Genomic DNA, 103,873 nt, shown 5'->3' with positions numbered 1-103,873 from the left:
TGGAGCCATCTTGCTCGGTGAGTGTGAAATTCTTCTCTTTTTTTATGACATGTTGTAAAATGTAAAATATAGTCTGTTAGTAATCAATCCTTTTGTTTATTTCTGGCACTCGTGACAGAATTAAACCCATATGAGGGATTTTTTGTCAAGCCAGAAGTAAAACGCTCACAAAGTAGAGCGCTCAACACAAAACAGTGGTGTTTTTGTTTTGTATAAACTGGGAATGCCGGCATTTTACACCTGTTTTGCAGGATCAAAGACGATGTGATGGTGTCAAATCAAATTGCTGCAGTGCTGGACGCGATCCGATTATCACCAGTGCTTTTCGTTAGGCCCCCCAAAAAAGTCTCCGGTTTCTGGTATGCGCCGTAGCTATGCGCGTCGGCAAAATGAAAAAGGTTTTTTTTTTCAATAAAAGATGATGTCTCAAAACCGCCGAACTCACTGGTTTGAATGGAATCCTGCTGCTGCACAATTTTAACGTGTTTTTAGAATAAGCTTCATGTGGCCTCTCTGGACTCCCATACAATTATTTGCACTAAGTTTAGTCGGGCACCATTTGCAGTAATCAGCCGACATTTGAAGCACAAAAAAAAAAAAAAAAAACAGGTAAAAAAAAAAAAGCCGCGTCGCCGCACAACTTTTTGGGCAAGCTCCATACCAGAATCCGGAGACTTTTTTGGGCCTTATTGGTACTCCATTTGTTTTCAGTGCGTTCTGTGGAGGTGAGTTTGTCGAGAACGAGTCGTTACGAACTGGAGGGCCATTCAACCTCGTTCGCATGTATCGTAACAAGAGACGATATGGGCGGAGACGATCCGTACTACATCTTTTGGAATCTGGACGACAGCTTGATCAGTATTGTTCGAGAGACATCCACATCGAGCGACATCCTCAATATTACCCTGTACAGAAATATGTCGGGTTCAGTCCTGTCGTGTGAAGTGTTCTTTTTTGGCTCCAACAAAAATGCGACTTGGACAATCGACGTCATGTGTAAGTTGCCTTTAAAGATGTATTCCCCGTGCTATTTTTGAGTTTTACCTCGAAAAATATATATATATCTTTTTTGGTCACTTGCTTTTTTCTTAACAATTACTGGGAATGGGTCTTTAAGGGAGACTTTCCCATAGACGTGCCAAAAACAATTTCAAACCCATATGTGCCCTAACCCAATATTCCCTTGTGCTTTTTCCACAACTTTTGGTACGTTTACTAATTAGACCACGAGCAACAAATATGACCTAATGGCGACAAAAAAAATCCTCTAAAGGGGGGCTGTGCCATTAGGGAGACAGTTATGTGTCTCCCTAATGACCGGTGTCTCCCTATTTTCGAAGAAATTACGATAACATGTCTCCCTATACATTTAGTAATATATAGTTATTCGCTTTTGAAAGAGACATCGAACGAAACAAAAAAAAAACGACGTTTAGTTATTAAATTATTTCTTCCCAAAACTCAAATTATCAAATAGCTGCCAGACAATAATGGACCGATCCAGTAAGCCCCGCCCACTGCGCATTGGGCAAAATAACACGTGCTGCTCTCCAATGCCACACTGCATTTTCCTGCCGCGCTCATCATACGCGCGTGCACGCATGTTGGACTTTTGTGTACGCATGTCGGACATAAATCACGGCTGTGATTGGTCAGAATACCATGGGGCGGTGCTTACTGGATCGGTCCATTCGGCTCACGCAGGGTGAGTTTATTTGTGCGCACTGAATAAAATATTTTTTTTAGAGGGTTGCAGACGCCCAAAGTCGGAATAATGCATTTCGTTCGGGAAAAAAATACAATTTGAAGACAATAATCGTTAATTGAAAATTTGTATGCAACTTTTTTTTAAAAAGTACATTAGATGCGTTGGAAAATAGTATATAATTATGATTTTCCTTAATGGTTGTTCCGACCCCCCCCCCCCAAAAAAAATCCCATTTCAGATCCACCGGACCTTGTGACTCTAGATGGGAACTCTACCCACTCTTGCGAGAGTGACTCGATGTGTAGCGCCGATGTCACGGTCGGGCGTTACTACCGTTTCACCTGCAATGCCTCCGGTTCGAATCCCGCCAGTAACATCACCTGGCTGATCAACACCAAGGGCAGATGGGGAACGACTCAGCAAGCTGAGACCGACACGGACTGGGATACTTCGGGCCATATCAACCTTCAAATACTCCCAGAGGATCGACACGGCAGCGTCGTGTGCAGGGTGATGTTCCTTGACGAAAGTACGGTGTTTAGAGAGATCGTCATGCAACTGCAGGTCGTGGAGCCCGTGGAGGAACCGCGTGAGTATTATTAAAGGTTCCATGAGATGGATTTTTCTGAACAATACATTTGTGCAACTATCTAGACTCCTCTTAAATGTATAAAAACTGTTCACAATTCTTCTCGGTTTATACTTTTATTTGAAATGTTTAAGTGCCTTTCCGGACAACTGAGGACACCGTTGTTGTGATGTCATTTTGAGGAAGACACTGTTCAATTTAGTGGTTTTCTGTTACGACTGTGAATCCCAAAATTTGATCATTAGTGTTCAAAGCAATCCATGGACCCTCACCAGTTTTAGCTGTGTAAAATCCTTCACGTTATGAAAGGGCTGCGGTTGGGATTGGAATTATATGCTTGGCTGTCAGTCATCATGGCAAGACCTCAGTTTAATGCTCAAGGTCAAATGATTTAAATTTCAAACCACATCAGCCTTTTTTCACAACATGCAGGAGTTTACACAGCTTACATAACACAACACTGAAATTGATTAATGCAAGGAACTTGGTCACAGTGTCCAAAAATGTTGTTGTGATCAATTGACCATTGTGCAGTGATGCGTGAATGAAATTAAATGCAACTCATAGGGGTTTTGTCCAAGGATGAGAAGTATCTGCACAATCAAAAATGTTGAGAGGTTGGGTGTTTTGGTTAAAAAACAGTCAGACGGACACTTTTTGGTGACATAGTGACTTTCGAGTTTCTGTTGCTGTTTTCCTAGCATTATAAAAGTGTTCACTTTTGAATGAGACATCGAACGAAAAAAAAATCTACAGACGTTTTGTTGTTGATTTTTTCTCCACACATTTCAATTGATCATAATCTGCCAGCCAATAATACAGCTCTCATTGGGTTCATTGTGCATACTTAGGCCAAATAAAAAAAAATATGTTTAGCGTCCTGCCTTTTTGAAAAAAAGGGAAGCAGGAGGCCCTTTTTCCCCCTCCAAAAGGGCCGCCCGACCAGGCTATTTTTTAAGATGGCCGCCATTTTTTTTTAAATGGCCGCCATTGGACTCAGGAAATGGCCAGCTTTATATGGGCTAGATGCAACAAAAAAAGAGGCCAACATGATGTTACCGTTTAAAATTTATCGTTTTTTCGGTGTAAAAAAAGAAAGGAGGGGCCTCCAAAAAGGAAGCAGGCGAGAACGCCACACTTGTTTTTTTTTACTTGGCCTAAATGAAAGCCATTTTGCAAATGGTTGCAGCTAGGTGCCCAAAGTAGGAATAAAGTAAATCTTTCGTTTGAACATAACAGTCAATATAAAATTGAGAAAAAAACAGAGAAAAAAAAATCCACATTTTTTTTTTAAAGCATTGGTGGCAACTTTAATTTACGAATAAAAATATAAAAATGTGGAGAGAAAAACACCTACTTTAATGAACGAAAATCCGAGAATTACCAGAGTCGGTTTTTCTTAGTAAATGAGGAGTGTTGGTTTAAAGTGCTTATAATTATGATTGATCACTTTTGAATGAGACATCGAACGAAAAAAATCCACCGACAGGTTAGTTATTGAATTATTTCCAAAAAACCCAACACAAAACCAATCCCATTTCAGATCCACCAAAGCGCGTGACTCTAGATGTGAACTCTAGCCACTCTTGCGAGAGTGACTCGATGTGTAGCGCCGATGTCACGGTCGGGCGTTACTACCGTTTCACCTGCAATGCCTCCGGTTCGAATCCCGCCAGTAACATCACCTGGCTGATCAACACCAAGGGCAGATGGGGAACAACTCAGAGAGAGATTCCCGCGGATTGGAGCCGGTCTCACCAAGCTGAGACCGACACGGACTGGGAGACTTCGAGCTATATCAACCTTCAGATACTCCCAGAGGATCGACACGGCAGCGTCGCGTGCAGGGTGATGTACCTTGACGAAAAGACGGTGTTTAGAGAGATCGTCATGAAACTGCAGGTCGTGGAGCCGGAGGCACCGCGTAAGTATTATTATGTCTTTCTGGTCATTTATTCACCAAATAAGTAATTTTGAATTACAGCATGACTTGTGGGGTTAAGAAGTCCTTTCATAATTCTTAAATATAACTTTTACTAAATTAATACATTAAAGTTATCACACTTTTGCTTCAGCTTTTAGAACACATCCATAATTTAATGTGATTTATAAGATTCTTGACCTTTGTTAATCATCAAGTGTCTTTTGTTTACTTTCATCTCGATAGTTAGAAAATATCAGATGACAATTTTATTTGGTTAAAGACCTGTTGACGTTATGCCTTGTCAACTACCAAAACGTTTTAATTCAAGTAATTATTGTCGTGAGCTTTGATCATAATATTTAAGTTAACCTTTATCTGTCATTTCCTTTGATCTTCTTTTTCCTCGCATACTCATTGCAACTTAATTCATTATAAATTTACACCTTAAGAACTCCTACCCCGGGTGATGCTGATTATAGTAGCTTTTGTGAGTGGACGGTGGGGCGGCGGCGGTGAAAATTTGAATCTGCCAAGCAGAAAATGGCTGCTGTCTTGTTGCTGGCACAACTATTACTGAAGCTTCACATGTCTTCCTGTACGTCTTGGTTGTACAGGCTTCAGTGCATTTTCCATTGTACTTATGATTTGCATTTTCATGGTTATGTAACCACGTGCTAAATGGGATTCAGCTTTCTGCTTTGTTCCCTGTGATTCTTTTGTAAGTGCCATGTGCAGCCCACAACTCCTGTTGGGTTGTAATGCACTCAATTGAATGACCATTCATCCATAAATTTCATTAAGTGCTACTTAATTTATTTTTAAAGGCTCCATGAGATGATTTTTTCTTAAGAACACATTTTGTACAACACTGCAACTATCTGTCCCTCTTAAATGTATGGAAACTATTAGACATCCCGTTTTGGTTCATTTGATTGAAATGTGCAATTCTTTAAAATTGTTAAAATATTTCCGTGCTTTTTCCGGGCAACTGAGGGCGCTGCTGCTGTGATGTCATTTCAGGAATAAACTGTTCAATTTGGAGTTTTTCAATTCAATTTTTGAACTAAAAAAAAAATGCTCATTGCTCACAAGTGACAGTCAGTGTGTCAGTGAGTCATTCAGTCCATGAGATCGGTGCAAAGAAGAGACTAGACACACAGATATGATCCTAACAAATCGCAATATATGATTTTAACTAGGACTTTGAAATGTTGTTCCTCTGCCATAAAACCCAGAACTGGCGAAATGGGTGATGGTGGCCTGCATCCCAGCGGCGGCGATTGTTATTGCTTGTGTTATTGCCATGGTGATTGCTCGAAAACTCAAACATCAATCGGCACCGCGCCAGCCACGCCCACCAGTATATGCACCTCCGCCATCTTCTCATAAAGAGGTAACATTTAAGAACGGGTTATGAATACCTGCTAATGGTACCCTTGGAACACCTTTTGTCGTCATTAATTATACCTTTGGGAGACACCTGACATTATAGGGAGACATTTTAATGTCTCCTTAATGTCACAGCTCCTATTAAGATGCAAAAAAATTAGGCTAGATCGATTGCTCGTGGTCCAAAACATATATAAATTGGGGCTAGGTGACATTTAAGATAGAAACAATTTTGTGCACAAATCTACGGGAATGTCTCCCAAATGTCCCGTAATGTGAACATTTTTAGTCACCATGTGTTCGTTAATTCGGAGGTCACATGTTAAATTCTCATTTTAGAAAATGTCTCCGTTCAACTGTACAATCATTTTTAGTCATAGCAAAATAGCAACTCAATTAATAGCAGGAAATAGTCACATAGCCCGGAAAGAAGATAGCTAGAGATGAACATAGGTTCCTTCTGCAATATCGAAGTCTCGATATTTGCCAGATCCAACTACACCGTCACTTGCTATGATCTCAGCCCATGCATGCGTGAACAAAGGCATACACATATTGCCAGATGTACGAGAGCACCACTTCGGTATAGTATTGCGGATTTGAAACTCATCAAATGACGTTATTCCTCGTACAATCATGGAACATTGCGAAAGAACTGTGAAAAATCATCGATTTATTTTCACCTTTGAAACAACGAACCGACAGTGTTGCACAGTAACGTTTACGCTGATGATAATCTCACATTTAAAAGTGAAACAGAGGAGAACTTTTAAAACATTTTAAAAGTATATATTTCCTGCTTCAATTAATTTTTTAATGAAACAAGGTGAAGAGTCACGTGTTAGAAGATGACGGTCTGTATCAGGAGCCAGTGGTTCACGACCAACAAACAGAAAGATCAAGTTCAGACCAGAACGTCCCCTTCTATCACACCACCATCAACTAATATCAGAGAACCCCCAACATTCGGAAGGGTCGTCGGTGAAGACTTCTCACAATGGAAACAAGAACAAAATTAGTTTATTTTCGGTGTTTAACAACAATTGATATGTTGGAGTTGTTTTATCATTGGTCCCTTAACCTTAAAAGGGCCGGGGCATATATATTGCAATAAAAAGAAAATCAGGGTCGCCCCCTCAACTTTTACCGCGATACCCTTACATGTACATAAAAACAATTTTGCTGACATGTATCTATTAGAATAGGCTATCTCTATATATTTGTTAAATTTGCACGTCATGTCAAACGGTTAGCTTAAAACGTAAACCATAATCTGCTGGGGGAGATTACCAGGATCCTTTTTTATTTTTGTTGTGATGTGTATGTTATGTATGCCCCTGGCACTGTGGTATCAACAAAATTAATACATTATGTGGAGTACGCCCACGTCGCCAAGACTAGACGTGAAAAAGTGGGATATGAACGAAGTAGGACCCGGTTGAAAGAATCTAGACCGAATTGTTCAACCCAATTGGCAGAATGAAAATCTTGTTGTGTCTATTATTAGCTTCAATGGGTCTGTATTGTGAGTACTGCAGTTACACACTGCTGGTTTTCCTATCCTGGATTACACAAAGACGAACCGAAATTGGTTCTCGACAACATGTTAGGGCGCAATTTAACGTGAGAAGTGTCAGTTTCCGACGATTGCACACTTTTTGTAAAAACCACCAGTTTGGAAGAAATTATGCACCCGATGCGAATTGTATAGCACATTGTGTATATAAAGTAACACCCTTCCCCCTCCCCGTTTGTTTGCTGGAATCTATCACTAAAGTTACAAGTGTATATGTGTTGTTTGTGTGTTTAATCACAAAGAAATTAAGTCCCAAATCAGATGTATATTCCTCCCTATATCTCTGAAAAATGTAACATGTGCATTTGAACGATAACTTTTGGTGTCACATTGCAACAGTTTTGTAAAATTTGTTGCATGTACTAATATCAGGTGTTTTTTTTTTAGGATTAGGATTTTTTTTTATGCCGTAAGGTTTAGTTATGGTGGTAATAGTGGTATACATATGTACATCTACTGGTATCTTCGGTGTTGTTATAAAATATAACTCTATAAGTACAAAAGTTGCATGGAATTTATCAAAAGATATCTCAAAAGTTAGCTTGAATTACATGTACATTGTACATGAAAAGTCAGTTGTCAGAAGTTATAGAAATGTAATTTTCAGATGAAGATGTGGGCATAGGGCCTTTAATTTTGAAATGAAAGTGCTGTAAATTTACTTAATTTGGCAATAACACAACGTTGCAGTGTGTCGTGTACTTTGGGGAATGCAGACAGAACACATAAAACTCATGCAGTCATTCAATTCATAAATGACGATTGTTGGTTTCGTTCGCGTTCCATTCACCCGGGATAACCGAAGCCGTATGTGTATTAGTGACGCGTCAAACCTCGCCCATGCCAGCACTGCTACTGAACTTCGGGAGAATTAGCATAACAAAAGACGTCCATGGCCCTAAGGAGACCTTTGCCGAGAATTGGAAAAAAAAGTTTCCTTTCAATTACTGTTCGAGGGGCGTGAAGTGCAAGTAACAACAGTGCAATTGCCTACTGTGCAGGAAGTAGTGCGGAGAGTTGTGCAGGAAGTAGACGCCGTTTTATTTTTATAAAGAAAATGGCGATCTTGATTTCCCTTCTCGTTTTGATTTCACCTGTTGCCAGTGCGGTTTACGGTGACAGTGTTGTCAGAACGACAGCGGGAAAAGTACTCGGAATGGAGCTAGAAGCGAACGGGACTGCGCACCGTGTCTTCGCCGGGATACCCTACGCCGAACCGCCCGTACGTTTCAGCGCGCCGGTTGCCAAAACCCCGTGGGGTGAAAATGGGGCATTCAACGCGACGGCGTTCGGTCCGGCCTGCCCACAAGATGTGGCACGCCTTACTGCCTTCGCACCGGACTGGGTTCGAATCCCTGACCCGGCGATGGAGATCAGCGAAGATTGCTTGACTCTGAATGTCTACACGCCGGTTATTGGCAACGACACCAGCAACCCCTTGGCGGTGATGGTGTGGTTTCACGGAGGGAGTTACCGAAACGGCTTGGGAAGTGTTTATGACGCGTCTCAGCTCGCCTTGAAGGGAGACGTAGTGGTTGTCACCATGAACTATCGGCTTGGACCATTCGGGTTCCTGTACACGGGGGACGAGAACGCACCAGGGAACGTCGGCTTGATGGACCAGCAGCTAGCTCTACGATGGGTGCAGGATAACATCCATGCCTTCGGGGGTGATCCATCCCGCGTAACCCTCTTCGGCCAGTCTGATGTCCACGGTTCACCCACCGTCCACATGTTCGCCAAGGCTAGCCGGTCTCTCTTCCACCGAATGGCAGCGCACAGTGGTGTCATGCAAAGCGAAGACCTACTGGAATCCTCGCGAGCGATCGAGGATGCCAAACTCTTCGCCCAGTTCGCAAACTGTCCCAGCAAATCCAGCGGTCCCCTTGTGGAATGTCTCCGGGGCAAGACCGTCAAAGAAATCGTGGACTCCTACGAACCCTTCTTCTCGCAGCGGAAAAAGACTTCCTTCGCGTGGCGCCCCGTTTTCACTCGCGACTTCTTCGCATTGACTGGAGACTCCTTGTCGTACGACCTCCTCTCTGTCTTCAACTCCGGTGACGGTTCTGTTGCTTTAGAGCTCATCAAAGATTTGTATCCAGGTATCTTACTTAGCAATGGTGCAACAGAGGAGCAGTTGAAACAATGGCTAGATGTGAACATCGACAAACCAGACGTGATCGACATAGCTGTCGAACGCCAGTACATTGAGATCGACACTATGAACGACAGCGTTGCCCGGATGAAGGGTCTTTTCAACATCCAGCTGGACCGGACCTTGTACCAATACGGCGTCCAAGCACTCCGCGACCTGCGCTCTATGTTATCATCGAGCCGCCTCATGATCTTCGATTACCGTACGTCGACGGAGACCCGCTTCCCCGACCCGTACGGCCTGGTGCCGCACGGTGAGGAGTTGCCGTACGTCTTCGGATTGCCGCACGATGAGTCGTGGGGCCTTGGCGCGCAATTCACGGACGAAGAGCGGATGTTAAGCCTCTGCATGATACGATACTGGTCCAACTTTGCCAAAACCGGGTGAGTAATTTCAAACATTATACGTTGTTGCCGGAAAACCATGTAGGTCCAACTATATCATACGACACCAGCACTATTATTTAGATCCTGCATGTCAAGTAGACATCTATGATCTAGTTACAAAACACTATTAGTGCAGCTATGCAGGTGATGCAGTAATATGACGTTTATCATGCAATAATCCTGATCGATTTATCGTAAGATGAAACTTCACATAAATACTTTCTGCATTTTTTTTCAAATTTGTAAAAACGATGCTGTCAAATTCCATGCTTTAGAAACATAAGTTAAAAAACTGTCCTGATAAACGTGAGATGATTGTTTTGCAAAGATGATTTATGAGTTTATTTATGTACGTTTTACTCGTTTTGAAATTGATTGCTTCTTTGCTTTCATGTTTTGAAGGTTTTCCTTCGACCAAAACCAGATTTTTTACATGTAAGATGAGTGCGAATCCATTAGCTTTTTTGTTGTTGAGATGTACATGTTGTGCGGACACAATGGGAGGGTGCTCTTTGAATATACATGAGTTTACCAGTGTTGCAGTACTCGTGCTCGGTACTCGTACTCGAGTACTTTTTGAGTACTCGTACTCGTACTCGAATGTCAAAGTATTCGTACTTGAAATGACAGTACTCTTACTCGGGCAGCAAGGTACTTGTACGCGACATGTCGAAATTGTACTCGATCATCAAAGTACTCGTACTCGAATAGCAGTACTCGGGGGAAAATGGTACAGCTTGACTTTATACACCATGGCATTATTTTATCGACACTTTTCAGTTTGAAATGGTTGATTGGCTTGTGGAGAAAATCGAAGTTTCCTGACTTTCCTCTGTGCACATCCAGATAAACACAATTAACAGGTAGCCGTGATTGGGTCTGTATATAGGTCTGACTGGGCCTGGGCCAATTACGCACAATGAACCATTTGCCGTTTGGCCGTATTCGGAATACAAGTACGTGTACCCGTACTCATACTCAGAGGTACAGTACTCGTACTCGTACTCGGAAGTATAAGTACTCGTACTCGGAGACCTGTTCTTGTACTCGGAGGTACAAGTACTCGTTCTCGTACGCGGCAACCCAAGTACTCGGCACTCGGAAAAAGTACTCGACTACAATACTGGAGTTTACCACTCCAAAAAGTGCCTTCATCATTTTGTGTCTACCATAAACTCCAAAAGGCCTCTGTAGAGTTCGAGGAGAGGAGATAATTGACACTCCAGTTATCACCTGCCAAGTTCAAAAAAGTAATTTGTCATAATTCTTTGTGAACAGAGATCCAAACAATAACGAAGGGGAAGATGCTTCATCTGCCAGCAACAACACCTGGCCCGAGTACGGAGAGAACGAGAAGTACTTACTCACCAAGCTCTCAACGGAGACGGTCGGTGAGAGGTACCGCAGCGAAGGCGTCTCCTTCTGGAGGGAGTACCTGAAGGAGCTGGAGGCCGCTGTTGAGGAAGCCTGCCCCGCACAGCCGAGGCCGACTCAGGAGAGATGCGAGAAACAAGTGATTGGCGAGGGCCTGGGGTTGGCTCTCACACCGCAGCAGACCGACACGCTGATCGAATCGTTCATGTTCATCGTCGTGGCTTTGCTTTGTCTGTGTGTCATCCTGGTCGGGGTGGCTTGTGGGTACAAATACAGACGTAGAGCTGTGTCGAGCCTCCACTATCAGAGCATGGCCTCAGAGGAAGGGGTTGTTAACGAAGCCACGGGCATGGGGCTGTTAAACCGTGGCTTTCGACGGGATGAGGAATCTCCTGGGACCAGCGGATCCAGCAGCCCAGACCCTGTTGGCGAGCAAGCTGCCCCACTGCCGAAGAAACACCTAGAAGATGACATTCCGGAAAACCGAGATACAAGAAGGAGCCATGTGACTTTCTCGCAGGTCTACAACGAAGAGGAAGATGTGCAGCAGATGTTCCCTCCTCCACCAGATGATCTGGATGATGGTGATGATCCCCCGGTTGACAGCATTGATCAGGAAGAGGGCCTTCCCCCTCCTCCTGAGGAGGACGGGGATGATGATGTCCCTCCTCCTCCAGATGAGCTTGAAGAGCTCAATCTCTCTGATGAGTTCCGCATGCCGGAGGAAGTCGCCTCCTCCTCACCGGCTACCACCGGCAATGAGGACGATGACGGCAGCCTGGCATCGGACCCTGATTCAAACGAACCCCCTGCGGACGAAGGGGGTAGTCGGGTATCCGACCCAGCAGATACGCCTGTGAATCTGGAGCCAGCCCATGACCCACTGGACGACTTCCACTCCCTCAACCGCAGGCAGTCCGACAACTTCTACGATAGGCTTATGAACGCTATTCCGCAGTAGCCATGTTGGTAAGATAATGACAGTCACTTCGCATCGTTGGTCGCTAAATCGAGGGTTATCTTTCTTTTCTTTTTTTGATTTTTGGCAGAATCACCATAATTGGAATCAAATCGAGGCTACAATTGCCAAACAAAAATCTGCGCTCCGTTTATAAAGGCCAAAAAAAGTGCGGCGACGCTTTTTTTTTTGTTACCATTTTTTTTTCTTCAAATGTCGGCTGATGACTGCAGATGGTGCCCGACTAAACTTATTATATGGGCGTCCAGAGAGGCCACATAAAGCTTATACTCGATCGTAACCCCATCGAAAAACACGTTAAAATTGTGCAGCAGCAGGATTCCAGTCAAACCAGTGAATTTGGCGGTTTTGAGACATCATCTTTCATTGAAAAAAAAAACCTTTCATTTTCCCGACGCGCATGGCTACGGCGACGCGCGCGCATACCAGAAACCGGAGACTTTGGGGTGGGGGGGGGGCTAACTCATTCAAGAGGCCAGTGCGGTTCAGCCTCGTTGACACGGTGTCGAGCAGTACGCTCCCAGTATACCTGCTACTAGTGGAAACGAGGCTGAAAATAAAGTAGGCCCTGGGGACATGATTGAGTGTGGCTTCTCTTTCATTTCCCCTCCAATTTGGCGCATACCAGCCTTTTACCGCCCCCCCCCCCCAAATTTGTTTTTTTTTAAATCCCTAAATACAATTATTTAGAGGTTCATGTGACCGTCAAAGAAGTGATGTGGGCGAAGCTGAGTTTGAGGGGGGCATTGAAAAGCTGACTTGAGATTTGAAGGTTCAATTTATTTGTGCGTTTTTGTTTATATGAATAAACTGGATTTTATTATTATATTTTTTTCTTCTTGTTAGTATTAAAACTACAAATGTAGCATTAGGGAGACACGTTATCATAATTTCTTCGACAATAGGGAGACATCGGTCATTAGGGAGACATTTTCGTGTCTCCCTAATTCCACAGCCCCCCTTTAGAGGCAAAATGTTGCTGTCGCAACCAGGTTATACATTGTATCTGTTGCTCGTGGTCTAATTAGTAAACATACCGAAATTTGCGGGAAAAGGACAAGGGAATATCGTGTTAGGGCACATTTAAGTTTGAAAAATTTTGTGCACAAGTGTACGGGAATGTCTCCCTATGGTCCCATTTTCGGTAATTATTATTTCTATTATTATTATTTTGTTACACAGATTTTTAGTTAAAGGGGCTACGTCATATAGGTTAACTTTCTTTTTGGATGTAACTGTAACTTTAAAAGGCCCAATTTCATGGCACTGCGGGACAGTTAGCAGAGAAATTGTAATTACTATAACTAAAGAGTACTTTTGTGCTAACCTTAAAAGCACTATTTCATGACAGAGTGTGCTAACTGTCCTGCAAGCATGGAGATTTTTATTCATTGATTCAGCCTCTGATGTAAACGTATCTTTTGCTGCTCTTACTGCTTACGGTCTCCATGAAATAGACAAAGGCTATGTTAGGAGAAAATCGTGTGTTTAGCAGCGCCATAAAATTGGGCCCAGGTTGCCATTAGCATGTTTATGAATTTTAAGTTTGGATGTAATCTCATTTTATCATGTTTATTGAATTTGGTAAATACGATTTATTGATACGATTTTTCAATATTCTTTTTACTTCTACTCAGATGATATATTTTTAAAATTAAATCATTGGAATTGATGTATTAGTTTTAATTTTGCATATACATGTACATCCCTGCAAATAAGACTGCACATAATGGATATATAAATAGTGCCTGAACCGTAAGGATTGAACATTTGATTTTAGTGTACCTTTGCTGTAAGTTTCAGAAATGGATGGATTTGGGGGTTAGTATTGTTATAGCAAATATTGTTACACTGACCTGTTGTCAGTTTGTGTTTATAGATGCTAGAAAAACCAAGAAACAAATGCTGTTCTTGTAGTCTGGTTCCTTGATCCTACTTCAGACGAAACAGAGCCATTTGTGGACGTCGGGGAATTGCCATGTCAGAGAGCAAGACTAACTGGCTTGCACCCGTTCACGGATGTGTAACCGATTGCATACAAAATGTGGATTTGGTAAATTGGGGGGCAGTATTTGGAGGGGAAAAAAAAACAGTTTTGTTGCAAATGGAAATTGATGCAAAAATCCGACTTTTCTTGAAAATGACAGCACATCGGGTACCAAGATTTAACAGGATGCTTGAGAATGTTATTCACTTACAATGCAGAAAGGTTATGCGTAATGATTTGGTGGGTTTTTTTTATGTTTGCAAATGTTGTATATTACATTTCAATATCTATTAGTCTGTTGTTTTATTAGTCATTCGTTATTAAGTTTAAAGTCACTTAAATTCGGAGTTGTATTAGTGTTCGCGCTGTGGTTGTGTTAAACAAGAGCTTTGATTTTGTTTCATGTAAGTTGATTTTTAATTTGGATTGCATTTTTCGCACGTAGCACACAGCACTGTTCGAGCTATATTGTTTCAGTGTTTTGCACAATTCTTTCGATATTCAATTCTTATCTGCTACATATGACGACCAATCAACAGACGATATTTCATTTCAATACAGTAAGAATTTCATGAGTCATCGTTTCCACAACGAGTGTGTTGTTTTTGTTCCATGGAAGTTGACATGTACCAGAATTGTTACTGTTCGCACTTAACAAACTACATCGTTGTGGTTATATTATTCTTACTGTTAGACGAATACCCTCGATATTTAATAGACTTGTGTTACACAGTACGACCAATTAATTAATAAAATTTCAAAGCAATACATTAGGCATTTCTTGAGTTATCGTCTCAACAAAGAGCGTGTTTTTTTTGTTCCATGGAAGTTGACATTTATCAGAATGCATTGAGGTGATTCTTGCAAACCCACCTGCCGTTGTCATTGCGGCCTCACAAAAAGATTTTTTTTTCTCATCAAAATAGCTGAAAATTGGTGACTCAACACCAAAACAAATTGTTAGTATAGAAATAGGATCAAAATTATTGAACACGTGAAACTAAGGGTTTTTGCTTACCTTGAGTTCGGCAGAAAATCATGAAAACATGAGTTGGTTGTGTTTAGCATATTTCGGCTTGTCGACAGTGCTGCAAATAACAGTCCCTATGAAAGTAACAATCTTGGCTTAAAGATGTACCACCGCGCTCTCCAACTTCAAATCGTATTTCTCCTTTTTTCTTTTTTGGTCTAATTTATTCTGACCAATGAGTGTTTTTCAGTGAAAAAAAAACAAAGAAAAGAAATGTCTTTATTTTCGAGAGTTGGCGTCTGCTACCGAATAGACTACTTTCTGTCCTCATATAGTCGATGCTAAAAGGGGCAGGAACCAGTCCACCCTGTGCGATACGATTTTTTTTTTACTTTGTAAAGTAATGGGCTGACTTTCTTTTCGGTCGATGTCGTATTCAAAAGTGACTAACTTCTGTATTGCTAGTAATATAGCTAAAAACAAAATCTATTTTGTTTTTTAGGATGAAACTCGTGAGTACCACGCACGGGTAGTGCAGCTTTAATTGTACAATCGCAATGCACTGTACACAATTAGCAATTTCGACAGCTGAGGCACATGATGCGATGCACAATTCCTTCACCGCTTATGGACGCAGTTTCATCATAAATATGATGCGTTGCTATGGTAACCAGGCTTCATCTTTGCAGCTCATTTGCAATTAGCGGTCAGGGGCAATTTCACGGAGCTACTTAGCACAAAAAATTGCTTAGCACAAACAAGTCTGGCGTAGTAAAAACAGGTTACCAGCCAAAACTCCATGTGATTTTCATGCTAAGCAAGCAACATGTGAACCAATCACAAGCAATATACACCACATGGACGTGGTTTGTAATCCTGTTTCTATCAATGAAGACTGTTTATGCTAAGCAGATTGTTGTGCTTAGCAGCTACATGAAATTGGGCCCTGCTCTGTGAAGATTGCTGTCTCTTCACATACTAAACAAGGCAACCCTATGGCAAAGCTGGCCCTAGAGTGCACGCAATCCTTTTGCTGAATGGACTCATATTGGCTATTCACTTGAAGTCCATTCGCGCAAGTGGTCTACGTAATTTAACTTCTTTTTCTCAAAAAATGGATGATTTTTCCCAAATCTTCAAAATTGTGCATGTTAGAGTATTGATTGATGTTCCTCTTGCATCCTGATGAATTTCTGCCTTGTTTTGAGAAAAGTCAATTTTTGGCCATTTTTGACTAAAAATGTAAGGTGAACCCCTTGCTTTTTTTTCAATTTTGGCCCAGGAATGAAAATGCTTGAAAGTTGCTAGAAAAAAACATTGGGGGCTTTAGAACGCATTCCGAATCGATATCTCGATAGATGTGCTATTAAAGGGGAAATTCCGTCCAAAATGTTAGGTAAAATCACTTAAAAAATTAACTTATTTTTCTCAACAATAATTGAACGATTTTTGCTAAAATCTTCAAAATTGTGCATGTAATAGTATTGATTGATGTTCCTCTTGCATCCAGATGACTTTCTGCCTTGTTTTGAGAAAAGTCAATTTTTGGCCATTTTTGACTAAAAATGTAAGGTTAACCCCTTGCTTTTTTTTTTTCAATTTTGGCCAAAAAAGTGAAATGCTAGAAAGTCTTCCAAATTATGCATGTTAGAGTATTGATTGATGTTCCTCTTGCATCCTGATGAATTTCTGCCTTCTTTGGAGAAAAGTCAATTTTTGGCCATTTTTGACTAAAAATGTAAGGTTAACCCCTTCCTTTTTTTTCAATTTTGGCCAAAAAATAAAAATGCTAGAAAGTTGCTAGAAAAAGAAATTGGGGGCTTTAGAACGCATTCCGAATCGATATCTCGATAGATGTGCTATTAAGGGGAAATTCTGTCCAAAATTTCAGGTAAAATCGCTCAAAAAATTAACTTCTTCTTCACCAAAAACTGATGATTTTTGCCCAAATCTTCAAAATTTAAATGTTAGAGTATTGATTGATGTTCCTCTTGCAACCTGATGAATTTCTGCCTTGTTTTGAGAAAAGTCAATTTTTGGCCATTTTTGACTAAAAATGTAAGGTTAACCCCTTGCTTTTTTTCTCAATTTTGGCCAAAAAATAAAAATGCTGGAAAGTTGCTAGAAAAAGACATTAGAGGGCTTTAGAACGCATTCGGAATCGATACCTGGATAAATGTGTTATTAAAGGGGAAATTCCGTCCAAAATTTCAGGAAAAATCGCTCAAAAAATTAACTTCTTTTTCACCAAAAACTGATGATTTTTGCCCAAATCTTTAAACTTATGCATGTTAGAGTATTGATTGATGTTCCTCTTGCAACCTGATGAATTTCTGCCTTGCTTTGAGAAAAGTCAATTTTTGGCCATTTTTGACTAAAAATGTAAGGTTAACCCCTTGCTTTTTTTCTCAATTTTGGCCAAAAAAGTGAAATGCTAGAAAGTTTTAGACATTAGGGGATTTAGAACGCATTCCGAATCGATATCGAGATAGATGTAAAGGGGAAATTCCGTCCAAAATTTCAGGAAAAATCGCTTAAAAAAATAATTTCTTTTTCTCCAAAAAATGGAAAATGTTTGCCCAAATCTTCAAATTGTGCATGTTAGAGTATTGATTGATGTTTCTCTTGCATCTTGATGAATTTCTGCCTTGTTTTGAGAAAAGTCAATTTTTGGCCATTTTTGACTAAAAATGTAAGGTTAACCCCTTGCTTTTTTTTTAATTTTGGCCAAAAAATGAAAATGCTAGAAAGTTGCTAGAAAAAGACATTGGGGGCTTTAGAACGCATTCGGAATCGATTTCTGGATAGATGTGTTATTAAAAGGGAAATTCCGTCCAAAATTTCAGGTAGAATCGCTCCAAAAATTAACTTCTTTTTCACCAAAAATTGAAAATGTTTGCCCAAATCTTCAAAATTATGCATGTGAGAGTATCGATTGATGCTTCTCTTGCATCCTGATGAATTTCTGCCTTGTTTTGAGAAAAGTCAATTTTTGGCCATTTTTGACTAAAAGTGTAAGGTTAACCCCTTGCTTTTTTTCAATTGTGGCCAAAAAAGTGAAATGCTCGAAAGTTGCTAGCAATAGCGTTAGGGGCTTTAGAACGCATTCCGAATCGATATCTGGATAGATGTGCTATTAAAGGGGAAATTCCGTCCAAAATTTTAGGTGAAATCGCTCAAAAAAGTAACTTCTTTTCTCCAAAAATTGATGATTTTTGTCCAAATCTTCAAAATTGTGCATGTTAGAGTATTGATTGATGTTTCTCTTTCATCTTGATGAATTTCTGCCTTGTTTTGAGAAAAGTCAATTTTTGGCCATTTTTGACTAAAATGTAAAGTTAACCCCTTGCTTTTTTTCTCAATTGTGGCCAAAAAATAAAAATGCTAGAAAGTTGCTAGAAAAAGACATTGGGGGCTTTAGAACGCATTCGGAATCGATATCTGGATAAATGTTTTATTAAAGGGGAAATTCCGTCCAAAATTTCAGGAAAAATCGCTTAAAAAAATAATTTCTTTTTCTCCAAAAAATGGAAAATGTTTGCCCAAATCTTCTAATTGTGCATGTTAAAGTATAGATTGATGTTTCTCTTGCATCCTGATGAATTTCTGCCTTGTTTTGAGAAAAGTCAATTTTTGGCCATTTTTGACTAAAAATGTAAGGTTAACCCCTTGTTTTTTTTTTCAATTTTGGCCAAAAAATAAAAATGCTAGAAAGTTGCTAGAAAAAAAAAACATTCGGGGCTTTAGAACGCATTCGGAATCGATATCTGGATAGATGTGTTATTAAACGGGAAATTCCGTCCAAAATTTCAGGAAAAATCGCTCAAAAAAATAATTTCTTTTTCTCCAAAAAATGGAAAATGTTTGCCCAAATCTTCTAATTGTGCATGGTAGAGTATTGATTGATGTTTCTCCTGCATCCTGATGAATTTCTGCCTTGTTTTGAGAAAAGTCAATTTTTGGCCATTTTTGACTAAAAATGTAAGGTTAACCCCTTGTTTTTTTTTTCAATTTTGGCCAAAAAATAAAAATGCTAGAAAGTTGCTAGAAAAAAAAAAAACATTGGGGGCTTTAGAACGCATTCAGAATCGATATCTGGATAGATGTGTTATTAAACGGGAAATTCCGTCCAAAATTTCAGGTAAAATCGCTCCAAAATTAACTTCTTTTTCTCCAAAAATGGATGATTTTTGCCCAAGTCTTCAAAATTGTACATGGTAGAGTATTGATTGATGTTCCTCTTGCATCCTGAAGAATTCCTGCCTGGTTTTGAGAAAAGTCAATTTTTGGCTTTTTTTGACTAAAAGTGTAAGGTTAACCCCTTGCTTTTTTTCAATTGTGGCCAAAAAAGTGAAATGCTCGAAAGTTGCTAGAAATAGCGTTAGGGGGCTTTAGAACGCATTCCGAATCGATATCTGGATAGATGTGCTATTAAAGGGGAAATTCCGTCCAAAATTTCACGGAAATCGCTCAAAAAAGTAACTTCTTTTCTCCAAAAATGGATGATTTTTGCCCAAATCTTCAAAATTGTGCATGTTAGAGTATTGATTGATGTTCCTCTTGCATCTTGATGAATTTCTGCCTTGTTTTGAGAAAACTCAATTTTTGGCCATTTTTGACTAAAAATGTAAAGTTAACCCCTTGCTTTTTTTTCTCAATTTTGGCCAAAAAATAAAAATGCTAGAAAAATGCTAGAAAAAGACATTAGGGGCTTTAGAACGCATTCGGAATCGATTACTGGATGAATGTGTTATTAAAGGGGAAATTCCGTCCAAAATTTCAGGAAAAATCGCTTAAAAAAATAATTTCTTTTTCTCCAAAAAATGGAAAATGTTTGCCCAAATCTTCTAATTGTGCATGTTAGAGTATTGATTGATGTTCCTCTTGCATCCTGATTAATTTTTGCCTTGTTTTGAGTAAAGTAAACTTTTGGCCATTTTTGACTAAAAATGTAAGGTTAACCCCTTGCTTTTTTTTTCAATTTTGGCCCAACAAATGAAATGCTCGAAAGTTGCTAGAAATAGACCATAAGGCTTTAGAACGTATTCCGAATCGACATCTAGACAGATGTGCTATTAAAGGGGAGTTTCCGTCCAAAATTTAATGTAAAATCGCTCCAAAAATTAACTTCTTTTTCTCCAAAAATGGATGATTTTTGCCCAAATCTTCAAAATTGTACATGGTAGAGTATTGATTGATGTTCCTCTTGCATCCTGAAGAATTTCTGCCTGGTTTTGAGAAAAGTCAATTTTTGGCCATTTTTGACTAAAAATGTAAGGTTAACCCCTTGCTTTTTTTCTCAATTGTGGCCAAAAAATAAAAATGCTAGAAAGTTGCTACAAAAAGACATTAGGGGCTTTAGAACGCATTCGGAATCAATATCTGGATAAATGTGTTATCAAAGGGGAAATTCCGTCCAAAATTTCAGGAGAAATTGCTTAAAAAAATAATTTCTTTTTCTCCAAAAAAATGGAAAATGTTTGCCCAAATCTTCTAATTGTGCATGTTAGAGTATTGATTGATGTTTCTCTTGCATCCTGATGAATTTCTGCCTTGTTTTGAGAAAAGTCAATTTTTGGCCATTTTGACTAAAAATGTAAGGTTAACCCCTTGCTTTTTTTCTCAATTGTGGCCAAAAAATAAAAATGCTGGAAAGTTGCTACAAAAAGACATTAGGGGCTTTAGAACGCATTCGGAATCGATATCTGGATAAATGTGTTATTAAAGGGGAAATTCCGTCCAAAATTTCAGGAAAAATCGCTTAAAAAAATAATTTCTTTTTCTCCAAAAAAAATGGAAAATGTTTGCCCAAATCTTCTAATTGTGCATGTATTGATTGATGTTTCTCTTGCATCCTGATGAATTTCTGCCTTGTTTTGAGAATAGTCAATTTTTGGCCATTTTTGACTAAAAATGTAAGGTTAACCCCTTGCTTTTTTCAATTTTGGCCAAAAAATACAAATGCTAGAAAGTTGCTAGATAAAAAAACATTGGGGGCTTTAGAACGCATTCGGAATCGATATCTGGATAGATGTGCTATTAAAGGGGAAATTCCGTCCAAAATTTCAGGTGAAATCGCTCAAAAAAGTAACTTCTTTTCTCAAAAAATGGATGATTTTTGCCCAAATCTTCAAAATTGTGCATGTTAGAGTATTGATTGATGTTTCTCTTGCATCCTGATGAATTTCTGCCTTGTTTTGAAAAAAATCAATTTTTGGCCATTTTTGACTAAAAATGTAAGGTTAACCCCTTGCTTTTTTTCTCAATTTTGGCCAAAAAATAAAAATGCTAGAAAGTTGCTAGAAAAAGACATTAGGGGCTTTAGAACGCATTCGGAATCGATATCTCGATAGATGTGCTATTAAAGGGGAAATTTCGTCCAAAATTTCAGGTAAAATCGCTCAAAAAAATAATTTCTTTTTCTCCAAAAATGGAAAATGTTTGCCCAAATCTTCTAATTGTGCATGTTAGAGTATTGATTGATGTTTCTCTTGCATCCTGATGAATTTCTGCCTTGTTTTGAGAAAAGTCAATTTTTGGCCATTTTTGACTAAAAATGTAAGGTTAACCCCTTGCTTTTTTTCAATTTTGGCCAAAAAATAAAAATGCTAGAAAGTTGCTAGAAAAAGACATTGGGGGCTTTAGAACGCATTCGGAATCGATACCTGGATAGATGTGTTATTAAAAAAAACCTTTTTTTTCCTCAACAATTGAATGATTTTTGCCCAAATCTTCCAAATTGTGCATGTTAGAGTATTGATTGATGTTCCTCTTGCATCCTGATTAATTTTTGCCTTGTTTTGAGTAAAGTAAACTTTTGGCCATTTTTGACTAAAAATGTAAGGTTAACCCCTTGCTTTTTTTTCAATTTTGGCCCAACAAATGAAATGCTCGAAAGTTGCTAGAAATAGACCATAAGGCTTTAGAACGTATTCCGAATCGACATCTAGACAGATGTGCTATTAAAGGGGAGTTTCCGTCCAAAATTTAATGTAAAATCGCTCCAAAAATTAACTTCTTTTTCTCCAAAAATGGATGATTTTTGCCCAAATCTTCAAAATTGTACATGGTAGAGTATTGATTGATGTTCCTCTTGCATCCTGAAGAATTTCTGCCTGGTTTTGAGAAAAGTCAATTTTTGGCCATTTTTGACTAAAAATGTAATGCTTTTTTTCTCAATTGTGGCCAAAAAATAAAAATGCTAGAAAGTTGCTACAAAAAGACATTAGGGGCTTTAGAACGCATTCGGAATCAATATCTGGATAAATGTGTTATCAAAGGGGAAATTCCGTCCAAAATTTCAGGAAAAATCGCTTAAAAAAATAATTTCTTTTTCTCCAAAAAAATGGAAAATGTTTGCCCAAATCTTCTAATTGTGCATGTTAGAGTATTGATTGATGTTTTTCTTGCATCCTGATGAATTTCTGCCTTGTTTTGAGAAAAGTCAATTTTTGGCCATTTTGACTAAAAATGTAAGGTTAACCCCTTGCTTTTTTTCTCAATTGTGGCCAAAAAATAAAAATGCTGGAAAGTTGCTACAAAAAGACATTAGGGGCTTTAGAACGCATTCGGAATCGATATCTGGATAAATGTGTTATTAAAGGGGAAATTCCGTCCAAAATTTCAGGAAAAATCGCTTAAAAAAATAATTTCTTTTTCTCCAAAAAAAATGGAAAATGTTTGCCCAAATCTTCTAATTGTGCATGTATTGATTGATGTTTCTCTTGCATCCTGATGAATTTCTGCCTTGTTTTGAGAATAGTCAATTTTTGGCCATTTTTGACTAAAAATGTAAGGTTAACCCCTTGCTTTTTTCAATTTTGGCCAAAAAATACAAATGCTAGAAAGTTGCTAGATAAAAAAACATTGGGGGCTTTAGAACGCATTCGGAATCGATATCTGGATAGATGTGCTATTAAAGGGGAAATTCCGTCCAAAATTTCAGGTGAAATCGCTCAAAAAAGTAACTTCTTTTCTCCAAAAATGGATGATTTTTGCCCAAATCTTCAAAATTGTGCATGTTAGAGTATTGATTGATGTTTCTCTTGCATCCTGATGAATTTCTGCCTTGTTTTGAAAAAAATCAATTTTTGGCCATTTTTGACTAAAAATGTAAGGTTAACCCCTTGCTTTTTTTCTCAATTTTGGCCAAAAAATAAAAATGCTAGAAAGTTGCTAGAAAAAGACATTAGGGGCTTTAGAACGCATTCGGAATCGATATCTCGATAGATGTGCTATTAAAGGGGAAATTTCGTCCAAAATTTCAGGTAAAATCGCTCAAAAAAATAATTTCTTTTTCTCCAAAAAATGGAAAATGTTTGCCCAAATCTTCTAATTGTGCATGTTAGAGTATTGATTGATGTTTCTCTTGCATCCTGATGAATTTCTGCCTTGTTTTGAGAAAAGTCAATTTTTGGCCATTTTTGACTAAAAATGTAAGGTTAACCCCTTGCTTTTTTTCAATTTTGGCCAAAAAATAAAAATGCTAGAAAGTTGCTAGAAAAAGACATTGGGGGCTTTAGAACGCATTCGGAATCGATACCTGGATAGATGTGTTATTAAAAAAAACCTTTTTTTTCCTCAACAATTGAATGATTTTTGCCCAAATCTTCCAAATTGTGCATGTTAGAGTATTGATTGATGTTCCTCTTGCATCCTGATTAATTTTTGCCTTGTTTTGAGTAAAGTAAACTTTTGGCCATTTTTGACTAAAAATGTAAGGTTAACCCCTTGCTTTTTTTTCAATTTTGGCCCAACAAATGAAATGCTCGAAAGTTGCTAGAAATAGACCATAAGGCTTTAGAACGTATTCCGAATCGACATCTAGACAGATGTGCTATTAAAGGGGAGTTTCCGTCCAAAATTTAATGTAAAATCGCTCCAAAAATTAACTTCTTTTTCTCCAAAAATGGATGATTTTTGCCCAAATCTTCAAAATTGTACATGGTAGAGTATTGATTGATGTTCCTCTTGCATCCTGAAGAATTTCTGCCTGGTTTTGAGAAAAGTCAATTTTTGGCCATTTTTGACTAAAAATGTAATGCTTTTTTTCTCAATTGTGGCCAAAAAATAAAAATGCTAGAAAGTTGCTACAAAAAGACATTAGGGGCTTTAGAACGCATTCGGAATCAATATCTGGATAAATGTGTTATCAAAGGGGAAATTCCGTCCAAAATTTCAGGAAAAATCGCTTAAAAAAATAATTTCTTTTTCTCCAAAAAAATGGAAAATGTTTGCCCAAATCTTCTAATTGTGCATGTTAGAGTATTGATTGATGTTTTTCTTGCATCCTGATGAATTTCTGCCTTGTTTTGAGAAAAGTCAATTTTTGGCCATTTTGACTAAAAATGTAAGGTTAACCCCTTGCTTTTTTTCTCAATTGTGGCCAAAAAATAAAAATGCTGGAAAGTTGCTACAAAAAGACATTAGGGGCTTTAGAACGCATTCGGAATCGATATCTGGATAAATGTGTTATTAAAGGGGAAATTCCGTCCAAAATTTCAGGAAAAATCGCTTAAAAAAATAATTTCTTTTTCTCCAAAAAAAATGGAAAATGTTTGCCCAAATCTTCTAATTGTGCATGTATTGATTGATGTTTCTCTTGCATCCTGATGAATTTCTGCCTTGTTTTGAGAATAGTCAATTTTTGGCCATTTTTGACTAAAAATGTAAGGTTAACCCCTTGCTTTTTTCAATTTTGGCCAAAAAATACAAATGCTAGAAAGTTGCTAGATAAAAAAACATTGGGGGCTTTAGAACGCATTCGGAATCGATATCTGGATAGATGTGCTATTAAAGGGGAAATTCCGTCCAAAATTTCAGGTGAAATCGCTCAAAAAAGTAACTTCTTTTCTCCAAAAATGGATGATTTTTGCCCAAATCTTCAAAATTGTGCATGTTAGAGTATTGATTGATGTTTCTCTTGCATCCTGATGAATTTCTGCCTTGTTTTGAAAAAAATCAATTTTTGGCCATTTTTGACTAAAAATGTAAGGTTAACCCCTTGCTTTTTTTCTCAATTTTGGCCAAAAAATAAAAATGCTAGAAAGTTGCTAGAAAAAGACATTAGGGGCTTTAGAACGCATTCGGAATCGATATCTCGATAGATGTGCTATTAAAGGGGAAATTCCGTCCAAAATTTCAGGTAAAATCGCTCAAAAAAATAATTTCTTTTTCTCCAAAAAATGGAAAATGTTTGCCCAAATCTTCTAATTGTGCATGTTAAAGTATAGATTGATGTTTCTCTTGCATCCTGATGAATTTCTGCCTTGTTTTGAGAAAAGTCAATTTTTGGCCATTTTGACTAAAAATGTAAGGTTAACCCCTTGCTTTTTTTCTCAATTGTGGCCAAAAAATAAAAATGCTGGAAAGTTGCTACAAAAAGACATTAGGGGCTTTAGAACGCATTCGGAATCGATATCTGGATAAATGTGTTATTAAAGGGGAAATTCCGTCCAAAATTTCAGGAAAAATCGCTTAAAAAAATAATTTCTTTTTCTCCAAAAAAAATGGAAAATGTTTGCCCAAATCTTCTAATTGTGCATGTATTGATTGATGTTTCTCTTGCATCCTGATGAATTTCTGCCTTGTTTTGAGAATAGTCAATTTTTGGCCATTTTTGACTAAAAATGTAAGGTTAACCCCTTGCTTTTTTCAATTTTGGCCAAAAAATACAAATGCTAGAAAGTTGCTAGATAAAAAAACATTGGGGGCTTTAGAACGCATTCGGAATCGATATCTGGATAGATGTGCTATTAAAGGGGAAATTCCGTCCAAAATTTCAGGTGAAATCGCTCAAAAAAGTAACTTCTTTTCTCCAAAAATGGATGATTTTTGCCCAAATCTTCAAAATTGTGCATGTTAGAGTATTGATTGATGTTTCTCTTGCATCCTGATGAATTTCTGCCTTGTTTTGAAAAAAATCAATTTTTGGCCATTTTTGACTAAAAATGTAAGGTTAACCCCTTGCTTTTTTTCTCAATTTTGGCCAAAAATAAAAATGCTAGAAAGTTGCTAGAAAAAGACATTAGGGGCTTTAGAACGCATTCGGAATCGATATCTCGATAGATGTGCTATTAAAGGGGAAATTCCGTCCAAAATTTCAGGTAAAATCGCTCAAAAAAATAATTTCTTTTTCTCCAAAAAATGGAAAATGTTTGCCCAAATCTTCTAATTGTGCATGTTAGAGTATTGATTGATGTTTCTCTTGCATCCTGATGAATTTCTGCCTTGTTTTGAGAAAAGTCAATTTTTGGCCATTTTTGACTAAAAATGTAAGGTTAACCCCTTGCTTTTTTTCAATTTTGGCCAAAAAATAAAAATGCTAGAAAGTTGCTAGAAAAAGACATTGGGGGCTTTAGAACGCATTCGGAATCGATACCTGGATAGATGTGTTATTAAAAAAAACCTTTTTTTTCCTCAACAATTGAATGATTTTTGCCCAAATCTTCCAAATTGTGCATGTTAGAGTATTGATTGATGTTCCTCTTGCATCCTGATTAATTTTTGCCTTGTTTTGAGTAAAGTAAACTTTTGGCCATTTTTGACTAAAAATGTAAGGTTAACCCCTTGCTTTTTTTTCAATTTTGGCCCAACAAATGAAATGCTCGAAAGTTGCTAGAAATAGACCATAAGGCTTTAGAACGTATTCCGAATCGACATCTAGACAGATGTGCTATTAAAGGGGAGTTTCCGTCCAAAATTTAATGTAAAATCTCTCAAAAAGTTAATTTCTTTTTCTTCCAAAAACGATGGTCGGCTGACCAGCGTTGGAAACTGATAAAAAGTGCACAGGCTGCTTGAGACTTTCATTCACTTGCAGTAAGTATTTCATAATAATTTGGTAGTTTTGTTTTTTGATGATTACAAATGTTGTATATTGCCTTTTATAGGGTAATACTATATTAAACGTTTGGGCCAAGGTGGACTTTAACCACTCTAATTCACAAGTGACGGACAGTCAGTCAGTCAGTCAATCAGGTAAAAAGAGGACTACAGCCTACCCCAGGAACCAGCAAAACCCTGGCAACTGACGAATACACTGCTAAACGGAAAGTGTTGTTTCCTTTCAGCCTTTCTCTAGTTTTATTTCAGCATTGACGCTTCAGCACATCCTCAGCAGGAAGGATTCTACACAACATTATCATGATCCAATCCACAATAATGGACTACTTTGGTTCTTGTAATAACTTCACAATAATAATGAATAATTGTTTTGTTTTAGTTTTCACTCTTTAGTTTACTAACCTTTTAAAATTATTAGTGTACATTTAACTTTCCTTTCATGAGACATCACATCATTAACCCACTAACATTTCTAAGGTGTCCTTCAAAAGACACTCTTTCACCGAGTTTTAGTTCAAGGTGGCGATTATTCACAATAATAACAACACTTGTTTGGTTTTAGTTTTTCACACTTTAGTTTTTTGTAACTTTTAAACTTTCCTACCTAAATGTCATTAGTGTATATTTAACTTTCCTTTCATAACATATCACAGTATTCACCCGCTAAAATGTCTAAGGTGTCCTTTAAATGTCATTATTTCACTGAGTTTTGGTTCAAGGTGGCGACTTTAGAATTTTGGAAATTTTAGAGACTGTTAGTGCTATATATTATGTAGCAACTCATACACGGTCAAAAAAAATTCAATTTAATGAATCTGCGAACAGTGATTCTTTGTATCTTATTTCGACAACGGCCAAAACCTTGCAAAAAAAAATGCATGCTGATGAAGGGAACTCATTGTAATTTCAAAAACATGGTCGCTTTGACAATTTGAACATGATTCTTTTGGAGGAAAATTTCTGATGTGGTGATGTACAAATTTGATTGTGCAACATCAGAAATAATGAACTGTACATGTAGGTGAGATAAAAAAAGAGCTGTAGTGGGTAATTATTTAAAATACTTGGAATACAAATTAAAATTTCCTTTGAAAAAAGCACCATGTATACAGCATAAAATGGTTTGCATTCTGTAAAGTTAAACTGAGAGTCAAATCATGTAGAGCATTCGCAGTACTGCACAAATGACCTTCACAGCCAACCATAATAATAACACTGTCCAGAAAATCTCACATCAATAAACATAAAAGTAGCAATTGTTAATAACATTAATGGAATACATGTTGTAAGAACTCTTTAATTACATGTGGAGTACCTAAATTCAGTGCAAATAAAGCTAATAAACTCATAAAAGAGTCAACAAAAATTATGACATTTTGAGTGAAAAATAAACAGTGGCTCTTACCCTCGCAGTAGAAGCCCTGCAAAACCTAACTTTCCAGATACTATATGTAATATGCTACTGTTCAATTGTTAAAACATACTCGGAGCGCCCTCTGTCATTTCAAAGTGGCAGTCAAATACAGAACTCCCTGAGTCCCTGCAAGTTCAATTCAAAGCACTGTATCTTGCCTTCGATTGTTTTTGCTAATTCTCTTCATACCACTTTAAACAATTATAATAAGACACCAACAAACAAACCCACACCAATCAAAACAAACACACATGCTTCTTAAACTTAAAGAGGTAGGAATGGGCTAAGCACAACATATGGATGGACGCTATTAAGGGAAAATAGACTTACTGGCCATAAATTGATTAATCCAAATTCTACAATAAAATGGTTATTTATTCCAGGCAAATAAATTAGAATATGACATTTTCTAGGCTTACTAGTCATCTAGTAGCTAAAAACCTGAGTTCAGTAAGTGCCAATGAGGGAGTTTTGAGACGTTGGTGGCAGCAAACATACCGGTCCTATAGGAGTGCAGCCCAGTAAATTGGTCCGAAATTGCCTGCGCCGGCCAAATCACGATTTGCATGCCCTCAAAATCTTAAGAAGCACCGTTGGAAAGGCTTTCTTTTGTTGATTTCTTCAAAGTGACGGCTTGCCAGAAAGAATAATTTCACAGGGAGTTTAGTCCCCTTACTATCTTTCAACCAAGTATGTTTTTCAACAATAATTACGCCAGTTACTTTTTGGATAGCTGCAAATGATGGACTATAGCTTTAATGTGATTGTTATTTCATTAGTTTCAGCCTTGTGCATTCTTTGCATATCAACTGCCTTGTCTGAATCCCGGATCCTCACCACAAGGATAAACGACTTCCCAAATTTCTGGTAACATGCGCGCGTGCGTGGGACTGCAGTCAAATTCATGTAGCGCGCCTGCAGCTGTCAGGGATTCATGGTGCGTGCGCCTGCAGCTGTCAGGGATTCATGGCGCGTGTGCCTGCAGCTGTCAGGGATTCATGGCGCGTGCGCCTGCAGCTGTCAGGGATTCATGGCCGCGTGTGCCTGCAGCTGTCAGGGATTCATGGCGCGTGCGCCTGCAGCTGTCAGGGATTCATGGCGCGTGCGCCTGCAGCTGTCAGGGATTCATGGCGCGCACACCTGCAGCTGTCAGGGATTCATGGCGCGTGCGCCTGCAGCTGTCAGGGATTGATGGCGCGTGTGCCTGCAGCTGTCAGGGATTCATGGCCGCGCGCCTGCAGCTGTCAGGGATTCATGGCGTGCACACCTGCAGCTGTCAGGGATTCATGGCGCGTGCGCCTGCAGCTGTCAGGGATTGATGGCGCGTGCGCCTGCAGCTGTCAGGGATTCATGGCCGCGCGCCTGCAGCTGTCAGGGATTTATGGCACGCGCGCATAAAGATGTCAGATGTAACAGGGACAGGGAAAAAGTGAACCCCAAATTTATGGAATGACCCATATCAATATGGAGATTGCATTACATAGGGAGATGTTTTCTAACGACAACCTCTACACATGTAGGGCATGGGAAACACTCGGACCAAAAGGGGCTCACTGAAGATACTTTGGGGCAATTCCACGGTTACTCACGCTACATTTTCGTAACATGAGTAACCAATTTTGTGCGTCTTGTTTATCATACATAACACATTTTTCTGGATGTCATCTTTGGTGCTTAGGTAGGTCTAGGTCTACTCTATCTACCATGGGGATAACAGTTATTAAACCTTTTCAGTAAGGTAATTACAGCCCAAGGAAACTCAAAAGTACATCAAACATGTAACGTGAGTAACCGTGGAATTGCCCGGATGATAAATTTCTGAACTGCCAAACAGGGTTAATTAAATAAAACTACAGAAAAGACGGTAAAATATTGTGCGTTTCACAAATCTACTGCACTTGAAGATTTGTGCTCCAAAACAATACAAAAAAAAACAACAGAATGCCAGAACAGAAACGGAGTCACAAACTGACCGGAGTGGATGTCTCAACAATGGAGGGACTCCTTGTCAAAGAGGAATTCGCCCAGGTTGGGTCCGGTTCGGAGGATGTTGGCCAGATGGTCTCCTAGATCCTTGATGCAATCGGTCTGCTCGTGTAGGTAGTCCTCAATGAAGAGTGCAAACTATGGCAAAACGAGAAGAGAAAACCTTCAAAAAAGGTGTTGGTTTACATCTGACGCGGCAGCTAATTTTGTTCATTCGTGCATTTTTGATGAAAGTGCACCTTTAACGTAGTATCACACGACACACTGACAAACAATGAGACATCTGCATACAAACCTGTTCATCACCGTTCTTAGTAGCAAGATTGAACAGATCCAGCAAGGCCTGGTTAACGTCCTTCTCCATCTGCAGGGCTGACTCAATGGCCTTCTGACTAGTGGAATAGTCTTGAGTTGGAGCCTACAGAAAAGAATGATTAACAAATTCATGAGACTAGGTTGGATACATTGAATAGTATGCCTTTCATCTGTGTTTCAAAGCTGCAGATGCATGGTTTCCATTGGAGGCTGCACTGCCATTTTGGATCGATAACAAGTACTTACAATAAGCTAAGCAGATGTGTACACATTTATCTATTGGTATCTGCTGAATCCCTGCCCACTGCACGTCCGTTGGCCAACAACACATAGGGCCTATGCAAGTAATTCTCTGAACTCGAGAAAGCATGTTGGGTATTTGTGCATGCATTTCGGACAAAAATCCCGGCAGTGATTGGTCAAAGCATCAATGGGGGGAGGGGGGCCTTGTTTTTGTTGTTTGTTTGTTTGTTGTGGGGTTTTTTTTTGGGGGGGGGGTGGGATGGGGGGGCTGGGGGCTTGCAGGCCTTGTGGGAAGGGGGGGGGCATGGGGGCCTGGGGGAGGGGGGTCTGGGGGGGCTTGTCAGGGGCCTTGTTGGGGGGTGGGCTTGCGGGCCTTGTGGGGAGGGGGGGCTTGGGGGGCCTGGGGGAGCGGGGTCTGGGGTCTTGGCAGGGGCCGTGTTGGGGGGTGCTTGGGGGCCTTGTTGGGAGGGGGGGCATGGTGGGCTGGGGGTGGGGGGGGGGGTGTGAGGGTAATGAATTGAGGTATTGAGGATGTACCTTGATGTCTTGCAGACAGACTTGGCCTCCCCTCTTGTTCTGGTAGGCCATCAGGTTAGCCGCAACCTCACGCTTGCGGTCCGACAACTTCTTGGAGAATTTACGGAATCCTTCGAGTGCCACATCAGATCTGTCAAAGTGATACACCTGTCGGCAACAAGGAGAAGGAAATACCGATGCAAAATTTCATGTTATTTTACTTGTGGTGAAATAACCAACCTCATGCAACCTTCCTTTAAGCTGAAGATTTTAACCAGTATATCGACTAAGGATATTTAGCTCTGAAGGAGATCGCGTCGACGTAGGTCCCTTTCTATAATTTAGATTTTGTTACAATTTAGAAAATTTGTGAACACCTATTAGAATGTTTTTTTTGTTTAAACGTTTAAACGTTTAAAAATCACATCCTCCATATTGGCAAAAAGAATTATTTTCTTACCCATTTTTTCCTTGTTGACATGGGTGAATCAACACAGTGAATTCAATGTGCATTGCGTGTGAGCTGACACGTGACTGTATGGTGTGTCATTTGAAAGACAAATTTGGCACAATTGTAGAATACCCCGCCACTTAATCTATGCATCTGGTAGCCGGCTACGGAGTCACGGTTGATTGCCCTCAATAAACCTTCTCAGCGCTACTTGTATGTACTAGGCCTACACACGTCATGCTCCACTGCACTCCCACTCTGTATCCGCGTAGCCGGCAACTAAGTTGGTTTAAACTCCCATTCCTTTTGTGTTACTACGTTCTCAAGCATTGTCAAGGGGACTCCCACTTCGTAGCCGCGTAGCCAGCAACAGGGTAGTTGGTTTGGGCTTTTTTCAGTAATTCTTTTCCAGTGATTCTAACCGTGTAGCCAGAGATTTTAGGGGTGTATTTCCGAGTGGCGGGGTATTCTGCAATTACTCCACAAAGTCTTGCCTCCTTTTCCTGGACAACTCAGGTGCTTTTACAACATTGCCAACCATTTTGGTGAGTGCAATAACATTCAAGTGAATTTTCATTGTCAACAGTGGTCAAGGAAAGGGTCCAGTCCCGAAGAAGTGCGCTTTTCGGAAAGAATAGGCCTAATACAACCTGACGCCACTTTTTTCTTCATATCATTTCACTGAAGTGAAGGTCAATCATTAGACATGAATCTGAGACTGAGAAACATTTGCAATTCGGGCGATTCAAAATGCAGTGCGCCACCAAGGGTTTGCCATGGAGAGTCCATTTTTCTAGTTTACCGTCGACAAAACAAGGCTGATTTGAATGAGTGTCGGTAGACAACTTGAACTAATTTGTTATAGATTGGGGCATAGCGGTCTGCCGCCTCACAAAAACACCACATTGATAAAAAGAAAACAAAAGGGCAAACAGATACTCGTAGCATACCTTTACGAAACTACTGACTGGAAAAACGAACAATTTCAAATGTCTCGCGCTGTGAATTTGTTGACCATCTCCCACAATGCACTGGGAAAAATGAACTCTTCGTGGCAAACTCTTGGTGGCGCACTGCATTGTGAATCGCCCGAATTGTGTTAGGAAATACATCATTGACAATTTTCTTGACTCGCAGCTGAAGTGGCGTCAGGTTGCAACATTCTTTCCATAACAATTTCATAATAGGTACTAGGGCCTATTTAACTTGTTGACATTTGAATTTTGATGTCTCTAAATCTAAATTTGTAGAAATAAAATGTCTAAAAGACTTAGTAAACACACTAACATAAACAATGACACAAAAGGTGTTTGTCTGAGTTTGAACATCAGCAGACTCTGGTTCTGAAGACTGAAGTTCAAAAGACAAAACAATTATGATATTGATATTGATAAACATCATTGGAACTTGGATCGGGATCCGCGTATCCGAAATCTTACCATTGCCAAATAAACATACGAGCCGTGAAGTTGCAGGTTTATTTGTCGATTGAGACCCGATTCACAATCACGGGGGAAGTTCTGTCTGATTAGGTTGGCGGTGTCCATTGTTTATAGGGCCAACAGGCGTTTTAAAATGTCAAAAAAATGCTACTCAGTACTGGTGTCTTTGTGGTGATGCGTGAAAAAAATTAAACACTGAAAATTCGTGCACGTACGCCATGGAGAGCGCCCTCTTTCGACAAGACGTTTTGGATTTCGATAGTGATTGCGTTGTACAACTTGTCATGGACTCATCACTTTTTTTACAAAATAATTCGTTACAATAAAGATTGAACCGTAGTATAGTGGAAACCACGTTTAAAGGATTAATGACAACCAAACAGTATCTTCCATGCCCTTGCTTCATTTTTATAAAATTACGAAAAAGGCCGAAACAAACTGCGAGCGCTCCAGCATTGGTGTTCAAGTCAATTTCGATGGTAAAAAAAAACGCTTTCTAGTAAAGTGACGTGACAAAACATAAGTGATACAAAAATCATGACCTCAGGAAATTTCCTTTTTTGTACATTCATTTTTTACCATCGAACAATGATAACAAACAACACCTTATGAGACACAATCATGCATTGCGAATGCGTAGGGATTCTATGCTAGTTGCATGTGTGCGATAGCATCCTAGCTCTCTCTTTTTGTCCAACTACGTATTGCACTCTTTGGAACGTTCTCGAATAGTCCAGTACAAAAGGATTTCCGCTGTTGGATTTTGCAGATCCATTGCCAAGCGATTTCCCATTGTTCGATAAGGATATTATTATCAGCAGAGGTCACAAAACACTCTGCGAAAACCAAGGGTTTGTTTGTGATGAATTAGATCTGTGAACTTTGTACATCATAATGAAAATAACAAAGTTCAACTTGAAAGGTCCGTGCATGGCTTCTGGTTCAGGAACACATTGGACCATAAACGAAATCTCGAGGTCACTCTCAGAAGTATTATATTATGTTTGATTATTGTGGCAAAAATCCAGTCCCGGCCCGGTGAGCCTGACACTGCAATACTATGGAAAACATGGGCTAAAATAGTGTTGGCTTGATCCATTCTGGCCGCTGGAAAAAAATGATAAAAGTTGCGCAATCGGTGCCAAATTTATACGGTCATTATCAACGTGTTCATATATCTGCTTAATGGATACATCCCTGATACCTCTCATCAAGTTGAGCCCTTCGCACAGCATGGCACCACAACAAAATGCTAAACACAATTGAAGAAAAGAAAAGATTGACATTTATTCAGATACACGGCCTTCCGAAATTTCTGGCATTTCGTACACACCAAGTACAGCTTCGGGATATTTTAATGTTTGGTTTCACCCTGAAAAAAATATAGCGTGCAAAACAGAAGCATTTCACTTTGAATAAGAAATTAAAGGAACAAATCAGCCCACGTTGTGATGGAATATTTACTTGACAAATATTTCGAATTATTTTCGTAAGTGCATGCATGGCTGGTACCGTCCCATAATGCAGTCTTTCAGAGTCGGTAATGGGACCGGCGGCGCGGAATTGAAAAAGACCCCTTCTGAGGGTGACGCCATAGAAGTATTTCCTTTAGAATAAAACATATAAGGTCGCAGAGTTCTTTAGGGGAAAAAATAGGAATTTGAAAGACCATGATGGTATACATATATACATGTACACCTCGGACGAAGCACTGCGTTTATGACGCTGACAAAAAATGAGTACAGACCTAGGTAGCGAGGTTTACACATATACTCTTAGAATTCGGGTGTTTTTGGAAAGACAAAATCATGCCATCGAGTTTTCGGACTCGCTGTTCAATTTTATTTTATTTGTGTGCAAATGTTTTCTTTTTCGATGTTCTCTAAAGCTTATAAGTTAGGACATATACTTGATGATATGAAAGTGAACTTTATCCCGGAAATAGTACGAACAAAGAAGGACATAAAGACGTAAAGATTGTAGCGCCTATTACACGACGAAACAACATTGCATTGACAAATATTTCTTCATGTGACCGGTCGACAGATTTATTGTCAACGGTCCCTTACCTTATGTACATATTTATTTTCACTTGTAGTACGGCCCCTCTGCATTTAATCATTACTGATTGTCGATTTGTTTTTTAGTACTGATTGCCATTTTTTTTTATTACTGATTGTCGATTTTCGTAGCAATACATTTTCCTTTTGTGTATCCTTGCATTAATTTCGACCATGGAGGAATAAGAACGACCCAGTCGACAATTTGAATAACATTTACCGCAGTTTTGTAAATTGGTGTTTCTTGGATTTTCCTTTTTTTTTTAGTCTGCATCCGTGTTTCCTTAATTATTTAGGGTTAGTTACACCATATCCCGCTTTATAAATTACCACTCGGTAACATTCATATTCATGGGCATCATAACTAGTTTGTGCTTAGGACAACAAATTCTGCCATGTTTCAATTTTCAAAAAGGTACTTTTACCACCATTTCATTTAAATAAAGATACCATTCAAAACGGAAATGACTTTGCGGGTTTTTTGGGAAGGCCATTTTACGTTTACTTAACCAATACAATACTAGTATTTCGTCAGAACTTATTATTCGAGAACTTCAAAACACTGCACCGATTACAGCGCGTGATAAGGGTTTTTTTGCAGTGTCATCTCACCTATGTTATAAATAGCCTAAACGTCATTCTGACGACCAATCAAATCTCAGATCCTAGCCAGCTGCTTTGCATGCTAATTGTATATTCATTTAACCTCCTCCCCATTTTGTTTCACTCTTATATTCAATTACTCGTGCATTTAAAAAAAACCTACCAATTATGTTTTTTAAAGCCTTTAAATATATTGTATATTTGATTATAAGTGATAATAATGTTGTAGTATTCATTGTCTGTCATCAAATCGTAACTTAACTGAGCAAAAACGTACCTGTAAGTTCAATTGGAGGAACAGCCAGCGTCGTTCTATATAAACGCGTGGCGCAGCTGAAAATTCAGAACTCAGGATTGTTTGTGCTTTCGCAGTGTCGGAACCAGGCAGTTCAGATTCGGAAAAAATATTTCTAGAACCTTTTCTAGTTTTTCTTATTTTGTAACGTACTTCAAGAAGCAACAAATCAAGTGACAAGATGGCAACCGTCCGCCAGAACTACAATGAGGAGAGCGAGGCCGGCGTCAACAAGCAGATCAACCTAGAGCTGTACGCCTCCTACGTGTACATGTCTATGGTAAGAATTTTTGGCCACAACTTCAGAAGTGACAGATTTTCGATCTTTTTTCCCCACCATAATGTACCATTTTCCTCTCGCTTTTACAGCCCATCTTATCCTTATACGTTGCCTCGCTAGTATATAGATAAATATGATGGGTAAAATGCTTTGTTAATATGGCATTTTAGTACTGTAAGTACCCTTCCAAAAATCGGCCTGAAAAGCAGGAACGAAGAAACGATCGGTTTGAAATGATGTCGCCATTGCAAAATCCGCCCATGTCACGTGACGTGCCTCGTGACGCACGGTTGCATTGTTGTCGCGTCTGCGGGGGGCGGGAAGCTTCGCGTAACACAATACCCGGATGTGTGGTGATTCCATAAAGGAAAGAACTTTTTCATGGTTTCTTAATGTGTGTTTACATGATAAAAGTGCTACAGTAAGTAGCCTAACTGTAGTATAGAGGGTGACTGATATATTTCTGTTGAACATCAAACTTGTGATTTTGATTTCTTTTGAGTGAGATTTGTGTTAAGAATGACTTGGCGGAAATAATATTGTATCCTGTCTGATGCCACTTTTTTCATCTTAAATAATATATGACCAGTCAAGTATGGATTTGGGATTTTTGGACTAGAGTTGGAAAGAATGTAGAATCCAGACGCCACTTCAGCGGTTGTGTTTACTTGTGTACCAAGTCTATGACTGACATTTATTAAGACGATATATGAAGAAAAAATTGGCGTCGGGTAACAACACTCTTCCTTGGGGTTTGGTAGAAAATTAAAAAAAGTTATCGTAGCTCTCCATAAGCTTTTGCACACGATCAAGATTTATCAGGAGGCATCAGAGTGAACCATTCTTCCCTTTGAATATCAATTGGTGCTTTGATCTCAAAACTTCAACCATTGTTCACCTTTGTTTTTCCTGTGTACAGGCCTACCACTTTGACAACACCACTGTGGCCCTGCCTGGCGCCCACAAGTACTTCAAGAAGGCTTCTGACGAGGAGCGCGAACACGCCATGAAGCTGATGAAGTTCCAGAACCAGCGCGGCGGCACCATCGTCCTGCAGGACATCAAGCGCCCCGAGAACGACTCCTGGGGCACCCTGAAGGACGCCGTGACTGCAGCCTTGGCCCTGGAGAAGAAAGTCAACCAGGCTCTGCTGGATCTGCACAAGGTGGCTGACAAGCATGGAGATGCCCAGGTACGACAAAAACCCCGCAGGGGTAAACCTGTACAGTGCAACAGTGTAGTTCAATCTGTTAGTGTAGTTGTCGGGTCCCATCACAGGTCTGGTCACAAGTGCATCACAAAGCAATTCATACGTATGTTAACCCTAACCCTCCAGGGTATTTTGGCTAGAAACCCTGCCAAACGCAGCAACATGCAACACTTGTCAAAATGACAAGCCTGCCCAGTGTAGCATGATCCATCAGGCCAAAAGTCTCAAGGCCAAACTGCCTCAGAGTCTGTGGTCACCAAATGCAGCAGGATACAACTCTCGCATTGTTCTATGGGACTAGCTCTCAGTGTCTCAGAAGTGGTCGTTCATGCACTGTTGTTGGTATCATTTTCAATCAAAGTGCACCAGACTTTTCCACCTGATGCACTGTGATGTGTCTGGCAGGGTTAGGGTTAAACAATGACAAAGCAATGCCTTTGTTTCAATTTATCTGAATGGCTTTTGGCATGGGACTGATTTGAGTTTTTCCTTAATTCCCAGTTGCTTGTCTGTAGTAAAAACAATGTGTCACTTGGTGGAAACTATCCACGATACATCGCTTCAAACTGGAACATTCGTCTTGAAGTTGGATATGCTTGGGTAACGTCTAAGAATTTTCTTTTTACTTTTTCCATCTTAGATGTGCGACTGGATCGAGAACCACTACTTGACCGAGCAAGTGGAGGCCATCAAGGAGCTGGGCGATCACCTGACTCAGCTGAACCGCGTCGGGGCCGGCCTGGGAGAGTACATGTACGACAAGGAGAACTTCCAGGAGGACTAGATCTAGCGGCTGGTTCCCAAGGCTAGCGCGGTTAGCTGACTACAGTGGATTCCGCTGACTAGACCATCATTTGCGATCCGCTGACGAAAGGATCAACTCATTGGCTTGTTGATTGGTAGTGGTGGATGGGTTCAAAATGATCACTGGTCGACTTCTGAAGATTTCCAATGCTCAGTTGAACAATCCCAGTGGTCTTTTTGCATCATCCACAGTGCCATCAACACGCCAAATCAGTTGATTTCTTCAACGTGGCTAACCGGTCCGCTACGATATAACCACCTAAAGACAGAGGCATAGTTTATAATAATGTATCTACAAAAAATCTTGTCCTTCTTGTAATTCGGCATACCATTTGCATACCAAATACCAAACAAACCTCATCCTGATCCGAGTATTATTCCAGTACACGTAAAGCAAAAATAAAAATCCTTGAGCATATCCCGCCATTGTGAGCATTGTTGATCTCCTTTGAAATCCCAGTACTTTGGTAAAACATAAGAGTTCTTCTACTTATTCTTCTTCCAAATATCCAGTCTTATTCTGTCCTTAATTCATGTAGTTTACTGCCTCTCGTCACTTGAATGTTTAGCTTAAAAAAAAACCTCCCCATTGTTGCAAACATAATGTACAACTCTACAGTCGGTATAAAGCATTATCATATACCTTGGCGTTCAACTTATATCATTAAAATGTCAAAACCTGTATTTTAACACGAGTACAAAATGTATTAAACAATCTGGGCAATCTGTCCATTGAGAACAAGCAAGAAACTCATCTCGGGAGAAATAAATATTACAAAAAAAGTGTAAATCATGTTGTATGGTGTTATTTCTTGAAGGTTTTCTATTGTTTAATTGCAGCGTTTAATTTAGGATGGTGGGAAAACTTCATGTAAATAGCCTGGAAAAAAGAAACATGATCGTGTATTTTAAGATGTGTTAATAAGATGAGGTGATTACAGGTGTGAAGTGAGAAGACGCCTTCATCAATGCTAAATGTTGGCCGAATTTGAGACGTAGCGGACACAATAAGAGGGGATGGGTAAACGCGACGAAAACGGCCCCCCTTACCTAATACGTGCACCGTAATCTCAGAAAGGACTTGATGTCGGTGTCATGTACCCTCAAACCGGCCGCGAATTTATTTTCCTAAACGAGATCGGACAATATCAAAGAGGGCGCTCTCACTGCGTTATGCATATTCATGATGTCCGGGGCTTTAGTTATACATGTACATGTATATTACAAGGAATGGTGCTTAAATCACCGACGACTGGCAGTTGATTCGTGAACTACATGTAGTTGGAAGTAGTCCTGACTTCTATTTATCAGGTGATCCGAGTTCGAATCCCAGTGAGCGTTTTTCACTTCTCATTTTACCTTTAAATAACTAAAGTGAGGAACGAACATTTTCTCACAAGACGTAAATATCTTTGGTTTGTGTTGTGGAGAACAAGCCATTAGATAATGCATGTAACTGACCAATCAGAAGATGGAAAACGGATGTCGGTTGAAAAAAAAGATTCGCAAACCGGCCACTGTCCACTGACACATTACATGCGTATTACAACAATTAAGTCCGTTTTTCACATGCGAAGGGACCTGCCCCCTCCACGACCACATCGCAGCGTCGACGAAAAATGCTGATGTCAGGCCGATTATCGTGGTACCAATTGTCTCTAAATGCCCTATACCAGCCTGCACCCTCATGTTCTAATGAGATGCCCCGCCCCACCGCTTCCACCGTGGTTTTAACCCCCATAAAAACTATTTCTTTTTTTTATCATCCACGTAACCCTGGTTCGTACATGACGCCCAAGTGGCGCTATCCAGGGATAACATTCCAAAACTGATCGTCCCCTGCTGAAATTCGAAGACACGTGAATTAAAGTATAATGTGAACAATTATACATTCAATAGAGAAACCGTACCAAAGGTAACTAACAATGAAACTTCCCATTTGTTGAGGCCGGCTTTCGTGTATAGTATGAAGGGGCCTAAAGACGTGAAACTTAAAAGATGCGGCAAATTTGTTCATTCGAAGGAAAAAAAATATTAATTTGAGAAAATGTATGGTGTTCCATATGTGCCAACGGCGTCGCATTTTTTTTTTTGGTCGCATTTTTGTTTTTTTTTCGCATTTTTTTTTTTTGTTCGCATTTTTTTTTTGTTCGCATTTTTTTTTTTTGTTCGCATTTTTTTTTTTGTTCGCATTTTTTTTTTTGTTCGCATTTTTGTTTTTTTGTTCGCATATTTTTTTTTGTTCGCATTTTTTTTTTTGTTCGCATTTTTTTTTTCTTGTTCGATTTTTTTTTTGTGCGCATTTTTTTTTGGCGTCGCATTTTTTTTGGGCGTCGCATTTTTTTTTTGGCGTCACTTTTTTTTTTGGGCGTCGCATTTTTTTTTTGGCGGCGCATTTTTTTTTTGGCGGCGTTTTTTTTTTTTTTGGCGGCGCCTTTTTTTTGGGGCGGCGCATTTTTTGGGGGGCGGCGCATTTTTGGGGGGCCAGCGCATTGGTTTTTTGGTGGCGTCGCCTGAAGAAAAATATAACAAGTAACTGTTTCAGCTCGTCTCAGCTTACTTCAACAAAACTAATGAAAGTAGACAAAAAAATACTGAAACTTTCAAAAAGTATTACTGTAATTGTTGCTTTACAGAAAATAGCCTGCTGAGCTAAATGTTGCAGTATTCCAATGGAAAGTGATTGTACACAGGGGCAGGTACATAAATAGTTTGCATAGTGGCTGGTTTTGAATAGTGCCCCTATTTTGAAAGATGGTACCAGCCTCCCCCCCCCCCCCACTATTTGATTTTACGGAGGCCAGGTGTACGGTGAAAAAAAGTGCCAACATCAGCAGAAAATGTAGCCCTCCCCCCCCCCCCCCCAAAAAAAAGTGTCCCTTTTTGGTGATGCCCCCATCCCCTCTTTTCAATTACGAGAGCCTTAGAATTTTGAATCCCCCCCCGCACCTGAGTTACACATTTTTCAAGTGGTTACAGCTGCTTTCATGATCATTCCAACCTCTAACTCTTCTCAAGCAGGCTCTGTCTGTGGGCACAGGCGTATTAATAATTGTTTTTGGGTGTCAGAGTAGGGGGGGTGGGCGGAGTTAGCGTTAATTTTTTCCAGGCATTTCTGTGGAAATGGACATATAGCCCCACTTGTGTGGCCTCCGTATTGCTGAGCTGTACGTTTAGGCCAAACGTCTGGTTTTCCAACAGTACTGAGGAGTTAAGTCCAAACACTGGCGCATCCTTTTTTGGCTTTTTTTTGGCATACCACTTTATATAGTTGTATTCTATGATTTCTCAGCTTTTGCCCTCCGGGTAGATTAGGTAATCTTTGTGCCAATTTTTCTGGAAATTTGGGCATCTTCCTGGAGTCCATATGCGCCAGTTTGGACTAAACTCCTCAGTAGGTTGGGAAACCAGACGTGTGGCCTAACGTACATCGCAGCAATACCGAGGCCACACAAGTGGGGCTAGAAATGGACAGAGATGTGGAGTTTGTTTACCCCCCCCCCCAGCCACGCCTTGAACAAAAGGAAATAATGTTGCAACCTGACGCTGCTTTTTTTTATTCATATATCATCTCAATGAAGGTCACTCATTGCAAAAAAAATGATGATATGACATGAATCTGGGACTGAGAAATATTTCCAATTTTGTTAGGAAATAATTAAAACAAATTGTTGACTCTCCAAACACTTTGTACACAATAACTGCTGAAGTAGCGTCACTGCAGGTTGCAGCAGTCTTTCCCATTGCGCGAGTCCGCGGTTCTGCGCGATCAGTCGATAGACGCGATATTATCAGGGGATCCATCGCATCACCGGCTGTCGATTGATCATGATGTATCAGTCGAACCCGCTGTCTCAAGCCAAATACAACAATTTTCTTTCTCATCCTACTACTGTGGACTGGACGCGATCGACCGATCGCGCAGATCTACCGATCCCGCTAGTCCCTACATAACATGAATTACACTTTACAGATCCGGGAGGGAGTATATTTCAACACTTATTCCACAGCACTTTTCCCCAACAGACTATGAATATATCGTTTTTCCTAATCATTATATTTAAGTCGGATCACAAACAAACCTAAATATCTTAGCAAAAGACATTAGCAAAAAAAGGGATTGTGATGTACATGCGAACGGTCTCCCCCTAAAAGAAGAAATAGCCGTGACAAGGGTGCATTAGTTAATACAGGTATCACAAGTCCTAAGTTCCCCCCAACATTATTCTTAATTAATGAAATAGAAATGCACGATTTCAACAATATCCCAAATGCAAATGACAGAGGACACTCTTCTGCAAGGCAGGGTAGACTTTCATTAATTAATAACTTTACCTTACAAAAGTTTCCTTGTTTAAAAGGATGTTTAACTAAAACAAGACGCAATCTTGGTAATGTAACAGATAATTGCAGACCTTTGAATGCAAAGATGACAAAGAAAATGCTGTGTAATCCTATTACTTTTAGATTAGATACAAAAGGGATTAACATTCTACCTTTTAAAGCATGATCAAACCAGTACATTGGAGCAATGCTATTTACTGCAACTTTTTTATTAGCACTTTTTTCATTCAAATGAGCTTCGTGTTGGTATGCGTGATTGGATTTCTATAATTTTCTCACAAGATGGGCAGAAGAGTGTCCTCTGTCATTTGCATTTGGGATACTGTTGAAATCGTGCATTTCTATTTCATTAATTAAGAATAATTTTTGGGGGGAACTTGGGACTTGTGATACATGTATAGTGTGAATGAGTTTAGGATTTTATTGGCGCTCCCCATTGAAAATATGGCATGAGCCCCCCCTCCCCCCCCCCCCCCCCCCACTTATTGATTTTCGGAGGCCTGGATCCACCGTGCTAGTCCCCCCAAAATATTTGTTCTAGAACCGCGCCTGATTCCTTGGTATTCCCAGACATCACATGGGCATCACATGACAGGCACGTGGACACGTGACCCCCCAAAAAATGCGACGCCTAAAAAAAATGCGACGCCTAAAAAAAAATGCGCCGCCAAAAAAAACATGCGACCCAAAAAAAAATGCGACCAAAAAAAACACATGCGACCAAAAAAAAAAAATGCGACCAAAAAAAAATGCGCCGCCAAATAAAAAATGCGCCGCCAAAAAAAAAAATGCGAACAACAAAAAAAATGCGAACAAAAAAAATGCGAACAAAAAAAAAAATGCGAAAAAAAAAATGCGAAAAAAAAAAAAATGCGAACAAAAAAAAATGCGAACCCCCCAAAAAAAGGCGAACAAAAAAAAAAAGGCGAACAAAAAAAAAAAAGGCGAACAAAAAAGAAAAAGGCGAACACAAAAAAAAAATACGACGCCAAAAAAATAATAAAATGCGAGGCCGTTGGCACATATGGAACACCATAAAAATGTGACTTCTACTTCCAATCCTACTCAAAATGACGCGAGATACCGCGGTACCAACTGTCTCTAAATGCCCTATACCAGCCTGCACCCTCAACGGTTCTAATTAGATGCCCGCCCCACCGCTTCCACCGTTCTGCATGGAACACTGTGCGGAGGGGTTTTTTTCGTTCAATTTCTTCAAAGCCAAATGAAGGTTATTTTTCTCCTCCAGCCCCGCGTCCCCCACATCTAGTGAATGACTGATGAATGGTCGGTCCCATAACAGGTGAAGTATGAAATTTATACTCTTTAAAATACGGACCAAAATGGCTGTATTGCGCATGACAGCTTGTCAAATAAAGTAATAAAAGAGACCAGTTTCACGAGGAGTCCAAATCTCATATGACACCGGCATTATGATAGTCACGCTTGCGACCTGTATCCTAGAAGGGCAAGGTCGGTGTTTACCCACAGTGGTACACGATTGCGAAACCAGAGCAGCAGACTCTTTGTCAGCGTCATGTGACGACAGACGTTCAATCATGGATCAATTTCATGATCATGTACATGTACATGTACATGTGTACTTGCGATTGAGGATTAGACCCAAATTGCCTACGCCGAACAAAATTACCGTTTGTATTTCATCATAGTTCTCTTTACAAATTGTGGCCAATTGCACTTGAGGTTTTGTAAGCAACTAATAATAGTCCAATGTCTAATTCGGACTTGGAACCAGAATTGCTGAGAAAATGAGGATGAATTTAATTGGACCGGCAAGTCGCTCTATTTTGCAATGGAATAGACGCCTTTTGGATATTTTTTGTCGATAGATTTCAGGACTGGCTTTTAGGTGTAGTCCTAGTCACCTTTTGAGGGAAAAAATCATCACAAAAAGTCATCAGTCAACCCTACAAGTATTGAACCCAAAATAAAAGAGGTTTAATGTAGACCTACGGTATGATGTATTGAACACCTGTGAGAGTTGATGGTATATTTTCCCCCGATGTTTGAAGTTGGAGGTGGAGTATTTATCATTGGTGCTATGGCAGTTTACTGCAACCTTGCCCCCGTACCGTACACACACTCATGGCACTCGAATGGCCTACGTGCCGATTCAGAATTGCAAGTTCAAGGAACTTCAGGGCCAGGGAAACAATGTCATTGTATGTAAACAATACTACTGTTCCTTGTTGAAAAACATAATGCAAAGTCATATATTGTCTGTCTTGCCAAATAAAGTCCATTTACATGACCTGATAGGTCAGGTCTTTCCCAACAATGAGCGCAAAGTTGAAGGAGAACAGCTTGGCAGTTCGGAAAACTTGGACGCTTATCAAGATTTACAGCTTTAAAGGGAAAATACAACATTTTCAAACATCAAAAAATAAAACTACCAAATCATTTTGAAATTCCTTGCTGGACTGTTAGTGAATGACAGTGTAAAGCATCCTGTAAAATCATGGCACCTGGTATACTGTCATTTTCAAGAAAAGTGGTATTTTTGTATCAATTTCCAACGCTGATCGGCCGATCAGCGTTGGAAAAAACTGGCTTTTTTTCAAATACTGGCCCCAATTGACCATCGCACTTGTTTGCAATCGATTACACACCTATGAACGGGTACAAAGCAGCTAGACTGGTTCCCTGACCTTACAATTCCCCAATGTATGTAAACTGCTCTGTTTCTTCTTAAATGGAGTCAGGGAACCAGACTACAGGAAAATGATTGTTTTTCTTGGTTTTTATAGCATTTTTGAACCCAAAACCTAAAAAAAGTCAGTGTAACTATATTTGCTATATATTTCCAACCCCCCAATTCCATCTATTTCTGAAAATTACAGCAAAAGCAAATGATGTATATTCCCTTTAACTTGAACCGAGGGTTTTGTAAAATATATTTGTACAAGTTGTTTACTACCCGTTCACTTCAACAAATATGTCCTTTTTTTCTTAGTGTCTGATGTATAATTATTAATTTACGAAAACAAAGTTTTCATAACGTGTTCTCATTGTCTAACTGTCCTATACCGGAACAATGAACCACTGAAAGCAGAAAAATATCCACAACAAAACATTCTGGTGATTTTTTTTACGCTGAGGCAGATGTGAAACTGAAGTTCTTGCTTGAATGACATCACAGTTTTGCTCATGGATAAGGATATTTTCATCACGCACCAAAACCCCTTAAAATGGCAATTTGAGGACAACAAACTAAACTTAAATGTGCCAAAAAGGTACATTTCAAGATTTGCATTAAATATATTAGATGCCCTTTCAGCAGTCTACCCGTGACTGCTGTAAGAAATGAATTATTCGAAATAAGTTCAGTACAATTATTCCGTAACTAAATGTTGGCCGATTTGTTTTCCCGTTCGATGTCTCTTTAAAAGTAAGTACCATTTTTAAGGCAAAAAAAGCTATTAAAACACCTATATTTAGGGGTGTACCGCTAATCATCACATCTTATCAAAACATTACACTGGGGATTGGAATGGCAAATCTCAAAGACAATGTTTTTTTTCTTTTTCTTCTTCAGAGAACGCAGTGACAAGGCTATTTTTTTCGGTGTCAAGTACGAGCACATTTACATCACCCAATCAAATTCCATATCGATATTATTACACTACTTAGCAAAACGCTGATACATCTCCTGAACTTAATGCATTCATTTTGTTACTAATTTTCGACAATATTGAATCAGAAAATCAGCAGATTGTTTACAAATACAATATATGAACATTGAGAATACTATACATCAACCTAACTGCATAATATCGAATAATACTTGGTTTATTTTAGCAATCTAAAGTTGGGAAATAAAGAGATTCACACTTGTAGGTTTGATAAAAGGAACAGCCACCAACCTGCTATATAAACTGCTGTGGCGCAGTGAAAGTCTCACAGTTCAGAATTGTTTGTGCTTTCGCAGTGTCGGAACCAGGCAACTCTGAGATCAAAATCCTAGTTTTTTAGTTTTCTACTCAATTTTTATTGTACCTTGTAACTCACAATATACAAGCAAGAAATCAATTGACACAATGGCCACCATTCGCCAGAACTACCATGAGGAGAACGAGGCGGGCGTCAACAAGCAGATCAACCTGGAGCTGTACGCCTCCTACGTGTACTTGTCCATGGTAAGGCCGTCGACTTTCGATCCTTTTTTCCTCCATAAATTTCCGTATAAGTTTTCCTTTTATCATCTTGATCATCACCTCGATCATCCTTGTTATTGTCCATGTTGTCAATATTAAGAAAAATGGCTATGAAAACACTTCAACTGCCCACCAAAAGTGTCCACATTGGTCAAGATATTCCAGCAATATGTTGTGGATGTCATTATCACCTCCATGATTTTAATTTAATTTTATTTATTATTAAAAAAAAAATTATTTCCAGTAGTCGGAATGTGCTGTAGTGTTTTTGTCATTCTTTTTTTTTTTGGTTAAAATTAAATCGCCAGTTCAAATTAACCAACGTTTTCAAGTATTTCATTAAGAACAATTTGTAAGTTATTTACCGATAACTCTGGTGATCCATCGGTCTAAATATGTTCAAGTTGACAGCGATTTCAAGTTAGATTGCAGGGGGAAAAAACACAAAATGTTTGTTTTGTGTCAAGTAACTTGCACAAGTCATATTCATGTTTTGGACTCTTCGGACGGAATTTTATAATTCATTAAACCACCCAAATATTGCCGCAGTTTTTATTGTTTTTTTTAAGCACAGTTTTGTAGAAATGAGTGCGGTGTTGTAGAAACAAGGGCATTTTGTAAAAGAAGTGATTTTTAGTTCAGCGACTTATGAATGTTTAATTCAAATGAAATTTGGCTGAAGGCCTACTTCCAAATAACGTCTACTGTCTTGTTCCATTTAATAAAAAAAAGAAGAAAAGAAGAAGAGAATCTGCAGTAAAATCCTCACTAAGCCCTGCAACTTGTAATCCACCAAACCCACAAAATTCGAATAAATTAGGCGTTACTAAATTGACCTAAATCTCGGCCGAATAATCATTACATGACCGTGGAATTTAACATTATATGTCATGTCCAATTCACGAACTCGCGCAATGCAAAAGTCATATTTTGATAAAGAACAAAATGCTGCACATTGTAAGTCGTTCAGAGAGATTTTGCAGAATTACAGCTCAGTGCATGACCGTGGAATTGTACATGTACATATATGTCATGTCTAATTCGCGAACTTGCGCAATGCAAAAGTGATATTTTGATAAAGAACAAAATGCTGCACATTGTAAGTCGTTCAGAGAGATTTTGCAGAATTACAGCTCAGTGCATGACCGTGGAATTGTACATGTACATATATGTCATGTCTAATTCGCGAACTTGCGCAATGCAAAAGTGATATTGATGAAGAACGAAATGCTGCACATTTAAGTCGTTCAGAGAGATTTTGCAGAACAGCTCAGTGCCAAAGCGCCCGACAACAGATGTGGTTTCAACAGACCGTCAGCTAGCCCCGGGGCGTAGCCATTGCGAAAGACATCCATGTCACGTAGGGCACGTAAAACCCATGACTCCTCATAAAAATGGCCATTGTCCGTTTGCTTTGACGCCTATAGACACGGGAGTTTTCATATTGACATAATTACCGGTGTCACATGAAAATCCGACTCCTATGAAAATCGGACCCCTATTTCCCTATCATTGGTTGATCCCTCGCACGTGACAGGTCACTCTCCCGAAACGATCCTAAAAATAGCATAGTATCGTACTCACGCGTGCGCAGTCCACATTTCACGGAGTCGGATATTCACGCTACGCCGGACGTGTGGTCACGTGATGTATTACCTAAGACTATGAGGGTGCAGTCTTTTCCCCATCGTCTGAAATATGAACTCAACAAATTTTGCCCTTACAGGTTGCAGTGTTAGAAATTAAAACAACGGGGGATACAGTATATACTGTATGGTGATCTTGAAGTGACATGCACAGGTGTGAATTTGTTTTAACGAAAGCGGATTTTTTTTTTAGTAGGCCTACGCCTAGAGCTTTTTATTTCACTATATTGACGTTTTTAAAATGAGATCGTACACTACATGACTTTGCTTGCTTTCCATTTTAATTACGTCACTTTAAGGCGGCAATTCACATAATAGTTACACATCGATGACGTCACTACGCTTGCGTGTCTCGACAAATTCTCGTGTCATACGTCACTTGTATTCAACTTCTTTTGCACCTGTGGAGCGCTACATCTAAACTAATGCGCGCACGTGAGGTATGCTTGTGCAGAACGGTCCCAGTGCTAACATTCCAAATAGACCTTTATCATGCTGCCACCATTCCAGTCATGTTCCCTGTATCAACAGTACTGAATGATAATGTGTTTTTGTGAAAAAAGGAACCAGACTATTTTCCCTTCCAGCCTCGCATTGGTTACGTCGATTTGAATGGGAACAAATCGTCGCTTTGCTAACGAAGTGACAAAAACCTCAAAATTTGACAAAAGTTCATGCTGAGATAATCGCATTTGAAGTTATTCATTTTTTCAAAAGACATTTTCGACCACTTTGCAATAACAGAATTCGGAAATGTTTGCATTGTCCGATAGGATATGATTTGCTCTTTGTTACTTCATAGTTGTTTGTTAAAAATAATTCGTAATTAAACAGTAATTCATTAATAAAACTTGTTTGCACTTCGTGAGAACATCAATACTTTGGCTCTCATATTTTGCCAATTACTTTGTACACAGTTTTTGTCACTTCGTGGGATCTTGAATCGCGGAGGCTTTACTTATAGACCGCTTGAAGACGCGTTCGATAATGGACGCGCGAATGCGCGCGACGCCATGTTGTGGGACAAGCGTATATCTATCCATGCACATTTTGTCCCACAACATGGCGTCGCGCACCTTCGCGTCAATTATCGATCGCGTCTGCAAGCGGTCTATTTGTACTTTTCGACGCAACAAACTTGTTACTTTTGCGCGTCACGACAGATGAGCGCGCGCGCGTCCTTTTTCTTTTTCAACATCGTTCGCGCGCTCGTGTATGCTCCCATCCTGCCGCATGTAGACCAATGTATAATTTCTGGCCCTGCTCACGAGGTGACTTTTTGTCACTTCGTGAAAACATTTTACACTTCGTAAAATGAAAATCACCGATTTCAGGCTTTTTGTCAATTGTTTGTTTACAATAATTAAGAAAGTAAACAGCATTGTGCCTTGAAACTTGGTCAAATTGTTCCTTGAGACAACTATAGTAAAATGGCTGGTAAAACTCGAAATCGAATAATTATCGATTTTCGAGGTTTTTGTCACTTTGTGAGCAAAGCGACGAAATGTAGATGGCCCCAACATGATAATGGTCTATACTTAATTTAATTTGTTTCATTGATTTCCACCTTGTTGAAAGCGACCTGTACCGCCGCGTTGGCCGCGTGACCGCGCTTCGCCATGACCGGTTGCATTAGGTATGGTGGCTCTGCAGGGACATCGCCAATCGTGCACAATGACGTCAATATTCATGATTTTTGATGTCCCTTCAGAGCCACCATAATGAAGGGAACAAAATTAAAATTCAATCTTTGACCATGGCTAAATTAAGACTTAACATTTACTGATCAGTTATTTTCACAACTTTATCTGTTCAAACAGTCCTACTACTTCAAGCATGCCAATATCGGCCTCCCCGGTGCTCACGAGTACTTCAAGAAGGCTTCGGATGAGGAGCGTGACCACGCCCAGATGTTCATGAAGTTTCAGAATCAGCGTGGCGGATCCATCGTCTTGCAGGACATCAAGAAACCAGAAACTGATTCCTGGGGTTTGTACTTTTTTATTGACTTTAACCTTGCTGTAGAGCTCTTTAACATTATTTGATTTTTTTTTCTTAACGAATTTCCAATTCCAGCTACTCCCCCCCCCCCTATTTTTGACATTTTCAGCCATCTGAAAATATGTTTCGGTTGCTGTTTCGTCCACAACGTTCAAGATAGACGCCTAAATTATTGTCAGGCGGAAAATAATTCGAAATGTGTAAAGTAATTATTCCATAATTAAACGCGAGCGGAACTCCTTTCTTAGCTCGATATCAGTGCCTCTTTCAAAGTCAAAAATTGTATATTGCTGGGAACAAATACATGTAGTAATTTTTCACAGGGGGGGGGGGGGCGGACAGGAACACAGGCATCAAACGGGGCGGAGGAAATGCCAACTTGTCTTTTACATCTATAATTAAAGTGGTACATCGTTCTGAAATCGCCGGAAGTTTTATGTTAAAGATCGTCTCTTATACTGAAATGTTTGGTTGAAAGGAAACTAGACTGTTCCTGAGAAAAGACAAACAAAAACCCGGTTGTTTTTTTTAAACTTCTGAGCCCCAACTTCTGTGTCCACGGTCAAACGATTCAATTATGTACATGTACGTGCACGTATCGTGGGTGAACTTTTTGTAAGGGGCTACTACTAGTCGTTCACTTCACAGATATAATGTGAATTGAAGAACTCAAGATGTGAATTGACTCCTTTTCATCAGGTTCTCTGATGGATGCTGTGAATGCTGCCTTGACACTGGAGAAGAAAGTCAACCAGGCTCTGCTGGATCTGCACAAGGTGGCCGACAAGAACGGGGATGCCCAGGTATAATTCCTTCATGTCATGTGGGCATAGGCTTTTCTTTCTAGAGTCAAAGGCCGTCCCTATACTAGCTTTCTGGCAGCTTGCCCAACCCTATAGCCCTGTCTTAAATATATTTTTTAAATCCTTTAAATTGTCAACCCTACAGATGTTATTTCAAATCTTCAGGGGCACACACACAAACATGAAAATGCAAGCCTAGTAAAGCTGGTCCCATACACAAACATTATATTCAATAGATTTAGAATCGTTATTAACTGGATGTATTTGTCTTGCATCTGGTCAACACATTGGGTAGGAATTAGACCATTTATTTGCTTTTAAGTTACGGGGTATTCCTATAAAATAGCACTGCCCAGCTCACAGTAAGTCAGCGAAATATGTACTAATTAAAGAGCACCCTAGGCTGACTCTCTGAGACCAGAGAACAGTTTCAGTAATGCATCGTTTTCTAGCGTACAGCCGGGGAAAACAAATTGGAGATAAGTTGTGTGGTTCTAAAATAAAAGTCATGAGGTATTACCTTGCTGTTTTGCTAATCCAACTGGCCGAAACATCAAGTGGGTACAGTTGTTACTTCTCATGGTGTATCTGCCGAAATTCTCCCAAGTTGTACTGTCTTGCACTCTTGCCGTTTTGCTAATCCAACTGGCCGAAACGTCAAGTCAGTATAGTTCTTATTTTCCATGGTGTATCTGCCGAAATTCTCCCAAGTTGTACTGTCTTGCACTCTTGCCGTTTTGCTAATCCAACCGTGGCCGAAACATCAAGTCAGTACAATTCTTACTTCTCCTGATGTTTCTGCCGAAATTCTCCCAAGTTGTACTGTCTTGCACTCTTGCCTTTTGCTAATCCAACTGGTCGAAACGTCAAGTCAGTACAATTCTCCAACTAAGGCTTCCAATCACATGTTTGTTTCTTTTTTTCATCGAAGATGTGCGACTGGATCGAGCAGAACTTCCTGACCCACCAAGTGGAGGCCATCAAGGAGCTGGGTGACCACCTGACTCAGCTGAACCGCGTCGGGTCCGGCCTGGGCGAGTACGTGTACGACCGGGAGGGCCTGAAGGACTAGTTCTGGCGACTGGACCCCAAGGCTACGTGGCCGGTTTTAGCTGACTGTAATTGAGATTGTGCCGACTCGAACATGGCATTAATACACTGCGAACGAATCAACTCATTGGCTTGTTGATCAGTTGGTGGATCAGCAAAATGATCACGGTACCGTGGATTTTTTTTCAAGAATGCACCCCTGTCAACCATTTCGTTGACAAGTCCACTTGTGATCTTTTGCTTATCCATCAATCAGCCAACAAGTGACGAAGTTGATTGTAGTCAGCTATAACTGGTAAACGGATCTATAAGACAGAGGCATAGATTTAGTCATATAGCTAATACACAACGTTTCTTCTTGTATTACTCGACCAACTCTAAACCATATTCAGATATCAAACACAAAGACCACGAATTCGCATGCATTCCTTTTCTAACAAACAAAACAAATTTCTAGGTTATTAGCAGTATACATCAGTACTTCACATGCTTCGCATTCTGCAATTTGTTCACAATAAGAGACTCTTGAAATGCTTGGTGGCAGTTAGCACACCAGTCCTTTTAATCTATTCTTTGAATAAATTACCGTGCGCACGTTAAGTGAAACAAGACGCAAAACACCCAAAAAAGGTCCGTCGCTGAAAATCTCAAAAAAATTCTCCCATTTCCTCGTGCCGTCCGGCAAAGGGCGTTTGGTAACCGCTTATCGTTTTCACAACTTTTTGTGTGTGAAGGAAGCCCATACCTCGCAAAGCATTGTGGATAGTATTTACGGCCATCATCAAGGCGCGCAAGTTGTGCGCATGCGGAATGTTGACCCTGCTGGTCACTAAACATATTCTCATCCAATGAGAGCTTTAATGAAATCGGAGGTCACCAGCACCACTGGATGTGTGCACGAGCGAATGTTCAGAACCCAACATTCTTGAATAAAGATCAATTTTTCTTAATGTATACTCAGAGTAAATCAATATATTTTTGTCTTTATTCATTGTAGTTAAAAGCCTCTTGTCACTTTTATTACCAAAAAAATCATGAAAAAAAATTCTCCCCCGGCTGCAAACATACTGCACATCAATAACAATGAGCTTATGTTACCCGAACTGGTAACTTGGTGTTCTTTTCAAATAACCAAAACTTGTGTTGACTATTATAATGCGGACAACATTTATTGTATTAAACAAAGTATGCAACATACGTAATTGGAACATCACGAAATTCATCGGAGAAATAAACTACCAAAAAAAATGTACATCTTGTTGTGTCGAGTCGTGCACTTTGTAAGGTGGTATTCGCTTTATCAAATCTTGCGCTTTATATTCAGGCTTCGTGTTCGTCACAGGCTCCATAATCTTTTGGATTTTTTGTCGAACCAGGTCAAGAATTGGGGACTACACCAGGACCTAGTCCATCAAGAAAATAATGCAATCACATGGAAGTAAAAAGTTAACCCAAAATCACTGCGATGGGTCATTTGAACTTTTGAAAATTGCGAAAGTGACGGAATAATACATTGCTAATGCTGTATGCCATATTGTGAGGCTTTATTTGAGACCATCCCAGTTTTGTCCCATGTGTGATGTTAGTGACCTGTTGCTTAAAAAAAAATGGCATTTCTGGAGTCCTGAAATGAGACTTTTTATTTGGGGGGGCCGGGGAGGGGGGGGGGCAGGGGCAGGGGAAGGTTAGTGAAGTCAGCCATCCCCCACAAACGCCACCTTTCCCACCTCCATACCCCGTTCGTCACTGGTTTTGTATTTGTAATGCTACCCCATCAGGCCTCAACTTGTGGCAACGCAATACATCGCCTTGGTTGTCAGGTTCCGTCATCCAGTTGGCTTGCGCCCTCTGTTGACATCTTTCTCGGCTCCAGATACCGCCAAAATCAAGAAAGTATACACAACTTGTCAGAATGAACTTGCAAATAAAGTATCGTTATTATTTTAATATCAGCAACATTCTTCCTTTTAATAACAGCATCATCATAACACATGAAGCTACAATTTCAAATGACAGACTGGTAACATGGCAAGGGCCAAATTGTATGGAGTTGCTATTACAGTACACACAATAATTAATGTTTATGAGTGCAATGGTAAGAGTAATTTCATGAGGTGACAGATGGAAAGTAGTCTGGTTCCCTGACCCCATTGTCCTTCAGACTACAAAAATGGGTTTTTAGGGGGCCGGGAAACAGTCTAAGATGGAAATTGCCATGCACTGACATGGGACCAACGACTACCAATCAGAATGACAGGGATTTATTCAGGCGTTGCATGAAAGAAACTATCGCTTAGAAAAATTAAAAAGCAGAAATTAGCTGTTAACAGAACACTATTAAGCAATACCATTTGCATATTTTGGCTGATAACCTGCTTATTCCTGTGCTTTAGCAGCTCCATATAAATTGGCCCACGTTTCGTGAAAATCAATCTGATTTCCACTTACTATTCTCCATCCAGTCCCCAAGTTATTTACATACAAATACTCGCCCACATAACTACGTCAATACACCGTGAACAGGAACCACACAAGATGTGCATAATTTTGCACGTTAAAAATGCCGGTGACATATGAAATTTGGACTACTGTGAATTACCTATTATGGTCTCTTTTCCTCACACGTGACTCGTCACTGTCTTAATCTTCACTAAGGCATACGCACTATACTACAACCACTGAGTCCCATGCCGTATTTCATAGAGTCCATTTTCACATTACACCGGTAATTCACAAAGTAGAAATGCACAGTAAATGACAGATATTTAGGCACATACAATTTACATGGTTTTGAGTTTAAAACTGGTGACAAGATTAATGTCTTGATATCTAGCAGTGTGGTTTCACTGTATGGCGAAAATCACGAGTGAAAGTAACAGTAGGTGTTGCTGTATAATGGAAGGTGAGTTGGGTGAGGCAAGCACTTAATTTTGGAAAACGGCCAATCTCTAACTAAGGATACTTTAAAGCAAATTCGGAAACCTTTTTTTCCCCAGACATGTTTGGGCAGTTTCAGCCTTTTTGAACATTGAGCGAATTGAGCGTTGACTACACAGTACAGGCCGAGTGACGTCACTCGGCGTGTGTAGTCTTCCCTCAACTCGTCAAGGTTTTTCAAAACCTGTCAGAGACATGATGGCCTTGTTAGAAGACTACAACAAAATGGCATTACAAAAATATATTTTGTATATATATTTAAGGATTTTTTTTATAACATGGCGAAGATGTAATCGTGGTAAAAGACTACAACAACAATAGGGGTGGGGGTTAGAAAAAGAGGAAATGTTATTGAGAATTGCATGAGGAGGTAGATACACATTATCTTACAAAATGTAGGCAAGATTTTTAGTAGGTGCCTGGTTTTTTTTTTTTTTTTTATAAGTGAGGGCTGTTTTTTCCTTTACATATGTAACTCTGCAAAGTGTGCACCCCCCCCCCAGGAAATTTGAATATTATCTTCATGATACCGGAGACAAATATACATATCTAATAGACAACCTGGGGTATGCGTCACATGTGAATGATATAGTTTCTCTCTATAGTACTTGAAATGTGCTTGAACTCTTCAGCTGTTGTTTGTCAAAGGTATCTGTACTCGTACCATTTGCAAAAACGCCCAATACTCCTACGGTTATTACTTATACTCACACTAAGTACTTGCATTTAAAGACTTATTTCAATTGATCAAAACGTTACTCAATAAATATGCACATGTATTTAAATATGTCCATACATTGTGATAACTTGATACATTTTTGAGTAAGATAATTCTCCCCTCACATCCCCCACCCGGTATGCTACCATGTCCCTTATGTCTGGTCTTCAACACATGAAGACCCCAGGGTGGGGATTCTCCGTCCATTTTGTGTGACGGTGCACCAGGGGTGGGGATGTGACAGCTTTGATAAAGCCGCTGATAAAGCCGCTGATAGAGGGCGCTATTAACATGGCCCACTCGTGTGAGAACACTGTAGCTTCAAAAAGCAGTCATATGCCATTGAAAACAACTTTCAATGGTGCATTTTAAAATGCACGAAGATGCACAAGAACCAAATCTGGACACCTTGCAAGTCCCCCCCCCCCCTCCCAAAAAAAATAATAATAATAAATAATAATTAAGGAACCCCTTGCCAGAGCAATTCATGTCCAATCCACTAATTATATTTGTGATGATCTCAAATTATTCCTATACAATATTTCTTGTTCTCAATAACATGTCAAAATTAATCATACACAATGTAAGCATACACATAATTTCTTATTCGTTAAACCGCTGTTAACTTATATTACAAGCAATAAATATTTAGTTACAAAAAACAAACAAAAAACTAGTAATTGTTTACAATAAACAATGGTTCATGGAGAGTTGGCAATATTGGCACTGTTTTTGATCAAAAATAAAATAAAATAAAAATACAAGTATGTACATATTGTGCATGTTGTGGGAACGACAATAAATGTCCTGCCATTAACAAGTTTGAAAAAGAAACATTGACTGAGAGTCCACTTTCTGAATTATTCTGACTTGCAAAACTTCCATTGTTCACTAAATGTCTGTTTAGATCATGCAATAATGAATGTAGTTCTATATTTAAATAAGTTTATTTTTCACAGTTCTGTTTTTTTTTCCAATTCCCAAAAAATGTACCCTTTAGTGTTATCTACAGCAGCCTGTTGTTAAAACAAGCTTGAAAAGATCTCGAAAGCTGCGGCCCGACTGTAGACCTGCTGTAGCCTATATGAGTCATGTACATGATGTAAAAGTCTGTTCTTATAACTCACAACTACTCACGAGGTTGTGACTGTCAATTGAAAGGATTCCCATTTGTTGAACGTCAGTTGGTACATATGGAGCAGTTTATATCATGTACATTGCCAGCCCCAATGCGACATTGATGACCTCGATGGTAGTGTTTTCAGTACAAACATCTGGTTTTTTTTACTCCAGTGACCTAATTTTCCAAGACTGCAATAAATTGGTAGCTGGTCAGTGGAGACACAGGGCCATGAACCAACCCTAACCCCCTAGTACTTCCTCAGGACTACCCTGCTAAATCCAACGGAGTCCAACCGGACTTTCCTGTTCAATCCACTGTGCCTCATATCATTTTCAGGTGTCTGCTGAATCCAACGGAGTCCAACATGGCGTTATAATGTGGTTCAGTTGCCTGCTGAATCCAACATTTTGCATGAGGAATGTACACAAGGGGTTAACTGCTCCATCCAACAGGCTCCATCGGGTATGTGACATAGTTGGATCCTGTTGGATTCAGCAGGGTCAGGGTTAAGTGTTGTGAAGGTCTGAGGGACAAGGTGATTGATTGCCATAAAAGGCATTTGCTGACATTTGTTACTAACCAACGGAGAGCGCGATCATTTCTTGAGCTGCTTCCCGCAGCTAAAAAACAAATCACTGAGGACTAAAATCGCTTTTAAGTAGTGTTACTTTAGGCATAGATCTTCCCCTTTACAACAATTTTTAATTTTTGAAGGGAAAAAAGACTTCACTTGGCTTCATATGACTTCATATATGCCTATATGAAATTTGTGGTGTCACAGTAAAATTAAAGAAATTTCCTGAATTTTCCTTAATTGTTCTGTAATTTATTTCTCACATTGTTACACCTGTACTCTTCCTAAATATCACCATAAGAGGCAACAGTTACGATCTGAAACTATTACAAGTTTATTTAAAACATACACTGTGATTAGAATTACATATTTGTAAAAACTAAGGAAACTTGAACAAAAAATCTGCCAATTTTTTCGGCAGACTGTGTCCCAAATTAGTCCAAACAGTTTAGCTAGTATACTTAATTCTTAACATGAGTTGGAAAAAAACAAAATTGCCATTTTTTGTTCAAAACAAACATTAAACAGTTGTCTGCTTCTGGAACCGCATGTAGAGTCGGTGGGCGAGGGTGTCCTGCAGGGAGACCAGCAGGTCCTGTGATTGGTCGGTTTTTGGCGGGAAGACCTGGCGACGGAACGCCTCGTTCTTGGCCAGGAGCTCGGTGAAGTGGGCAAGGAAGAAGGAATGGCAGAACTCGAGGAGACACTCCGAGCTGTACAACTGTATGGGAATTCACAAATATTAAAACTCATAAGTTAATGTTGCAATGTCTGCATTATTTAACAAACAAAATAATTAAGATATTTATTTGCTTTACTTGTGAGGACTGTTTATGGACGTGTGATTGCATTATGAGGAGTTGTGAGGATTTATGAGAACTTGTGATGGACTTGTGAGGACTTGTAATGGACTTATGATTGCATTATGAGGGCTTGTGAGGATTTTTGAGGACTTGTGATGGACTTATGATTGCATTATGAGGACTTGTGAGGATTTGTAAGGACTTGTGATGGACTTGTGAGGACTTGTAATGGACTTATGGACTTATTCTTGCATTATGAGGACTTGTGAGGATTTGTGAGGACTTGTGATGGACTCATGATGGACTTGTGAGGTCTTGTAATGGACTTATGGACTTATTCTTGCATTATGAGGACTTGTGAGGATTTGTAAGGACTTGTGATGGACTCATGATGGACTTGTGAGGACTTGTTATGGACTTATTCTTGCATTATGAGGACTTGTGAGGATTTGTGAGGACTTGTGATGGACTCATGATGGACTTGTGATGGACTTGTGAGGATTTGTAATGGACTTATGATTGCATTATGAGGAATTGCAAGGATTTTTGTGAGGGCTTGTGAGGGACGTGTGAGGTTGTGAGGGACTTGTGAGGTATGTTATGAGGAAGTGTGAGGATGTACGTGTGATGACTTGTGATGACTTGTGAGGACTTGTAATGGACTTATGGACTTACGATTCCATTATGAGGAATTGTGAGGATTTGTGAGGGCTTGTGAGGGATGTGTGAGGTTGTGAGGGACTTGTGAGGTATGTTATGAGGAAGTGTGAGGATGTGTGATGACTTGTGATGACTTGTGGACTCGTTATTGAATTGTGAGGACTTGTGAGGATTTGTGAGGACTCAATGGACTTGTAAGGACTTGTGATGGAATTGTGAGGACATAAGAGGACCTGCGAGGATTTATAAGGACTTGCGAGGACCAGTGATGGACTCTGAATCAAAGAGCTCAGGAAGCAAACGTACCTTGGCATGTTTGTAGATAACCATTGCTGAGTCCACATTGAGCATGCGACTGCACAACATCTCACAGTACTGTTGCAACTGGTCTAGCATGAAGAAACTGGATGCTGCCAACAGCTGTGTGAAAGAAAAGACCAATAAAGTACATGTAGTTTACAATTACTACGCTGCATAATCAAACTCGAACCCGCCAGCCGACCCCGGCAAGCTCGGTGGTTGAGTGGTAAGACGTCTGCACTAGTAAGCAGGAGGTCCTGGGTTCGAATCCCACCCAGGTAAGCTAGCGAATTCTTTTCGCGCAAGCCTTCAAAAACACCGATAGTGTTTATAACATATGTCAGCGAAGGGCAAAATCCAATATAAAATATACCTTGTATGAGCAAACATGATGCACGTTCTTACTGCTTTTAAATAATTACCAAGCAAATCTTATCAGTTTTTTATGGTTAAAAACAATCACAAAATTAGCCTTCGGATGTAAAAGTTTTGTGTTTATGAAGAACAGATTTTTAAATTACCCCAAATTAAACAAATGTTTTTCTGCTCTCAATTTTAACATTATTTTTAGTTGAACTCTGTCTTTTGTGTCTTAGTGGAATCTGTGCATATTGGTTTAATTGTGTGCAATTGGTGATTGTTGCATATTTTGTCATGTCACATCGTCCAATGCAGATATTTTTGCCTACGTATGGAAAACAAATAATGAAATAAACAACGCATGAAAGGTAAAAAATAAAATGCTACACACTTCAAGAATTTCCCCTGTCTCCACTCTCAATGCATCGGTGCTGCCAAAGTACAGGTACTGCATCACCAACTGTATGATGGGAAAAAAATGAACAAAAACAACATGATCTATTTATTCACAGGTTAGAAAAAGGCATTGGAACAAAAAACAGAGATGAAACTGGCCTTGGCAAAAAAATCTGAAATGGGAGCTTGGATCGGAGCTGCCACAGCGTCGCGCAGTGCAGTGCAGCGTAGCGCAGCGCAGCGCAGCGCAGCGCAGCGCAGCGCAGCGCAGCGCAGCGCAGCGCATCAACGTGGGACCCAGTGCATTTTTCCACGTCATAGGTCAGTGTTTAACCTTTTCTCCAGCAAGAAAAGGATCTGATCAGTGTTGGTCTAGGTGTTTTACACTTGTGCCGTTTTCATCGACTTTCATAGACTTTTTTTGGAAATTATAATGAAAAAAAAACCCACCATTTTGTGGAAAAATCATTAAATAATCATTTTTATGGGATCTTTAAAAAATCTGAAATTTCATTGGCAAAGTAAAAAAAATCTGATTTCAGATTAAAATCTGAAAAGTTCCATCTCTGAAAAAAATGTTGCTGGCAACATTAGCAATGCTGCAAACCTGGGAAAGGGCAAAAGGTGGTCACTCAGGTTTGCAGCATTGCTAATGTTGCTAGCAGAGATGAAACTGGGTTATGGGAAAAACAAACAGCGGAAAATAGGCTAAACGAACAAATGTGTATGAAATCTGAGCCGCGCTGCAGTTACACATGTACATACAACTTCATGCCGGATTTCCGTTAAAAAAAATCAGACATTTTGTTGTTGAGGTCAAAAAGTCAGATTTCTGATTAAATTCTTTTGTGTATGGCCTTGAATTAAGACTAGTAGACTATTAATGTACTTGTCAAACGTGCGCACTCATCTGTATGGAAAGTTCAGTACTTTCTCTCTCTTGTTCAAGTGATGATTTTGAGTGACATGTTTGGCCACTTTCGGCCCTTTCTCAAAGTTATCAAAGTCTCCGTGTCAATTATTGAGTTGTAAAGTTACCCCAAGTACACACTAATTTCGGAAAAGTTTCATCTCCGTACGGGCATTGCGACTTTGGGCTTGATCCCTGGCTACATGGCATGTGGTTTATGGCATCTGACTAGTGCCCTGAGATGCTAACGACTTGTGAAACTGCCAACGTAGGCCTGGAGAGCCCAGTTGGTAGAGAGCGCCGGTACGGTAATCCAGAGCTCCTGGGTTCAAACCCCACTCAAGTCAATTTCTTTGTTTATCTGCGTTACAGAAACAAAGCTACATAATTTGAAATAAAAGTAAAGTACATCTTTACTATGTGCTGCATGGAGTTCTTACATTGAAGGTGTTATATCTGAAGTCGCTGATCTCAATGCAAGGCTGCTTGCCCTCGGTGAACTTATCGGAGAGCATGGCCTTAAACCTCTTGGAGGCAGTGACTAGGACGATCTTGTGGGCGTAGAACGGCTTCCCTTCCACCATGAACGTCACGTCTGACATCTCCTGGTTGTTCACGTACTGGGGGTCTGAAGAAATTAATACGAAATAAACAACAATTTAATTATAAATTCTTGCATATGTTTGATCTGTTGTCGAGTGGTAAGACGTCTGCACCAGTAAGCAAGAGGTCATTGGTTCGAGTCCCACGCAAGTAGTTTGTGAATTGTTTCTCACAAACACTCGGGACAACACTGAGTATAGTGTTGATAAGATTGGTCGGTGAAAGTCAAACCCCAATATAGAATTACACCACCCTGTCGCAAAATTCCATGTTATGCTGGTACCCACTGCTGTATCAGATCTGAGCCAGCCAGCCGAACCCAGCAAGCTCTGTGGTGGAGTGGTAAGACGTCTGCACTTAAGCAGGAGGTCGTGGGTTCGAGTCCCACCCGAGTCGGCATGTGAAATATTTGTTCTCGCATGCCCTTGGAGAACATTGAGTATTCAGCATTCTTTTATGAACTTGTGTTGGTGAAGGGCAAAACCCAACACTGAATTTACATTTTTCATGTCACAAATAGTGAAACAAAGTTTCCTTTTTTTGTTGAAATAAAAACGTGTACGTGAACCAGTTCGGGCATCACAAGTCCTGTCATGGTCAATCAAAAGTCCTTTCAAAAGTCCTGTAAACAGGGGATGAACTTGTGATGGACTTGTGATGGACTTGCGATGGCCTTGTGATTGACTGGTGATTCATTTGCGAGGACTTGTGATGGACTTGCGATGGCCTTGTGATTGACTTGCGAGGACTTGTGATGAACTTGTGATCAACTTGTGATGGATTTGTGATGGGCTTGTGATTGACTTGCGATTGACTTGTGATTGACTTGTGATTGACTTGTGATGGATTTATGATGGACTTGCGGTTGATTTGAGATTGACTTGTGATTGACTTGTGATGGACTACGATACTGGCACCAATCCATTGCATCCACACATGAGTTAGCATATAAAGGAGTCTGCATAACTCCCTCATTGTCACAACAGAGAAAGTGTTCATGGAGTCCACAACAGAAAAGACAAGCTTGCTACTTAATACTCTACCTATTCTAGCTACAGGGGGCAGTCCTTCCACTCGCAGGGCTGGTATGGGACCGTCGCCGAACAACGAGGCAAATATGCTGGCCAGCTGCTGACATATCACATCATTCTGTTGACAAAACAACAGAGAAAAACAAACACAGAAAAAAAGTTATTATCAAACAGTGTTACTTAGAATGCTTCCAACGAGCAACGAGCATCCTTTTAAAATTCAAAAATATTTGAAAAGCCAACACACCAACTGATACTGTACTTGTTCACACAGGTGATCATTGACACAACTGATACCACATGCATGCAAAGGTGGGCAGGCAGAAGGGGGCGGGGCTAGGGATAAGAGGTAGATGGTGGGGGAGGGCATCACCCATGCAGTTGCGACAATGGAAAATAGGCATGCCTGCATTTCATTTCTTAAAGCCGGAGTCCATCATTTGCAGCTATCCAAAAAGTTACTGGCGTAATTCTTGTTGAAAAACATACTTGGTTGAGAGATAATAAGGGGACTAAACTCTCTGTGAAATTATTGTTTCCTGAAAGCTGTCATTTTGAAGAAATCAACAAAAGAAGGCCTTTCCAACGGTGCTTCTTAAGACGCACCGTAGGAAATTTAAATTAGTAGTTCGTTTTGTTTTGCGGCGAAGCGCGCGTAAGCATTGGCACGACGCACACGTGGTTGCTATAATTCGTCGGATCAGTGCGCGACATCGTGTAGCTGCAATTGGCTCATTGAGAACGTGTCTCGGACGCTGAATTCAGGCCCAATTCAAAACATGATTCGATCAGCAACTTTTGATTTGAAATCGAGATCCTAGAATGCTGTTTTTCTCGGAATATACAGCAGAAGCTGAGCTGAAACTTCATCAGGTTAGTTGTTCAATACCCTTCTTTAGATTTTGAGCACGTTTGTGGCTTCAAACAAACAAAATGCACAAATTACAAATGATGGACTATACCTTTAAGAGAAAGAACTATACACAATTTATATTTGACCGAGGAAAACCACTTGATTTTTAAACCCACACCATGCACCGTGTACAGGTACAATCACGAAGGGTGTTCCAATGGTGGTATTTTTAATCTGACAGCATGCAACATGTATTCAACATGACATCTAAATCACCATTCGCTTTGCTCGTTTTAAGGTCTGCATGGTCCGTGAGTAGGATGGATGAACATACTAGAATCCATGCAGCAAAGGGATGTTACAAGAAACATTAATGGATCATTTCACAAGATATTCATCTTTTGCTGAGGTTTAATAAGAGTGAAGTAAAGGTAAAAGAAATCCACCCCGAATTCAACATGGGCCCACTTTTAAGCTGTCCATATTAATCATAATACTTGACAAAATAAAATTTCTACTGCTTTAAGCCCGGTTCATACTTCATGCGAATGCGAATGCGAAGGGAATTGGACATCATGAAACAGTCGCTGCGAAATTCGCCCAAGTTGAAATATGTTCAACTTTTACGAATTCGCAGCGCCAATACTTGCCACGACGTCACAAATTCACGTTCGCTTTCGTGCCGAGTATGAACCGGGCTTTAAGTGGCCCATAATTCAAATTCTTGCCACCTACACATGTTTAAATTTCAAGCAGTTGTGAGATCGATCATCCAATGTTTTCACGAGAAAGGTCCCATTTTACTGATATAAGAAAAGGTCCACTTTTTCATAAAAATGTTCCACTCCCCATACCAGGCCGGGTATGGGCCTCTGTTAAGTCCCTGGGCAAGCCACTTTACCTAAATTTCCTCTGTCACCTAAAAAATAAATATTCTAAGCTGTTTCATGGCAAGGAAACCGGAGGCAAACAGTGGCCTAATAAGCCATTTTGGCTCGAGACAGACTTTCATACTTTACTGGCAACAAAATTACAAACGACAAATTTTTCTGGAAGCTCACCCGGCACTGTCTCAGGATGTCAAACATGAGCGTCAGCCCTTCCTCCACAAACTCCTCATTGTACTCGTCCAGTTTGATGGATCCAAAGTCCCTAAGCAGGCACTGGATGACGGCAAGCCGGTGCAGCTGCTTGGCGGTGGCCAGGGACTCGGTCCAGCAGTGTAAGGTCCATGGGACGCCCAGGCTGCGCAGCTCCATGGAGATGTCCAGGTAGCCGTGCTCACAGCTGTGGTACATTGCTTCCTGGAAAGTCAAAAGGCAATGCTTAGTGAAGAGACAGCTTTGTAAATTTAATATTGGCTACTGTTGATGTCACACCGTACACTTGTGTTGTCCGATGGCTTGCGAGAAAAACTTTACAAGCTTACTCAGGTGGGACTCTATACCCTTGACCTCCTGCTCACTGGTGCAGACGTCTTACCACTTGACCAGTGGTAGATGCAGGGGGGGCTGAGCCCCCCCCCCCCCCCCCCCACGGCAGTGACCAAAGTTTTCTTAGATTAGGCCATTTTTCACTTGTGAGAGGCTCCCCCCCCCCAGTAACCTCTCTAGATCTGCCCTTGCTCATGCCGGAGATTGACTGATATATCAACAGGTAGTGGGTACCGCAAACAATCAGTATTTATATTTGTATGATGGAATTTTGTGTCGGGGAGATGTAAATTCAACATTGGTTTTTGCTCCATGAAATTATTTCACATCCACTTATGAAATTATTTCCAGTGATACAATTTACGTCAACCAATCTCATGTATTGATTGGTTGTGGTACCCACTGCTACGTCAGGATCTGAACGAGCCGGCCAGCAAGCTCAGTGTTGGAGTATTAGGCCAAGAATCATTCACCATTCTCTTCAGCTTGTATACCTTTGGGTGACAGAGCTGCCTGCAGTCACACCCATGTACCCAACTCAACCCTCTCTTCACTGGGTACCCTCTCACTGGGTGCCTCTTCCCTGGGTTCCCCTTCCATGAGTTCTTCAATTATGAGGCTCTCATATTGCTTCCCATTCTCTTCAGTTTGGGTACATGTAGCTCTGGGTGACACAGCCTCCTCCAGTCTCACCCATGTACCCTTTTAACCCTCTCAACACTGAGCACCCTCTCACTAGGTGCCCCTTCCCCTGGGTTCCCCTACCCTATAGACACCCAATGATGAGGCTATCCTTACCTGCAGGGATAGCGTAATCTTGCTCTTGCTTCCCATTCTCTTCAGCTTGGGTACAAGTACCTCTGGGTGACACAGCCTCCTGCAATCACACCCATGTACCCAACTCAACCTCTCTTCACTGAGTACCCTCTCACTAGGTGCCCCTTCCCCTGGGTTCCCCTCCCACAGACACCCAATGATGAGGCTCTCCTTACCTGCAGGGATAGCGTAATCTTGCTCTTGCTGCCCATTCTCTTCAGCTCGGGTACAGGTACCTCTGGGTGACACAGCCTCCTCCAGTCTCACCCATGTACCCTTTTAACCCTCTCTTCACTGGGTACCCTCTGACTGGGTGTCCCATCCCTACCCTATAGAGACCCAATGACGAGGCTCTCCTTACCTGCAGGGATAGCATTATCTTGCTCTTGCTGCCCACTCTCTTCAGCTTGGGTACAAGTACCTCTGGGTGACACAGCCTCCTCCAGTCTCACCAATGTACCCTTTTAACCCTCTTGTCACTGGGTACCCTCACCCATCCCTACCCTATAGACACCCAATGATGAGGCTCTCCTTACCTGCAGGGATAGCGTAATCTTGCTCTTGCTGCCCATTCTCTTCAGCTTGGGTACTTTTGGAGCGAGCGGTTCTTGCTCTGTGCCTTCGGCCAACATCTCCTCCAGCGACAAGATGTCTGTGGACTTGACGCAGCGTGGCTGTTCTAAGAGCTTCCTCAAGACATTTCTGTGGGCAGAAACAATGACACACAAACATGCATGACACACTTGTTACTCCTCCATATTTTGAAATAAGCGGAAACACTTTGCAGTAGCCGTGTTTGTGATGAGTTAAGTATGAGTCTAAGTCTTAGTCACTTTGGTTGAGTCTGAGTCCGAGTCTCCAGTCATCTGCTTGGAGTTCACTTTCGAGCCATGAGTCATTTGATTCAAGTCCGAGTCCGAGTCACATTTGTACAAAATGGATGTGCATGGACATGGACACACATACATGTTTATAGTGATATGTAAGTGAGGTGCTGACACAGGGCACATTTTTAATAAGAAACTTTATTATTTGCAACACCACCCGGAGAGCTGCGGCATGGTTCATATGCTCACGTTCCTTACCACTGCTTTAACGTTACATTTGGGGGGGGGGAAAATTGACTTGTCTTGTTTAAAAGATCATTTTGTTGGTGAAAAAAAATATGTGACTTGCGAGTCATGAACCATTTGCATCAAATTTGAGTCATGAAGGTCAAGTCCCAGCCTTTTACCATTGTGGCGAGTCGAGTCTGAGTCACTGAAATTGCGACTTGTGATGGACTCTAGTCTGTGTGTGCACGCAGAATATTCGTATATTGGCGGCCATTTTTGGAAGACTGGGGCGAAATCGAACTGGTCAAAAAGCGAAAATAAGTAAAATGTATGGTGTATGGGCATACGCTATCCAGTCTTGATAGAGATCAGTGTTTGAAACATGCACTCTACACCATTCCAACACTCCAACCAGTATGTGTCCTCCCTTAGGTCTTTCTGAAAAGAGTCAGTGATATATAAAGATTGACTTTATACCTGTGACCGTGAGCTGCAGCTAAGGCGAATGAGTTGTCGTGGCCTTTGGTGGTTATTCCGTTCTTGTGGACCGTGGTGAGGTGCGGATCCGCTCCCTTAGACAGAAGCAGAGCGACCATCTCATAGTGCCCTACAACAAAAAAAGAAACGCGAAATTAGGGATATAAGAGCAATCACAAGGCGTAAGTTGTCGATCAAAACTCGCTTGCAAGTCATCAATTCGTAACCGTTTTCACGAAGAGCCACATATGTGGATTTTGAAGAAAAAGTGTTTTCGAGATAATCGCAAAAGAAGTTTCTAATATTTTGAAACTGCATAAAATACCACTTTACAACAACTTTGTGAAGCAAGGAAACTATCACACTATTCTGTGTGAGCTGAATTTTTACATGAACCCAGTAATAAGACTTAATACAGCAGTTAATTGGTGAAAATTAATTAGTAAAGATATGTGGCTCTTCGTGAAAATGCAAATTCAGGTTTCCGACATATTGGCCCTTTCTGTTCAACGTGTATTTCCATAGGCGCGCGTGAGTACGCGCGCGCAGCTGAAAATGTAACAAAGATATGTGGCTCTTCGTGTAAACGGAAATCTTGTTTGACCTACTTTTACGTACTTCCGTGCAATGGGTTTTGTACGCGTTCAAAGGGCCAAAATGTATGTGGCTCTTCGTGAAAACGCAAAATGCATTTATCGAGATTTCTGCCCCTTGCAACATTAATGTAACTTGGAAATTAATGATGTTTTGCTTACAGAAACATGTCAAAATGGTTAAGTACATTGTTTTAAAGCAAAATATTGAGAAAAAAAATCAAAATCGGAAAAATGGTAATTTTTGACATGTGGCTCTTCGTGAAAAGGGTGACGAATTCTCTAGTCAGGTGTCAAGCTATTCAAATTAAATGTGCAAAATGTTTTGTACTTGTTCATGCACTGTTTATTGTGAGCTGACTTGTGACTTGATTATGCTGTGAGTGACTTGTGAGTTGATTTGTGACAGGCTTTTTGATGGACTTGTTACGGACTGAGGATTGACTTGTGATTGGTTTATGATTGACTTGTGATTGACTGATTGCTTTTGATTGACTTGTGATTGACTTATGATTTACTTATTGACTGATTGACTTATGATTGACTTGTGATTGACTTGAGAGTGACTTGTAATTGACTTGTGATGGGCCTGTGATGGATTTGTGATGGACTTGTGAGCGACATGTTATGGGCATGTGATTGACTTGTGATGGACTTGTGATTGTTGGATGATAGACTTGTAATGGACTTGTGATAGACTTGTGATGGACTTATGATTAACTGATGATTGACTTGAGAGTGACTCGTAACTGACTTGGGATGGGCTTGTGATGGATTTGTGATTGACATGAGATGGACTTGTGATGGATTTGTGATTGACATGAGATGGAATTGCGATTGACTTGTAATTGACTTGTGATTGACTTGATGAATAATGATTAATCTGATGAAAATACCCAAACAAGGTCAACTAAATTGGTGTAGTGGTTATCTCGTTTTTTTGCATTTTGGTTTTCCCCTTTTGCCGCCAATCCAAAGTATCAATAGCTTTTACTGGCTAGGGTGCTAGGTCACGTAAAGTTTGCACATATGTATAATAAATTAATCAATTACATTTTTGAGCAGCCATGGGGAAAAATTAACAAAATTCAGACTTTACAATACAAACTCTACATTTCAATGAATCAACAGCTGACCATCAAGACTAGGTTTAAGCCCAGATTTTGGAAACAGATTTATTTCCAACAAATATTATTTCTAAACCTTACCAGCTGCTGAAGCCAACTGCAATGGCGTCTCTGTGTAGTTATCACCACTGGTGTCCACTGAACCGTGCACGCTGGCGCCGGCATTCAACAACAGCTGGAAAAAAAAAACAATCATCCAATTCAAATTACGGTAATTAGGAATAATCACACTCCATGCCGGTCCTCTATTCCATAAGAATTATTTGGGAAGTCAAAATGTAGTTGAGGGCACTTCTATATTTATGCGCATTAAACATCCGGCACAACATATGTTGCTAGAACTTCTAATGAATCCTGCCCTTTTAAAGGGAAAATACAACATTTGCAAACATCAAAAAATAAAACTACCAAATCTTTTTGAAATACCTTGCTGGACTGTTAGTGAATGACAGTGTAAAGCATCCTGTAAAATCATGGCACCTGGTATACTGTCATTTTCAAGAAAAGTGGTATTTTTTGTATCAATTTCCAACGCTGGTCGGCTGACCAGCATTGGAAAAAACTGGCTTTTTTTCAAAAACTGGCCCCAATTGACCATCGCACTTGTTTGCAATCGATTACACACCTATGAATGGGTACAAGCCAGCTAGACTGGTTCCCTGACCTTACAATTCCCCAATGTATGTAGACTGCTCTGTTTCATCTTATATGGAGTCAGGGAACCAGACTACAGGAAAATGATTGTTTTTCTTGGTATTTATAGCATTTTCGAACCCAAAACCTCAAAAAAGTCAGTGTAACTACATTTGCTATATATTTCCAACCCCCCAGTTTTCATCCATTTCTGAAAATTACAGCAAAAGCAAATGATGTATATTCCCTTTGATGAAATTATTAAATGTCACAAAATTGTGCACATGTTTGCACTTTTTCTGTAATACAATTACATTGAGTATTTTACCTGAACTACAGACACGTTTCCGTTGACAACAGCAAAGGAGAGAGCTGTCCAATGTCTGATTGCCGGGTGTATACAGGGACGACTGGTGTGCGAACTGGGTACCTGTAAATGGAAGAAAGGGGTTGGTGGGTGATAGTCCAATTGATGTCTAAAAATTGGGCTGGGGTGGGGGACGGCAGAGTGCACCTTTTGCGGTGGTAGAGGGTATTATAAACAAGATCAATCCAATCCGGTCTTGGGAACTTTGGCACTTGGACCCAAGCAATTTTGACATATCTCATATTCAAGCTAATTCACGTGTACGTGGTATACTCAGAAATTCAACATCAAGGGCGGATCCAGAACACAATTTGTTGGTGCCCCAAAAAGTGGGTCCCAAAATTCCAGCGAAGGATTCGTGCCCCGCTTAAGGGCAACAAAATTTGTTTTGATTCTAGATGCTCTGTGGTGCGATCCGAGGCAATTTCCGACCACTCAGAGAATTTTTTTTTGTAGGAAAAGATGGTGGTGTATGCAAAATCTTAATCGGTTTCCTTTGGGGGGTAGGGGGCATGGCTCCCGTTACCACCCCCCCCCCCCCCCCCCCCCCCCCCCGGATCAGCCCTTGGCCAATGTTCCAGTCTACATTTGACTAATCTTGTTGACAGCGCCCTCTACTGCCTGCGTTCGTCAGTGACTGGCTGCATTAGGAGAATAAAGCAGAGTTCAGTTATGGACATAACAGGAGAAAGACAGATAGACAGACAAACAAACAAACTGACAAATTTCCTCAGAACCATTGCCGTGGTCCACATCTGCTCCAAGTTCTTAATCAGCATACCAGAACATCATCACAGGAAAAAGACAAACAAACACAACAAAAAAAGAAACACCCCAACACAACAAACCAATGCTTAAGACTAACAGTATCTTTTGCATCATCAAAGGAGAAAGACAACAGAAAAAACAGACAGACAAACAGACCAACTTCTTATACTTACAGCTTGGTCTACGTCAGCTCCATTCTTGATCAGTATCTGCACCATGGCTTCGTCGCCTCTTGAGCAGGCAAACATGAGTGGAGAGAGACCCTGAGTTGACGGAAAAACAATACACGGGTTATAACCAGGACCAAGCTCCACGGTCAAACTAATAGTTAGAACATTCTCTCTTCTCTCCAAGAAGGAAAATTCACTACCATCTGAGTGAATCACGGACAAGATGGATAAGACTGAAATGTATTCAATCAAAATAGACTTAGCATCGATTCCCAGAAAAGCTATTAAACTTTATATCAAGAAGGACAAGGGCGTTAAATTGTGACAATATGACTCCCTCCTGTCAGGCTGAAATTCAATTAACTGTTTCCGAGAGCAGTCTTGTTTTTCCATGGCACTTTACATATTTATGCATCATCTGATAATTGTCTGACCGAGAGCTAAGAAGTAGGGGCCTAATACCAGTAAATCGAAACAAGTTTATGTGGAATTGTGAAGGTTTTGGCGCTTTCACTAACCTGTTCGCTGACTGTGTTGATTCCGTCGTTGCCCAGAAGCGAGACAGCTTCAGAGACCAGGTCAGCCCTGCCGCACGCCAGCATCCTGAAGCCTAGGTCCTGCTGGAATCTCAGCGCTGACTGCTGGGCGTTGAGATGGCGGGAGGTACACACCACCTCATCCGTACTAAGGAGACAGAAAGTAATCAATGAAAAGACTTTAAAGCGACTTTAAAGAATTTGACTTTGCATTCTGTGCAAGAACAGTAGATGGCCTTCATCATAACCTCGTTCCAGTAATTGTACACATATGTTGATCCTAAAAGAAACAGGGAGGGGGGGGGGGGAATACATGTTTTTTTTAAATCACATTTTTTTCCTTGTACCAACCCTTGGCGATTATGTACAATGGCTTAAAGATGCATTTCCCATGCTATTTCGAATCTCATCTCGAAAAATATATTTCTTTTCTATCATTGCTATTTTTCTAGCAATATAAAAGTTATCAGACACCCACGGACAAAAAAAAATCATCCCATGTTTGGTTATTGAATTATTACTGAACAGATTCGAATTATTGGCTGCCAGACAATAATTCTCTTGTGGCGTAGGCTGGTTCCTGCCCCACAATCAGTATTGATATTGTACGGATCGGGAGCCAATCTGCTCGCATGGCGTATGTCCTTGTGGTTGGAATAAGAAATAAAAATTTTACAAATACAAAATTGTTCAAATATCAGGGGGAATGCAATTTTAAGATGTTTTCATACCAATTTCATAAAAAAAGCTGGACATTGTGGGGCAACTGAAAAATCTTTTCATTTGCACTGACCGTGTGTAGGAAAATGCACTTATTAACAGATGGAAGTGTCGAATATTAAAGTTCTTAACTTCAAATTAAAATGCTTTGTTTGATTCTGCTAAAACAGTTAAAAGAATTACTACCAGGGTATGTTCATGTCAATTTTCATGTTATCTGTTCCACAACTTCAATATCAATGTCAAGATTCAAGGTCTGGGAAAATTTGATTTTCTTAAACCACCATTGATGTTAGAAATGGACAATACATTGTACCCTTTAATAGTATTTTTAATATTAAATATGATAAACGCGACAAGAAATGATGACACCTATTATCTTAAAAACAGCAACTTCAATATCAATGTCAAGATTCAAGGTCTAGGGATTTGGTTTTCTTAAACCACCATTGATGTTAAAAATGGACAATACAATGTACCCTGCAATAGTATTTTTTAATACAAAATATGATAAACGCGACAAGAAATGATGACACCTATTATCTTAAAAACAACAAAGGCTTTGCTACTTGTTTCAAGCGCCTTGCTCACACGTATAAAGGATTGATTACACACATATGTGACCTGTTCTGTCAAAAGCAGACGCTTCTGGGCAGAGGTTGAAATTGAGATAGGGCCAAAAAACGCTGTGGGGTGATTTTTATCGATTTTCAAATTTTTGCATATTTGTAATCCTGAACATGTCTAAAATATATTATAAAAGTCTGAAACCCTAATTTGAACTCTACATATACTATTTTTGATGATTTTGATAAGGTATATCAGTTAAAAAAAATAACTGTTTTGTGACGTTCGTGGCCATTTTCTCCGTTTTCTACTTTTGAATGCACTTCAAAATAGCATAACTCTGCCCAGGAATGACCGGTTTCAAAATTAAACCACCTATTAAAAGGAAAAAGAAGATATGTTAACAATATGTAAAAATATCATTTTCGACCTTATGCCCAGAGAAGTCTGATTTTGATAGAACAGGCCACATATATACAACCACTCGTCTGGATTTCATTCGATATTTCAAAGTGCAAAGGTCGCCCTTTGATAGAAAGAGGCGGCTAAATGGGCCCGCCTCTAAAGAGAAGCCAGGTGCAATTGGGCGCCGCTGCAGAGCTTACTACAGCCACCCACCCAATGACCATGGCAGGCGTGAGTGGATGGGTGTCATCTGCGCGGTATCGCTTCACACTTAATTGCCCGTAATCAACGCGCGCATCGCTGGTCAGGGGATTGTTCAGATGTGACACATTGTGGAGGTGCAGTCTTGCATGGCTTTCGGGCAGTGGTATAATACGGAGGTGTTGAGATGTACGTGCCATGAAGCTTACTCTAGCTGGGCTATTTGGTACTTTTATTTTTACCTTAAAGGTATAGACCATCATTTGTAATTTGTGCATTTTGTCCGTTTGAAGCAACAAAAGTGCTCAAAATCTAAAGCAGGGTGCTGAACAACTAACGTGATGAAGTTTCAGCTCAGCTTCAGATGTACATTTCGAGAAAAACAACATTCTAAGATCTCGATTTCAAATCAAAAGTTGCTGAATCATGTTTTGAATTGCAGCTACGCGATGTTGCGCATCGATCAGACAAATTGTAGCAACTGCGCGCGTGTGCATCGTGCCAACGCTTGCGCGCGCTTCGCCGAATAAAAAAACGAACTACTAACAGAAATTTCCAACGGTGCTTCTTAAAACGCACCGTTGGAAAGGCCTTCTTTCGTTGATTTCTTCAAAAAGACAGCTTGCTAGAAAGAATAATTTCACAGGGAGTTTAGTCCCCTTACTATCTTTCAACCAGGTATGTTTTTTAACAATAATTACGCCAGTTACTTTTTGGATAGCTGCAAATGATGGACTCGGGCTTTAACAGATAAGGAAAAGAAGAACATTTTTTTTTTCTTTACTGCGTGGAAGGAGTTTCTTTTGCTGGTCCCAGAAAGCCAGCCTGCAGTCCTCATTGTACCTGACTGACCCGACACTTGTGAATTCAACTTGCTTTACCTAGACTCGCTGTTGCAGGGTTCAACCTTAACTTTTTTTTTTACTAGCCAGCGGGCTCCTGAAACAGACCCTTAACTAGCCTGCGGGCATTTTCACTAGCCCGAATGTTTTTCTTTAACAGAGTGTCTCATGAACAACAATGTGTGTACATGTGAAACGTGAATCCTGAGGCAATCTTTTCAGTGTTTTTAATAAACACATCTAATAATTTATCCCTAAACAGTTAATAAAATTAGACACAAATTGATACTGGTTTGCTTTCTGAATTTAATGATTTATTTCTTCCTATCCTTTCACCTTTGCAGTAGCCAATAGTTTTTGACTCGCCAGCCGGGCTACTTAAGGAATAGTTTGACTAGCCCGCCGCAGTTTTGACTAGCATTTGGCTAGCGGGATACCACTAAGGTCGAACCCTGTGTTGGGGAGTGTGGCCTAGCGGTTTAGGATTCATGACTCATGGTCAGAGGGTCATGGGTTTGAATCTAGGCCATATGTTGTGTCCTTGTGCAAGCCACTTGATCCCCACTTGCCTCTCTCTACCCAAGAGTATAAATGGGTACGGTACCAGCATCAGCTGGGGAGTAACCTGTTTTGTTGCGGTATACCTGCTGCTACAGTATTCAGATTCAAACAAGCCAGCCGACCCTGGCAAGCTCTGTAGTTGAGTGGTAAGACGTCTACACTAGTAAGCAGGAGGTCGTGTGTTCGAGTCTCACCCAAGTCAGCCTGTACAAGCTTTTCTTGCAAGCCCTCTGACCACACAGCGTTTATTAAAAACGTCACTGAAGAGGAAACCACAAAGAACTGCCCGAGCCTAGTCATATATATACATACATCTTACACCTCATTACAGATCGTAGTGTGGTGGGGCTGGGCTGAAAGGGACGGCTGGCGATTGTTGATTTTTGACATTGTCCGAATCTACTCTGGCATGCGTTGGTTGCATTGACGATAGCAGGGTGTTGATACGTGAGGTTATAGGGAAACAGGGGGACAGAAGAAGCCGCTAGTTTTCACACCTTGTGATCAGGCTGCGGGGAATTAACACCTGCTGAGGGGGGCAACTATCCCGGCAAGTTGTTGTTTTGCATTTCCGATGTTGGACATACCCTGTGGCTACTTTTTACGGAATATTCGATTCATTTTTAAATAATAATAATAATAACAATAATAATTTGTGAGGCTAATCATCCTTACTCGCAGCTGGTATGCTAAATTGCGAAGGACGCGGCTACAACGTGGTCGAGCCGCTGGCACGTAAAGGCGCCTATGGCTGACAACTTCGTCACAGGAAGAATTCAGGGCCGATCTACTGCAACAAATAACCAATACAACTTATCCCGTCTATTTGATGCAATGAAACCCAAATCAGATATCTACCTGAGCGGTCTGACAGGGCAGTCGATGCCCGGCAGTAACAGCCTAGCCGCTTGTCTGACGTCGTCGCTGTCCACTATGCTGCTCAGTCTGTGCTCACAGTGAGCCGTAGCCACTCGGATCCATTGCATCAGCGGCGGGAGCACAACGTACGGCCTGAAACAAACCAAAGCAAAACCAATTCAACAGGATAAACATGTGCAAGGGCGGATCCAGAACACAATTGGGGGGGGGGGCCCAAAATTTTTTCGATTCTAGATGATCTGTGGTGCGATCTGAGGCAATTTCTGACCATTTTAACCAATGTTTTTATGAGGAAAAGATGGTGGTGTACTCATTGCCTGCCTTTATTGCAACGTTACATAAAAAAAAAGGGTTTCGTTTGGGGGGGGGGGCCATGGCCCCCTTTGGCCCCCCCCTCGATCCGCCGTTGAACACGTAATATCAGGGTTTAAAAAAAACAATAGTTTTATAGCTGAGATTGGAAGCTTGGTGCACATTTGATGAGTGGTAAGGCATTGAAATGACAGGTTAAATGAACGGTACATGTACAACCATTTTTAGGAGTGTTACGAAAGACTGTGACTTGCACAACAGACAAATTGTGTAGCTTACAACGTCATTTTAGGTGAACTAAACGTGGGCCGACTGTTTTGTTCAATGTCTTTTTCCAAACTGAATGACTTTTGAATTGTTAGAAAACTTACCGACAGACCATCTATGCTAAAAGGTACAGGTTTATATTTTCCCCTGTCACCAGGCCTCCGTAAAATTGGGGAAAAGGGAAAAAGCGGACAATTATGGGCATTGTCGGACAATAGGTTGCACTCTTCCTCCTGGCACATTTGCCGATGGACACAAGATTTCGCCAACAAACCTATTAAGGGGGGGGGGGGGTTGGGAATGTTACACACCCCTCTAGCTGAAGATGCTCATGGACAGAGCATCTTTAGCTAATAATTGACAACTGGGAAAGTGTCAGGCGGTAGAAAAGAAACCCTTGTCTACCTTTCTGGGTTGAGTTGAATGACAGGGGGATCTGTGTTAGGATTGTCGCTGTACTCCAGCTGACTGCATCGCATGTAGTAGTACAGGGTGTGCAGGGCGCTGGGGGACCAGGTCGTGCTCTGCCTGCCATTCAAGTTGCTGGGAATCTTCTGACGGCCCTGCTGGTAATGCATGGCTCGACATACGAGGTCACCTGTGACAAAGGACAAATTTCAACCAAGTTAGGGACGCAAGCATTTGGGGACCGGACTCCAGATTACAGGGACAAACAAAATATTGTGGGGATTGTCAACATTCTCCACAATTTGGTATGAATTTTCTCATCGTATGAAAAGTTCCCCTGCCTAGGCCCATGCGTAGTCGTAAGAAAAGTTCCCCTGCCTGGGCCCATGCATACATGTAGGCTTACACATAGGCCTACTGATACTCATGATGAATTCTTCCAGTTTGTGAAAGTTTTACTACCTGCTTGATTTGCTTTTAATGGGCAAATTCTTAAAGGTACCAAAAATTAAAGTTTTATAACATTTTCAATTCCTAATTGGAATTGGTAAGGGAGATAAGGACCAGTCGAACAAGCTGTTTTGAAAACCCCAATAAAAACATTATAGGAATTCTCTTCACACTTTACCAACAAAGTTGATCCCCAGTGCATTCAAACTGCACTTCCTTTTAATATAAACTTCCTTTGTAAACAGAAAAAAAAATGATCTCAGTGCCTGGTTACTTCTGGAAAATCGATCGCAATATGTTGCCAAGTCATGTTACCAAGACACTCAGGATCACATGTCACACATAAGTTATGTCACATGACACCCACATTCACATGTCATATGACACTATAATGGGATATCCACAACATTTCCCACGATTCCTGGGGCACCTATACCCCTCGAGTAATTTGATATGACATACACACCTACGCATTGGTAGTGTTGGCTGTCCAAAAAAGTGGAACATTAGTCAATGTCCATGTATCAAACCACATAACCCCAAATGCAGCATATTTTTCTCTAGAATGGATTCGGTCTGAACTTTAAGTGTCCTAGCAACAGAAACTGGAAAGAGAAATACCATTTTTGTGTTCCAATACATGCAATTTTTTTTCAATGTTTTTTTTTGCTTTTTATGCCAAGGCAAATTTTACCATGTTTCTTCAAACATGCTTCTAAAATTGTCCATATGACAGCTGACTGTGATGGTCTTTTAACGCCAAATAAAACAAAATGTATCAGTTGATCATCCCTGCCTGGCGCACCCTTTTTTCCAGCTTTATTTTATTTCTCTTAATTTTACTTTTATAACGGCAAAATCTGCCGTATTTTCTAATATTTTCACCATCAGAAATATCTTGTGTATTAATATTTGTTTCCAACATGAATGAGTAGCCATTTTATGGTTAAAAGCTAGTCGTGAAAAAGTGATTGCAATTTTAGGTAAAACATCATACACCCTCTTGGAAAAATCTCACAAAAGCGGGGAATGTTTTGAAAAAAGACCATCCACCATCTTGTATCCATCATTGGCCAGAAAAAAAACAATTGCCTGCATCTTTCCTTTTTCAAAAAGTTCACCTGAGAAACTTCCTAGTACGTTACTGGAAAATCGATGGCAGTAGTTCATGTTACCGTGAAACTCATGATCACATGTCACATGACAACCATAAAGCATATGCATATCACATGACACTCACATCCACATGTCATGACACTAATGGGATAACATTTTTTTAAATTTTATTATTTGGCCTTATGGACTCAACTACCACACTGCCAAGTTTACAGAACTAAATGCAGGGTACGGGGATTGGGAAAATGTGTCGTGGGAGAGGGGAGGGGTTGGGTGGGTGGGTGGGTGGGGCTCAGAGAGGAGTACAAAGCAAAATCAGGGGAGGGGTGGGCTTTTATTCCCCCTGCTGGTTTTACAACATTAATGTTTGAAATTGCTTCAAACCTGACTTCATCTTACCTAGCTCGGCTATACTCCCCACGCAGGTTGCTATCAGGCTCTGCTCAACTGCCCTACTGATCTCCTGCAAGCTACCATTGGTCTTGATCTCACATCCCCGGCAGCTCTTAGCTCGACTATGCTCACTCCCCCTGGAGCAGACGGAGGAGAGGGAGGAAGTGGACACGGAGGAGGTCACGGCCGAGGTCGTTGGCAAGGCAACCACGCCTGTGCACAGAAAAAGAAACAGCAAAATCAAACATACAGAGATTTTCAATTGAATATGATACATTGTAATTTCCAACAACTCGCCTAGAATTTAGTCTTAGCACAGGACTGGATTTAGGGTTTTGTTTTCCTAGATACAGCTACGGTAGTTCCTATACTGGGAAGCGCAGTCAAGCCGCCTTGCCGGTAGAGGGCGCGGTCATCAAGATGAATCAAATCCAGCCTTAGGAACTTTGGCACTCAGACCCAAGACATTCTGAACATACACGTACATGTACCTCAAATGTACATCACATGCACAGTATTCAAACTAATGCACTATTAAGACTAAGATTTCTAGTTGCCTTTTTGGGAGCATGCCTACATGCTAGTTGGAGCGTTTTGGTAGTCGTGGGAGAAATAGGAGATTTCAAAATCCAGTTATCCTATTTTTTTTTCAAACCTAATATAAACGGTTGTCCAATTTTACCAGAAGCTCCCATTCAGCTCACAGTCATGCCAACAAAAAGTGACAAGTGAGGTGCCGCATGCAAACTGCAATGCCCTCTGAATGATTGGGTATCATTTGTGGGATTCAATGACCACTGGGCCTAATACAAAAACACTCCAAAGCTGTCATGTTGAAAACAGGGATGGGAACTCTCTGATCAGTCCAATGGGCAGGCTATTCATGAACCAAGACGACTGAGTGAATGCAGTTACAATCAAAGACTATTGCAGCAAATTGGGGGAGGTTCAAGTTATTTTCTTGACTTCATGTTACAAAAAACGGAAAGGCCTGAATGTTTCAAAGGTTGCTTTCGAACATCCGGTTTCCAAAATCCAAACCGAATAGTAGAATTCAAAATGAATTATAAAAATCCTGATTTAAATCCCACCACTATTTTTTGGTCTTTCATAAAGTGAGCCAGCTGGACACTTTTCCCAAATCCAAATTATCTTTCCTGTCTGTAGCTTTTCACTTTTAAGAATTTCACGCAAAAAAAACCTGTAAAGGGGTGCAGTAATATCTAAATTGGCCCTGTTTTACTTGTTTAAGTACAGAGTGATCCTGTCTTTTTTCCATGCTGAAAAGTGTCTGTTTCTCAGCCCTGTTCAACTTTATAGTGTCATTGAATAAACTTTCAAAACGTCGGCAATAACATTATTTATGTATGGCCACGCAACAAAGCATCTGGGGCTACAAAGTGCACCAAGTCAAAACAAGATTTTCTGGCGAAAAAGTCCATCATTAAAAAAATTCCTGGGTGAATAAGATTTCAACATTGTGGCACTATAAAGGTTGACTTTCTCTGCTTGACCTAATGCTAGATAGTGCAGGACCTCAGCAGACCACAACAGAATGAGCTGGCTAACCACCCACTGTGCAACAAAAGCAGACAAGAGTCTGGCAAACTTTAGTAGCTGACCGCAAAAATCGTTTGTGCGGGTAACTAGCTGCAACCTGCAGGTAAACAACTTCGTTTGATCCATTCAGGGGAAAAAATTATGGCCTGGGGTGATCGGGAAGCCATTTTCACATCCGAAGAAATTAGCAGTGAATTTGAGAGGCTTTGCAGAAAGGAATTATGCGCATCAAGAAAATAATGAGAATATTTTTTGTAAGAGGTGGTGACATACATTTAAGTTGTGGGGTGATTGTGTTTTTTAATTAAAAGATCTTAAATGTTGCTTGTAAGGTGTAGTATTTATATAATTTCTATGCAAAAAGAGGGAAGGGGGATGAGTTCTAAAATTGTACATTTTACAAGAGATTTTTGCAGCAAGAAAACTGGAGTTGGAAAGTGCACCCAACCGGTGACCGTACATGTACGTACTCAATGCTACTACTTTTTATTATTTTGTACACATGTACTTTCATCCAGTGAAAAACCATTTGAAAACATCTGGTGTACTGTAATGTTTATGACAATGGGAAAAGTGCCAAGTACATGTAGGGAACCACTAGTTTAATGTACCAGTACATGTCTTTTGGCTTAAAGAGGTTGTGGAATGCTCGAAGACATTTCCGTCATTTTTCGGGTATATGTAGCCTAAGGTGTGATGAAATAAAAACGACTATTGTTTCTGTCATGAAATGAGTACAAAGGGTACTTTTGACGTTGTTTTTCAGGTCCAGTTTCGACCCGAACGTGCAACTGTGTAAAAGTCGTCGTTGCGGGCAGCAAACAAAACACAGTAAATCGCGACGTAATAAACAGGACTCGTGTATGCTACTGTGCATCGGGAGTCCTGTTTATTACGTCACGATTTACTGTAATTTCTAGTAACTTCTCAAACAACAAAAAAGAAAGATTTCGAATGTCATTGGTAGGGAATTTTCAGGCTACATATATACTTGAGTATAAACCACATTAACGCGAAAATGTTTTGAAAACAAAACATTTTCGCGTTAATGTGGCACTCACGAAAGTTACAATTTACACCGCACAGCTATAATATAAAGCTGACTTTACACACTTGTCTCTTCTGTGTTGATGCACTGATGTGCTAGTATTATCATGTGGACATTATATGAACAATCTCAACAGCAACTTCCGAGATTTGAATTTTGGAATTGGGTTTCTTTAACGGGTGCCGGGTATTCATGTTTTTTTTTAATCGGGTACCCGGTTCTCGTACTAACCGTAAACGCACACCCCTACTTGGATCTGTCATAATATCAACCATATGTGATGCAATCAAGCTACATGAGTCGTTTGTCGGGAACATTCATTTGGAGATACAGGCTAAAATAGGGCCACTTCATCACATCACTTCATCACATTTCTTGGTGTTCCGACTTCCATAATTTTTTTAACTAAAGATGGGATCAGGATGCGGTTTTCACAGCAGTAATGCTGAGATTTGCTCTTTTCAAATCTGTATCAAACCAAATTTTGACCGTGGTTGACAAACAACTCAAGCTTGATTGTATATACATGTATACAAAATGTATGGTATACTCTTGTTGTACGCTGAATAGATTGCATGGGCACGGTGATTTCAACATGTCCAAGCAGTTTATTCTAATCTACAGCACACAAGTGCATGGATTGAAATTGAAAGCGACAAATCTGGACGACAAATTGAACGTGACAAATCGCCATGGCTACTGGACAAGCCCCTGCTGCTTTGTTAGCTGGAAACATCCTCCCTCGGATTGGAAAACTATTGTAAAAAAAATCTCTATAAATATCCACAGGAAATCCAAATTTGTAGCTAGCTCACACAGGCAGTTTTCTGGGAATAACAGCAAATTGGGGAATTTTTAAATTTTCTCCCAGAAAAACACTCAAAAAATAAACTTCATAAAACTCATGGAATTCCCCCAAATCATGACTTAGCCACCACGTCGTTATTGTGTTCAGAAATGGGCAAATATAGCCATATATCGTCACTACCCGGTATATGGACTTTTTTGTTATTTTTTTTGTCAAAACCAATTAAGTATAAATCGTACCCACCAACTTGGAGTTATTTTCTCCAAATCTACAAAAACAATCAATCAAATTACAATGATCAATGACAGGAAAAATTCACCCCTACCATATTTATACTTTAGGATTTCAATATTAAAGGGACTACATATGTACCGGTAAGTTTAATTACTTGTTGATGAATGGACAAATTTCTCTGGTGATTAATAAATCTATAATTGACAATCACTGATTTATGAAAATTCAAGAAATACACCTTTATACTAAAACATTAACCCCTTGCAGTTGATCCAGATGAATATTGATTTTCAAAAGTAACCAACTAAAAACCAGTTTAGTTCAGTGCTACCGTACGTGTAGATGGCAAAATTCATAACGGGCATCCGAGTGAGGGGGCTGTGGGGGATGTACCCCCTCCCCCAACCCCATTACTCCTTTTTGTCAATAAAACATGTCCATCGGCTAATATGCTGCAACAAAATGCCCCATCTATTATATCCAATAGTGTCGACCAATTTTACTGCCCGCATTTCACAGCGCCCCCATTAGTCAGATGGAGTCCATTCCCCCCCCCCAAAAAAAACAAAATTAATATGGCGAGCTTTTGTGACCTGAAAACACCACTGCAATCATCACGACATACGGTTGTGCGCACGTGTCACTTTGACATTTGATATTGCGCACGCTTGTGACGTACACGAACTATACACACGTCGTCGTGTCATCAAGCGATCGAGCGATGTGTGGAATAGGCCTACATGTAAATTTATCTCTTTCCCAACCCCAGAAAATATGAATAATTCATTAAAGGTCAACGTGCAATCTGGGAAAACCAGATTCGTGGCTACTAGTACCTTCCAGTCTGAGGGTCTGTAGAAAATTCATTGTCACACCATCCCCCCCCCCCCCAATTTAAATTGGTCTGGTGACGCCCATGCCCTTTATCAATGGTATGCTGTATACCTATCCAGGCCGCTACTATTACAACCACATGTAGAACCACATGTACACACACAGGTAAACCTGTGGATGTCAACATTTATCATTATTTCTGCGGTGACTTTTAGACCCTGTGGGCGGCCAGTAGACATAATATCAACAGACTGTTTGATTAATACAAAACTTCTGATGAATACTAATCTAACGCGTTACCATGGATTTTGTGGAGACAACAACCTTGTTTATGTCCGACGGTAAATTGCCGGATAATAGGACCACAGGAGGTTGTTATGGTCTGCTTAAGAGTGTGGTGCCACCCTCAAGTACAATTTAGGAATTTACAATGTAACCCTTAGAAGTTTCCATTGCAGCAATAGAAAAAATTTAATTCTCGTTTTTTCCAGTATTTTAAACTTCTTATTTTGAGACATTTAAGTGACTACTCTATCTACCATAGGGATAACAGTTATTAAACCTTTTCAGTAAGGTAATTACAGCCCAAGGAAACTCAAAAGTACATCAAAAATGTAATGTGAGTAACCATAGAATTGCCCCAAAGACTTGTTGTCCATCATACTAAGTTGTAGTCACGACAGGCTATACCGTACAATTGTATTCCTCCAAATTTGACATTTTCATTGTCGTTTACTTTATGGCATGGAACTGATCCTAGTTTCAAAGGAAACTATAATTTGGCCTCTAAATCCCTTACCAAAAGCAAATCGTGACCTCATACAACTGTAAATCCAGCAATCAGAACGAGTCTTTTCGTCTTCTTAATCCACCACCAGTGTTAAATCCACACAAGGTGATTGATATTTTTACAATTTCAATAAGCCATCAATTGCAATTCTGATTGATGATGACATCTCAATTCCAAATCCCTCGATTCAATTAAAGCTGACAATGTAGGTAAAAATGGTAATTCTGGATAATTTAATCTTTATTGGGAAGGAAAGACTTTGTAATTCGGTAGTATAAAAATATCAGAATAAGGACAAGCTAAATACATGTTTGTATTCAGCCGTGAGGAATTTACTCGTTCACCTTTTTTGCGGAGATAATTAAGCGAGAATCACAAAAAGCAAGCGATCCTAAATATATGTACATGTATGTACCTTTAACCAATTTTTTTTTTATTGGTGAATGGATTTTTTTTGGGACCAGGTAATTATATTTTAACTGTATGACTCTGACTTTCATTTGTATTGCCATACTCACGAATAATGCGCGCTCGTAAAAAGATATCCCTATTATGATAAGGGAGTGCGTTAACGGAGCGCGCACTCTCATAATGATGATCGGTTCCCTCAGCTACCAGTATGATTGATCACCGCGGCCGCAGACAAACAGTGGAAATTACGACAATATTGAAACGAGGAATTAACAAAAGCCGCAATAAAATAGGTCAGCCAATAGTATTTGCTCAGTGTGTTTGTACTGTTCATTGAATAGACAATGAATGGACGTAAAGCAAAGTGCATTTGCTACACTTGCTGGTCACTAGAGGTCAATGCCAATTAAGAATGGCAGCATCCACCAAGGTTTTTGGAAATGAAATCTGTAGGTCTAAATGGTTATAGATGGTACAAATCCATTTTTTTAAAGCAATTATTTGGGCACGCTGTTCTCTTTGGCTCAACCTCAATCCCAGAGTCTACTTGGGTCATTCCACTGGGTTGGGGAACAATATGTGACATATGATCATATTAAGAAAAGCATGAATGCCTTGCTAGCAGTTGCTCTACATAATATTTGTTGTTGGGAGTTTCACTACTGCAGGAAGTTTGAAATCATTTCAATGTATTTTGCCAAAAATATGAGCAACAAATGTCATTTTGGATGTAACATTGACACCGTGTCAGTGTTACATCCAAATATGACATTTGTACTTTTTTTTTAAATTTCTGCGAAACATTACCCAAATTCACTTTGCGTACTTCTTAGTATAGATGCAACACAATAAGAAAAGCTTTTGTTATGGTAGTCAGGTATCAAATGGAGCAGATATGATAGCTTGGTTGTGTGGATGTAACATTGACACGGTGTAAAACCCAAATGTCACACTTCCATTGAGTGATTTTTACACCGTTACATCCACACATAAGGTATTGTTTCTGCTATATTTGAACCCTGACTATACCAAAACAAAAGCTTTTCTTGGTGCTTAGGTGTCCAGTTGTAAATATGCAATGTCAGTTTGGGTATAATATTTTACATACGTGTACAAAATGGCAAAAATTGAATATTTGGATGTAACATTTACACGGTGTCAATGTTACGTCCGAACTAATACATTTTTGCTCATATTTTTGTCAAAATACTTTCAACTAATTTCATACTTTCTCAAGTATTGAAACACCCTAAGACAAATATTATGTTGAGCAATTGTTAAGAATACATTGATACTTTTAATAATATAACCAAATATATGGATGTAACATGCACTGCTTCCCAACCCGGTGGAATGACCCACTAACATAGTTACAAGAAAAAGTTAAAAGTAGACCCTGACAGGGAAATGTGCTTCCTGTATTCTCATTTGATCCTGCAATGTATAACATGCACAAGTTGGCAATATCGTTTCCAACACGTCAATGTTTTAACAGTCTGAATTGCAAGTATTACATCCCATCCTCCTCATGCATCCCTTTAATTTTTTTCATAGTCTATTTTAATGCCCTGGTCTATGATGTAAGCCGATTCGCTGAGACTCATGTGCTCTGTATCATGTTACGCGATAATGCGCCCGGCTGTTGTTTTAATACAAAACATTCGAATAGACCAATAAAACCATTTAGTCCTGATTTGGGAAGGAACTGACGTCACGATTTAGTAAAGTCGACTCCGACTGGCTGGCGCGCAGCTTGCATATATCTGCATGTCTAGTTATATCAGACATTTCTGAGACTACTTGGCTCCTTGGATAATGGGTGATACTCATTGGGTGATTATTATTGTGGAATAATAATAATTTAGTGATGCTGTTTGGGATTGATTAAAGAAAAACTGTGAAAAAAAATCGTGTGATTTCTGATCTCACTCCACAAGAATTGATTCTGTCTGTACCCTGGACACAGCATACAAAAATTAACACCAATTTAAAGCATGGCCAGGCACCACACATCTGCCATTATGCAAATGATCCACCAGTACTGCTATGAGATACCAGTAGCAGCTAAAAATATTGCTGGACCCCATATACATGTAGGGACAAGGTTGATCTTGAGCTCATCATGCAGGAATACTGCATTTGCAGTTGTGGTAACGCTTGACTGGTGTCATTAAGCTGCTACATTACCCTCAAGGTTGTCTAATTCTAAACCACTCAAGTCAGGATACCTGTTTGTTGGTTTAATCCTTGAACTGTAATCAACACTGAGGGCTCTGGGATGACTGATGACATATCGGCAAAAACCATTCACACTTTGGGAGAAGTGAAGGCCATTCAGATGACGTGCATCTAGAGGAGCTGCCTTGGAAACATGGCAGTGATTGAAGGACTCTCTCTGGAAAGTTTCTGGCAAATTAAACCCGGAAAGGGGTAACTCTTCATTTAGCTTTCATAAAGCCCTTTTCACACTAGAGCCTCTCAACCCGGGTTGAACTCAACCCTGGGCGAACCCAGTGCCGCCCTGGGTTGAGATTTTGATTTTTCAACCCCGCAATCAACCCCGCATCGTTTCACACTTGTTTCATGCAAATCAAGCTTATCATGCTCAGTTGCTACTGTTTTGAACGGTGGCAAGAATTTCAGCCTGGGTTGAAAATCTCAACCCTGGTCTAGAGCAGGGTTGAGTTTAACCCGGGGGGGAAATCAACCTGGGTTGACGCAGGGTTGAAATTCTTCAAATGTGAAACGATGCATGTTTTCAACCCTGTGTCAACCCTGCGTCAACCCCGAGATGTGTCTAGAGGTTTTGTGGGAGCGTGGTGAGTGGAATATCCCCATGCACAGCAAAAGTCTATGATATGAGAGCAGATTCGGCGATTCGTTTGACCTCCACATTCTGACCATTCAGCGAGCGCCTTCTCTCGGTATATTGGGTCTTCCGTAACCCCTGTTCTATTACAAAAACATGGCATCCAAATGGACCAATTAACAGCTTAGTACACATTTGCAATTGAAATTACATCACAATTTCTAAAGACGACTCCGATTGGCTGGCGCCGGGGTCACATCACATTTACATGCTAATATATCAGATGTTATGGAGCAGGCTCCATTGAACAACTGATGTACCAAATGGGAATGTTTCTGAATCCTCCAAATCCATCATTGTTGAACTCAGAGGCATGATTATTCTCTTGACATCAATCTTTCAAGAGGAATCAAACCCAAAGCCTTGGCTCTGTCTTCAAATATTGTACACATCCTAAAATGGAGGTGGGGGGGGGGGGGATGTCCTTCGTGATCACAGCGTTTTAAATTTCAAATTGTTTTAATTGTTAAACAATTTGTTAATAAATTCTGTGACAAACCTTGTCAAAGAACGGCCTCCAGAACTTGCATAGATGGGTTTTTAATTTTTTTTCACTGCAAGAGAATCTCAACGGAAAGGAAACTGTGTTGGAGTGTATTGCAGACAATTCTTGCAATTTTGCATATATAATTACCAGTATCATGTACACGCATGCTCATCAAAAAACGGACACCCATGCACGGTGCACTTTAATTAAGCAATGAATTTTTATTGCTCCTTCCGTTACATGCAAAACTAAAGAGCACGTACGGTACTTACAGCGCGTGGGCTAAATTGCAACCAGCTGCTGATTTTCTCTGCTCTCTCTTTTGCAAATTTGTAGCAAATACATGTACATGTACTCATGGTTTATACACACTTATGCTCCGACACACATGTTCGCACATACCTATGTTCCGACTATGTTCCGACACCCCTATTTTCCAACTGCTCATATTCCTATCCCTAACCCTAACCCTGACCATGCCTAACACAATCTTACCAGTTTGTGCGGGTTGTCGGAGCATAGGGGTGTCGGAACACACATTGTACTTTGTAGGGGTGTCCGAACATATGCATGTATGTAGGGGTGTCCGAACATACATGTAGGGTTGTCGGAACTAGGGTTGTCGGAACATACGGGTATTAGAACATGGCGACTGCTCTAGTGTTGCGACACCCCTATGTTCCCACACCCTTATGTTCCCACAACCTGCACATAAAATAGTGTTACTCAAGGTTAGGATTAGGGTTGGGTAAGGGTTAGGGTTAGGAAAAAGAATATGTGCAATTGGAACATGTATAGGGGACTCGGAACATAGGGGTGTCGGAACATAGGGGTGTCAGAACATAGGGGTGACGGAACATAGGGGTGTTGGGACATAGAGGTGTAACCTTAGAACATAGGGTGTCAGAACATACACGTACAATGCAGAGTAGTCAAGCAATACTGTGTGGATGCTGGTTTTAAAATTACAGATCTATTCTCCAAATAGTTGAGGATTTACATGTACAAAAAAAATTGTGCGCCCTTACTATTATCAAACTTCACTGTTCCTGCCATAGTGAGCCGATTATTCAGTGGACTTTCTTGTTAAATGAACTGAGCCACAATGTCAATATTTGAAAAAAAAACTTCCTTTTTGTGAATTTCTTCTATGACCAGCTACAAAAGGACAGCTTGTTCTTGCATTTGATTAACCTACTGGTAACCTGTACTATATTGTATACATTGTATAAATTTGTGTAAATATTTTTTTGATGAATCTACAAAACCATCTGCCAGGGCAGTTTGGGCTGTACAGGGATTGACAAGCAAGTCGGTATGGGCCGGTACTAGGCACTACCGGAACATGTCATTATTAAACATTTAACTTCATGTGTACAGTCCTGCAAATTCCTTTCTGTTTGCGTTCAAAGTCTATCGATTACATAATTTTTTTTTGAGAGGGCCCAATTAGAGAAACAAACAAAATCCTAAATGTTTCGAATGTCAATTTAAGGGCATCTAATTTTTAAAAACTTTTGGAGAATATTTTCTGAATGCAGACATTTCATCAAATTTATAAACAAAAATTTGGCAGCCATGTAGCTTGGCGTATATGTAGCTGCATGTAGATGAAGGGGTGGTTAGGGTCGGCACTGCCCCTGGGTCATAATCTTTTCAATTTACAGATTTGTTCAACACATCTACAATTGTTAATCAACAAGTACAAACAGTAACAAACTCAAACTGTCAACATGGAGGTAGGTTGTCAACAAATGATATTGATTTCAAATCCCTCAGTGCCAATTTGTTCCTATCCCGAGGGTGGCTCCAAATCCGAAGCCCACTAACTTTCGGTCCCTACCCAAACAGCTTTTCAACGTTGTTAGTGCTTGGAGTTTTCTTTTCCTTTTTGCCATCATCATGTGTCATTGAAGGCACTTGTAACTTTCATTCTTCCCCTAAAGCCACGGCTTGTGGGCGTGACACGAGTGCACAATGAAGCGTTGGAGGGCGGATTACCCCCTTTTTGTGGCTTCCAAGACCTTCGAGACTGCCACTTATCTGGCCCAGACTATGGAGGCCTTCAGAGGCTTCCGGGCAAATAAAACCGAATACAGCTGTCAGTTTTATTTGCATTGGTGGCATTCTTGTGGAGTGATCCAGAGAATTATTTCAATGCTATCTTGTGGTCCAGAAAAGAGCCATGCAGAACATGGACAGACATCTGCTGGGGTATATAGGGAAGGGATAATGGGGGTGGGGTGGGGCTGGTGAGGAATGGGGTCTGGGTGGGGGCTGGTGAGGAATGGGGTCTGGGTGGGAGGGGGAAGGTTGAGGGGGGGGGGCCTTCAAACCCCCAATTTGATATGGTGATAACAATATCAGGCTTTTTTGAGCATGCATAGAGTTTGGACATGAATAACATTTTTGTAAAATTTCAACCCCTCTGAAACATTCACGACTTTTACAAAAGCCAGACCCTAAAAAATGGTTGCCCTGCGAAGTTGTAATCCCTTATCAATTCAAGATTCTTTTTATACCGGTAGTTATCAAGAATATACCGATAGGCTATGGCCGGCTGCACAACTGAAAATGTTAAACTGGATTGTCATCTACGCCTCTCTAATTAACTAACACTAACCGCACCTAAAGCTACAAAATACTACTGAGTAATAAACTGTAGTACATGTGCATTTCTTGTCATATAAGTGTGTACAACACAAACTCTGTGGTATTTGGTACTTGACCCCCAATGAACTCTTAGGGGGTTGCAAAATACACAAGTATGGACACTTTTTGACAATGACTTCAACACTGTTAACTCCCTCAGGAATTTCTTCAGAACCTTTTTCCATTCTCCAAATCCACCATATTACACATTTTCTTGTATTCCATTTCATCAATGCCCCACATGAAGAAACAGAGGATTTTCCTCCTCAACCCAGTAAAATCTTCCAATAGGTCTGGCTGGATTTTGTAGAATCTTGGAGAGTTTGGTTTGTGCATGGAGGAATGAGAACGAATGCCCCTTTCAGCAACTCGAACAACTACAGTACTCAGTAGCAGTTTACAGTAGCAGTGACATTCTAACGATGTTGACACAACATGTACATTGCCAACAGGTACATTGTACATGTATCACTTTATCACTGTGCTTATCAAGGAATGTCCTATTAAAAATCCATCCATCAATACAGATAAGTTTTCGGATTATTCTGTTTATAGCTGCTTTAACCTAATTCAGAAGTGCTCTCAAAAACACCTCCTGGCCCTCCAAATACAATGACATAGTCTGATAATCACCATGGTAAAACAGACATCACTACTACACAAAAAAGTACAGAATAGCACACCACACAAGTTAGGCATACATGTACCACCCACACGCCAATGAAAACATTTACTTTTATCTTTTGAAAAACCAAACAGTAGCTGGTAAAAGCCTGAACCATTTCAAAAAGTTTGTTGTCCCAATTCTATGCATAGCCTGATTTGCAAAGCCTGGTATTAAAAAATATCTTGTTTATCTCCTAAGTTATGCCAGATACAGCACTGTACAAAATAATGTACGTTTATTTGCATGAAGTTCTTTACACGCCGCCGGACTGGCTGTTTCGTTTTGTTTTGCCTTACTAGTCTGTCTGTCACATTTTATTTTTCTGCTAGATGGTTTGACAGACAAGCTGAGAGATAGAGACACAGAGGGAGTAAATATCCCCGGAGCGATGCGTGCTCTTTCCTGTGTTTGCTTAGGGGGGAAACGGACACCCAAGCTGGAGAGCGTTGGCCTGAGAGTAAATCGTCCTGTCGGTTCAGTGTCCCTATCTTTTGGCCTCGGGGGTAATGTTCCATTTTTTCCATATTTGACCAGGATTTTCTAAAAGTCAGCACAGAACTTCAAATTCCTCATTTAGAAATTAAGGCTACAAGGTTATTTTCAAAAAATAAAGTCATTTAACATGAAAGTAGGGGCCCACCTCAATTCATTACCGGGACGGGTTCCAGACAAGTTGCAGGTAGAATCATTAAATTTGTACAGAAGAATTAGCTCTGCAGTTGTCCAAAACATGTCCAGTGGAAATGTTAATTAAATAGCAACTGCTTGACCCATTAATGCTGATAACTTCATTGTGGAAAGATGTTCACAATCCTGCAAATTATACCTGCAGATACAATGCCCACAACTTGCCCAGAACTCGTCCCGGGATATGAAGTGAGACGGGCCCTAAGAACAATTTAAAACTGACTAGGATCATTCAGCTTTAATTCATTAAAACAAAGAAACTGACTGGAGTGGGGTTTGAACCTGCAACCTTTGAAACACTGCTCTTCTTATTTTCTAGTTTTCTAGCACAATGTTGGTGATACCTATATTGGATTAATAATGTTCGTCTTCAACTGCCAATTACAACTACGCAGGCGACTGACATTTTTGAAGAAACTTGATCCCAGCCAAGAAATGACTCCATGCTTCTCTGGAGCAGATTATGAAGCTTGCCAATTAATCGAAGACTTAATTGGTAGATTGATTGATTGCACAGTTAATTGACAGGCGAATAAATTGGCAGGTGAATAAATGCACTAGTTGACATTTGACTACTGACTTGAATTATGCTGGATGTTTGGGGCAAGTGCACTCCATTAAATGAGTGGATGTCTGGCGATAACAAAAATGTTAACAATTTCCATGGAACATATTTTAATACTTATCCTGCATACCAAAGATGCATTCCCCATGCTATTTTCGAGTTAAAATACATTCCTTTCCTGAATTGCTGCGTTTTCGAAATTACAAAAGATATACTCAATTTTGAATACGACATCGAATAAAAAAATCTGCCAACGTTTAGTTATCAAATATTATTTCACAAATTTCAAATAAATAGCCGCCCGACAAAACTTTTCATTCTCACTGGGTTGGCTGGTTCCTGCCCCACAATCAGTATCGATAGTGTATGGACCGGGAACCAGTCTGCTCATAAGGCGGATCTTTTTGTGGCCAAAAATAAAACCCTTTTTGTTTCAGAGGATTGCAGAGACCCAACAAATAAGGCATGTTTGGGTTGGATAAAACATTAAAAGTTAAAAATTTAATAAGAGAAGCACAAATTGAACTTGTTGAAGAGCACGAGTGATGCAACTTTAAGATACAGTCAATCTTGTTGATCGCTCATGCAGAATCCTACAGAGACTACCGGTACCTACTAAAGGGCTAATTATTCATGAGTCTACACTCCCAAGACACCATGGAGTGAAAAACCTGAAATAAAGAAAAGCTGAGATTGAGAATACTACAATCCCCAACAGCAATTTCCGACCCACGAACAAACAAGTTTAGGTTGTCCCTGTGGGATGAGTGCAAAGAAATGTAACCAGTACAAATCACAAATAAATTACCTGTGGCCAGAAAAAGACATATTTACTGTACGTTCCTGAGGGAAATAAACGTGAAATGTTCAATGTATGCTGCAAGCGAATTGATGCAGAATTCTAAACCAATTTTTTTTAAAAAGTGTCTGAGATTCTTTTTTTGGAGAGTGTATGACAGACAACCTAGAAGGTATTACATGTATCTTGATTTTTATTTGGATTTTATATTTTTATCACTTTTTTATACAATTTTACTTTTTTTTGACTGTCTGTGACTGTTAAAACAGAAGAAGGGTTTAAGTACGGTATGGTAGGCCTGAGGTTTCTATCCAAACAAAATCTTTCTCAAAAGGCCGAAAAAGTGCTACTACAGTCGATACAAACTCTGTTTATACAAAATTCTGGTTATTTATAACAAACATAAGGCCTTGGTCCCGACTGTGCATTTACATGTCCACAATGAATGGGACTGATGTTCCTCATTAATTATACAAAATTCTGATATCACAAACAATTTGGATAGGTCCGAACGAGTTTGTATTAATGAGACTCGACTGTACTAGCAACTATTGAAATGTTTTGGTATTTTTTTCTTTTCAAATTTGCCTTTATTTCAAAATCATCGGACTAAAGCCTAGTTTCCATATCGATGTAAGAAATGTGAAAAGCAAACAGAACCCAAAACTGCAATGCAGATGGAAACATTTTATCCGGAAGTGCGGCCGACAACTCGGACAGACGCAACCTCCCTCGCAGACGATTGGCAAAGTTGAACCCGGTTCAACTTAGCCGGCGGTTCTGCTTACTGTCTGCGCAGTCTGCAATATGGAAACCAGGCTTACATTTTGTGAGGTAACACTACAAGGGTAAAAGTTTGCTTTAAAAAAATGGTCATATAGCAACAACTGCATCATCTAATTCCCCTTCTTCATTGCATCTGATGAAGAAGTTGTTGCTGTGGCAGCTCAAACTCTTATGCTTGTTAGGCCAAAAAAATAGGGGGCCTAATAGCTCTAATTCCGGTTTCCCTACCTACATGTACCCTATTCTGACAGCCCCTACCCTAATTTTTTTATTGGAAAAATGAGAAAAAAAAACACCCAAAACCATCACCTTATACCTTTTACCCTTGACTACACGCAGATGCCTCAATATGACCATAGTCACCGTACACAAAAAAATTGGCCAAAAAAAAACAAAAAAATTCCCCTACCTACCGGTACCTACCCTATTTTCGAATGCCATGTAATCGGAAGAAGAACTATTTCTTTTCTTTTTTGGCCTTAGTTACCTTACTTTTCCCATGCGTTTCTGCCGGACTAACACGGCTGCCCCCCACTTACATAATGTATAGTTTAAAATACATGTAACAGATTGAAATCAATTGCTAAGTTTGATTAAACCACTGGTGAAGTTGGTAACTGAAATTTGACATGAGGGGAATAAAACAGGAGGCAAGGTTCAAGACTCGGACTTCGGCAAACTTTTAGTTTACTCTGATTGATTTATATTCTAGAGAATAACAACTTAAACACTCTCTAAATATTAAATACCCCCTACCACAACTCCACGGATAGCGAATATTTTTGTTCTCTATAGGGTACCATTTATGTCTTCTTGTATTTTTCAGAACTGTGGGGGATTTGTTCCCAAATATTTATGGAGCCCATTTACTGCTGGTTTGTGCTGTAATAATGTCTGGTTTTACACGCCATAAACCCTCCAAGTCAAGTATTTCTGGCTGGTCTCACGTGTTTAGCTGGAGGGGAACAATTCATCCGTTCTTTGAGTTTCCCCGAAGGACAAGACCCTGTGATCTCTGAATAGTTGGGCTTCAAGCATGAACTGCTCCTACAAAACGAGGGACATGTGTCATAATTGACTGATATTTCGTGAACAAATTCCATCAACTACAACCATTTAAAACCGCTTTTTTTTTTGTCAAACAGTTGACGCGAAACAACTTGAAACAGTAGCATATTGTAGATCATCGGACAGTTTTCTCCTACATAAAAAGTGTACATATGTTAATGTCATAAAAATGCTCAAATTATTTTGAGGGCTTTGGCCTCATTTTGTAAGAGCAGGTTAGAGACACTTCCTTCTGACTATGATGAGAAGCAGGTTAAAAAGCTTAACACTGACATATTTGTGACTGGGAATAACACGACTATTGACAGCTATTGGCAGCTACCGGTAGCTGAAAGTGTATGGGAACATACACAAACATGTCTATCTGGGTTGTTTTGAAAACTGCAGTAAAACAACACAATTGAGATTTTTGACGCACAAGCTTGAGAAGTGTTGTCATAATCTTGCAAGACAAACTGACCAACCAACGCAAAGGGTTCGCTCGTACTGGTACTAGTATGCTCGTATACTTCCCAAACAGGGCGCTGGGAAGGGCTAATTTTTAAAAAAATTTGTGAAGGAAGCACAGTCATGCAAAGCATTGTGGGTAGCTACATGTACGGTATGCCTCATTCAATGCACGTAATGTACGCATGAGTCATGCGCAGGCAGAAACCTTTGGGACAAAAACAACCAAGACCCTAGAAAACTCCTTATCTGAGTCTTAATTTGGGCATAGGCTGATAGTACTCACTCCTTGTAGTCTTCCCCTACTCCATTAAGTTGACATGTCCAAAAGGATTTGCCAGTCAATTTTAATTTGCAGGCGTGGTACACCTGGTGTTAATGTTGGTGTGCCATGCTCATTCAAGCATTTTGGCCTCCTCATGCTCATTCAAGCATTTTGGCCTCCTGGAAGTCCCGAAGAAGATAAGCCTGCCAAATTAATATTACTGTCTACTGAACACCAGCCGAAGAATAAATCAAATTTTAAGCTGTACCACAATTTGCAAGCCATGTTGACATTTCTGTCCTTCTGTCTAGGGAAAAACGGGATAAAATTCACACCAAAACCCCTAGAATCTTTGCAGCCAAAGTTCCATTTTAGAGAAGGTGTGCATGAGGTCACACCCTTACACCTGGGTGATCCACCTGAATTGGGGATTCGTGTCCGCATGACTGGGTGGGTAATTCACTGGAAAAAGTTGAAGGCAACCTGTAGGGGTGACACAACTCTTGGCTGTACTCCTTCATTGCAAAGTGCCACTTGTTGAGTAATGGTTCTTTCACACTTTCCCAAATCTGCATGTTGGACCCAGGATGAAGCTTTTAAGAACCCCTTTCACACTGGCAAGACCACAACACAGTTTCTAAGCAGGTCAAGCATTCTGCGCGAGAAATAAAAATCAGTCCTGGACAGAACCGGAGGTCCTTTTACACTATTCAAAATCTCCAGGTTAATTTTGAACCCTAAAATGTTGGGACTCCTTTTGCTATAAGCAAGAATCAAGCACAGCTTGGTCCAGCGCTCTATAGGCCAACTGGGGCAAAATCAACCATCATCACCAGGGTAAAGAGGTTCTACATGTGCCTGGGTGGAAACTCTCAAAATTAATGGCTGACCTGGATGCAAAAGGCCTTTTCACACTATCATCTCGCCTACCCCTGATAAACCAACACGGGTCCACTGCAGTTGTGGAACCTGAGTTCCCATTGAATTCGGGAAGGCAAAGCATACTGTTCACGTTTAGTGTTTCTGTATGTATGTGGGTACTAAAGCTGTAGATTTTTGATATTTTTATACCCGGGTAAACTCTCTCATCAACTCTCAACTTGGATTTTTACCTGTGTAGAGAGCTGTATTGGATTCTTGCTAGTGTGAAATGGGTTTCTGAAATATTCGTTTTGGACCGAGTCCGACAGCCCTGTCAGTGGGCATCCAGGTCGGTTATTACACAGGCAGACAGCAGAAAATGAGAGCTTTATTGTTTGCCTTCAAAATTAATCTCCCCGGCCCGATCCACTGCTGAAAGCGCGAGTGGTGCGTATTTTTTGCCATGTCAGTCAACCCATGTTTGATTGGAGACAGTTCCAAATCATGGTGGACCGTGTTGATTTTGACACAGGTAGGTGAGACCCTAGTGTGAGAAAGGTCTCTGTACACATCCACCGCCAGTTGTTGAATATTACAAACTTTTGAGTGTGGCTGCGTTTACTTAGCTACTGCATACATTCAATCAAGCTCTGCCAATATCTGTCAGTCTTCATTTATTTCAGAGAGGTTGCCTCTTGATTGTAAGGGGGATTGGCAGGAGGACGGAAAAGTTAACATTTGGGTAGGTTCGGGTGCATTACACTGGCTCAATTTAAAATACCATAAGAGTCCGTTCCAAAAATGGAATCGGAATCATAACGCAACCTTTTTGTTTTTATTCCACAGCTTTAGTGTAGAGATGTTGACACAAGCATACAAAATACAAACCCGTCCACCGAAAAGGATTTAATATCCAATACACTGTAGGCATTTGCACACAAACAATCACAACAAAACAAGTACACTCGACCCCCCTGGGCTATGGACCCAAACAACAAAAATGGAAAGGGGCATCATGTTGCAGTTTATTTACCCTCCCACATGACTGGGCATGATCAGTATTTCAGGTCCCTATTGCGGTATAAATAGCCAGCCAGCATTCTGGGGTAAATATAGCTTTTTGACCCCCTGGGGTAGCCTAAGGACCCCCCCCCCCCCCCCCCCACTTTTTTGACTTGTTGACTGGTGAAACAAAAGAATGAATGAAGTCAAATGACCTGAGGTCCGCAGTGTAAACAGTGGGAAACAAATACATGAACATGTCATTACGTGAAGAAGGTTAAAGGGAATGCTTTTGCTGCAATTTCCCGACTTAAAAGAGGTGTGTAATTATTTGCAAAGAAAATGCGAAATAACTAAATATGAAAACTTAGAAGCAGTTTTTGAGAAAAGCCAGTTTTCTCCAATGCTGGTCGGCCGACCAACGTTGGAAAAATACAAGTTTTCTTGAAAATGTTAGCACATCAAGCGCCACGATTTTACAGGATGCTTTGGACTATCATTCTCTAACAATCCAGTAGGTATTTCGCGATAATTTGGTCATTTCGTTTTTTGATGTTTGCAAATATTCTATCTTCCCTTTAATAGTAAAATATAGGCCTAGATGGTGGATTGAATAAATACTAGAGCCTAGTTTTTGAGAAGTTCTGTATTCCACGGATTGCTGGTTTGAGCATTATGAATGCAACTGGAAAGCAATCAAAATCCCCCAAAACAAACAAACGAACAAAATAAACACACAAAAAGAGGAACATTTCAAGCTGCCTCTTATTTTAAAAACAACATTCTTGTGCATTTTGTGTATGCCTGAGCCCTTTTTGGAAAAAAAAACTAATTTTGAACACTGCGAAGTGTCAAACTCAAAGAGCAAAGTTTGATATGCTTATTTTTACTATAAATATACTGGTAAGTCTGCTTGTTATCAAAAGAAATCACCACAAAATATAAGCCAGTCACCAAGTTACAATGTTAGAAACGATTTGGGAAAAGCGGGAGTAGCATACTAAGTCTTTTCTTTAGTTATTTATTTTGAAATGACAATTCTTGAAACAAGCTTCATGATGAGAGGATCAGTTTATAGTGTGTGGGTGGTCTGGATGGTGTTTTTGAACTGAGAAAAAAATTTACACACACAACAAAAATTGAGTTACTCTACAAATACACACGAACTCAATAAATATGAAACTTTCAATTTTGACAAGTAAAATACATTGTATGTTGCAAATTGGCATCCCTAACTGTTTCTGTACATACCGGTACCGGTAATGGGCAGTTTTATAATATAAACATGCATGTCTTGATTGTGGCTGTAATAAACTGAAATCCAAATTCTCTTGCCATGATTCACAGGATTGTCACCGTGTCTGGGCTGGATCACTACTAAATATAAGCCAGTTACCAATTTACAATGTTAGAAAGGATTTGGGAATAGCGGGAGTAGCATACTATAGTCTTTTCTTTAGTTATTTATTTTGAAATGACAATTCTTGAAACAAGCTTCATGATGAGAGGATCAGTTTATAGTGTGTGGGTGGTCTGGATGGTGTTTATATACATTGAGAAAAAAATTTACACACACAACAAAAATTGAGTTACTCTACAAATACACATGAACTCAATAAATCTGAAACTTTCAATTTTGACAAGTAAAATACATTGTATACTTCAACTTGGCATCCTAACTGTTTCTGTACATCATGGGCAGTTTTATAAACGTGTGTCTTGATTGTGGCTGTAATACATGTAAACTGAAATCCAAATTTTCTTGCCATGATTCACAGGATTGTCACAGTGTCTGGGATGGATCAATACTAACAAGTAGCCCTCAAAGGACCCAATAGCTCCCCTCAACAGGTGCTTGAAGGATTGAGGATAAATCACTGCTTTTGTGTTCACAGAGATTAGGGGGGCTCCCTGATTGTTTACTGCAACAATGCTACCAAAAAGGCCACTGTGGATTAAAGCCTAACAAAGGAGCTTGCTCAACAGATGGCTATTGAGGGATTAAATGGGGGATTAAGAAGGGATTAAAAGGGTGGTGGTGAATCCAGTGAATGGGAAATGTGACAGCTGTGACACTTCTAGGGCGATCTGCTGGTTTCAAAGAGAATGAGCTGAAAAGGAAACATTTAATCTTGGACAATAAAGGAACAAATTCTTGGTGTGATTTCAGTTAGCACTACCAAATGTGGTGAAGGACAAATACACTATGGGATAAAAATGTGTACAAAAGTTACTTCAATCTCATGCAAATTTGCAATAAGCCTATTATTTCTGTGCTATTCAAATTGTCAAAATTGGTTGAAAAAGGGGGTTGTGAGGTATGACAAAAGGTTTACAAAAATTACTGCACTGTAATGACAGATTCTTTCCGTACAATTTAATTTGTAAAAAAATAGTATTTGAAGGTTGTCAGATGAAATGAGATAAAAGTTATAAAAGAAATACTTCACTCCCAGTCAATATTCCTCCACAAATTCTGCACTTGTTTTCAGACAAGCACTTGTCAAGTGCTCCGTGTTGATCTTGCCGAGTAAACTTGTTCAGAAAATTAAACGGGCAGCTTGAACATTAATAATTTACATGCTGGATGTTGGAACGGACTAATCTCCGTTGAAATTTTAATGCTCATTCAGCCTTAATTAAGGTCGATTCATACTCAAGCCAAAGTGAAGGTGAATGCCACTTTGTGATACCACATCCATTTTTTACACCAGTTGCAAATTTGCAGAAGTTGCAAATTCACAGAAGTTGTGAATTCGTGAATTTGATCAGCAAATGCTGCATTGTACACAGCTGGGTGAGATAAGGGGAAAATTAAAAATCCACGAAATAAGCGGCACAGGGTTTTTAAGTATTTGAGGGCCCCATAGCATGGTAGTGTCCATGGAATATGTTTGTATAAATTTGCCTAAAATGCCAATTTCTTTTGGTCTATACAATTTTAATTACTAATCAACTTTAAAAACCTCCCAAATTCCAGATTTCAAATGAGTTCTTTAAATTTCATGTAGCACAGTGTTAAAAAAAATGCTGAAGTTGGGAAAAATCGTTTCAAAAATTCCTGAAATTTGATAAAATCCTTACAAATCTCACCCCTGTGTTACAATTTGCTTTCATTCGCATTCGTGAGTACAGGAACAGGCTTTTATTCTTTTGAGAAAAAAAAAGAGTTAGGAATACAGCCAGTAGCTATCAGCACAAAACACATTTTAATAAAATGGGGGGGGGGGGGATGATCCCTGGCCATAAGACAAAATAATTGAGGTTTATTCGCTTCAAAGTACCTGTAGCTCTGCCCTTCAAGGCTAACAAAGGCACAAACTGACAAATACAGGGACTGTCAAAAATATAAGGATGAATAATTCATGTGTTGTTGAGATGGCAAGTGCAATTTATTACAAATCCAGTCAATTTTCTTGTTCAGCCCAATATTGATTGGAAGTGTTACAACATGTAGCCTTGAGTTTCTTCAAGTGGTTTATTGTGATGAACTTTTATTGAAGACTAACAATTACATGTAAGTGCATATAGTGACTATTTGAAATTTCAAAATACTTCTTGGATATTTAAATCTTAACCTGTTTCACATTTGGAAAATGGAATACGCTTCAAGGAATAATGCCTTCGGTTGACAAACATTGTGCATTTAACAACTATTTAAAAATAAGCCTCACTCCTTAATTAAGCCGTTCTATTGTAATTGAAAAGGCGCCAAAATTAAAAACTAGAACAAGAAGGCTGTCTGTGACGTTGGACAAATAAACTGCTTTTGTGTCATCTCTGGGTTCTTTGAACTGTTATTAATACAGGAACAATACCAGACACACACATGCACACAGACCAATTGAGGCTTTGTTGTGTCAAAAGTAAACAAGACATGTTTGTGGGATAAACAATGGCCAATTTCCTTGATTACAGCCTTGTTGTGTGTCTGGGACTCTTGTCAATATTTGCATTTTCAGCTCGAGCAAAGTGTCCAGCATTGTTCAAAATTGGCACGTTGCCATTTGTATAGGCCCTACTACCAAATACACTCTTTGCATGGCTCATACTCAGCAAACATGTACAGTATAAAACCCCGAATGTGAACCCAGATTCGTGACATGACGTCATGGCAACTTTTTGCACTGTGAACATACATGTATGTGAACTCCGGCAAATTTTAAAGAGAATTAATGCTTTCGCGTGAATAAGACTGTCCATTTTCGAATAATTTAGCATTCGGTTATTCAGAGCTGCGTTTTCTTGCTCTATGGTTTCACCACTCCTCCATGGTTTCACCGAATACTTGATTATTCAAAACTTTTTGATCAAGTTACATACAGTATGTAATACACTACCAGCTGCAACTGCGTGCTGCGCCGGGGAAACGTTCCGTGCAGCGATCGATATTATGGACCACTAGAGTGACACAGTATTTTATAAGAGTCAAGGGCTTTAACCTGCTAAAAGGATGGGAACAACGAACCACCGTCGACAAATAAAAGTGGCATCTGACAATAAAGGGCTACAACTTTATGTTTAAAAGAGCATAGGCCTACTGTGTGCATGTTTTTTTGTTGTTGAATATTCAAACCGGCAAAAAGCCATGAATATCAGTTGATGATCGAATATTGAAGCATTCGGTATATTTGGGAAAGCCCTAATGTCAAACAGATGACACAAAATACTAATTTAATTCGTTTTTTTTGTTGACTTATTTGCACTGTGAACAAAATGCGAACTCCGGCAAATTTCATAGCGAATTAATGCTTTCGCGTGAATAAGACTGTCCATTTTCGAGTAATTTAGTATTCGAATATTCATCTTATTTGAAAGTCCTCAAAAAAGAATAGCAAGCCTTGTGGAACAAATTACACTTGATTACGAGTTATTAACCATCGTACAGATGGTATTTTCGTTTATTAATTTACATGAGTTTAAATTACCGGTAGGGCTGAAAACTGAGACAAGAGCAATACGGAACCAAATATCCGCTTATGTTTACATTACAAAAAATATGGCAAATTTGTGAAGCAAATTTATGCTTACAGGTAGTTGAACGATGAGGAAATGCAAATGAACAGATATTTTATTTATGGAAATATAAACATTTACGTTCATTTATTTAGTTTGGCTGAAAACTGACAGGAAACTAAGACACCAAAATGAAACCAGACACGTAAATTACGCTATAGATACATACATTTCAACTCCTCAATCGTCTCAAATATTGACAACAAATACTAAGTAACAACATAGCCAAATTCTCTTGCAATGAATTTGTCCAAAATCCACGCTTTTGTGCAAAATGAAACCGCGCTGTATGTAAATTATGCCTACATTTCAACTCCTCGATCTACTCAAGCGTTGACATCCAACACTAAAGTAACAACACAGCTAAATTCTCTTGCAATGAATTTGTGCTAAATCCACGCTTTTGTGGAAGTCCAGCCTTTCAGGTAGTCTATCTCCCTACACAGAAAGGACTATAGTACGCAATACGAGTAGATTCAGTGATTAATTATGCAAAACAATTTGACCGAGGGTGATGGATAAGCCAGCTGTTCTTGCCACTTGTCTGCTTTTGTCTGTTGACTGAATTTGACTAGCCACAGTGCTAGCTTCGACTGTTGGTGACTTTTAAGCAAAAGACATGACAGGGGAAGAGGATTGATTTTGTTGACTGGAAATTGTTACAGTACCAGGAGGGTTGATCACACACTAAGAATTCTCGAGTCAAAAACGCCACAAAAAGACAACTTTACAAATGACTAGTACAGTACTACAGGTACATGATGAAAGTACAAAACAATGCCATAGGGGGCCTACTGTAATGGTCGTTGCCTAAATATTAAAACAAGTGTGTAAATGAATGCATACTAATTAGCCCTAACTCCCTAGCATGATTTACTAGGAACCATACCCATCCTGGCCAATTCCCACACCATTATAAATGGGAAACTGCACACACATATTTCTGACTTTGATTCTGGAGGTGTGCCTACCAAATGTAATAGACTGTCAGTTTAGGGGTACTGTACCCATCCAGACAGATTCCAACAAAACATGCCGTTGGGGTTTGATGGGTTGAGTTCTGTTTAGAGTTAATACATTTGTACATTGACACATTCGTTGATCAAACACAAAGAACACGTACATTGTTTGTAC

At 40.0% G+C, this 103,873-nt stretch overlaps 6 protein-coding genes across 6 annotated transcripts; 4 read left to right on the top strand and 2 right to left on the bottom strand.

The window, feature by feature from the left end:
- The first annotated feature begins 3,885 nt into the window (after nucleotides 1-3,885).
- Nucleotides 3,886-6,773, top strand: LOC119726620. The gene is made up of 3 exons (XM_038198373.1): nucleotides 3,886-4,221; nucleotides 5,457-5,614; nucleotides 6,437-6,773. The coding sequence occupies exons 1-3, from the start codon at nucleotides 3,900-3,902 to the stop codon at nucleotides 6,554-6,556; spliced, it is 600 nt and encodes a 199-aa protein (XP_038054301.1). The 5' UTR covers nucleotides 3,886-3,899; the 3' UTR covers nucleotides 6,557-6,773.
- A 907-nt stretch (nucleotides 6,774-7,680) lies between these two features.
- On the top strand, nucleotides 7,681-12,212 carry LOC119726613 (acetylcholinesterase-like). The gene is made up of 2 exons (XM_038198362.1): nucleotides 7,681-9,724; nucleotides 11,006-12,212. The coding sequence occupies exons 1-2, from the start codon at nucleotides 8,244-8,246 to the stop codon at nucleotides 12,060-12,062; spliced, it is 2,538 nt and encodes an 845-aa protein (XP_038054290.1). The 5' UTR covers nucleotides 7,681-8,243; the 3' UTR covers nucleotides 12,063-12,212.
- Nucleotides 12,213-30,028: 17,816 nt separating this feature from the next.
- On the bottom strand, nucleotides 30,029-33,485 carry LOC119726606 (soma ferritin-like). Its single transcript, XM_038198352.1, has 4 exons — nucleotides 33,246-33,485; nucleotides 31,377-31,523; nucleotides 30,577-30,699; nucleotides 30,029-30,419 (listed from the first exon to the last, which is right to left on the bottom strand). The coding sequence occupies exons 1-4, from the start codon at nucleotides 33,351-33,353 to the stop codon at nucleotides 30,282-30,284; spliced, it is 516 nt and encodes a 171-aa protein (XP_038054280.1). The 5' UTR covers nucleotides 33,354-33,485; the 3' UTR covers nucleotides 30,029-30,281.
- A 2,734-nt stretch (nucleotides 33,486-36,219) lies between these two features.
- LOC119726597 (soma ferritin-like) lies at nucleotides 36,220-39,081 on the top strand. The gene is made up of 3 exons (XM_038198339.1): nucleotides 36,220-36,486; nucleotides 37,406-37,678; nucleotides 38,337-39,081. The coding sequence occupies exons 1-3, from the start codon at nucleotides 36,388-36,390 to the stop codon at nucleotides 38,478-38,480; spliced, it is 516 nt and encodes a 171-aa protein (XP_038054267.1). The 5' UTR covers nucleotides 36,220-36,387; the 3' UTR covers nucleotides 38,481-39,081.
- Nucleotides 39,082-46,750: 7,669 nt separating this feature from the next.
- Nucleotides 46,751-53,771, top strand: LOC119726589 (soma ferritin-like). The gene is made up of 4 exons (XM_038198327.1): nucleotides 46,751-47,001; nucleotides 50,486-50,654; nucleotides 51,366-51,469; nucleotides 52,401-53,771. Exons 1-4 carry the CDS (start codon nucleotides 46,903-46,905, stop codon nucleotides 52,539-52,541), a joined length of 513 nt encoding a protein of 170 aa, XP_038054255.1. The 5' UTR covers nucleotides 46,751-46,902; the 3' UTR covers nucleotides 52,542-53,771.
- Nucleotides 53,772-57,705: 3,934 nt separating this feature from the next.
- LOC119726577 (ankyrin repeat and BTB/POZ domain-containing protein 2-like) lies at nucleotides 57,706-78,986 on the bottom strand. Its single transcript, XM_038198316.1, has 15 exons — nucleotides 78,890-78,986; nucleotides 76,922-77,114; nucleotides 75,917-76,069; nucleotides 71,745-71,910; nucleotides 71,230-71,319; nucleotides 70,250-70,351; nucleotides 69,370-69,463; nucleotides 67,569-67,698; nucleotides 66,573-66,738; nucleotides 64,849-65,091; nucleotides 62,947-63,052; nucleotides 61,741-61,928; nucleotides 60,386-60,454; nucleotides 59,641-59,754; nucleotides 57,706-58,592 (listed from the first exon to the last, which is right to left on the bottom strand). The coding sequence occupies exons 2-15, from the start codon at nucleotides 77,092-77,094 to the stop codon at nucleotides 58,392-58,394; spliced, it is 1,995 nt and encodes a 664-aa protein (XP_038054244.1). The 5' UTR covers nucleotides 77,095-77,114; nucleotides 78,890-78,986; the 3' UTR covers nucleotides 57,706-58,391.
- Nucleotides 78,987-103,873: the final 24,887 nt, after the last annotated feature.

This window comes from Patiria miniata, unplaced genomic scaffold (genome assembly GCF_015706575.1).
Source record: "Patiria miniata isolate m_02_andy unplaced genomic scaffold, ASM1570657v1 HiC_scaffold_1, whole genome shotgun sequence".
Taxonomy (NCBI): Eukaryota; Metazoa; Echinodermata; class Asteroidea; order Valvatida; family Asterinidae; genus Patiria; species Patiria miniata.
The sequence above is the reverse complement of the archived record's forward strand: the minus strand, read 5'-3'. Positions and strand labels throughout refer to the sequence as shown.

Bases quoted from the DNA above. Each gene is read 5' to 3' on its own strand.
- LOC119726597 (XM_038198339.1), top strand. From the start codon at position 36,388: ATGGCAACCGTCCGCCAGAACTACAATGAGGAGAGCGAGGCCGGCGTC. The intron at 36,487-37,405 runs GTAAGAATTTTT...TCCTGTGTACAG, and splicing joins CCTACGTGTACATGTCTATG to GCCTACCACTTTGACAACAC. The intron at 37,679-38,336 runs GTACGACAAAAA...TTTCCATCTTAG, and splicing joins ACAAGCATGGAGATGCCCAG to ATGTGCGACTGGATCGAGAA.
- LOC119726613 (XM_038198362.1), top strand. From the start codon at position 8,244: ATGGCGATCTTGATTTCCCTTCTCGTTTTGATTTCACCTGTTGCCAGT. The intron at 9,725-11,005 runs GTGAGTAATTTC...CTTTGTGAACAG, and splicing joins TCCAACTTTGCCAAAACCGG to AGATCCAAACAATAACGAAG.
- LOC119726620 (XM_038198373.1), top strand. From the start codon at position 3,900: ATGTGTAGCGCCGATGTCACGGTCGGGCGTTACTACCGTTTCACCTGC. The intron at 4,222-5,456 runs GTAAGTATTATT...CATAAAACCCAG, and splicing joins CGTGGAGCCGGAGGCACCGC to AACTGGCGAAATGGGTGATG. The intron at 5,615-6,436 runs GTAACATTTAAG...TAATGAAACAAG, and splicing joins CGCCATCTTCTCATAAAGAG to GTGAAGAGTCACGTGTTAGA.
- LOC119726606 (XM_038198352.1), bottom strand. From the start codon at position 33,353: ATGGACACCGCCAACCTAATCAGACAGAACTTCCCCCGTGATTGTGAA. The intron at 30,700-31,376 runs GTACATCCTCAA...TCTTTTCTGTAG, and splicing joins TCTGTCTGCAAGACATCAAG to GCTCCAACTCAAGACTATTC. The intron at 30,420-30,576 runs GTTTGTATGCAG...GTTTTGCCATAG, and splicing joins CTAAGAACGGTGATGAACAG to TTTGCACTCTTCATTGAGGA.
- LOC119726589 (XM_038198327.1), top strand. From the start codon at position 46,903: ATGGCCACCATTCGCCAGAACTACCATGAGGAGAACGAGGCGGGCGTC. The intron at 47,002-50,485 runs GTAAGGCCGTCG...CTGTTCAAACAG, and splicing joins CCTACGTGTACTTGTCCATG to TCCTACTACTTCAAGCATGC. The intron at 50,655-51,365 runs GTTTGTACTTTT...CCTTTTCATCAG, and splicing joins ACCAGAAACTGATTCCTGGG to GTTCTCTGATGGATGCTGTG.
- LOC119726577 (XM_038198316.1), bottom strand. From the start codon at position 77,094: ATGCATTACCAGCAGGGCCGTCAGAAGATTCCCAGCAACTTGAATGGC. The intron at 67,699-69,369 runs GTAAGGTTTAGA...TTTTTGTTGTAG, and splicing joins GCAGTTGGCTTCAGCAGCTG to GGCACTATGAGATGGTCGCT. The intron at 65,092-66,572 runs GTAAGGAGAGCC...TTGACTTTCCAG, and splicing joins AGATTACGCTATCCCTGCAG to GAAGCAATGTACCACAGCTG.